The 144,179-nt window shown below is 31.5% G+C and overlaps 8 protein-coding genes across 10 annotated transcripts; 3 read left to right on the top strand and 5 right to left on the bottom strand.

Annotated features, from left to right (window-relative positions):
* Window positions 1-32,785: 32,785 nt before the first annotated feature.
* LOC129874870 (transcription factor bHLH93) lies at window positions 32,786-35,406 on the top strand. Its single transcript, XM_055950248.1, has 4 exons — window positions 32,786-33,432; window positions 33,945-34,118; window positions 34,220-34,387; window positions 35,056-35,406. The coding sequence occupies exons 1-4, from the start codon at window positions 32,881-32,883 to the stop codon at window positions 35,140-35,142; spliced, it is 981 nt and encodes a 326-aa protein (XP_055806223.1). The 5' UTR covers window positions 32,786-32,880; the 3' UTR covers window positions 35,143-35,406.
* A 29,535-nt stretch (window positions 35,407-64,941) lies between these two features.
* Window positions 64,942-66,234, bottom strand: LOC129873469 (uncharacterized protein At5g65660-like). The gene is made up of 2 exons (XM_055948569.1): window positions 65,872-66,234; window positions 64,942-65,367 (listed from the first exon to the last, which is right to left on the bottom strand). Exons 1-2 carry the CDS (start codon window positions 66,103-66,105, stop codon window positions 65,176-65,178), a joined length of 426 nt encoding a protein of 141 aa, XP_055804544.1. The 5' UTR covers window positions 66,106-66,234; the 3' UTR covers window positions 64,942-65,175.
* A 4,948-nt stretch (window positions 66,235-71,182) lies between these two features.
* LOC129873691 (uncharacterized protein At5g65660-like) lies at window positions 71,183-72,979 on the bottom strand. The gene is made up of 2 exons (XM_055948830.1): window positions 72,394-72,979; window positions 71,183-71,453 (listed from the first exon to the last, which is right to left on the bottom strand). The coding sequence occupies exons 1-2, from the start codon at window positions 72,622-72,624 to the stop codon at window positions 71,265-71,267; spliced, it is 420 nt and encodes a 139-aa protein (XP_055804805.1). The 5' UTR covers window positions 72,625-72,979; the 3' UTR covers window positions 71,183-71,264.
* Window positions 72,980-89,624: 16,645 nt separating this feature from the next.
* Window positions 89,625-90,815, top strand: LOC129872546 (cytochrome b561 and DOMON domain-containing protein At5g47530-like). The gene has a single exon (XM_055947505.1). The coding sequence runs from the start codon at window positions 89,625-89,627 to the stop codon at window positions 90,813-90,815; it is 1,191 nt and encodes a 396-aa protein (XP_055803480.1).
* A 1,299-nt stretch (window positions 90,816-92,114) lies between these two features.
* LOC129874415 (uncharacterized protein C594.04c) lies at window positions 92,115-93,965 on the bottom strand. Its single transcript, XM_055949703.1, has 3 exons — window positions 93,555-93,965; window positions 93,070-93,333; window positions 92,115-92,679 (listed from the first exon to the last, which is right to left on the bottom strand). Exons 1-3 carry the CDS (start codon window positions 93,768-93,770, stop codon window positions 92,203-92,205), a joined length of 957 nt encoding a protein of 318 aa, XP_055805678.1. The 5' UTR covers window positions 93,771-93,965; the 3' UTR covers window positions 92,115-92,202.
* A 1,954-nt stretch (window positions 93,966-95,919) lies between these two features.
* On the bottom strand, window positions 95,920-103,838 carry LOC129872999 (serine hydroxymethyltransferase, mitochondrial-like). Its single transcript, XM_055947971.1, has 16 exons — window positions 103,666-103,838; window positions 103,412-103,462; window positions 103,217-103,303; window positions 101,162-101,283; window positions 100,947-101,023; window positions 100,695-100,819; window positions 99,468-99,560; window positions 99,057-99,149; window positions 98,777-98,974; window positions 98,500-98,604; window positions 97,537-97,602; window positions 97,318-97,395; window positions 96,952-97,063; window positions 96,765-96,875; window positions 96,339-96,510; window positions 95,920-96,082 (listed from the first exon to the last, which is right to left on the bottom strand). Exons 1-15 carry the CDS (start codon window positions 103,753-103,755, stop codon window positions 96,362-96,364), a joined length of 1,557 nt encoding a protein of 518 aa, XP_055803946.1. The 5' UTR covers window positions 103,756-103,838; the 3' UTR covers window positions 95,920-96,082; window positions 96,339-96,361.
* A 25,727-nt stretch (window positions 103,839-129,565) lies between these two features.
* LOC129873847 (uncharacterized) lies at window positions 129,566-130,669 on the top strand. Its single transcript, XM_055949039.1, has 2 exons — window positions 129,566-130,032; window positions 130,356-130,669. The coding sequence occupies exons 1-2, from the start codon at window positions 129,722-129,724 to the stop codon at window positions 130,399-130,401; spliced, it is 357 nt and encodes a 118-aa protein (XP_055805014.1). The 5' UTR covers window positions 129,566-129,721; the 3' UTR covers window positions 130,402-130,669.
* Window positions 130,670-133,268: 2,599 nt separating this feature from the next.
* On the bottom strand, window positions 133,269-137,648 carry LOC129873707 (MADS-box transcription factor 23-like). 3 transcript variants are annotated; one of them, XM_055948844.1, is made up of 9 exons: window positions 137,561-137,648; window positions 137,245-137,461; window positions 135,018-135,096; window positions 134,620-134,681; window positions 134,339-134,438; window positions 134,213-134,254; window positions 134,061-134,102; window positions 133,803-133,969; window positions 133,269-133,552 (listed from the first exon to the last, which is right to left on the bottom strand). In XM_055948844.1, the coding sequence occupies exons 2-8, from the start codon at window positions 137,424-137,426 to the stop codon at window positions 133,820-133,822; spliced, it is 657 nt and encodes a 218-aa protein (XP_055804819.1). In that variant the 5' UTR covers window positions 137,427-137,461; window positions 137,561-137,648; the 3' UTR covers window positions 133,269-133,552; window positions 133,803-133,819. The 3 variants fall into 3 exon arrangements, with proteins under 3 accessions (XP_055804819.1, XP_055804821.1, XP_055804820.1); XM_055948846.1 differs by having other exon boundaries at window positions 133,803-133,957; XM_055948845.1 differs by having other exon boundaries at window positions 134,620-134,672.
* Between the last annotated feature and the right edge of the window lie 6,531 nt (window positions 137,649-144,179).

Genomic DNA, 144,179 nt, shown 5'->3' with positions numbered 1-144,179 from the left:
ATCCTCGAATTCCACCTCCTTTTTTGTTTACTAATTTTAACTTTTTTAGAAAAGAAATTTTCTCAATTAATTAGCTTCTCTTTTTAAATTTCCTTTTTAAGAGACGACTTTTGCAATATAATTGTCCTCATAATTATTGTTTTTTTGACATCGTAGAAAGTGCACTGTTATTTAGTAGCTACGGAACTGTTATTAATATTCTATATATGATATGAACTCACGAGGGGCCATTGTCACATATTTAATCATATATCATATGAACTCACGAGTGGCCATTGTCACATATTTAGGACTTATCATATTGCGCTTGTATGTGTGGTTGGATCTCTCTATAAAAGTGTCTTTTATAATAATATTTGATTATAATAGTTAGCTAAGTTTTCTTTGAAAAATCTATTTTCATGTTATGTCATTGTTATATTAAATGGTCTCTGTTGATAACATTTCACTATAACAATTAATAAATATCAGGAAAAGCTAAGATATTATAGGGAAGTTAGAAGGATTTACATTTTAAAAATATATACATTTAACAATGTAACTTCTTAACGATATATTAATACAATTTTGATGGATTTAGAAGGTTGTTCCTCTCAAATTATAAACTCCACTTACTATGTAAATTATATTAATATACTTTTTTGAAATCTTTGGTAAATAAAATAATTATAGTTTTACCATAATAGATAATATCTCTTTGAGATTGGCTATTAATATATATAGTTATATACTACTAGTAATTAGTACTGCAACTTGTATTATATCATGACATGCTCCTCTTTATGAGGTAATTTTTTTCATGAAAAATAAATTTCGAATATGAGAACATAACTTTCACGTAAACTCTTTTTTCCTACCAAATACAACTATTGATCATCAGTACAAATTGCTACAACAATAACACCCCTATAGTGTAATATAGTCTGAACTAAACGAAATTCTTATCAATCTAGTTCAGTTCCTACTACAACTTAGCTTCTAGGAATTTATAATCGTGTAACTTTTTTTATTGATTGGACAAGTGAAGGACAAGGTAATTATTTTTTTTCATTCTTATCAATCATGAAAAAAGTAGTAATATTCTCCTCATCATCAGAGCCAACTACAGCAACGTACTCCTATTTATGGTAAATTCTTCTCCCATAGCACAAGCAAAGATGCAATTCTTGCAAGTACCTACCAGCCACCACACGCAAGTAATCACGCTATAATAAAATAGCTTTTAATGATAATAAATATATACATTAACGTAACAAAGAGTAGTGCTAAATTTTTTATCGATATTAGTTAATTACTGTTAGATTCAATATCGCTATAGACTTTAGCGACATTTACAAAGAGTGCTAAAATATAATTGTCATTAATAATTACCTTTAAAAAATATATTTTACGACAAATAAGCTATTATTATTAATTAATTATTGCTAAAAATTATTTTTTACTTAAAGATATCACTTTTCCTTCATATTAGTGCATGCAGTACTATTAGCACACTTGTGGTGGACAAGGCAATGTAGTAGTTAATTTATGTACGTGCTCTAATTATAATTATGTCATAAAGTTTGATTATAGTATAGTTGGGTAAATGTGAGTGATGAGTAATTATTGCTTTAGGAAAGTAGGTTCAAATCCTCAGTATAGCACTTTAACTTTCTTTTACCTTGTTGAAATTCTTGCTTTCGTCAACGGTGATTAATGGGTGGTTGTCATTCTTTTATAAATGGTTCGGCCTATTAGAATTAATCACATTAGTTAATATTGGATATCAAATTCTTAAAACAAAAAAAGAAAAGAAAAATATAAACATTACTACTTAGATGAGTGGAAGCAAAAACAATGGAAGATTGCATGGCACCAGAAATGATATTTAACGTCAATAGTTTAATTGCCGTTTAAATATTTTTTTAGATGCAATTACAAATGACAATTATATTTAATATTTTATGTAAATGTCTCTAAAATCTATAACAATATTAAATCTCATAATAATTAACTAATATTGATAAAAAATTTAGCATTATTTGTTAATATGCATATTTTTTAAGGCTAATAGTAATAGTACATAAAGGACATGCTGGAACAGTCATTTTTGTAGTGAATTCTTCTCCCATAGCATAAGGAAGCCTTGAAAGTACCAGCCACTACACACAATTCACACATATCCCTTTCCTCCATAGAATTAGTGCGGTATAATAGGGTTAGGGGTCGTTTGGTTTGGATAAAAGTTATGTTGAGATTAATTATACTGAGAATAATTTTTAGAGATAAGTGTCAAAAACACATTTAAATTATCCCTCTTTTTTGAGTTTCATACCAAAACTATTGAGAGTGTGAGTTTTGTACCTAAACTATCACTTCTTAGTTTGAGAAACACACCTCAGTGGTGTGTGTAACACTCTCTCTACTCTTTCTATTTTTTGAATTTTTTTCTATATTGATAAAAATTAAATAAACTATTAATATTAGTTCAAAGTTAAAACTAAAGTATTTCTATCCCCCAAAAAAAGAAATTCTTTTTTAAAAAAAGTTATTTTTCTCACAATGTGTATGTATCTAACACAAAACGAAAAAAAAATTGAAAGCGGAGGATTAAGTGTGGCGGAGTAGATTTTTTTTAACAAAATATATAAAAATAATATCTAAATTATTATTTGAAGGGGGAGGGGGGAAGATGAAGTATGATTTTTTTTAAAAAAACTTTTATAAAAGAAATTTAGAAAATAAAAATAAAATAAAAAAATTGGGGAGGGGGGGGGGAGGGGGGAGTATGGTGAGAAAAAGTAGTGGAGGTAATAAAAATATTTTATATTTTTTTGAGGGTGGAATAGTAATACTTTAATATTTAATTTTAACTAATTCTAAGAATTTATTTAATTTTTATCTAGGTAGAATATTTTGTCTATGTGGAGTGTGATGTGGAAAATTTTTTAAAATGAAAGAGAGAGTGTAGCACACACCATAGTGAGAGTGGAATGAAAGAGAGATGTGTGTCTCTCAAGCTAAGAAGTGATGATTTAGGTATGAAACTCACACTTTCACTAGTTTAGGTATGAAACTCAAAAAAGGGGGATAATTTAAGTGTGTTTTTGACACTTATCTCTAATATTTATTGTTTCTTTGGTTGGTCATATTCAAAATTATATTCATTGAATAATTTCTAAGAATAAATTATTTATTTACAAAAATACCCTTCACCTTATTTATTTATTTATTTTACATTTTCTTTGCAAGCTTTAGTTATTCATTCCAAAAAATAAGATTTTCATCTTATTTAACTTAAATATTTTTATTTATGCATTTTCATAATTGTGCCATGTGTTTTTAAAACTAAGCTTTTATCTTATTTAATTTAAAAATAAAATTTTCATCTTATTTTACTTAAAAATATAAAACTTTCATCTTATTTAGCTTGAAAATAAAATTTCCATCTTATTTAGCTTAAAAATAAAACTTTCATTTTAAGTTTATTTGTAACGACCTATTCCCGTCGTTATAGATAGGCCAGTGGAGAAGGAATTTTGGTCAGAAAACTTCGTGTAGTAACTTCGAAAAATTTGAGTCTAGGCCAGACTTAGATGAAATCTGAGTCAGGTGAAGTCTAGGGTGATCCGATGATAAGTGAGGGGTAGAATTGATAATATGATTGAGTTATCTGATAGCCAAGATGATATAGAGTTGTTACAGCTTCACGGAATATTATTTGGATGAGTAAAACTCTTGAAATTGGATTTAGCGTGAAGGATATGTTTTAAGATGCCATGAGATTGGGGTGTGTTGTGAAGTGGGGATTTGGAGCTCAAGTTTTGAGCTCTCTGTTTCCGTGCAACCCGCTAGAGTGGGGCCACCAGAGCGGGATGGTCTCACTTTGGCGGGACAGTCGCGGATTAATACGAGGTAAAAACCCCAAAAACAGTTTTCTATGTAGAAACTGTTCTTAAAACGTTAGAAGGCAATCAGGGCAATTTTGATCACTTTTCCATGGATTCCCATGCCAAAGGTAAGTAATCTACTCCCTAAACTTATAAATTGGTTCCTAGAACCCATAATCTATGATGGGTGATCTTGAGGGAGGGTTTTAGCTTGAAAACTAATGGTGGAAAGTAGCCCTAGAAAGGGATTAGGATCATAGGTTTGGCCTAGCATGAGAGTTGTGTTATAATTAATGTTAGTTAGGTCATTTTGTTGATCCTTTATATGTATATTTACTATTTTTAGATCAAAAACAAGTGAAATGAACCCAGAAGGAGAAAACTCTTGCACCTTAGGGTTGTTAAAGCTCGAATTCGAGGTAGGTGATGGTTTTGTTTTCCGTATGTGTTTCATGTACTTGCTAAATTACTTCATTTTATGCAAATATGTATATGAATAGGAAAGCATGCTATGAAATATGTGAAATAATCACTACTAGCCTGTTTTGTGATGAACTTGTTCTTTGTGATATAATAATGACTATTGTTGATAATTGGTGATTGCTTTGTACATTTGGATCGGGTTTCACGTTCCGACACAAATTTTTGATCAGGTGTCACTTTCCACATAATTGCGTGTTTTTAGGTTCCATGAGAGAACCCTTATGTGAAGTTTCATGATATTGAGATTGATGAACTGTGATCTAGTGGAGTACTGTTTGAGAGGGAAATGGTTAAGTTATTCTGTATGTATGTGTTTATTATGTTGGGTTTACTTGTCCATGACTCGCTTACTGGCTAGCCGTGTGATCCTACCAGTACATTGCTGATTTTGTGTACTGATACTACACTTGTTCTGTCTTTGTTGAGTATAAGTCATATTCATCCAACTGCGGAAAGACCTCGCTTAAAGGAGTGTTACTCGTTCGAGTTCAAGGGTGAGCTATTTCTTTCAGGCTGCTATGGTCTCTCTTTATCCTATTCCTTCTTCGGGGACTTAGACTTTCAGACACTATTTGTATGTTCTTTTGGGGTTGCGTCCCCTTTCTAGACTTGTTAGTTGTTTAGAGTTTTGGTATGATTGAATTTCAGTTCCTAGGATGAATTTTCTCATGCTTGGGTTGATAACTAGATATTTCTGAGTTCATGGGAACTCAGCCTATGTTTTGTTGATTAAACCTGCGTCCGTATTTTTAAAATTGTCTATATCTTGCGATTATTGTTATTTGGGTTGTAGTAATGGTTCTTCCACCGGAGGATTAGTGTGGGTGCCAGTCACGGCGGGCAGGGTCGTGACATTACTAAAGTAAAAAAAAATTATTATTAAAATTATCTACATTTTAAAGTTATCTACATTTTAATTGATATATAAAATATAATTTTTAAGTTAGTAATAAATATTAATTAAAAATATGTAATTTAGTAGCGGAGTAAAATTTTTAAGAGAAATCAAAATATAAATAAACATAAGAATTAGACAAATAAATTCAACTTATAATATATTAATAAATAGAAATATAATTTTTTAATAGAAAAATATATTATCATAAAAACAACAATTAATTAAAGTTATGCATGTTATTATAAATGTTGTTAAAAATTATGTTAATATACATGAATGTAAAAGTTGTGTATAAAAGAGAGTTTAATGGGGTATTTTTATTATTTTACACCTTTATGCCAAGATAAATTATCTTGAAATTACTATTTCATCCCTAGGAAATGGTAACTTTTAATTCCACGCTCTCTCTCAGTAAATCCTAAAAAACCCAAAACCCTAAAGACCTTGCTGAATAGGCCGTCATCACCGCAGCCACCGTCGGTGGGACTACCCCACCGGAGGAGTTTTCACCCTTATCTCTGAGAAGCAGTCCATATCCACAAAATACTAAACCTAAAGAACCAAATAATGCCTAGTTTGCCACTATTCTTAAACCAAAATTGACCACACCACAGATTAGTTTTCCTTTCAAGCCTGTAATAATGATTCATGGAGAACCGAATATCAGTTGAAAAGCATCGGAGGTCAGATCTCTTAACATTTAGGAAAACCTACAATTCGCCATTATTGGCAAATTGTCGTATGGTAAACCTGACATAATGGAGTTGAGGCGAACAATACTGAGTCAATGTGGAATTAAGAATGAATGCACGATTAACTTCTTGGAGACATGACATTTCTTAATCAGACTCACAAGTTTGGAGGACTATGTGCATCTGCTTTCAACATCAGCCTTCTATGTGAAAGAAAGAAAAAATTATTAGCAGATAAGAACACTAAAATAGGACCCTTGATTTGAACCAGATGTTGAAACAATTATAGGAATAACATCGATATCCTTTCCAGATTTTTCACCTAACTTTTTTGCGAAGGAGGCAATTTTCTTTATAGCTACAACAATAGGTAAGCCACTAATGGTAGACATGGCAACAAGGAATCAGATGAGACCTAGTTGTTCTAAAGTCAAAATAGAGGTAGATCTGACTGCAAAGTTTCCACAAAGGGTTAGAAGAACGAAAGAAGATGATGTGACATGGGTCATAAAGTTTATGTGGGTCAAAGTGCAATATGAATACATGTCTTAATACTGTAAGGAATGTTGCATACAAGGACATGACGAACACAGTTATTAGACAATCCATCCAAAACTATAAAGAGCAGAATCAGGAGGAAAAAAGAACTAAAAAATAAGCAAAGAGCTAAAGGGGAAGAAAGAAGAACGTTGATGAGTGAAAAGGTTGTGGTACTACAACACAACAAACAGGAGTGGATGGTTCGGAGGAGGAACAAATATAAGAGGAATAAATATGGGCATATAGAAGGAAGGAATGACATATAAGATGAAAATTCATTTGCTGCATCGAGGAAAAATAAAGAATAACATGAGAAAACTGATAATACAAATAAGTTTGAAGGAAGCACGAAAGAATGGATGATGAGAAAATTTGGGAGACAAGAAGAGGGGCAAGAGATGATAGTTGTAAAGAAACAAGAGGAAGGAGAATCTGATACAAGGCAAACTGAGACACAACGAGAAAATCAAAATGACAATGAGATAATTGCAAAGGAACAAGAGGAAGGGAAAGCTGACGCAAAATAAAATAAAAAAGAACAAGATGTAAAAGAGGGAGAAAATAATGAAAAAGAGGAAAAGGCTAGAATCATGGTGATTTATGAACCAAGTAATGAGGAAGTAATGCACCTAGCAATCTAGAAGGTTAATCATGAGGGACGTATTGAATCAAAAGGGTTGGGTAATGAAAAAGAAAATATGGCACAAAACATAAAGAAGGTAGCTATATAAGGGGATTTATCCCCTAAACAGATAAGCAGGTTAAAATGATTACATACCAAGCCAAAGAAGCAAGGGGGAGGATAACCCAATGCGGCACATGCTTCTTCAAGGTCTAAGAGAACGATTATCAAAAATATAAAATATCAATGAGAGCTTTAATCTGGAATGTTAGATTAGTAAACACTCAAAAAGCGTTTACTAGGCTTATTAATCTTCATAAAAGAAATCAATTTTATTTTGTAAGTATTTCAAAACCATTTGAGGAGAAGCAATAACTAGAGGTATTTAGAAGGAAGATAGGGATGAAACATGCAGTGGCAAATGTGAATGGCAAAATCTGGGCATTCATTGATGAAACACTGGAATACACTATAGAAAGTGATGAAGAGCAGATGCTAACACTCAAACTTCAGAATCAAGGGTTGGGCACAGAAGTGGTGGTATCAATTGTATATGTTAAATGTACGCAAGGTAAAAGACAAAGGCTGTGGAAATCCATGGAGGAGTTGGCAGATAGTATCAATGCCCCTTAGCTGATAGGGGAGATTTCAATGTAATAAGCAATGAAGAGGAGAAGATAGGGGGTCTACCAGTATTCGAAAGAGAAGTTAGAGATTTTAATCATTATATTAATGTGTGTAATCTGTAGGATAAGGGATTTAAAGGAAGTAAATACATTTGGTGGAATGGTAAAACAGATACAGAGTGCATTTTTAAAAGGCTAGATAGGGTGAAGGGCAGTGACAAATTATAAGATCTCTTCCTAGTACTGGAGGTGGAGCATCTAGTAAGAAGTGGATCAAATCATACCCCTCTTCTAATTACCTTCAAAACCACTGAGGAGATAATAGTGAGATCGTTTAAATTTCTTAATCTCTGGTTAAGAGAAAGTTCTTTTAAAGAGGTGGTAAAGCAACACTGAAAAACAGACTTTGAAGGAAATCCTTTTATCTTATTCTATCATAAGTTAAAAAGAGTAAAGAAAGCTTTGGCCAAATAAAGTAAAGATACTTTTTGGAATATATTTCAGGAGATAACCACTTTGGAGGAAGTCATTAAAGTTCAAAAAACTCAATTTGAGATAGACCCATCAGAAGCAAACAAGAAAAACTTCACAAAACTCAAGCGAAGTTTAAAAATAACTTTCTAGGGAGAAGGAATTCTGGAATAGAAAGCAGGGATGGAATGGTTCAAGGACGGAGAGAGAAATACAAAGTTCTTTCATACAATAGTCAAGGGGAGAAAGAGAAGACTTAGAGTAAACAAAATCCAGAATGATGATGGGGAATGCTTAGAGGATCAATAGGGCATTGCAAAGGCGGCTGAAGAGTTCTACATAAAGCAGTTTACAAAATAAGTAGATAGAGTTGAATTTAAAATGCTGAATGAACTACCAGTCGTGATTAGTTAGGAAGAAAACGAGCAACTTCAGGAAATGCCTTCACAAGATGAAGTCAAAGAGAGAGTTATGGGACTAAATAAGGATAGTGCAGACGGGACAGATGGAATGACATGAGCTTTCTATGAGCAAACATGAGACATCACTAGAGAGGACATTTATGATATGGTCAGGGCTTTCTTTGGAGGGGCAGAACTGCTGAGGTTTATAACCCATAAGAATTTAGTGATCATTCTAAGAAAGTTAATATGAATACTTTCTCAGATATTAGACCTATCTCTTTAAGTAATTTTGTGAATAAAATCTTTTCAAGAATGACTTAAGACAGTGATACTTAAGATTATTTCTCCAGAACAAGCAGAATTTGTGCACGGAAGGAGTATAGCAGAAAATGTGCTATTAGTGCAAAAAATCATTACTAAAATCAAAAAGAGAGGAATGCCACTAAATCTAGTTATAAAAATGGATATGATGAAGCTTATGACAGGGTGGAATGGATATTCATTACTAAGGTATTAAGAAGAATAGGTTTTGGGGAGAGGATTATTAATATGGTGTTCAGACTAATCAGTAATAACTGGTACTCGATTTGACTAAATGGACAATCAAAAGAATTCTTTAACTCATTTAGAGGAATTAAACAGGGTGATCCTCTCTCACCTACCCTATTTATATTGGCAGTTGAAGTTATGTCTAGATCCCTAAATGCTCTAATGGAGAAGAAGGACTTTAAGAGGTCTGGCTTGTTAAGAGGTAGTCTCAAAGTGAATCATTTAGCATTTGCATATGATATGACTATAATATGCAATGTAGACGTGAGAACAACGAAGATAATTATAGATACTTTGAAGAGATATGAAGATAATTCGCTGTAGAAAATAAAAAGGAGAAGAGTACTGTTTATATGCATCATTCTGTAGCAGGAAGAGATGCAGTAATAACTGAGGTAGCAACAGAAATTCTAAGAAAGGAATTCCCTTTCACTTACTTGATGATAACACTAAGGATGGTAATCCGAAATAAACTAAAGTATTAACTAAAACAAGTGCGGAAGAAAAATCAAAAATTAATTAAAGAAACTAAACAAGAATTAAAAAAATATGGGTTTGACACGATCTAAACAACAATAAATTGGTTAATAGTTGAACCAAATGTCTTTACTTGAGAAACTAATCAAGTTTTAGAATTGGATCTTGGCCGCTTCGTAAGTAATGCTAGATAACAATTAGAAAGAGTACCAACCGCCTTCTAAAGAAAACCAAGAAGAAACCAAAGATATCAAACAAGAAGTTATCCTACTACCTTGAACTATGAACTAGTTAGGTTGAAAGATAAATTCCGAAGCAATTTGCCACAAAGATTCAAAAGAACTGTCAATATATTATTTTTCAAAATCTGCCCTTTTAAAGTAACAAAGCTCCCTTTTATATAGTATTAAGAAGGTTGTTCAAGATAAAAAAAAATAATTAAAAAATGACATTTTCTAGAGTCTTAGATTGTTTTCCACAAACATGACACCTCCTAAAGTTTTAGTGAACTGCCCACACATATGACTTATAATGTCAAAATATAAGAAAAAAATGACACTTCCTAAAGTCCAAGAAGGCTTCCCACATACATAGGTACCCTAAGGTTAACATAGAAAAAAAAATGACATTAAATGCTAGTTATAGAAACTAGTTAAAAGACTAAATAAGTGTTAAAATTTTCTCTTCATTTGTGGGCTGATTTGAGCCGTATTTTCTCTCATCTTGAACTTTAATTTGGGCCTAGTTTTCATGAAATTGGGCACTAATATTCCTCTTCATGGACTTGAATTTGGGCCATCAAATAGTTGTAGCATTTGGACAATTCATTTTTCTTGGGCTTTAGCTCTTCTTCCCCCAACAAACCACCTTTTAATTGCTAATTCTAGCCCATCAAGATTGTCTTAAAATTTTCTTATTTGGGATCTTTTCATGAAGCCTTTTGGAAACTCCAAAGCTTCCTTAAATATTGTTGAGCTTTCATCGATGCTATAATTTTCCTCTTCTTCAAGAAAATTCTTCCTCGAATTTAATCCTGCATCAAATAAAGAAAGGTCTGAAATATTAAAGGCAGCACTAACTTGATATTCACCAAGAAGATCAAGTTTGGAAGCATTGTCTCCTATCCTTTCAAGGACTTCAAATGGACCATCTCCTCTTGGATATAATTTGAATTTTCTTTTAGTAGGAAATTTTTCCTTCCTAAAGTGTACCCATACTAGATCTCCAGGCTTAAAATAACAAATTTTTCCCTTTCTTTCTCCTCAAGGCAGTTTGTTCATTCCTCCTTTCAATTGTAAGTATTGTTTGTTCATGTATCTTCTTCATCATTTCAGTCTTCTTCCTACAATCAATATTAATAATATCATTAGTTTGCAAAGGCAACAAATCAAGGGGAGTGAAGGGGTTAAACCCATAAACAACTTCAAAATGAGACTTACCAGTTCTATTATATTCAAACTCTATTATGGACAAATGTGCCTCCCAAGAACTTAATTTACCTTTTAAAATAGACCTCACATATTTTCCAAATTCCTATTCACTACTTCTATTTGCCCATCCATTTGTGGGTGACAAGAGGTAGAAAATAGCAGTTTAGTTCCTAACTTTTCCCAAAGAACTGTCCAAAAGTGACTTACGAACTTCACATCCCTATTACTAATAATAATTTTAGGTATACTATGTAATTTAACCACTTGTTTCACAAATAAATTAGCCACATTTGATGCATCATTAGTCTTTAAACATGAAATGAAATGAACCATTTTTGAAAATTTATCTATCACTACAAATATACTATCCTTACCAAGTTTAGTTCTAGGCAGACCTATCACAAAATCCATAGAAATATCAATCCAAGGAGAAGTAGGAACAGGTAAAGGAGTATAAAGACCATTTGGTAATACTCTTGATTTGTCTTGTTTACATTTAAGACATTAAGAGCACACTTTCTCAACATCCTTTCGCATGCCAGGCCAAAAGAAATGTTCAGCAAGTATATCCAAACTTTTGGGAACTCCAAAGTGTTCCATGAGTCCACCACAGTGTGCTTCCCTAGCAAATAATTCACGCAAAGAGCGAGTAGGGACACACAACTTATTTTCTTTAAAAAGAAATCCATCTTTCAGATTGAACCTATAGCAAGTTCCCATCATACATTTGCAAAACCCTTTTCAAAATCAGGATCATTAACATAAAGGTCTTTGATTTTATCAAAACCAATCAATTTTGAAGCAAGAGTAAATATCAAGAAATACCTTTAAGTGCATCGGTAATAACATTATCTTTTTCTTGCTTATAAGCAATCACATATAGGAAAGTTTTGATAAATTCAACCCATTTTGCATGCCTACGATTAAGCTTATCTTGGCTCTTCAAGTACCTCAAGTATTCATGGTTAGTTTTAACCACAAACTCTCTAGGCCACAAATAATGTTGCCATATAGCTAAAGCTCTTACCAAAGCATATAACTCTTTGTCATAAGTTGAGTAGTTCAATGTAGCTCCACTTAGATTTTCACTAAAGTATGAATTAGGCTTAGAATCTTGCATCAAAATAACACATATTCCTCTACAAGAGGCATCACATTCAACTTCAAAAGACTTAGAAAAATCAGGTAATTACAAAAGAAGAGCAAAACACAATTTGTCTTTCAATAAGCTAAAAATATTATCTTGTTCTTTTCCCTATGAAAAAGCATTATCCTTCTTAATAACTTCAGTCAAAGGAGAAGCAATGGAACTAAAATCCCTCACAAATCTCCTAAAAAAACTAGCAAGCTGTCACGCCCCAAGAGGGTACCCTAGGCATGACCGACACTCAGAAACTATCTCTGGCCTCCGAGAGAACCACTTGGTCTCATCGCTCATTCATTCATCAGCGGAAGACTTAAGTGAAAATAAGAATTCTTATGTGGGCTCACCATCAACATCAAGGAAAGAAATAATCCTTAGAAGAAGTAATTTCAAAGGAGAACTACTCCAATTACATTATCAAACTCTGTCAATGAATCCTCTAATACTATCAGATGGTGCCAATGACATGTCCATAGCTACCTCAAAAGAAACATCACACTCAACAAAAAAAAGGATAAGGAGTTCCTCCGAATACAAGAAGGACTCACCAAATAGCTGAAAATAAATGATCTTCAATGATGCGCCTATTGAGGATCTCTAACACCTATATCTGCATAATAAAATAATGTAGGTCGAATGACGTCAGTACGTGAAATGTACGAGTATGTAAAAAATGGCGGGAAAGTAAGGACAGATATCAAGAAACTCCTCTCAGGAAGACTCGGCTCAGAATTCAACATCATCTCAACATCAATATGTAATGCAAGTTTAAAAATAATAATAATAATAATAAAAATAATAGTAATAAGCAATGCTTACTCAGTTGGGAGTTTCTCTAACCGACAACCATCACTTATGAGCTAGCGATGATACAACGAAGCGATGTCGTTGCTACATCCATCCAATACCTTGCCAGGGTAAAGGACATCACCATCTTGGATCCACTCATCAAAGTCCTCTTTTTGGGACTTAAGAGGCATAGCCTCCATCCTACGCTGGCTACGTAGTTTTGTGGTTTGAGTCAATTAAACTCTTACCCAACTCGATACTCAATACTATTCCCAAAATATGTGCTCATATTAATCTCATCATCTAGTCTCATTGGACTTTAATTTAAATCATCAAACTCATCTCATTACCTCATCATCAATCATTATAATTTAAAAACATTATTTACATCTCATCAAAATATTATTGTCACGCCCCGAGAGGGTACCCTAGGCGTGGCCGGCACTCAGAAACCATTTTTGACTTCTGAGAGAACCACTTGGTCTTATTTCTTATTTATTCATGAGCGGAAGACTTAAGAATACTAATGTGGGCTTGTCATAATCAAAGGAAAAATAGATAATTATTAGAAGAAGTAGTTTCTAAAGAGAACTACTCCGATTACATCATCAGACTCTGTCTATGAAGCCTCTAATACTCTTAGATGGTGCCAATGACATGTCCATGGCTACCTCAAAAGAAACATCACACTCAACAATAATAAAAGGATAAGGAGTTCCTTCGAATACAAGAAGGACTCACCAAATAGCTGAAAAGAAATGATCTTCAACGATGCGCCTGTTGAGGATCTCTAACACCTGTATCTGCATCATAAAACGATGCAGGTCGAATGACGTCAGTACGTGGAATGTACGAGTATGTAAAATGGCAGGAAGGTAAGGATAGATATCAAGATACTCCTCTCAATAAAACTCAGCTCAGAACTCAACATCATCTCAACATGAATATGTAATGCAAGTTTAAACTATAATAATAAAAATAATAGTAATAAGCAATGCTTACTCAGTTGGGAGTTTCTCTAACCGACAACCATCACTTATGAGCTAGCGATGATACAACGAAGCGATGTCGTTGCCACATCCATCCAATACCTTGCCAGGGTAAAGGACATCACCATCTTGGATCCATTCATCAAAGTCCTCTTTTTGGGACTTAAGAGGCATAGCCTCCATCCTACGCTGGCTACGTAGTTCTGGGGTTTGAGTCAATTAAACTCTTACCCAACTCGGTGCTCAATACTACTCCCAAAATATGTGCTCATATTAAACTCATCATCTAGTCTCATTGGACTTTAATTTAAATCATCAAACTCATCTCATTTCATGTTCATCAATCATTATACTTTCAAAAACATCATTTATATCTCATCAAAACATCTTGCTCAAAATATCATTTTCTCAAATTCATTCAAATTCAACTCTTTTACTCTTTCAAAACTCAATAAAATATATATATAATATTAATTCATATAACACTCTTTTTATCAATAAAAATAATAAAAAGCCAACATCTTTACTCAAAACATATGTAAAAATATTCATGAACATCAAATCAATTAGAATTCATGGGAAAGTAGCCATGAACAATAATTCCAATAATATGAGAGATAACAATAATAATAATATTAATGCATAAATATATCAAACTCAATAGAAGAAGAATTAATTCATCTAGAATTCAAGATTTGAATAAAACTCAACTATAACTCAATTATAATAAATTTAAATATTGGGCGCATGGACGAACTCAATCCAATGCTATGAAAGCCTTACATACCTTAAATCCGAAGGTTTACTCCGAATTGGAATACTCTTGGATCCCTAGCCTTTTCTTCTCGCCGGAGCATTTTGTGTACTACCCGGAGTATAAGAATAACCGGAGTAGTATTTTTATACTACTAAAACTAAAACTATATTTGAGAAGAAGTATATAGAGAGAAGAAATGCTTAGGAAAGTTTGATGAATAAAATGAGGAAATAAGGTGGGTATTTATAGGTGGGAAAGAGGGACCTAACAATAAATAAAATAATTATAAAGAAAAATCTGAAAATTTAATGGAATATATTGATGTCATGGATGATGTTAAATGGAGGACAATTTATGTCATGCATGATGTCAAATGCATCTAGATGTTTCCATGGTAGGTAAGATGAGTTCTTTTTAACAGAATACTCATTTTCGAAGCTACGTTTGAATAAGATAAATTCCTTATTAGGATTTGGTTTCTTCATAAAAATTGTAGATATGGAAGTCTAATTTCATATCGTTTAAGAATCAACCACTTTGGAGCAACCTACAGTGAGATATGAATTTTCTTCTATCAACACTCAATTTCGTCACAGCACTATATCTTGCAAAGATTAATTTATTTGACCTACTTATACTCCGAATTTGAAGTTATGTTCTTCCTGAAAGTTGTAGGTAAGGATGTTGTGATTACCCAGAAATTTGAATCACCTAATTTGGACCAACCTATGAAAAGTTATGCCCAAAATACAGAGGCTGTATTATTTTTGTCGAGAATTAAAATACCGACATACAATATTTTAGGGGTTGTTACAATTATTTACTCAAATTCATTTAAACTCAACTCTTTTGCTTTTTCAAAACTCAATAAAATACATATATAGTATTAATTCATATCACTTTTTTATCAATAAAAATATTAAAAAGCCAACATCTTTACTCAAAACATATGTAAAAATATTCATGAACATCAAATCAATTAGAATTCATGGGAAAGTAGCCATGAACAATAATTTTAATAATATGAGAGATAACAATAATAATAATATTAATGCATAAATATATCTAACTCAATAGAAGAATAACTAATTCATTTAGAATTCAAGATTTAGATAAAACTCAACTATAACTCAATTATAATGAATTTAAATATTGGGCGCATGGACGAACTCAATCCGATGCTATGAAAGCCTTACATACTTTAAATTTGAAGTTTTACTCCGAATTGGAACACTCTTGGATTCCTAGGCTTTTTTTCTCATCGAAGCGTTTTGTGTACTACTCGGAGTATAAAAATCACCGGAGTAGTATTTTTATACTACTAAAACTAAAACTATATTTGATAATGAGTAAAGAAGTATATAGAAATAAGAGTTGCTTAAGAAAGTTTGATAAATAAAATGAGGAAATAAGGTGGTTATTATAGGTATGGAGGAGGGACCTAACAATAAATAAACATAATCATAAAGGATGATCTTGAAAATTCAATGGAGAATTTTGATGTCGATGTCAAATGGTTCTAGATCTTTCCATGGTAGGTGAGATGAACTCTCTTTTAACGGAATATCCTTCTTTGGAGCTGCGTTTGAATATGATAAATTCCTAATTAGGATTTGGTGTCTACATAAGAATTGTAGATCTAGAAGTCTAGTTTTATGTGGTTTAAGAATCAATAAATTTGAAGTATCCTACCGTAAGATATGAATTTTCTCCTAAAAATACTCCATTTCGTCACAACATCATATCTTGTAAATATTAATTTATTTGACCAACTTATCCTCCGAATCGTAAGATATGGTCTCATGAAAGTTGTAGATAATGAAGCTAAGGTTACTCAAAAATTTGAATCACCTCATTTGGACTATAATATGAAAAGTTATGCTCAAAATACAGAGAGAGTATCATTTTCGTCGAGAATTAAAATACCACTTAGGAGATATTATAGGAAGGAATACTCTCATTAAAGTCTTACATACCTTAGAGTAAAGCTTAAAGAAAATGATCAAAATACTTTAGGCATGAGAGATCATAATATAATCAAAATTCTTTAGTCATTAGAGAATATAATTATGATCAAAATACTTTAGGCATGAGAGATCATAATATGATCAAAATACTTTAGGCATGAGAGAACATAATATAATCAAAATACTTTAGTCATTAGATAACATAATTATGATCAAAATACTTTAGGCATGAGAGATCATAATATAATCAAAATACTTTAATCATGAAAGAACATAATTATGATCAAAATACTTTAAAACATTTTTATGTCTTCATATAAGGACCTTTCATAAATTAAAAATTTAATGCATTTAAGAGCCAACATAAACTAACATAAGATAGGTGATTAAACTTCAAATATTTAATAATCTATGAAATTGGAATCATGATATGAAAATCCATAAAGTCATGCTTGAATTAAATAGAAAATTTTGATAATTCATTTGGACTTCATGAATGAAAGGAACCATGAATCAATAACATTTTAAGAGGTGTTACACAAGCCCATGAAAACTTCTAATCTCAGTTACACTCTTAGGTTTAGGCCACTCTTTAATTGCCTTGATTTTCTCCTTATCTACTTCAATCCCTTAGAACTGACCACAAACCCTAAGAATATCACACGATCCACATAAAAATGATACTTTTTAGATTAGCAAATAGTTGTTGCTTTCTAAGAACTCCAAAAACTTATTTTAGGTGTTATATGTGCTCTTCCAAATTCTTAAAAAAGATCAAGATATCATCAAAATAAACTATAACAAATTTTTAATGAAAATCATTAAAAATATGATTCATTAATCTCATGAAAGTGTTGGGTGCATTAGTCAACCCAAAAGGCATAACTAACCACTCATAAAGCATATATTTGGTCTTAAATGCAGTTTTTCATTCATCTCCAGGATTTATTCGAATCTGATGGTAACCACTTTTTGGATCAATTTTACAAAATATTTTGGATCCATACAATTAATCTAATATATCATCAAGACGTGGAATAGGATGATGATACAAAGTCAATTTGGTGTTCAAAACCACGCAAAGGTGGTAGACCTTTAGGAATATCCTCAGGAAAGATATCACTAAGATCTTGCAAAAGAGAAGAAACACTACTTGGAAAAGAAGATGTTAATGGCTCAGAATTAATCAAGACTTCTTTGTAAGTTAGTAATATTATAGGTAGTCCCTCTTTTCTTGCACTTAAACATTCTTTGGCTTTTATATATAAACTCTTTTTTTTCTTTTCCCTAGCCTATTTTCTCTCACCGCAACTTTCTCTTCTATCGCTTGAACCCTCTCTTTGTCTCTCTTGGACACCTCTTTTTTTTAATTCTTGGTTAGAACTCTTTTCTTTTCCCTCAAGCTCACTTTTTTCCCTCTCTTTTCTTTTCCCATTGATTCCCTCAATTTATTTTGATCTTCAAACACTTGAGAAGGTGCTAAAGGTGCAAGAGGATACTTCGTTCCATTAAGTTCAAGAGAATATCTATTCTTTCTTCCATAATGAAAAGTATGCCTATCAAATTGCCATGGACGACCAAGTAAGATATGGCAAGCTTGCATAGGAATCATATCACAAAGGGTATCATCCTCATACCTACTAACATTGAATGAAATCATGCATTGTTTGTTGATTTTCAGTTCACCACTATCATTTAACCTTTGAAGTCTATTATGCTTAGGGTGCTTCAGGCACGCAAGCCCTAACATATCTACCAAGTGTGAACTCACCACATTCGCACAACTACCATTGTCAATAATCATAAAACAAGTTCTTCCCTTTATCCCACACCTAGTATGGAATATATTCTCCCTTTGTTCTTTATTATTGGTTCCTAAATTGATATACATAAGCCTCCTAACTACAGCAACCAAACCATCATTAAAAGAAAGTTCTATATTATCTACACTCTCATCTCCCTCTTCTTCCTCTTTTTCACCTTTTTCACTCTCAGATCCTATGTTAAAAACCTTCCTAGCTACCCCATCATTAGATAATTTACATCATCTTCACTCATACCTCTCTCTTCTTTCTCTTCGTCACTTTTTTTTACTCTCATAGTTTCCATCTTCTCTCATGATAATGTTCCTCCTAGTTGGGCATTCATGCATCATATGTCCTCTTCCATTATATTTATGACATTGAATGGAACTAGAAGGCTTATAAGCCTTATGAAAAATGATTTACCTCCCTCTTTTTCATTCACTTTACCTTTTCCCTTAACTTTATGAGGTTTAGAAGTCCCTTCTTCTTTTGATTATGGTTTCTTAGAGATGGTTTTAGGTCTACTCTTCAATGAGCTAGCATGCTGCCTTCTTTTTATTTGTTTTTCTATTTTTATTTCTAAATCTACCAACTCATCTAAAGTTACATATGATTGTATTTCTACTACATCAGTTATTTGTCTATTTAGACAATTAAGAGATCTAGCCATAATAGCTTTTTCTTCTTCCTTGCAATTAGCTTGAATCATAGTCACAAAAAACGAAAAATGTTACACGCTAGTTCCGTTTTGCCAAATAATCAGTACTAAAGTCAATATTTTGTGTGTAACGAGTATGGAGATGGCGGGAGGATGATGTGGGGTTGATTTATTGTTATTGCCTGTTTATGAATTGATTTATTGGATGTTTGGTATGTACGCCATACAATTTTGATAACACATGTTAATCTCCATAAATTAGTGCTTCAATTTAATTGAAATTAGTGTAATTACTATTTTTCATTACCAAATTAAGATAAATTTCCTAATTCACGTTATCACCGTAGCTCTTTTAAAATAAACTTTAACTCACATAGGAGAGGTATCAACATTTTTATTTTTATTTATAAACTTAATTCTGAAAACATAGTTAAAACAATGAAGAACAACATTAATTAGTCTAATTTTACATGTATAGCGGATAGTTGGCTATTATCGCGCTACAAATCACAGTGAGCTGATAGCTTTTTTGGGGTGTCCATAATTGTCCAAAGCTGATTGGTATATTAAGGATTGATTTTTTCATATTTAAATTTGACTTAAGTTATTTACGATCTCTTAAAGTTATCTGCATTATTCACTTGGGTATTCATCAATAGTCATGGCTCCTTGCTCTAATGATTGAAGACGCCGTTGTAGATCTTTTCAAAAATAGGAAGGCACAAATCTCTTATTCATGACTCTCTTCATCTCAGATCAAGTTGCAATGGGTGGTTATCCATCTTGTTGTCTATCCCTTGTAAGCTTTTTCCACCAAATAGAAGCATAGTCAAAAAATTCAACAACAGCAAGTCTAACCTTCTTACCTTTAGAATAATTATGACAATAAAAAATAGCCTCAACTCTTCGCTCCTAATCAAGGTACAAATCTGGATCTCTTGTGCCCTTGAATAATGGTATCTTCATCTTTATGCTATTAATGTTGTCATCTTCTAAGTTACGTCGTTGTCCCCTCCTATCTCTCCCTATCCTACCTAGTTGACATCAAGATCATCAGAAAACTCATTTATATAATTTTTTTGATTTACAACAGCGGCATAGGGTACATTTCTTCTATTATGATTCCTAGAATTATTTTGAGGTGGTACAACATGTTGATTTCCCCTCCTAAGTTCAGCTATTGTCTCATCCTGTTCAACAATTGCATCCTTTATCTTTTGAATCTGTAAGTTTCATCTTTCAAATTATTGGTGAATGACTTTCAAAAGTGAAATTAATCTTGCTCGGATCTCGGCCTCTTGTAAATCCCTCCTTTCATCATTATTTTTTTAAAAATGGTGTATCACTCAAACTTTAACTTTTTCCCTTACTTGTTGTCACCACTCTTGCCTTTTTCTTCTTAAATTATCTTTGCAATTTTTTTTATGAATTTATAGCTAAATTCAACTTGTATCAAGTCTTTAGTAGTAAGATAATGATTTTTTTCTTAGCACAACAAGAAAAAAAATGAAGAATCAACCCTAGAAAGAATAGGACTTAGTTTGGACAAGATTCGAAAAAAAAGAAAAGATTTTTAGAATAAGATAAAGATCTAGGATCCCCTCTTCTTGTGTTCTACCAAAATCCTTTTTGAAAAAATATATTTAGATGAAGAAAATTTATTGAAGAGCAACAATTTTTTTTCTTTTTGTGATACTATTCACTGCTATAATTTTTTTAAAATTTTTTCTTTTTTTGCTCTTTCTTCAAAAAATTCCCATGATTATCAAGAACGGAATCTTGATAAAACCGCTCTGATACTACTTGATAACACTAAGGATGGTAATCTAAAATAAATTAGAGTATTAACTAAAATAAGTGCAGAAGCAAAATCAAAAATTAATTAAAGAAACTAAACAAGAATTAAAAGATATGGGTTTGACACGATCCAAGTAATAATAAATTGGTTAATAGTTGAACCAAATGTCTTTACTTGTAAAACTAATCAAATTGTAGAATCAAATCTTGACCGTTTCGTGAGTAATGCTAGACAACAATTAGTAAGAATATTAACTGGCTTCTAAAGAATACCAAGAAGAAACCGAAGATATCAAACAAGAAGTTATCTTACTACCTTAACTTATGAACTAGTTAGGTTAAAAAATAAATTCAAAAGCAATTTTCCACAAAGATGCAAAAGAACTCTCAATATATTATTCTTCATAATCTGCTCTTTTAAAGTAACAAAGCTCCCCTTTATATAGTAATAAGAAGGGGTTGTTCAAGAAAATAAAAATAAAAAAATGGCATTTTCTAGAGTCCTAGATGGTTGTCCACACACAAGACACATAATGTCAAAATAGAAGAAAAACATGACACCTCCTAAAGTCTTAATGGACTACCCACACATATGACTAATAATGTCAAAATATAAGAAAAAAATGACACCTCCTAAAGTCCAAGAAGGCTGCCCAATACATAGGTACAATAAGGTCAAAATAGAAGAAAAAATGACATTAAATGCTAGTTCTAGAAACTAGTTAAAAGACTAAATAAGTACTGAAATTTTCTCTTCATTTGTGAGCTGATTTGGGCCATATTTTCTCTCATCTTGGACTTTAATTTGGGCCTAGTTTTCATGAAATTGGGCCCTAATATTCCTCTTCTTGGACTTGAATTTAGGCCAATAAATAGTTGTAATATTTGGACAATTCATTTTTCTTGGGCTTTAGCTCTTCTTCCCCAACAAAACACCTTTTAATTGCTAATTCTAGCCCATCAAGATTGTCTTAAAATTTTCTTATTTGGAATCTCGTCATGAGGACTTTTAAAAACTCCAAAGCTTCCTTAAATATTGTCGAGCTGTCATCTATGCTATCACTTGGGATGACCTATATTCTATAAAATGAAGAAAAAAATATATTATCAGCAGATTTTACAAAGGATTGATTCAAAAATTCAGGAATGGAAAGAAAAATTACTATCCTATGGTGAAAGCGCTATTCTAATAAAATATGTGCTCCAAAGCACTCCCATTCATTGCCTGTTGGTTATGAATCCTCCCATGAATCTACTGAATCAATCTCAAAACATGATGTCACAATTTTGTTGAAGCAGTTGTGTTGGGGGGAAGAGGAAGACATTGGACAAAGTGAAGCAATTTATACTTGCTAGAGAAGAAAGGGGGACTAGGTTCATACTAATTAAATATGTATCAATGGACCCATTTTGCAAACTATGGTGAAATTTCCAAACAAAGTCATCACTATGGAGTGAGTATATAAGGAATAAGTACTGTCAAAAAGAGCATGCAAATGAAGTGGTGTGGAGAATAGAAAATGGAGTATCACAGGTGTGGAAGAAAATGCTACAGGATAGAGATCTTATTGAACATCAAATCTTTTGACTATTAAGAAGGGGATCAGCATCAGTGTGACATGATAACTGGACGAGAATGGAGAACCTGTACACCATTACAGGAGAAGACTATGAATGGGAAGACAATTACAAAAGAGTTGATGAATTAGTAAAAAGAGGAGAATGGGACATAGAAGTTTTAAATGATATACTGCCATAGGAGCTAGTAGAGCATATCAGTCATAATATTCAACCTCCTGGACAAATAATTAAGTCAGGTAAGCCAGTATGGATGATGGACAATAAAGAAACTTTTTCTGTGAAATCACCTTAGCAGTATACAAGGTATAAAGAAGGAGAAAACAAAATTTACAAGTGGATCTCGACAAAAGGCATCCCTTTTAAAGTGGCATTCACAATATGGAGATTATGGAAATTCAAATTACCTATAGATGACAGAGTGAGAAGATGGGGACTGAAAGGTCCATCTAGGTGCTGGTATTTTGAAAGACCTACTAAAGAGACACTTTCTCATGTGTTCCTAAGATCTTTTTAGATAACAGAACTTGGTCCTATTTTTATTCTTTTGTAGGTTTAAACATTGAAGGACTGCACTTGAGGAAAGTGATAATGTTATGGTGGGTGATAGATGTTAAAAAATAATGAGACCATACTATAGAGCTATCCCTAACTTTATAATATGGAAACTTTGGAGAAAGAGGAATAGAATAAAGCATGAGAAAAAGAAGACATCAATTCAGAGAGTCATTCAAATTATTACCAAGAACATTTTCATGATGATACAAATGAGGAAGCCTAATATGAAATGCCCTATTAATTGGCCCGATATGATTAAAGAATTGGAAGATTACAGTCTTAAGATGAAGGTAACAAGAGTATTGTGGAATTTTCCACCAATAGGCTGGCTAAAATACAATATGAATGGGGCTTTGAGGGGAAATTCAGGTATAAGCTCCTTTGCCTTTTGTTTGAGGAATGAAATAGGGGATTTACTGTATGCAAAGGGAACTACTATTGAAAACACCACTAATACTGTAACAGAGGCGAAGGCTATTCTAGAAGCATGTAAACATAATAGGCAGGAGCAGCATAATAATATAATCATACAAACAGACTCTATGTTATTGTACGAGATTCTAGAAGGAAAATGGTCATGCCCTTGGATAATCACAGATATGGTGACAAAAATCAAAACATGCTTATAGGACAAATAACATACATTCCAACACATTCTTAGGGAAGGAAATTAACTAGCAGACTACTTGACAACTATTGCAATCGATAAAGGAGGGTGCAACTACACAGATTTCAGCAGTTTGGAAATAGCAGAAAGAAAGATCATTAACAGTGATAAACTAAAATGTTCTGATTTGAGAGTAACTCCAGCAAAAGGATAGAGGGACAAGGAGGCTACAGCATGAAGTTCTTACATATACAATATTTACAAAAGCCTTGGAGGCAACAAAAAATATGAAATGCTACCTAACCTATGATATTACAGCCAGCAAAAAAGAACTTGACAAAATGGGAGGATCTGGGGTCAGATTGAGACTTTTAAACCTGAAGGAAGCGATCAACACTCTTGAAGGGGGAAGGGACGAAGCTATCCATGCACTCCATCCTACTACCACCTACAAGAGAACAATGATCAGGAAAAAAGATAAAGAAAAAAGGAAAAATAAGGGGACTTACCAAGTGAATAAGCTACACTCCACTCGACTAGATCCATGAACAAAATTTCATGATCACAACCCAAGAAATCTGAGAACACAGCTGGAAAAGGAGAAATAGTCAGAAACAAAAAGTAAGGAAGAAAGGCAGAATCGTAAAAGCTTACTCTTTTTTGCTGAATATCTTTCAGTGAAGGCCAGCAAATCCAAGTGATTGATGAACCAAGGCAAGAGAAATCGAAGGTGAAAGTTTTCCCAAAGAGACAACATTTTTCAGAGGAAGAAGGCAGAAAGTGTGGAGAGGAGACAAAGAAGAAAAAAGGATTCCCCTTTTTGAAAATCCTACTTAGACAAATATAGCCCCTCCAGCCGAAATAGACTGGGCTTGGAGGTTCAAAGTGTTAGGTGTTTTAATTTTTTTTTTTTTGTTTATTTCTTTTCTAGTCGATTGGGCCATGTAGAAAATGGGATTTGTCCGAGGTGGTGTAAGGTGGTATTTTATACTCATTAATTCATCAATAAAATACCAAAATTTAACCCCCAAAAAATCACCCCTAGGAATGGATAACTTATTTCAGTATTAATTGTTAATTCTGGGATAATTTATTCCACCCTTTGCAATCAAACAAAGACTTATAGGCCACTAAAAATTATTTCGGTATTAATTCCTCTTATTCATCACACCAAACGACTCCTTGGCACATGTCTTGTCCTCACAACTCAAGAGTTAAATTAAATTTTCTTCACCAAAAAAATATATTGTGCGTGCTCTAATTAATTTCATAAAGTTTGATTACAGTATGGTGGTAAATGTATGAGAGTCGATATATATATATTACAAAAAATAGTTAATCACAAATATTACAGGGAATACTTCAAAGCTTCATGCAACATGGAAATGACTCTTTAATGGTTGGAAAAATCATTGTATTGTTGCTAACGATAGGAATCGTATTAAAATTATGGCCAAGTATTCAACCACAATAAATATATCAAATACTCATTAATAAGCATGAAATAAGTAACCTAGATAATAATATAAATAATTTTTTGAGATATTAGAATCATTTTTCCAATACATAAATCCCCAATGTCACCCCTCTCGATACTTTTGGCTTCGTAGGACAATTGACATTCTTTCGTATTTTAATCAAATTAAGATTTCTAGTTTAAATTTTGAAAATAAAAAATCTTTTGAGAAGGAGTGGTTTACTCTCTTAATTGCCCAACAAAATTAAATTTGCCATGCCAATAATTAAGTAATTTTGAATACCAAATTCCTAAAACAAATATTTAAAGAAATGACAAAAATAAGCATAAATACTAGCAGAGCTTGGCAAAGAAACAAAAACGATGGAAGAGTAGTGCATGGCAACAACCAACATGATTAACGTTTTTAATATATTAGTGGTCCTTTCTGTTATGTTATACTCCCCTAACAAAATAAAAAATAAAAATAAAAATATTAAGTAACAATAATCGAACACAGAATCGAGTAATTTGGACCCTCACGTTTTCACTCGTACAACATGTATCAATTATAAGAAGATGGGTCCATTAGTAAATAAAAAAAGACGCCCATAGAAAGCGGTTTTGCCCCTAAAAATATTGTGTGCTACCGGCTGTCCCACAACCTACGCTTCCTAGGTTTTCTGTGTGGCACCCCAAAACACAGCTCATTACTGGTTATTCATCGTTCGGTGATCGATATTTGTATTGAAATTCAATTAATTCAAATTCGAATTGTATAGAACTTTATTTGAGAGTAAATATTATATTTTTACTTTTATTTGATTTGATGTAGCCATGAACCTGTCATTGACACCATTTAGATAGTTGATAGAGGCTTCATAGACTAGATTGTTGACTTGTTAATTTGAGATTGTCCTTTGGCTAGTTTCATTCATACTATTCTTGTTGATTGGATTAGACAGATTGTTGGCTTGTGGCCTTATTCTATAAGTATTTATTTGATCATCTTGATGAGTTAAGTCTTCCGCTGATAGAGAGGATTGAATGATTGTGTGAATAGACCAAGTGATTCGCTTGGGAACTAGCAATAGTCTCTAACTGTCGTCCATGCCTAGGATACCCTCTCAAAGCAACAACAACAACCCAGTAAAATCCGACAACGTGGGATCTGGGGAGGGTAAAGTGTACGCAGACCTTACTCCTACCAAGGGAGGATGGCTGTTTCTGAGAGACCCTTGGATCAAAAAAAGTATAAAAAGAGGTCAGATAAGGCTAAGAAGTTCAAAGCAATATGGAAAAACAAATAACAAACAACGCAAATAACGAAAGCGACACAGATAAAATAGAGTAATCAAAGTATAGAAAGTAATAGAGAGATTATAACAGAAGTCAGAGCATAAGAAATTATAGTGCGCTAATGCGCCTACTAATACGGGAGAATAACGAGACTATGTACTAGCCTTCTACCCTAATATGGGTCCTTCACACCCTCTATCTAAGGTCATGTCCTCATTAAGTTGTAACTGCGACATGTCCTGTCTAATCACCTCTCTCCAATATTTCTTCGGCCTACCCCTACCTCTTCTTAAACCATCTATGGTCAACCTCTCACACCTCCGCACTGGGCATTTGTGCCTCTCCTCTTCACATGCCCAAACAATCTCAGTCGCATTTCCCACATCTTGTCTTCCACCGAGGCCACTCCTACCTTGTCCCGAATAGCCTCATTTCTAATTTTATCACTCCTGGTATGCCCACACATCCATCTCAACATTTTCTCTCGGCTACTTTTATCTTTTGAACATGAGAGACCTTAACTGGCCAACACTCCGCCCCATATAACATAGTTTATCTAACCACCACTTTATAGAACTTGCCCTTAAATTTTGGTGGAACCTTTTTGTCACATAGTACACTGAAAATGAGCCTCAATTTCATCTACCCTGCCCAAATACGATGTGTGACATCCTCGTCAATCTCCCCACTGCCTTGCATGATAGACCAAAGATACTTAAAACTACTTTTCTTTCAGATGGCCTGGTCACAAAGCCTAACTTCCGCGCCAACCTCCTGAGGTGTCTCACTGAACTTGCACTCTAAGTACTCTGTCTTGGTCCTACTCAGCTTAAATCCTTTAGACTCCAAGGTATGTCTCCAATCCTCCAGCTTAGCGTTAACTCTACTATGAGTCTCATCGATCAGAACTATATCGTCCGCAAAAAGCATACACGCACCTCACCTTGAATTTTTCGCGTCAATCCATCCATCACCAAGGCAAATAAAAATGGACTGAGAGTTGATCCTTGATGCAACCCCATCCCGACTGGGAAGTGCTCTAAGTCCCCTCCTACTGTCCTTACCCTGGTTTTGACACCCTCATACATGTTATTGATCACCCTAATGTACGTCATAGGTACACATTTAGCCTCCAGACATCTCCATATCACTCTTTCTCTCCCTATACTGCTCCACCAGTCTCCTCATGAGATGGATGGCTTCTATAGTTGAGCTTCCCGGCATAAATCTGCACCTCTCCTGACCCTCATCTCCACTACTCTTTCCCACACTTTTATAGTATGGCTTAGAAGCTTGATACCTCTATAGTTGTTGCAGCTCTGGATATCCCCCGTTTTTTTATATAGGGGAATTATTACGCTCGACCTCCATTCTTCGGACATCGTTGCCGTCTTAAAGATGACATTGAATAACCAGTCAGACACTCCAAATCTACCAAGCTTGTACTCTTCCAAAATTCTCCAGGAATCTCATCAGGCTCGGTCGCTCTTCCCTAGCGCAACCTACGAACAACACCCTTAGCCTCCTCGACCGTAATACTCCTGCAACACCCAAAATCGTGATGCCTCCCTGTATGTTCCAAATCTCCCAATACAATCTCTCTATCCTCTTCTTCATTCAATAGTTTATGAAAGTACGACTGTCATCTCTGTTTAATAAGGGTCTCATGTACCAATACTTTTCCATGCTCATCCTTAATACACTTCACTTGATCCACATCGCATGCCCTTCTCTCCCGTGCCCTGGCTAGCTTGAATAATTTCCTATCCCAGTCTTTCTCTTCTAGTTCAGTATAAAGGCGTTCAAAAGCTGTCGTGTTTGCCATCGAGATCGCTGACTTCGCCTCCTTCCTTGCTATTTTATAAAGTTCCCTATTCGTCCACTTCTCCACCTTATCCTTGCTTTCTATCAGCTTCGCATACGCTATCTTTTTTGTTTCCACCTTCCCTTGCACTTCTCCATTCCACCATCAGTCCCCTCGGTGTTGCCACGACTGCCTGTCGAGACTCTAACACTTCCCTTGCTACAACCCTAATATAACTAGCTGTCCTATCCCATATAGTGTTCGTATCCCCACTACTATCCCAAGCCCCTATATCTTTTAATTTTTCTCCTATCTCCAGGGCGCTAGCCATGGTCACACTCCCCTATCTGATACTAGGTCGGTCATCCCCGACCCTCTTCTTCCTCGTCATATTGATCCCTAAATCCATCACCAAGAACTTATGTCGGATCGTAAGTTTATCGATCAAAATGACCTTACAGTCTTTGCACAGATCTTTATCATCCTTCCTAAGGAGTAAAAAATTTATCTGAGTCTTAGCCACCGCATTCCGTAAGGTTACCAAGTGGTCCTCCTTTTTTGGGAAACTCGAATTGGCTATCACCAACCCAAAATCTCTTGCGAAATCCAAAAGTGAAACTCCTCCTCAATTTCTGTCTCCGAAGCCAAACCCTCTATGCATATCATCATACCCTCCTGAAATAGACCCGCTGTGCCCATTGAAATCCCTTCCCATGAAAAGCTTCTCAGTAGGCGATATGTCTCCCACTAACTCGTCCAAATCCTCCCAAAAATGCCTTTTATCCTCCTCGCGTAAGCTCGCTTGTGGCGCATAAACACTAATAATGTTCAACGTGATCCCTTCAACGACCACCTTTAGCGACATCATCCTATCATTGACTCTCCTAACCTCCACTACCTGATCCCTCAAATTACTATCTACTAAAATGCCTACCATATTCCTATACTTTGATCTACTAGAGAACAAAAGCTTATACCCATCTACCTCCTTAGCTTTAGAACCTACCCATTTGGTCTCTTCTACACAAGCTATATTAATCTTTCTCTTCTTTAGAATCTTAATTAGCTCTATGGATTTTTCCGTCAACATCCCAATGTTCCAAGAACCTATTCTCAGTCTAAACGCTCCTTTAACCCACTCACCCCTTCTTACCCTCGTCTTTGTCCCCATCTCCGTCTCTGAGCGAGAACATGACCCTAGTTTACTATCACTATCCAAAGCCATAAAAACGCGTATGAACTAATAAAATATTCAAAGGTTTAAAGTCAGCAAAATGTAACTACAATTGTATGAGCAAAGAATAGATGTGGAAAGATATGGGAACCGGAGGTACCAACTCCAGTTGAAATGAACCTGGTTGCCGCCGAAAAATACTGTTTAATGAAGCAATATTTCATTGAGGAATTTTGTTGAACACCTTCAAGGCACTGAAAGTCGCAGTTGAAAGAAGAAAAATAGAGACGTTGTTTTTGATAATAATACGTACAGAGGCTCTGAGGCAGAGATGCAATAACCCTAGCAATTTTGCAGTTGATCAAGATGAAAAAGAGACAGTGCCAAAAAAAAATCGTGAAGTACACTCTTTGGATATGAACCGGGTAACCCCTCTGCAATATAAAATGCCCTAGAATTCAAATTGCAATTGGGGAGTACACGATGATTTCCTAAAAAGATGATTGGTAGATGATTCTATCATCGGAGGGTTAGTGTGGAGATCATAATGTCACGACAGTATGGATCGTGACATTTCCCCTTTTGTCTTTTGACGGAAAATGAGAAATTCTAAATTAAGAATCTCAGTTTAACGCCTTTCCTTCTAAACCTTTTACTACAAAACCCTAATTTTTTGTTGTCTATTCTTACTTGTAACCTCGTCGTTATTAACATTAGCAATGTTAATAAATTAAATGTCTTGAATTGGGTAGTTGAAAAGCCCCCAATAGTAGAGGTAGGTGTATACATGAATCGGGTTAGTTCAAATTTTTTAATATCAAATCAAATTATTTGTATCGGATTTTTAAATCTATAAATCAAACAAATTAAAATTTTGAGTTTTTCAATCTCGAGTTTTTTTGAGTTTCTCGAGTTTTGAAATATTTTTGGGTTTCTCGTTTTTTTGAGATTTTCTAGTAAAATATTCATAGAAACATATAATTATCTTGTGTTTCCCCCCTTTTTTTATTCCTACAAAATACAATTATCTAAGGTGTTTAAGTTTTAAGAGAATGACACAAAATATGATATGAATGACGATACAAAAATATTCAATAAAAAATAATAATGAAGTCGTATAAAACAAATATTGCAACTAAATAAGTCATAATGAAAATGAATATAATTTAAAGGTGTTAAATTATGCTAAAATAAGTCTAATAAGTATTAATTCCATGACTAAACATCAAAGAAAAACTAAAATTAATTTATGTAATTTAATTATCTAAACCAATGTAAAACTAAAGAACAAATATCCAATATTATTGTCCTTATTAGTGTTTAATTAATTTTTTTGTTAGCATTATAAGTATTGATTTGATTTTGATTTAAGCTTTATTAGAGTTACTAATATTTATGAACTATAATCTTTATTGGACCAATCAAAATTCTAATATGTTAAAAGATAAACAATATGAAAAAAGCGCAAGATATATTTATAAATTATATCAAAGCAAATATTTTATGTAGAAAATAAATCTTAAAAGTTATATATAAAATGTAGATTGATTTGGTCTCTAGTTGACTTTTATAAATTAAAATTAAACCAACCCAAGTATAATCAGATTTTTTTCAATATCGAATCAAGTCAAACCAAATTTTTTTTTCTCCGTTTGACTCAATTGACAATTTAATTGGATTGTGTTCTCTAGTTCGAGCCGCACGCCGATATGATTGAAACTATGGCCACATTGGATGTTATCCAATAGCGTGTGAAATTAATAAGTATCAAAGTATTAATCGATTTGAAATAGGAAGTAAAACCTTATAACTACTATACCTACTTATCTCTGGCTAAAGCTCACATACATACGAGATGAATTATAACACGATCAATTGACTCTATTTGAGTAAAATTTTGTGTACGCCATTAATTAAACTGTTTTGGTATTCACAAAAATACAATTCAGATGTGCATTATATAAGAGAGCTCTCTCTCTCATCCTGTAATTTCGACAAAGGAACATAAATAATATAAAAGTTCAATAAACAATAGATTTTGAACTGATTATTTCAATAAAAATATTTGACTTTGGAGCAAGTGGTTTACAGCAAAATCCCTTTAAACCCTTGCAAGATCATGATTTTGTTCTTTTTACCATGCTAATTAACTGGTCCATATGAAAAGTTGTCCATATGGTTTACCTGTTCATTTACCATATGGTAACTAAAGTCTCTATTTGAAGTATACTTACAATAACATTACTTGGAGGATGGAATAGGCGGTTGGACATAAAAAAAAATGATATATGGAAGGGGAATTATTTTTTTATGTCAAATGAAAGATTAGTCTAATTAAACTAGTCAAAAATAAGCACTTACTAACAGATTACAGAATATGCAAAGAACCTCTCATTGTTGTCGATATTTGTCCATTCAGACATATGGGTCAAACCTCTCAAAATACGAAGATTTGAATACTAATTCTTTCTAATTTAATATTTCCCTGAAAATGACATTAAAATATATGTCATCCATGTTATTTACTCCATTTGTTTTTCTTGATTTGGCATATGAGGATCAAATTATATTCTATGTAAATTTGGACATAAATTTTATCTATTTAAAAATCACATAAAAATTCAATAATTAATAATTTAAAAATTATCAAAAAAAGTACAAATCGTAAATAAGAAAAAGAAATTGAAACGGAGAAGTAATTCATTACAGCAGGGTTTCATTTCACTAGTCAAGTGTCATTACAATATGATCTTTTTAAAATAGAATTTAAATTCGATACTAATAAAATATCCTTACTAATTAGCAGGAATAATAAACTTTAGGTGAAAACTGTTGTGAACAAAAATAATCAGGGGTAGCAAAACAAATCTCGAAAGATCATGAGTAAGAAGACAAATAAAAAATATATTAAAAGAAACACAAATATTTAACGTGGTTCGGTCAACCAATCTACATCCACAAGAGTAGATGAGCAATTCACTATATAAATATGAGAGTACAAAATATCAAGAAAAATAACCTCATTCACTCGAACATTTATATCTCACCGTTTCTCCCCCTACACAAAACTCTCAAAGCCTTCTAGGACTACATTGTGAATACTACTAAATTAGAAGGAATGTGTTTCTATTTATAGAGTCATAAACATTTTCCTAAAAAAAAAAGACTAGTTAAATATAGAGATTTTGTATTTTTTCTTTTAAAAAAAGAAAAATTTAATTATATTTAAAAAGTAAAGGCAAACATTCAATAAAAATAAAATATTGAAAATAAAATAAAATAAAAGGTACATCTACTCTAAAAAGTACCTAGTTGCAGTAAAAAAAGACTAAACTCATTCCGTAATACAAAACAACTCTATTAAATAGTATGTTCCTTCAACATTATATTATTTGTATATAAAGCAGTCCACTTTTTGATATTTGAGTGAGAAAAAAATGGAGCTTAGTGAACACGATATTTTGGAGGAATTATTGGCTCCAAGAAGAGAAAATTGGAGCAATTTGAATGATTTTTTCCAAAATGGAAATGTATGGACTTTTGAATCAGCACTACCTTTTTACCAAAACCCAGAATTTGTGGCCTTAAATTCTTCACTTTTGGGCCTAATCTCACCCCCTGCAACTGCTACACAATCAACTTTTCCTAATTTCACTTTACCAGAATCCTATCAATTTCTTGATTCTTCTTTCACTGGCCCACAACTACTTGATGAGTACAGTGACAGAGCAATTGTGGAAAATCAGCAAGAATATGTTGGGATTATTCCTAGTGATTTTCATGGACTGCAACAAGACTTGAATAGCTTCAGTGATGTTAAAGTTGAAGAAGCAAATTCAAGATTAATGGGTAATGTGGGAGAAAAGAAGAATAAAATTAGGAAGGTTGAAGGGCAACCTTCAAAAAATTTAATGGCAGAGAGGAGGAGAAGAAAGAGACTCAATGATCGACTCTCTATGCTTAGATCCATTGTTCCTAAGATTAGTAAGGTAAATTTCCTCATTTCTTCCGTGAGAATCTTAATAGTTGAGTTGGTTGGCTATTAAACTTTTATTTTATGGATGATTGTTCTATTCCCACCTCGTAATCTCCTCCCCATTTCTCCCCCCAATTTGGGATGAGATGTAGTTTTTGTATTTTACTTAATCTACTACAACAGTTCAACGAAAAGGGTAGAGTCACTTTTGTAACGAGAGACAAAGTTGAGGAATATATAATGCCCTTTTCCCTTGTTTCTTGCTATTTGGTATTTTCCTTTCGATTACACTTCTTTTGAGTCGAAGGTACCTCTTAAGGTCCGCAAACATTCTATTATCCACAGACTTGATCACTTGTGGAATTAAACCAAGTATTTTGTTGGTGTTATTTTAAATATTGTAACCTGTTAATTAAATATAATTAGAATTGACTATCTAATTTTCTCTTTAGCCAAGATTGTGGGCGTTATATACAATGGTTCTGCATTTTATACTTAATCTAGTTCTTTTAATTGATTGAGCAGATGGACAGAACATCTATACTTGGGGACGCAATTGATTACATGAAGGAGCTTTTAGAAAAAATCCATACATTGCGTGAAGATGATAATGTGAAAGACGAAATTAAGGATATTAAATTCGCAGGAAACTTGAAGGAGTTAAAACCAAATGAAGCACTTGTTAAAAAGCCTCCTAAGGTACAATATCTTACATTAATTAACAATAACTGTAACAGACTTAAATATGTCTGTGTGTGTAATTTGTTTGACACTTATATATTGGGTGGAAAATATTTCAGTTTGAGGTTGAAAGGAGAAACGTAGACACCCGAATCGAGATTTGTTGCAGTGCAAAGCCAGGATTGTTGTTGTCAACAGTGAGCACGTTAGAAGCACTTGGGCTTGATGTACAACAATGTGTTATCAGCTGTTTCAGTGACTTCTCACTGCAAGCTTCTTGTTCTGAGGTACTATCCTCGACCTCTGGTTGCTCTATTGTTAAGTAGCAACCAATTTTATTATGCCGTATGTTTCTAAGGACGAGGAAACTTGGTACAACGGTAAAAATTGATGTGCATTCAAACTGTGGAACTAGTCTGTAGTGAAATGAAACATGAGGTTGCGTATAATAGGTCCCCTATGGTTTGATGCCCCTTCCTTAGACCCCAACTTAGTGCATTGTGTTCACGGCGGATGTATCATTTACAATTCGATAGAATCCAATAGTTTTGTCTTAAACCTTGTATTTGTCTCTAAAAAATCATTTAATATGTGCAAATTATAAATTTAAAATCCAGTAATTCTAAAAGGCTAGAATTCATTCAAGTTTTGGATCTCCATCTAAATTTAGGTTGCCGGTTTACTCCCTAGCTATTATAATTGTAAAAAAGGAAAGTTGCGATAAGTTGATGGTCAGTGTAATAAAGCTTAAATTATGATCAATCACATGAATGCTAAGAATTAACCTTGACGAATAAAGCAGAATGGATACAAAAGATTTTCATAACTGGTCTCAATTAATTTGAGATTGAGACATAGTTGATTGATTACAGACTCTAGCAACTGTTTTAAAATGTTCCATGATGTTTGAGCATGTTGAATTAGTGTTTTTCATTTTATTTCTGGATTTTTATAGGCGAGGGAGCATCGAACAATTTTGAACAGTGAAGACGTAAAACAAACCTTGTTCAAAACAGCAGGCTATGGAGGAAGATGTCTTTAGACGATGATATAGAGATGCACAATAAACTCCAACAAAGGTCAAAGACATTCTGTCTGTTGTTTAAAGAATATTGCAACTTTTAATAACATCAGTTTTCTTTCTCCAATGTAGTTTTCTTGATTCATTTATTAGTAGATCTGCTCTGCTATACTACTTTTCAAATGGGGTTGATATAATGTGTCTGTCAATTGTCTCAAAATAATGGGTTGGAGTATTGATATTCGCAGGGTATGAATTACTTACCAGTGTTTTTTTTGGTTTCTCCATCCGTTGTTCGATATTATATTGAAATCCTGACTAATTCGAATTCAGACCATATAAAGTCCATTTAAGGAAGAAGTAGTGTGAAATGTTTATTGTCGATGTCATCAAGTTAAAGATTAATAGTTTTGATACAATAATTTTCCAGCATATCTATACACAAACTTAGATTGTGTTCAAAGGATCAAGGGTTGCTGTCAGGGCAAATCTAGAATGTCATCTGTGAGTTCACATGATTTCAATTCGGATTTTGTTTATGTAATAGAGAAATTCACTGAATATTTACAAGTATTTCAATGCTTGTTTTCTGGCATATATAAAGAATCTATTATTGAATCGGTGTTCTCATAGCCGAGGCAGTGCAAGTAACTACTGAAATATAATTTCAGAGCTGAGTCTGATTTCGATGAGACAGAGTTGTCAACAATTAAGGGCCGCCCTACCTGTCAATTAAGGAAAGAATGCTTATGAAAAAGAACAAAACTGTAACAGGTACTCACTCATTGGAGATTGGGAGATTGGACAATAGAAAGGGACAACTCTCTTACACATTCACAAGGAGGCAACCAAATTCACTTTTGGAAATTTCCCTTATGGGCAAAATTAATTAGTACCTATATAAAATGGTCAATACACCTAAGTTCTAACTTTTGCATACATGGCAAAACTTCTTATTAATTGAACAAGTTCACTCTCTTAAAATGCTATGAACTTCTGTCTTATGGTCAAAAGTTAGAATTTACTAAAGAAGAGGCTATTTTTATAAAAAATTGTTAAGCGGGGCTAAAAGATCTTATTGGCCTTTTTGTTAGTTTTTTCTATGGGGGTATTTTTGAATATATATAATAAAGTAATTAATTTTAAAAAAATATGACCATGTTTTTATTTACATAAAAAAAATAGCCAAAAGTCTAGAAAGTATACACTGATTATACCATATAGCTTGCAAAAAGTTATAAAAATATACATTGACTATACAATATAGCTACACTGAATATATATTATGATACACTCAAAAAGCTAAATATGGCTTATCTATACATAAGTTATACACTGAATATATATTATGATACACTCAAAAAGCTAAATATAACTTAACTATACATGAAATATACACTGTTAATCTGTTATACATGAAGTATATACTGAATATTCAATTTCGACTAACTCAAAGCCACTACTAAACAATCCCAAATTTTAGATATTAAATTCTCGCGATATTTTAAATCTTTTGATATATAATTCACTTAACATAATACACGTTTATGATAAATCGAAATTTTAAAAAGATGAAGAAGGAGAAGGATGAAGACGAAGGTCCAAGAAGAAACTAGACATTTTTTTTTATAATAAAAAATGACCAAATGGTCTTTTGATGTAATTATTCCTTCTTTTTTTGGTGGGTGGGTGTGTTGTAGGGGAGGGGGAGGAGATGGACAAAATATCAAAGACCCACGATGGTAGGGTCATTTCTGAAGTTAAACCGTTGCTTGTCCCTTACTTTATACTTGGGCCCCTATAGCTCATAGATACAAATGCATGTACTGTTCAAACTGGCATGGATCAGCCCATAAGCACTAGATCACTTCACGAAACATCAATATCGACGCAAAAGGTTAGATCCAGACCACTTTAAAACGAGGAATTGACAACTGTTACAAACTATTAGCAATTTATAGCCCAACTTTATTTAGCATTAATAGAGCAAAAAAAAAAATAGCACTAAATAGCCTAAAAGTAATTAACAACATTTTTATAGATTCATTTTATAAAACAACGTGCAACCAATCAACATTAATTAAGGAGATGTGGAATTAGTTTTTCTTCCTTGTTTTTAGCTCCTGTAATTAAGTAAGTTAACTTTTCATTTTCCTTAAAATTCTCAAACTGAATTTTATATCAATGCAGTTCACAACAATATCAAGATATAGATGACATCTTTGATTGTTTTGATTTATTATAGCGGAGAATGTGAGAGTAAAATAATTTTGTCGATTATTCCATGAAAAGGGTGATTATTATAACAGATATTGATTTCAACGGATTCATTTAATTAAATTCAATTGTATAATTGTGGATTGTGTATATCATTTGATTATAATTTTATACATATAATTTATGCTATCAGCTGCGGTATATGCATATTCAAATATTCATTAAAATGTGACTAGATATGGAATTGATTGATTTTTATATGAATGTATAAACAATCTGTATACATTGTCAATTGTGTATACATAATATATTAAGTATTCATTAAATTATTATTTGTATACATTTAAATTTATGGTGTCAACTGCAATATATCTGTATACATGTATGCTTTAAAATATGTATACATATTCATGAATTCAATGTATACATATTAATGTATGCATTTATATATTCATTCACTTAGATTTTGAATACATTGAGTTGATTGATTTTTGCACAAATATATGAATAATCATGTGTATAGTTATCAATTTTGTTTGTACAAACCTTCAATCCCACAAATCAAGGACCCCCAATTTTTTTGACGATGACGATGCGAGATTTTTAGAATGTGGAGTAAATACAGGTTAAATTTCTAATTTAATGGGTACGAGAAGTTGCAAGATTATGTATGAAAGAGAAATTTAAATAGATAACAATGAATATCCAAATTGTTAGATACGCATAAACAGAACAGATTCAGGAATTGAAGAGAAAATAACAATGGATAACCAAATTGTTATATTAAAAATGAACACACAAAGCAAATTTAGAAATAGAAGAGAAAATCTAGGAAAGAAAAAAATTGAACTAGGTATGAAAGATTTAAGAAAGAAAAAGGAGAGAAAAAGGGAAAACCGTTTCTCAAATTTAAAAAGAAAATATCAGAAAATTAGTTCCACTTTTTAAGAATACAAAATGGGCTAATTCATGCCAAAATAAATATTAAAAAACGTTTTAATGCCAAAAAAATAAAAGGGGGCTATTTAATGCCAATTTAGTCTAAAGGTTGTTATGCTATGCCAATTTTTCCTTTAAAACCCACAAAAAATTAGACCTAAACAGATTTGATCCATAATTAGGAAACTATTATACTCCCTCCGTTTCTTTTTAGAAATTTAAAAACTATATGAAAAGTATTATAAATTGCAAAAAAAATTTATATCAATATAATAAAAAAATAACATCTTAAAATATTAATTAAAATTTATATTATTTGACTCTAAAAAAAAACTATCATAACTAAAAAAAAATAGAAGAAGTATATAACTTGTTCAACTCATCTAATTTTGTTTGGCGGAGATTGTACTACTAATAAATATAGTGAGATGATTAAAACGGATTCAACTCACGTTAACCATTCAAAAATGATTAATCTTCCTCTAGGCTCTATTGATTATTTTTTACCGTTCGATATATATATATATGTTTGGTCCAAACGTATATGGACTGAAATGTAAACTTTAGACAAGTTGGTATAAATGTTGTATCACTTGTCAACATGTTTTATCTATTCATAATTAGTGGTAGTTCCTAGCGAAAGGGAATATACAATAATTATGATTTAAGTTACCAATCCGTAGGAATTTTTATAAGACGAGTGAATTTCTTGATTTCCACATCCTAGATATGCAGAGCATATTCTTTTTGCAAACCCTAACCATCATATTGTGGTGGAAAACCATAAGCAATAATGATATATAATTATAGTTTATATTTAGAGTACTTTAAAAGAAAAATAAATAAAGGGAAAATTATGGAATTAAGTAAAATTATCAACTTATTTATATAGAATAACTATAGTTTTAAAATATTATAAAAAAAAGACTATATATTATTTTTATAGCAAAATATTTAATTTTAATTATAATCCACTATTTTTCCTCTCCCTCAACTATATTCTCTCTCCTCAACCCCACTCTCTCTCTCTCTCTCTTGTGGTTCAGCATCAAATTAAATGTATCATTATTCCAAGTTACACTAATATATTTATATTCCAAACTTAACTGCATTTTATAAAGTCATTTTGTATTACAAACCAATTTTCATTCTAATTTTCTTTCTTGTATTACAACCTTATATGTATTCATAACACCTTTTTTTATATTTCAGCGTTACACTTTATATTTCAAAATAACTTGTATAAAAAGTTCATTTGCATTACAAACCAATTTGTATCCTCAACTAACTTGTATTATAAGATTATTTGTATTATAAATACCTTCTTTGTATCTCAGATTTATTTGTATCCCAAATTTATTTATATTCTAAAATTATTTTGTATCCCTGATTTATTTGTACTATAAATACATTTTTTTTAATTCAGTCTCAATTTGTATTCTATTCTTATTTTGTATTACATTCTTAGTTCAATTACATAAGTGTATTCACCACCAAAAGCATCAAAGTTGTAACCAAATTCAAATTTATATAATGTACAATTTTGTATTCGAATCTTTGAACATATATATTAACAAGGAATCCCAATTAAAAAATATTCAATATACAATTCGAATGATATACCAAAATTGTATTCGCAACTTATTCGACATATAAATCTCACAATTTTGTATTCGAAATTATTCCTATTTACACAAATAAATGATGAATAATACAGATTCAACTATGATTCGGAAAACAAATTAGACTATATTTGGAGGGGAAATAGGGAGTGATTTCCTAAACAATTTTGATTTGTATAACAACTGTAATATCTCCAAGTGAACTTCGTTTTGTAATAGTATGGTGGAAGAACGATGATGAACTGCTCCAATTTTTCTTGTCAGATGTATCAACGTTTTTGAATTTATTAGAAAAAAAAATGAAGGGAACTGATGAGTTTTTGAATTTCATGAAAGATGAAAGATAATGAGGAATTCAGAGTCCTGTACATATCAGGAATAATGAGGGAGGAAATTAAGAGAGTTTACCAAATATAATCCGCAATTTATTACAATCGGTTAGGCTGTATTTTTTTTTTGTATAGCTGTGTTTTGCAAATATTGAAAGTATAGCTAATGAATCCTATTTAAGACTTAAAGTTTGCTATTTATAAAAATTCTCCAAAAATAAACTAATAGGCTAACTAGCATCCTTATAAATAGATGGGCAACTTACCCAAATATCATTACTTCAGATACATGTATTCGAGATACACATATCAATTAGTGTGTCTAATTGAGGGATGCAACTGAAAGCCATTAATTAAGGAAAAATCACCCTTGTAACAACTTTAAAATATATGACATATCACAACTCATAAAAAATAATCAAAATCCTTCTCTTTTTTTGGCGATTCAACAAAGTTTAGACTTGTTAACTCAGATTAATAAACTATTACTCAGATACATGCGTATATTTTGTCAGATACATATACACTTAATGTGTCAGATACATCAATAATGTGACAATTTCATCAATATATAATGTGCAAGATACATGCGTAAATCTTCAATACATGTATATATTTATTCAGATACATATAAGCTTAGTCAAATACACTGATAAAAATTAGATAAGTATAATCTTACCTCACATTAATAATGTGTCAGATACATCAATAATATGTGCTATATATATCAATAATTTCAAACCGATTCAAAAAGTACTTTTCTCATCTTTTTCTTCGTTAAGGTTTATCACAACTACTGCATAAAGCCTCCTTTCATTTGTAGCAAATTATATACTATCTTTCTCTTTTGTTTGTCAAAGTTGTTACATTTTTAGATTCTCAAATTTGAACGGCTGAAAACATTGACAATCGCTAGTCATGAAAGAAAATTAAGGAAATTAAATTAAACCCGTCAAATGGATCGGTTGGCCCCCTAAGATCATCCCATTAAGGGCTCGACACGGGGGAGACCGGACCGAGCACCGGCCCAACATAAAAATAATTGGGTCGATCCGATCTATTTTTGGACTCGAACTGATAAGAGCGACCCGATAAGGAAACTGCTACCGGTTCACGGCTCACCGGCCCAAGACCAACCCAGTTTGAATTTATTTTTTTTAATTATTTTCTTGGAAATCAGCGTTTTGGGGCCATTTTCCAAAAGGGCAACGGCCAAATTTGAATATATGCACATATTCTTTTTTAAAAAAAAATTAATTAATTAAATATTTTTCTATAAATACCTACAACATTTAATCATTTTTTTTCACCAACAATCATCTAATTCTCTCAATTTCTCAATTATCTCTTAAAGTAATATCAATCTTTTGTTTTTTTTGCAATTAACAACATCAAGCGAAAGTTTTCAACTTTCAAGTGTTCAACATTTCATCAATTTTACGATTCTTTGTTTGATTCCGGCAATTTGGTATAATCGTTCCTTCTCTTGCTTTTATTTAGTAAATTAATTTTAGTATATTAAATATTTAATTTTTGTGTTTATAATTTTTATTAGTTTAATTTGCATAATGGATAGATTAAAAAATATAGGTAAAAGTGTTAAAAATTTGTGTTCCGACGGAGGTAGTGATAGTAAGAAAAAAAGTGCTTCCGATAGAGATAGTACAAGTACAAATTATTCTCGTATGCCTGAAGCACTACCTAGTGAATTTGGAAAAATAAGTGTAGGTGCACATGATATGAATGAAAATGAATTTCAAAAAACTTATGGTATAGAAAAACCAAATGAATTTGAAGTAGAAATAGAACAAGTTGATAATGATGATGTGGATGTTACACCAACTAGTCCTGATGTAGATTTAGGTAATGCTCAATCTAAAACTGTTAATCTTCCTTCATGACCTGTAAAAGAAAGAAAAAAACTAGTCTAGTATTGACATTATTTTGAACGCATAGCTGAAACAACTAAAGTTCAATGTAAAGAGTGTCAAAAAAAATCGAGCATAAGACCGGGGTAATAGAGATGGAATGGGTCAATTGACTAGACATCTAGACAATGAGCATCTTGGTTGGAAAGAACGAATAGGAGGTGCTACTGGGCCAGTTCAAGATAGAATAAACCTACAGATCGGAAAATTAACGGGGACGTCTAATAAAATGAGGAATCGTGAAGAAATAGCGAAAATGATAGTTGTGGGTTGTCTACCTTTTTCATTTGCTTCTTCTGATGCTTTTATTTATTATATACAATCAATTTATATTCTCATGTTTAACAGTATTCCTAGAAGTACTTGTAGATAAATATTTTTAGACTTCATGGAAATATGCATATTATTTATGTTGGTTATCAACAAATCTTACATGTAGAGTTTCACTTACTTCTGATCTTGGTCGTGCTATAAATAAAAATAATTATTTAACTGTTACTTGTCATTGGATAGATAGTGATTTTATTATACAAAAACGTATTTTAGCATTTCAATATGATGAAGACCGAAGACATAATGCATAGTTTATTTCTGATTCTATATCAATGGTTGCAAAATATTATGGTCTTGAACACAAAGTTTTAAGTATTTCTTTTGATAATGCATCTAACAACACCGCTGCTATTAATACTTTGAAAACTGAGTTTCCCCCCCCCCCTTTAGATGATATTTTTCATATTAGATATGTTTGTCATATATATAATTTAATTGCTAAAGATGTACTTTATTGTTTTGAGCCAACAATTGAAAAAATTAGGCATGCAGTTGATTAGGGGTGTTCATGGTTCAGTTTGAGTCGGTTATTGATTAAAACCATAACCAAACCAATTTAATCGGTTATTAAATGTCTAAAGTCATAACCAAACCAAGTAAAATATAACCACGGATTTGGTTATTGTCGGTTTGGTTCGGTTATTCGGTTTATGACTAATCGAGATAATTCAAATATTCTCTCTCCACATTCTTCAAATTCTTACGAAGCTCTTTTTTCCTCACGGCCCACAGAGGTTCGAAACAGAAAAGGAAACAACTTAAATGTCACGATCCAACCCCGTAGGCCGTGATTGATGCCCGAATTGAGCACCCAAACGTACCCTTATCCCAAATTAGCCTTTTAACCGAATAAACAAAGGTAGTGATTAGAAAATATTGCTAAATATATCATAAAAATAGATATAGGCACGAGGGCTGATAGGCCATCACAAAACACACAAAACTCAAATCATATATACAAAACCCACAACATAATTTGTCTACAGACCTCTACAGATGATAACATAGTCATATGACGGGACAGGGCCCCGTCGTACCCCTGACCAACATATCCAAATATACATAGATAAAGTCAGTACCAAAATATAAGCTCCGAACAAGGGAGCACTGTAAACGATGCAGCAAATATCCTAAACATGTGGATCAACAAATTGAACTTCGGTACCTGTGGGCATGTAACGCAGCCCCCGAAGAAAGGGGGTCAATACGAAAAATATACCGAATATGTAAAGCATGAACTGTAATAAGTAAAACCATAATCTGAATAGTAGGTGCAGAAAACAAAATAAATGTTCAAAATTTCAAAATGCTTATCATAATCACAAATCATATATGCAAAGATATATGCCATATCCGACCCCATGTCATGGGACTCGGTGAACAAAACGTGGTCGTCCTTCCGTCATTGGCGCCACAGCACATCATAACACCAGAGTAGGGAATATCTCCGTAACAGATCATATCATATCAGATGACCATATCAAATCATATCAAATCAAATCATATCATATTATATATGTACATGGCACAGCATAACTCCGTGGCATAACATACACCACAACCCATGTACATGTCATACCTGCCCCCTCACGTCGGGGCATGGCGAAAAAATACAGAGAAGTACGCTTGATAACATATCCTGGCCCAGGCTCAGTGAAAGAATGGTTATAGTATGCACGAGTAGAGTAGTGAGAAACTAAATGCAATTTAAAATATAAAAAAAAATATTTATAGAGACTCAATAGGTTAATCCTGATGACAAGTCATATAAAAGAAACTGAGCTATAATCATAGTGTACTTCTTTCCGATGTCACGATGGTCTATGTCAAAACAATCTTTCAGAAATCATTTTTCATATTTCGAAACATAATATGGGGATCAATTGAATAATTGAAATAACTATCATTTAAAAATCAAGAAAATAGTTATTTCAAGTAACCTTCGATTGTCATTATGAATTATACTAAAGCATGAATTATATCAAAAGATGAATTATACCAAAATAGGATGGCTGGAATCAAACTCATGTATCAAAATATAATGATATAATTTCTAGGAATTTACGAACATTAGTCATCCTAGTGTCTCTAAGAATAGGAGCTTCTTTGGAATTTATACCTTCGTCCGTTTGTTTCATATAAATCATGCCAAAAGAAAGAAAGATTAGCTTTACATACCTTTAGTGTTTATCCACACACAACATGTATATGCTGCCTCATATCTATATTAATACGTTAAGTGTTATGGTTAAGATATGGAAAGGCATAAAACGTTTTTATCGTTAGTAGATTATTTCAAACAAACAAAACAACTGGACAGCACCTCCCCTTAACTTCATCACCCTTTTTCGAGTATATAAAAGTAAAACTGGATTTTAGAGTCTAAATGAAAGTTTTAGCTCTATCAAATAGCTTTCCAAAACATCTTTAATCAATCAAAACGGAGCTTTACACAAGGAGTTATGCTAAATTTACTAACAGCAGTCCCATCCAAAAACGGGTTTGCAAAACACAAAATTCTGGGCAGCAACTCCCTTATATTGCTCACTTTTTCTCCACTTTCAAATCAATCATAAAATCCCCAAGCAACATCAATAATCACACCTTCAAATGCCATATCAAGACAAGCCAAGACGATATTCAAAAATACTCCAAATCTGTCCATTTTAATACCAACACTAATCATGAGATTTTCTTGCTTTCAAATCCATTTAACACAAGTTAATATCTTCATTATAACCTTATTGGTAAGTTAAGTCAGCCCACATTCATAACACTCAACAAAAATTCCAATCCACATACAACTACTACATCTTCCAATTATCTTTAATGATTCATAGTGTTAACGTTTTATTGAAACAATCCTAAAACAACCCAACCAACATATAGTGCAACATATGACCTTCATTACCATTAATCCTCCAATCTCAACAATAACAATAACAACCTATCAAAATAGCCCTTAACTACCAACATAAAGATGCTCAAAAATCTCATGAACACCTACCACAAGCCAAGCAAACCACCTATAATTTTTACACCTTATTTCATACTATTTTTCAACAATTTTCGTGACCTATTGCAGCAGCCACACACAACCACAACATCATTCATTCATATGCAAGAAAGTCATGTTAATATCACCACAAGTTCTACAACAACCCATAACAAATTCAACCTCAACCTTAACCATTTAATTCCTTCATTCTCATCACAAAATTCATAACAATAACAATCAAATACTAAGCAAAATTAATTCATTATTTTCCACACTAAAACAGCTCCAAACGTCTCCTACCATGCCTCAACATCAACACCCATAATTTCATACATTCATCAACTCACGCAAGCTTCAATTACCTTCAAGATGAGGGAAAAACGAAAAAGGAGATGAAATCTTACCTTAGGTTTTTTTTTGACACAATTTGCTTGAAAATTTGAGGGCTTGGTCAAAAACGTTTTTTTTTTGCTTCTCTAATGGATCCATCCTTGCTTCCATAACCTTGAATAATCACCACACTTAATCCCTCAATTTCTTCCTCACTCTCAAGCTTGTCCGCCTCTCTCTCTCGTTACTTCTCTCTATTCTTTCTTTCTCAAAAGCTTAGGAAATTTGGAGAAGATGAGGGCTTCTCTCTCTTTCTTGAACATTCTGGAGTTGGGACACAATTTTGGCTGCTATTTTGGTCAAAATGAAGACCATGTGTGCTGCCCAAGGTGACTAGATGTCCCCTACTAAAGCATGGGCCAATTAGAATTGGCCATGTGGCAGTGGGGATCACTTTTCATCCCACTATTTAATTTAATTCATCTCAATTAATCTCAAATTCCCACTTAATAATTCAACCATGGTTATTTAATCCCTAATCTCGATTAATATTTCTATATCAGTAGAAATTTGAAAACCGGTCGAGCCATTTTTAAAATTCGAAATTAAAATTCGCAGCCAGCACCTTTGTTCAGTAAAACTGTCATATCTCTTGATACCGATATCGAATAAATTACCACAACCTATGGTTGGAAAGATAATCCAATTATCTACAACTTTTATTTTATAAGGTTTCCCAAATTCCTGAGCCATGATGGCGTTATGGTCTCCCCAAGTCAGATTGCCCAAAAACATAACTTAAAAACATCGTTTTGGAGGGCTCACACTTGGATTTGGCTCAAGGGTCCTCCTTGAGTTGTGTTTAACTTCACATACATTATCCATATAAATTATCATATGTCCTTTTTATAAAAATCTATTAAGTGGGCTCCACCTCAGTTTACGGTTAAGTCATCTATAGCCATAGTAAGCCAAAAAAAAATTCTGGGGTGTAACATTAAACATTTGAAACAAAAAAGAAAACAACTTAAAATCAATTTAAAATTTGAAAAACTTCTTGCAAACCTTCTCAAAATTTGACAATCTTGTACTTGGGGTTGAGGAGTTGAGGTTGTTTTTGAACCTTCACTGTTAGTCTATGACTGTGAGTCTGTGACTTTGTGGAAAACCAATGTGAGAGGAATAGAAATATAAAAGGAAAACAGATACTAGGGTTTTAAAGTTTTAACTTTTACCTTATGTTGCTGCCTGCTGTTTAAGTGCTTAGTGCTTATTAGGAATTTAAGATTTAGAATTGAGGATTTAGAATTGGGCTTGAAAGTTGGGCTAATGGGCTTGGATTGTTGGACTTGGACTGCTGTTTTGTGTTTATTAGAATTTATAATTGGGCTTGAGAGTTGGGCTTGGATTGTTGGGCCTTAAAAATAAGTAGATTAATATTAAATTAATAATTAAAAGGTATAAAATATCTTTAATTATTTATGAAAAACTAATATTATACATATAAATAATTATAAATTTTATGTATATAATTATCGGTTTGGTTCGGTTATTTATTCGATTATTTTTTTCTATAACCATAACCAAATCAAATATTATCGGTTATTCAAATTTAAAACCAAACCAAACCAAACCAAATGTCGGTTTTTTTATTCGATTTGGTTAAATTTTTGGTTTGGTTTTGGTTTTAACCAAAACTGTGAACAGCCCTACAATTGATTTATTCATAGAAAAGCTAAACTTAAAGAATTTAAAAGAATATTGCGAGGAAAATAATTTTAGATCTAGATTAATGCCTGAAGAAAATTGAGATTAGGTGGAATTCGACTTATGATTTTTAAAAGACTTGTAGTATTTATAAAACCCTATAACTATAATTTTTAATCAATCTGCATATAAATTTTCCGAAGTCATGTTGGAAGAATCTGATTGAACTAATATTAATGATGTTGTCGTGTTTTTTAAAAAAAATTATTTGGCTACTCTTGAATTTTTCGGTGCTTATTATCCTACTGTTTCTAATATTTTAGCTTATTTAGCCAAAAATTTTGTATTGTTTATGGAATATAAAAAAAAAGTAGATTACAAAGATACTGTTGCTGAAATGATAGAAAAATTTTAAAAATATTTTTTTCTTATTTCTCCTATTTATTTAATTGGTGCTATGTTAAATCCGTATATAAAATTTAATACTATGTCTGAATGTGTTCGCCTTATATATACTTCTATAGAAATTGAAAAAGATGAACATCCTACTATGTTTAAGGCCATGGTGATACAAATGATTATATTCAAACATTATATAATCATTATATCGATTTACTTGATAATGTTACCCCTAGTCATACCGTTCCTCTATCTCATCCTTCTAATAAGTCATCATCTTCTAAAACACAGGCACATGGTATGCCTGCCCATGATTTTTCTAATTTAGCTATTTGGAATAAAATACAGCCTACATCACGATGGAGCATAAATCGAGACGAGCTTAATTATTATTTGAGACAGGCTCCAGAGACCTATTATGAAAATAGTGTCACTACACTGAAATGGTGGAAGAGCAATCAAAAATAATATCCAGTATTATCAACCATCGATAGGGATGTGCTAAATATTTCAATGTCAACTGTTGCCTCAGAGAGCTCATTTAGTCAAAGAAGGCAGTAGATCGGAGATAATCGACACTCTTTGGGGAGCAATGCCATAAATATTTTAATTTGCCTCAGAGATTAGATTAGATTAGAGCGTAGAAACAAAGGAAGAGCAGAAGATACAGAAGAAGACGAAGAACTTGAAGAAATAATATCAATTGGAGATCCTTCGGCACAAACTAGTCCAAATTACGGATTAGTTAATTTTAAAAATTATGACTCAATTTCTGTAAATGTTAATACAGATGAATTGGAAAAAATGATTCGAAATATATAGAAGTTACAATTTATTGTATACAAGTTGTAAGTTTGTAACCATGTTTTGAATTTTATCAGTATATTAATAAAGTCAAAGTCTTTGCATGTCTTAATTTTTTTTCCCTACAAATTTTGTATGATTCAATTAAATAATTATTTTTATTTTACATAATCATCTAAGGAAAATTAAATTTGTAGTCACTACAAGATTTCAATACTTGAAAAAATATTATTATAATAAATAGTATATTATGAGTATATTTATTATACATTGTAAGTATATATAATATAAAATGTAAGTAATAGATAGTATATTGTGAGTATATTAGCTATACATTGTAAATATATATAATATAATGTAAGTATATTATTATAATAGATAGTATATTTGAGTATATTTGGTATACTTTGTAAGTATATATATAATATATAATGTAAGTAATGTATAATATATTGTGAGTATATTACATATACATTGTAAGTATATATATATATATATATATATATATATATAATATATAATGTAAGTAATAGATAGTATATTGTGAGTATATTAGATATACATTGTAAGTATATATAATATAAGTATAATAGATAGTATGATGTTAGTATACTTGATATACATAGTATGTATATATAGTGTAATGTAAGTATATACATACTAATAGATTGTATATTGTGAGTATATAGTGAGTATATTATTATAATAGATAGTATATTGTGAGTATATTAGATATACATTGTAAGTATATTTAATATATAACATAAGTATATTATTATAAAAGATAGTATATTGTGATTATATTAGATATACATTGTAAGTATATATAATGTACATATATTACTATAATAGATAGTATAAAGTTAGTATACTTGATATACATAGTATGTATATATAGTTTAATGTAAGTATATACATACTAATAGATAACATATTGTGAGTATATTACTATAATAGATAGTATATTGTGAGTATATTAGATATACATTGTAAGTATATATAATATATAACATAAGTATATTATTATAATAGATACTATATTGTGATTATATTAGATATACATTGTAAGTATATATAATATACGTATATCACTATAATAGATAGTATAATGTTAGTATACTTGATATACATAGTATGTATATATAGTATAATGTAAGTATATACATACTCATAGATAGTGTATTGTGAGTATATTTGGTATACTTTGTAAGTATATATATAATATATAATTAATTATATCACTATAATATATAGTATAATGTTAGTATATACATACTCATAGATAGTGTATTGTGAGTATATTTGGTATACTTTGTAAGTATATATATAATATATAATTAATTATATCACTATAATATATAGTATAATGTTAGTATATTAGATATAGATTGTAAGTATATATAATAATATATAATTAAGTATATCACTATAATAGATAGTATATTGTGAGTATATAAATTATTATTATTACTTCTAAATTAACTAGATAACGATACACTATATTGATGATTGACTCAAATTTTTGAATACATAAATATCGGGAAAAAAATCAAGCCAAACGGATCTGACCCGACCCAACGAGCCCAACCCAGCCCATTAATCCTGGACCCTATACCCTTAATGGGTCATGGGCCGGTTTTTTATACATTTTTCTCTGTGGAGACTGTACCGTACCGGCCCATTAAGGGTCCGGTACGACCTGGCCCCGCCAGGACCCAAAAAAAGGTGGGCCGGTCTGGTCTGGTCCGTCCCGGCCCACTTAACACCCCTAAATTAAATCAATGGCGTTTTACCTTAACTTATAAAAATTAAAATACAAAACAAATTGAAATCTATCATAGATACATAACTTTGAATAATAGTTAAATAGACACAAGCCTCAAATTGTTGTGTTATTTTATATTTCAATTTTAAGCGTTTAATGGTGGAAATCATGGTAAAGAGAAGGATGGAAGAGAGAAAATGGTTTGATGAGAGATAGAGTTGATTAACATGATAACTTGAATTGGAGATGGTTTAATTGTGCAGATAAGTAATTTAGGCTAATTTATTGGGATATGTATATCTAAATATATCTTTCTCAATATATGATAATATATGTAATTGTTTAAAAATATAAATAAAATTAGTGTATATGATAGTGGTGCATGTCTAATAAGATAATTTAGCCTAAATAGATCAATCCACTAGCATTTTCCAACAATAATTGACTCAAATTTATTTAAATGTATTGATCCATGATAAAAATAACACTTTTACTGGAGAGTAGAGAATCTTGACGTGGAGTCCGTGAACAATATTTTTACATAATTAGATCACTTAAAATATATGATATTTATAAATAAATTTCTTTAAAATATGAAGTTTATAATCTTAAAAATTAGATAAATTATCTGCAATAGGTTGTAAATATATTATATTTATGTTGATGTCCATAACTTCAAGTTGTAACTACACCATTATATGTAGCAACTCTCATACCTCTATTACTTCCCCCTTTATTCTCCTCCATAACTTTCATGATTAATATCATATTTATGACTAAGCTTTTGTATGACTCTATGTAGCCCTATAAATAGAGGCATTAGAGTTTATATTGTATAAGAAAACTCTCTTCTCTTGTCTTTCTTTTCTTGTTTACTTTCTTACTTTATATTGTTACTCTTTAACTAAGTTTTACAACACTATAAATAAATCATGTCACCTAATAATATAAAATTTAATTTGCTTACCATAACTATGTATATTTGTCATATTTTTTTTTCTTTTCGAGTTGTCCTTCTTGTTACTTCAGGTAACCATTAACCAATTTAAAAATATTTAGAATCTCAAGCAATGTAGCAAAGTACGAATTACGGCCATTAATTAGCATACAATATATCGGAGTTTTACAATATATATATATATATATATATATATATATATTAATTAAGGAGTGTGATATATTGGAAATCCTAATCATACTTATTTTATCAGTCCATAAGGTTCCTCAAAAGGAAATAAATTAGAGATAATTTAGATTAATGTGCCTAACACTCCTCTGCCTAATTCCATCATTTGATGTGTCCCCACTAATTGAAATCCTAATCTATTGCGATTAACTCAAAGCAGCTTTAATCAATAGATTCTAAATACTTAATAGCTAGTACATGATGTTTGATGTAAAACACAGGTCATGCATTTATTTGTGTTAATATATATTGCCACGCAGGAAGAGGTTTCTTCGATAAAAGATAAAAACAATGAAACATCTCACGTCGATTTTCTTTATTTCATATTGCTAAAGTTAAATTATAAAAACGACATCTTAATCCTAGACTATGTGTTAAATGCCCTTACCAAACTCTGATGGATCATATAGAATTTAAAAAATACTCTTAATAGTAATTAGCAGTGGCAGATTTAAGATTTTTTTTAAGGAGGTTCGAAAAAAAAAATGTAGTGCTTAAAGTTTGAACTTGAAACCTTAAAATTAGTTTTCAACCCTTCAACCACTAAGCCAATTTCTAATCTTATATTCCAAAGGTTCAAAACTAATATATAGTCATAAAAATTCTTAAAAATACCTTATATATACAATGTAATTTTTTGCCGAAAGAATTCATATGAACCCCTCGATTACCTCTAAGTCCGCCCCTAGTATTTAGTCATTTGGAAAGAATTGTTAAAATTAACTTGATCTAATGAAACGGACAATATCGTATCTATTTATGAATTAGCTTAGCCCAACAAATGTAAACACTGAAGAGTAATTAAATAGATATTTTTTAAATCCCTGGCTTAAGTGATTGGACGAATCTGCAGTGAGTCAGAAGAGCAACTTGGAAAAGTAATGGATAAGAGGGAGTACTAAATTAAGTACACATTGTGAAATGTGAACAAAACTTTTATATACATGGACGGACTTCCACTAAGAATTATTTCCTCAGTTTAGTTTATTTATTTGGTTTTAATTTAATACAAAGTTTAAAAAAAGTATGGCTAGGTACTTCATTATATCATTATCCTTATCACTTGCCTACATACAAAATATACAATCAGCATCAATCTCTTGTGTTCTATATAGTTTTCGAACATACGGCTGAAATAGTGCCACTTTTGGCAAGAAGTTATATATATATACGAGATTGCGTGCAACTTGCAGCATTTTAACTTTCTTTTTCACTTATTGTTTACTCCACCTTGGGCTAAAGTTTGTTCTATTTTATGTAGAATGATCACACAAATCCAAAGTGTTAACTGTTAAGAGCTAATTACATTATATTTCAATTCTTTTTCAAATTACAAAAAAAATTTTAAATTAGATGGAATCCTAATATATTTCAAAACGTCTTGATACATCGTATAAGTGATGTATCCGACTGATATATTGGGTAAATAATGTATCCGACATCCCAATACATTTTACGTGATGTATTCAATTGATACATTGCGTAAACTGACCGATACATCACGTAAAATGATGTATCCAACGTCTCGATACATCACATAAAGTAATGTATTTGATCGATACATCGCGTAAAGTGATGTATCCGAGAATAAGAGAAAGTAGAATTTTTGTAATTTTTTTAAATGATAGAAAATTTTAAAAAATATGATAAAATAAGTTGTGTATTTAAGTAATTTTTCCTTAAATCAAATGAAATTTTTTTTATGCGTCTTTCCATGTTCCATGCCCAAAATCTTAGCTATATATATATATACGATTTTGTATAAAATGGATTAAAGATGACTTTAATATTTTTGATAATAAGACTTTTAATACTAATTACTGTTTGTGAAATAATCTAAATCAACACACTTCAAAAGAAATAATAAAAAGGACGTTATTCAAATTTACTACACTCAAAATTTCTAGCTGATGCATTATCACTCTTCATTAAAAAAAATTCAATTTTTTTAGGCATTCACCCAGGCTTTCACCTCCCATGGTAACAAGGGTTTTCAAATTATTATTTTTCTTAATTTTATTAGAAATAGTTACAGATAGAGAGGAAGATAAAATCAAACCACCGACGAAAACAAAAAACAAGACAATTAACTTATTCCCTTTAAGATACACACAAGGGTTCAACACGAAATAACATTTAAAGAACCAATAAACAAGATATACAAATTAAAGTTCATAGTTTATTTAATTTTCATCTAGAAGATGAGTGCACCTGTACAATTAATTTAAAGATGGGATGTAAAATGTGATTTAGACACTTAATTAACCCTTTGTGATTAATTAGAATGAAACAAAAAGATAGCAAAGGAAACATCCTAATTATTAAGATAAAGATAATCCCTAGTCACCCCACTAGTAGCTGTCCCTTAAAAAGTCCGTCTTCCATGTGATTAATTATTGAGCCAAAAGGGCCCCTAACTGCTTTGCTTATCAGCCGTACTTTTTTCCAAATTCTACCCTCTGTTTAAAAATAATATTTTATGTGACGCGATTTAACTTAATAAAGAAGTTAAATTAATAAAGAAAGAAATTTGTGGCTAGGATAAAGTTTTTACAAATGTAAAATTTTCGTTTTGAAATGAATTTAAAAAGAATGCAACATAAATTAGGACTGAAGAATATAATAAAAGACTTTAATACTAATAGAAAACTAATAGTGATAATTAATTGGGCAGCATATCTTATAATGGGCGTTTAGTGCAGAAAGAGACTGATATGCTTCAGCATTGAAAAGGAATCAAGTTGGGCAGTTGGAATATAATCCCACTACTAATCTTTTCTTCAAGCTTTTAATTAATTTGGATTTGAAACCTTTGCCATTATTAATTCTTTGGTTGAGTGGTTATGAAGCTCTGGCATTACGGAAGCATCAGCATTAGTTATCATACGCACAAAAGTTTCCATTTGCTTCTCCAAAATTATGACGTTTACTTAATAGTATGTTATAAAACCATATAAATCTTCATTTCTTTCTTAGTCAAATTATGTCATATACCAAAGAGGATTTGAGATATAAAGTCTTTCGCTTTTTATTAATGAAAATTATGTTGGGTTTAATTGATAGATTGAATGGGAAATAAAGGAAAAAAAAGTGGGAAAAAATGAATTGTTCTCTCTTGCTTTATGAAATAAGCATTGGTTCCACATAGTTGGTGGAAAGAAAATATCTCTTACTTAAAAGTAGAAGCACTTCTTCATATTGCTAAAGGGTCAAGAAGAGGGTCTTTCCTCGCGTTGCCGTTGTCGTTGCTTGGCTTTGGCTTTGGTCAAATGATTTGATTGATAATCTTTTTGGATCAAATTTTCTTTAATTTTAATTAATTATTATTTAATTAATTTTTTCTTTTCAGGATTAATTTAAAACATTTTCTTTCAAAAGGTTGCAACCTTTTTTGAAAAATTGCAAACCTTTTCCCAACAGGCGAAATTTTCAGAAAGGTTGCAACCTTTTCTGAAAAGCTCCAAACTTTTCTCAAACAGGCTATATATTTCTGTTGATTCTTAGAATTGACTACGAAAAAAAATCTGATAATCATCTTCTTCTTCTTTTCTGCACTTCTTAAAAAAAACCGTGTGATATACTGCCTTCGAGTGGTTCGCAGTCACCTTAATTTGCTATACCGCTATTTTGGTGAGTAAATTGTGAAATCTTGGGAGGAAAGATTTCAAAAACCTCGGGTGTATTGGGGAGATAATTTCCTTAAGGACACACTTTGCATTCAGTGGACTCGATTTTTGTTCTTACATAATTTTTTATATACTGTTCTTATTTTAAGTTTCTGTCTAGTTTTTATATTTTATTTTTAGAAATTATTGTTACTGTTTCAATGTTTTACAATACAGATTAATAACAATCTTAAGGAAATTATTTTAGTTTATTTTTCTTTCATATTAAACTGTATTTTATTTTGGAGACTAAAATCTGTGTGGTTTTCTACTCCGTATGAAATGAATATTCTGACTTGAAGAGTATAAAAATTTTGTTGGAATATTAAAATTCATACTTGTACAATGATTTGAATAATATAAAAACTTCATCGTTGCTATTGTAAAGAGTTCGATATTCTGAAGTATTAAGACAGTTTGTCTATTTTGACAGTGAAAAGAAATGACAGGTGAAACTGCTACTACTTCTGCCACTGTTACGGCAACAAGCCGGACTGTTGTGCCACCAACGAAAAAATCAGGAAAATTTTCTGGAGCCAACTTCAAAGGATGGCAGCAAAGGGTGTTCTTTTGGCTTACCACTCTTGGTATGCGGAAGTTCACCAACGAAGCCCCTCATGTGCTTGCTGCTGATATGCCGGTCAATGAAAAATTTATGATTTCTAAAGCATAGACACATGCTGATTTTCTATGCAAGAGCTACATTCTAAGTGCGTTGAATGCTGATTTGTACAATTTCTACAGTTCTATGAAAACTTCTAAAAAACTGTGGGATGCACTTGAGAAGAAGTATAAGACTAAAGATGCATGCTTGAAAAAATTTGTGTTTGCTAAGTTTTTATACTATAAAATGATAGATAGCAGAACCGTTGGAACCCAAGTTCAAGAACTTCAACTTATTTTTGATGAACTTATTACTGAAGGCATGATAGTTAATGAAGCATTTCAAGTGGCTGCAATGATTGAAAAGTTGTCTCCTTTGTGGAGAGATTTCAAAAATTATCTAAAGCACAAGCACAAGGAAATGAAGTTGGAAGATCTTGTGATTCGTCTCAAAATTGAGGAAGATAACAAAACAACTGAAAAGAAGTCGCGTGGAAATTCAACGATTATGGGAGCGAACATCGTTGAAGATGCTGCTCCAAATAATAAGAAAAGGATGAAACCTTTTGGAAAGAATAAGGAGCAGAACAAGAAAAAATTCAAGGGCAACTACTATAATTGTGGGAAAGCTAGCCACAAAGCCCCAGATTGTCGTCTTCCGAAAAAGGATAAGGAAAAGGGACAAGCCAATATAGTGAAGAATAAAGATGGCATGAATGATCTGTGTGCAATGCTATCGGAATGCAACCTAGTAGTAAATCTCAAAGAATGGTGGCTTGATTCAGGAGCTACATCGCATGTTTGTACCGTCCGAAAGGCCTTTGCTACTTATTTTCCTGCCGCACCTGAAGCGATTATCTATATGAGAAATTCTGCCATGGCTAAGGTTGAAAGATATGGTAGAGTATTCCTGAAAATGACATCAGGCAAGGTGGTGACGCTGAACAAAGTTTGTCATGTTCTGGAAATGAGAAAGAACTTGGTTTCTGCCGGTCTTCTTATCAAAAATGAATTTAAGTGTGTTCTAATTTTAGACAAAGTAGTTGTCAGTAAGAATGAAATGTATTTAAGAAAAGGCTACCTCACTGGGGGTCTTTTCAAACTAAATGTAATGGTTGTTGATGATAATAAAGTTCAAGCTTCTTCTTACTTATTTGAGTCAAATAATTTATGGCATTCACGTTTAGGACATGTCAATCATAAACCTTGCGAAAATTGATTAACTTAAATGTATTGCTTAAATTTGAGTGTAATAAATCAAAATGTCAAGTATGTGTTGAATCTAAATATGCTAAACATCCTTATAAATCTATTGAAAGGAATTCAAGTCCCTTAGAATTGATTCTCATAGACATTTGTGATATGAAGTCAACACCAACTCGTGATAAAAAAAAATATTTTATAACTTTTATTGAAGATTGCACTCGATATTGTTATATGTATTTGCTTAATAGTAAGGATGAAACAATTGATGTATTTAAGCAATATAAGAACGAAGTGAAAAATCAATTGAACAATGAGATAAAAATGATTAGAAGTGATAGGGGTGGAGAATTGAAATCTCCTTTTGTAGAGATATGTTTAGAATATGAGATTATTCATCAAACTACTGCCCCCTACATACCACAATCAAATGAAATTGCCGAAAGGAAAACCGAACATTAAAATAACTAATGAATGCTTTATTAATAAGTTCTGGTTTACCTCAAAACTTGTGGGGAGAAGCTATCCTTACAGCTAATCGAATACTCAACATGGTGCCCCACAACAAAATACAATCTATTCCATAAGAACTATGGAAGAGAAGAAAACACAACTTAAAATATTTTAAAGTGTGGTGGTGTTTAGCAAAGGTCTAAGTTCCTTTGCCTAAAAAGGTAAAAATTGGACCAAAAACCATGGATTGTGTTTTTATTGGCTATGCTACAAACAACAAAGCTTGTCGATTTTTGGTTCACAAATCAGACAATCTTGAAATTCATGTTAATACGGTAATTGAATCAGCTAATGCTGAATTCTTTGAAAATATTTATCCGTAAGTCGTCAAATGAAAGATCTAAACGATCGCGAAAAGAACCAAAGAAAAGTAAACCAACCAAAGAGGATCCAAGGCATAGAAAACGTCGAAGGATATCTACTTTCTTTGGATCAGAGTTTGTGACATTCTTGCTTGAAAATGAGCCTCAAACATTTAAAGCAACAATGTCTTCTTCTGATTCAACATTTTGAAAAGAGGCAGTCTATAGTGAGATTCAATCAATTTTGAATAACCATACATGAGAATTGGTTGATCTTCCTTCTGAAAATAAACCTTTAGAATCAAAATGGATTCTTAAAAGGAAAATGAAAGCTGATGGCACTATTGAAAAATATTAGGCAAGACTTGTGGTCAAAGGATATAGACAGAAAGAAGGCCATGATTACTTTGACACATATTCGCCAGTAACAAGGATCTATTCGGGTGTTAGTGGCACTAGAGGCCGTATATGATTTTGAAATCCATCAAATGGATGTCAAGAAGACTTTCTTAAATGGAGAATTGGGGGAAGAAATTTACATGGAATAATTTGAGGGTTTCGTAGTTCCTGATAATGAAAGGAAAGTGTGCAAACTTGTTAAGTCACTTTATGGACTTAAACGAGCACCTAAATAATGGCATGCGAAATTTGACCAAACAATGTTGATAAATGGATTTAAGATTAGTGAATGTGACAAATGTGTTTACATTAAAAATACTTCAAATCATGAAGTCATTGTATGTTTATATGTTAATGACATGTTGTGATGAGTAAATATATTGCCGATGTGAATGCTACGAAACGTATGCTTGCTAGCAAATTTGACATGAAAGACTTAGGGGTTGCTGATTTGATCTTAGGAATTAAGATTTATAAAACTCCACAAGATCTAGCATTATCACAGTCACATTATATTAAAAAAATACTTGATAAATTTAAGTATTTAAATTTCAATATTGCAAAGACTCCAATTGATGTAAGTTTTGCACTTCAAAAGAATGAAGGTGAAAGTGAATCACAATTGGACTATGCACGAGTTTTAGGAAGTTTGATGTATATTATGAATTGTACACGACGAGATATAACATGTGCTATTAGCAAGTTGAGTCAATTCATGAGTAATCCCAATCAAACTCATTGGATGACAATGAAATGAGTCTTGGGGTATTTGAAACACACCCAAAACTATGCTTTGCATTATAATAAATATCCCGCAGTAATTGAGGGATATAGTGATGCAAGCTGGATCACCGGATCATCTGAAGTTAAATCCACGAGTGAATATGTTTTCACCGTTGGTGGAGGAGCATTGTCTTGAAAATCATCAAAACAGATATGTATTGCCCGCTCTACAGTGGAATCTAAATTTATAGCTTTAGACAAGGCCGGTGAAGAAACTGAATGAATTCGAAATTTCTAGGAAGATATTTCATTTTGGACCAGACCTTTGACACCTATATTATACATTGTGATAGCCAAGCGGCAATATGTAGGGCAGGGAGCGTTATGTATAACGAAAAATCGCGTCACATTCGATGGCGACACAATACTGTTAGATAACTACTCTTTAGTGGTGTTATCATTATTGACTACATAAAGTCAAGATATAACGTATCGAATCCACTAACAAAAGGTCTATCTAGAGAGGTTGTTGAAAGATCATCGAGGGAAATGGGGTTAAGGCCTAGGACAAGTTATTATGTCGGTAACTCTACCTAGTAGACTGGAGATCCAACGAACTAGGTTCAAAGAGATCAAACAAAGTTATGAATGGCGGTTCAACATTGTCAAATAACTCAATCTATTTTCGTGATGATGACAATGTTCAGAAACAAGAATAAAACCTTAAGGCTTTTTAATAAGTTAATAAGCATTAAAGTTTTTTAATGATTATCTAAGTCTAGCAGAAAATGACTAGATAGTGTGTCTATAGGACTACACGTTTAGAAATCACCTATGTGAGTGTGAAGTATAAGCTACTTCAAGGGGAATGACGGTAAAGGTCTATTCTCTATGCATTCACAAAACCAGGCGGTGTTCATGGCTGAAACGAACACAACCGTGAGAACCATAAATAGTTGAGGGTTAATTGTGTGACTTATGTTGTCTAGTTATACAACAAAGTTCGATGGTTCAAAGATATCGCATCTACCGATTGATCGAGTATATCCTATATAAGTTCACTATGAAAAGTTCAAAGAAAAACCTATTTATCCAGATGCAATTAATCTTCGCTTGTATATCACACACTTATCCGTGCATTTCTTTATCTTATAGCCATTCCACATTCATGTGGGAGATTATTGAGTTTAATTAATAGGTTGAATGAAAAATGAAGGGAAAAAGAAGTGGAGGAAAAAATGAGTTGTTCCCTCTTGCTTTATGAAATAAGCATTTGTCCCACATATGTGGTGGAAAGTAAAGGTCTCCTACTTAAAAGTAGAAGCACTCCTTCATGTTGCTAAAGGGTCAAGAAGAGGGTCTCCCCTCGCGTCGTCGTCGTTGTCACTCGGCTCGGCTTCTGCTTCAACTTCGGATTCGAATTCGGATTTGGATTTGGTCAAATGATCTGATTGATTGATAATCTTCTTGAACTAAATTTCCTTTAATTTTAGTTAATTGAAAATCCTAACCCATAACCCGACTTCTTTCTTTCATGGATTAATTTAAAACATTTTCTTTCGAAAGGTTGCAACTTTTTCTGAAAAGTTGCAAATCTTTTTCCAACATGCGAAATTTTACTAAAGGTTGCAACCTTTTCTGAAAAGTTGCAAACCTTTTCCCAAATAAGCTATATATTTTTATTGATCCTCAGAATTGACTACGAAAAAAATTCTGATAATCATCTTCTTCTTCTTTTCTGCACTTCTTAAAAAAATTCGTGTGATATACTGCCTTCAAGTGGTTCGCAGTCACCTTAATTTGCAGTACCGCTATTTTGGTAAGTAAATTGTTATATCCTGGGAGGAAAGATTCCAAAAAACCTCGGGTACATTGAGGGAGATAATTTCCTTAAGGACACACTGAGCATTCAGTGGGCCCGATTTTTGTTCTTACATAATTTTTCAGATACTGTTCTTATTTTAAGTTTTTGTCAAGTTTTTGTCTTTTATTTTCAGAAATTATTGTTATTGTTTCAACGTTTTACAATACAGATTACTAACAAACTATATGTTCAAAATTATTATTATTTATAAAATGTTAATTATGTTGCATATATAGCTACTCCATCTAGAAGATGGTGGGATCACTTGATCACATTGACTATATACTATGTTATTAATTACTTTTGATGACAAGAGAATTCGCAGTCGCTATTCTTTAGATATGCACCACATAAGAAAGATATACTTCACTAGGTAAATTCCGTGCGACGAGCTCGTTGCAGAAGGCCAACACTCTATTATTACGGACAATAAATTTTAAACTTGAGAACTCCATTATAAAAGTCCTAAACCAAATCATTTGAACTACATTATTCACTACTTTTAGAAATATATATTATGGGACAAAAGAAAAATAGGATATTCAATGTGTAAAACTTGAAACTTTTGAAAGAATAAATCAAAAAGATAAATAATTAATTAAAAGCAAGAAGTAATATCAATATCCACATTAGATCAGAGAGGTGCACTCAATAGTGAAAATAAACATAAAAATATAGACGAAAGATTTGTACTAATCTCACTTAATTAGAAAGGTCCACCAAATAACTATCGTTTTATATAATACTTTGAGCTTCAATACACATATTTAATATATAATCTGTGAAAAAAAATATAAATTCACGTGAACACAAGAATCATCTGGAAGTTATGGATTACCATCTTGCGAGGAACAATATGATAATTAATTCGATCTCTACGTAACGTTTAGGTGAAAAGAAAGATAAAAAGACAGTTCACCTAATTGGGGAATCTTTCTCTTTCAGTTTCCCTTACTTTTCTTGATTTGGGGAAAACTAAATGAGAGTAAATAGGAAAATAAATGAAAGATTGACGCGACATTATGTTGTGTTTACGCGAATTGAAGGGTCAATTCGAAAATGAAGTAAACTAAAGAAGGAATGAGGAGTTGATGCCGTTTTAGCGGGGGAATTAAAATTTCTGAAATAGTTCAAAATATAAAAAAATAAATAAATGAATAAGTCAAAAGGAATCCGATATATATATATATATAAATTAAACAGTATAATTTTTTATTGAAAAATATTTTGAATGAACTCCGTTGACCCTATCTAGCTTCCAAAGACAAATTCAGGGGTTGGAAGGATATTCACCTAAACCCCTTCAACAAAAATTACATTGAATATATAAAATAGTACTTTTAAAATTTTTTGTATGTCTATCTAGAGATTTTGAATCTTTTGAACATAAGATAAAAGTTGACTAAGTAATTTATGGGGCTCAAAATATACTTTAAAAAATTAAATTTATGATCCATGAACTGTTTTATTGATATTGAAGTTTGAAGTATAATATTTTTATTTTTTAAATTTATAAGTGAAAATCATAGATCCGTTAATCCCTTGCAGGTGCTAAGCTGATGTTGAAAGGTGAAAAGGGAATTAAAAAGTGAAAGAAAAGAAGAAAAAAGACAAAAACAAAGAAATGATTAGGGAGGGTGGGAGGAGTAGAAAATGGGGTAAGTGGTGGGGAAGTAATGTTGGGTGGAACAGAAGAAAAAAGAATAAATACATCATCTAAAGTAGATTGGTGATGGTGTATTTTCATTCTACAGAGAAATTAGGTCACAGATACAAAGTGGTGAATAAACTCTTCACGTGTCTACTCTTTCTTTTTCTTTATTTGTTTGATTTTAATTTAATATAAAATTTGATTTTAAAAAATTGAACTAATTTTAGATTAAGGGCTCGTATGAAATCATGAGATAAACTTGAAATTATATTTAAATATGCAATTTAGATTTTTTATGATTTATATTTTCTCATAAACATAAAAATTACATAAGTTGTAAAAATATTCAAATTATCCCAATCATTTATATAATCTTATCAAATAAGTAAAAATTTATAAAATTGCATAATATACTATCACAAAGCTATCTAAAAAATTATAGCATGATTAAGCTTTTACTTATTTGATAAAATTATGTATAGAATTGAGACAATTTGAATAGCTTTACAATTTATGAAATTTTATATTTATAAAAAAATATTTAATATAAAAATCTAAATTGCATATTTAAATAAAATTTCAATTTTATTTCATTATTTCGGAACAAAACAGACCCTAAAAATACATAGTAGAAAGTAGAAACACGCCGCTCAGAGTCTCCTACTCGAACAAGCACTTTAACAAAAAAAATAATTCTTACACGCAGCTCAGGTCTCGACTCCCATTCCATATAGGACAATTTTGTCAGTTTTCTATTTTACCTCTTCTTTTATTATTTTCTCTGCTTATCTTTAATTGTCTTATTTAGATCTGACATTTTTTAAGAAAAGAATAATTGATACTTCTTTTCTTTCTTTTTACTTATTAAATTTTAATTTAAAATATTTATTAAAAATTTAATAATTGATATAGTAAATTTATCATTTTATTTATATTAATTGATAGAATTTTAAACATATTTATTCACTATATTTTTCAAACATATGAAATCAATGTTAATAAATTGAGGAAATAATATGAATAAAAAAAATTATCCTATCTTGATTTGTCAAAATTGACAAATAAAAAGAAAAGTCAAATTAAAAAATATTTGACAAGTAAATAAAAACATGAGAGTATGTGTTATAAAATATTATAATTTGAATGTCCATTGCACCAAAAAGTTACTCTCACTAATTATCCTCCATTATTTCATGATTAATGTCATGCTTATGACTAACTTTTTATATATTTCTATGTAACACTATAAATAGAGGCATAAGGGTTCATACCGTATACACTTGAACAATTAGAAGAATAAGAACTCTCTCATTTTTTGTCTACTTTCTTACTTTATATTGTTACTCTTTTTAACTCAATTTTACTAATAATATGATTATTTTATTACATTATCTCTATTAATTTGATGTTTAGTATTAGGTTTTGAAAAATAATTTGGAAATTAAGTAATTAAGGATTAAAATAAAACCTGGAAAAATTGTTTTTTTAAAAAAATTAATTGGTTAGAAGTGATAAGTAAAAAATAAAAAATTATTTTTAAAATTGTGAATAAGTAAAAGTGAACAAAACATATTTTACCTTTTACGGAAAAGAGAGAGTGGAATTAACAGTATTAACATGTAATTAATGCGCTGCGTCATTTTTTTCTTCTTATTTTGTTACAATGCCTTCACAATTTAACTCAAGGCAGTTATAGATTGATTTGCATAACACATCGAAAATCAAATAAACGAAATCTTAAGCTGATTTGCCAACGTTCTTATTAGTAGCATCAAATTCATTCATTTTTGTTCTTATTCTTTATTATAGAGCAAAAAATGCCAAATCAACTGTTTTTTTCCTTTTTCTTTCATTTTTGATAAATTTTAGTTAAAACTTGCATCCCACGAACTTTATTCTGCTGACGTTAAATGCTTTTTTATAACCCTTCTATCTAAATTATATATGACATTTTTCATATTAACATAAGAAAAATTGTAAGTTAATACTTTTGATATAAATTTTAAATCTTTTAAAATTAAAATTTTAAAATATCGAGTTAATTTAATTTAATTTCAAAAATTAGTCAAATTAACTCACGGAGAAACGAAAAGTGCCATATATATTAAAAAGAGAGCAATAATTTTTTTCTCCTTTTTAGTCTATTTAAAGAAAATTTACATCCTCATATAATTGGCATATTTTAACTTTTTATTTCACCCCCTTAAAAAAGTTATTACCCTGATAATAGCAATGCCATAGCATAATGTTTTAAGAATACTTTTGATAGATAGATGAAGTATATACAATCAGGGAACTGAAAAATTTTCATAGGTATTTACAAATGAAAGGATTGGGAACGGTTGAAATAAAATTCAATTTATATACTCAGCTCTATGTATGTGTACATACAGCAACGTGCCCTTTTTACTTTTTTCTTTGTTCCAGCTGTGTTTAATGTCTGCGGAGATCTAATTAAGTGCGCACTGCATTTGAGGATGGTGCTCCGAACAAACTCCATACCCGGGCTCAAACCCGAGACGAAGCAGTCACATCACTGCATTGTTAACCCAGGTTGGTAACGTGCCCTTTTAACTAATACAAAGGTAATCCCACTACCATACGAACTGGCTTGGGAGGCAGCGGCTGCGGTGGCTTCTGCTCTTCTACCACAATCTTTTCCGGTATGGGAGGCTGACACGGACAAGGCATTGCTATGAATTTTGGAACTTGATCACCTGGCATCAACACTGCAGGCATGCTTTGGTATTGGTTCTGCTTCTCACACTGTAAAACAGAGAATAAACAAATACTGTTATAGCCATAAGTTTATAAAGGGGCACAGTCCAATGAACAAAACTCCCGTTATATGTGGGTTCTAATTAAGGAAGACTCGAATAACAAAGATCTATTACAGAACAATTAATTATACATGATTTCTTCATGTGCAGCGCAGTTGAAATTCTATGTTTGATATTTGGTGATTATGAGACAAATTCAAAAAAATTATCTGCCCTTATATTATATTAAAATGTATGACCATCTCATACAAAATCTAAGCTGCTAAAGAAATTATGTTATGTCTCAAAAATGTGTTCTAAAGTTCATAACTAAGAACCACCATTCGAAATTACCTTATAAATCATATTTGTTTTATTTTTAACAAAAAAAAGTCACTTAATTATGCATATATTATTTCAAAGGTCACTCAACCTGCCTAATAGTTGTTATACCCTCCATAGAATAACCAATCCCCCCCCTATTTTCCATCCAAAATGCAGGAGATCTTACCATGTGTGTGCGTTTGGGTTTCAAGGATGAAGGATCGTCGTCTCCGGCTTCGACATCGGCTAGAGATCGACGTCGGAGAGAACGGATTTTGTCCCAGTGATAGCAGCAAGAAAATACACCACTCAAGCTGAAAATGACAAGAAGGAGAAGGGCAGTCCCTAGAGGAAATCCTAGAGACGGCCGAGACGAGGAGTCCATAATTTGGGGCGGTGCATAATATTGAGGACTCTCCATCACTTCTTTTGCACCAACAACAAAAGCTTGATGAAGTATTGATCACTCCTCCCCACATCCAATGTTGCAGAAAGAAGAAAATAGATGGTATTGGTTGAATTGTGAATTGTAAGAAAGAATAGATGAGAAGGGATTGGGAGGGGTAAGAACTTATTTATAGAATTAAAATTAAGTGGGTACGTGTATAGGTACGCTTGGTGTCCGGGCCGAGGTACGGAAAGAAAAAGTTGATGAGGGCCCTATTTGCTTAGGTGCCGAGCATGACCTACTTCTTTTTTTAGTGGAATACTAACCATTCTAACATATACATTATAATAATATGCAAACTTTGATTGTTTGGTTGGGGGAATAAATTACATATACATTTTAATAATATGGATTGTTTGGTTGTGGAATAAATTACATAATTTTGAAGAAACAAACTCTGCTTTCAACTATATATCCTCCGCGTTTAAACTATTTGACAGCCGGTTAGAAAGTATATATCTTCTTCGTCTCAATTTATGTGTTATTTTTAGTATTTTAAAATAAATTTTTTATATATATATTTTAAATATCTTGAATGGTGGACTATTGAGATTTATATAGTACTTTTTATATAATTTTATGATTGAACTCACGATTAAAATTAAATTATTTGACTCTAGAAATTCACGCATAAATTAAGGCCGAGGAAGCATATATAAATATATATGGATGAATTATGAGTTTGCAACTCAGATCAATACATGTTACATGAAGAATTATAATACAACACCGTCTCCTTCAATTTATATTCTGAAATCTTCTCCACTTACTCCACCAAACTCCCCTTATCCTCTCCCTTAATAAACTTCTTCTCTCTGATACTTCTTTTCCTTTATATTTACAAGTTTAATCAAATTGATCTATACTCTTGATTCTTGACTTATGGATATATTTAATTTCTTGCATAATCCATCGAGATCATTAGAATGACAACACTTATGTGAGTCAAGTTTAACACCTCTAATAATGGAAAAGTGTAAGTTGTAATGGCAACGACAACAAAATAATACAATACTTAAAATAACAAATAATGATAATAATGATGATACTATGATATCATAGCACACACACAAGAAAATATCCGGGCAATAAAAATAATACACCTTCTGTCTCATTTTATATTACAATCATTCCGTTTTAATCCGTCCCAAAGAAAATATTACTTTACTATAATAAAAAATAATTTCACTTTAAAATTTCTCTTTTACCCTTAATGAAATGATTAACAACCACATAAATATGTAAGAATTGTTTTGGACCATAAATTTCAAAAATCTTTTTTTTAAAAAAAAATTATGCCAAGTCAAGTCAAATGATGCAATATAAAATGAGATAAAGGAAATAGTAATAATTAGAACACTACTACTAAAGTAATATTAATGAGATTGGGAGAAGAATTTTCCTATGTAGAACTGACTTTAATATTTGCTGGTGTTTGGAAAGCTAAAAATGGGAAAATGCCATTCAGCTGGCGAAAACTGGAAAGCAATCTCCGTCCTTCAACTTGTGTTGTGCACTCTCTTACACTCTTTAAGAAATTTAACTTCTCACTATTTTATAACTAGTATATTTATTCCTTCATAATTTTTAAAGTCAAACAAAATTCAAGTTCAACAAAAATTAAATTTACTCAAGAATACGTTTGTAATATTTAAGAAATTATGAAGTAGACATTAAAAGGAGTGGACTGATGTGATCATTTTTTCGAATAGAACAATCTAAAGGGATTGTGCAGCCGCATGGTCATATCTATTTTATGAATGACGTGGTTTGAGGTTTGGTTTATTTGAAGAAAAAAAAATGAAAAATCAAAAAATCGTTTAATTTTTAAATATCACTTGTGACATTCCTTCTCTCACACATCACACTTCAAAATGCACCCTTATAAAGAAAAACCTGCTTTCGCATCTTAAATCTAATTTTGTGTACATTTTGGAGTCGAAAAGCAAGTGTTTAGACTTATAACTACCTTCATACCATACTTTGTTTTTTCTCTAAACAACACTTAGTTACCTTTAAAATTAAAAAATTTAAATGTTTAAATCAATAAATAATTAGAAACAGATAAAAACTACATTAATCAATTTCGAGCTGTCTTTTAGGTTACTCAACATGAAATTTAAAAGTCCTAACATTTCCATCAATATACTTATATATTATTTTACATAAGCGACAACTTGCTGCCTTTCTTTTTCCTCTTCTCAATCGCTATAACAATAATTCAATAAAATTTCTTTGTCAGCCAAAAATAAATTAAAGTAAAATGATATGTTCTGCTTTGATTCGTTTTCTGATTTGGTTTTATTATATAATTTTTTTGAGTACCATGATTCGATTATTTGAGAATCGTTCTGTTGTGAGAGAATTGCCAAGTGTCTGTTTTGTTTTTATTTTATTTCAGTTATTGTACAAAACTTTGAGATATGTACGGACAATATATTAAAACAAAAATGATTGTAGTCCATTATGCTAAGATAATTTGTTTTCTGTTTCGATTTTTATATAGTTGTACAAACGGCAGTACGTTGAAGAAGTACCTCAGTATATTTTTTTTGTGATGTCTCACTGACAAAGGGTACTGTCCTTTATTCTTTTTAAATAGGTACAAATAGTATCAGTAGAATTATAGCAAATGGAATAAGACGTTAGTTGTATAATGAGTGTACCATTAAATGAATTGGAGTTTGGAATAAAAATCATGCAAATTAAAAAAATAAAAAATAAATATATGATGACCAAAGTAATATTAAAAAAGAAGAAGACATGCGTTATATAAGTCTGGCTTAACGTCTGATTTTTATGTGCGTTCCACTAAATTTAGAAGAAAAAATGTTGAGTAACTCAAAAAAGTGAAGTAGCACAAACATATATTGCATGTGCTTTTGACTAAATTGAAGTGATCGTTTGGTGTGACTATTTACATGATATGGTGTAAGATCGTGCAACGTAAGATAGGATAACACTAGTTAGATGTAGGGCATGTAAAATTTGATGTAATATAATTTGATTTAGCGTGTAATTTAAGTAAAATAATGTAGATTATCTGGGGACTCGTGCCTAGAGATATAAAATTAGAGACCTAATTATCTGATTCAGTTGAAAAAAATTAATAATAACTTATTTTACAAAATATAGAATTTGGTAAAAATATACAATTGCTTGTAAAAAAAAACATACAATTATGTTGCTGTATATATTTTGTTTGTTTGTATGTCATGTATATTGGACATACAAATAATATACAGTTATACACCAATCATACAAAATACATATAATTTATTGTTCATCTTACTCTGGAGTTTCAATCTGAAATTTCAATGGATCAAATCAACTCTAACCTTTATCAGACTATCTCAAAATTGAAAGATTTCATTCATTTGCAACAACATCCGATTCATATAAATAACAATTTTGCATGACCTAATTTTCGAATTCAAAGCTTTCAAATAGGTGTCAATAGAGTTTTTAATGGAGTTTACAACTTTTGGTGTGTTTGGTGTGTGAGAGAGAGAAGGAAATAGTGGAACCTACTCTCTTACTTTTCCTATTATTTGGCTATAATTGGTAAAGTATTGTTATATTTTGCAATTAAGTATAAGTACCTTAAATAATTATAATTAAGCCTTAAAATTAGCTTTGCGTAAAATTTTCCTTTTTAAACTTGTAGTCATAATTTTCGTACGATTGTAAAATTAATTAAACTTGTGATTTTAGCATGTCATAATATTTATGTGACTACAACAAAATTTCATTAAGGTAAAACTAATATAGAACGTGTCATCTTTGTAAAGCAAATAAAAAGATAGTGCCAAATAAACTAAAAGAGAGTTAAAAACTAAGAGAAATATGTCTAGAGAGTTGAATGAAAAGGCCACATATTTTGAATAAATAGAAAAAATAAAAAGATTAAGAGAAGACGTATTTTATTTATCAACATGGGTTGGGCGTGAGTGGTGCGACTGTTTTACCTTTAATTAGAGGTTTCGAATTCGAGCTTTGAGAATGAATTTTTTTTTATTGGGAGTGCCACTTCCAAATGAACACTGTAGTGCGTGATTCGAATTTAATTAGAACTCTACGAACTTCGAACACCGTATAAAAAATTAAAAAAAAAAGAGATATTTTATTTTATTGAAGAATTGTGACCCTTTGGGTTCGTAAAGGACGTAACAAAAATTGATGACATTTAATTTTCTGTTCCCCTCTCTCTACATGTGAAAATATTAAATAAGTGGGACATGGAACACGTCTTTTCGCATATCATATTATGTTCAACCACAAAATTCTACCTAAGTAGGGACACTAATTAGAAAGAAAAAAAGATTGTTTGGGTTGCTTTTACAGTAATATACTACTAATACTTCTTCTATTTTTAGGACCCGTTTGGCATAGATCTTAAAAGCATTTTTGAATTTTCAAATGTGTATTATCTAGTTCATTATTACAATGATAGTTTTGTGCTTAATTTATGAGCGTTTTGATAAATTCAAAACTTATGATTGATACCTATGTTTCATGTGTTTAAAAATAAAAAAGTGAAATAAAATTTATGACTAAACACATTTTGAAACTTTCATCAGAATCTAATTTTCTAAAAATATTCAAAAATCTAGAACCAAACACTGCCTTAATTCATGTGATATATTTTTTCCCCTTTTTTATCGGTTTTAAAAAGTTGATACTTCACTATAATATATGACTTGCTTTAAATTTCAAAAAATAAATTAATTAAATTTAGTGTCCACGGATAAAATAATTTTTTTCTCAAGTATTCCAAACTTACAATTTTGGTATTTTTTTTTATTAAAATGATCCTTAAAGTATGATAGTTGGACTATTTTAATCCTTGATGTATACTCCTTCGCAAATATAGTCTTTAATGTTACAAAAAATGGACACTTTTGGTCTTGAACCTTGAAACTAACCGTACAAGTCAAATACGCTAAACGTACCAACCTCACTCATGTGCAAAAGTTTTAGCTAAGATTTTGTGAAGTTTTAGTTGAGACCTACACCGAACTAATCAATTTACCAGGAATTAGACCAATGGTAAATCAAAAGATTGGTAATTTGGTTGAACCACAATTCAATCTATACACACCAATGTTCTAAAATCACTACTACTAATATTACTACAAAAGTAATCCTACTACCATACGAATTGGCTTAGGAGGCGGAGGCAGAGGCGAAGGCTGCACCTCTTCAACCACCTTTTCCGGTCGAGGCGGCTGACATGGACACGGCAATGCTATGAATTTTGGAACTTGATCACCTGGCATTAACACTGCAGGCAAGCTTTGCCTTTGGTTCTGTTTCTCACTCTGCAAAACAGAGAAAGAGCAAAGTTATTTTTAGACAACAATTATGTAGACGTTAGTGTAGTTTGATGAATATGTCACATTACATGTGTAAATAAATTGTTTTAGCCGAAAAATTGTAGATAATAATAGAAGATGGGTATAATTGGGGAGACTTTTTAATAGACCAAAATTGTTAACTAAGATCGAAAGATTGTAAAAGAAAATTGCTAAATAAGTATTTATACAAATGTACAAAACCATTCCTATTTATACTTATTTATAAATGGTTCTAAATAGTCCAAGATTTAGACTATTCTATGATTTAGAGTTTGTTTGTCTTAACTTATTTAAAAAAGCTTATAAGCTGAAAGTTTTTTTGGCTTATAAACTGATTTAGATAAGTTAAGTCAAACAGACCTAATTATTATTTTGGGTTTATTTTAAGCATAAAATAATTTTAAGTTGGCCAACCAAACGCTAAAAAAAGAAGAAGTTTATAAGTTGTTTTAGCAACTTATAAGCCAATTCAAATGGGCTCAAAATATAAATATGTAATTCTTTAGAGCGTCTACACATTTCTTAAATACAATAAATACTAAAAATATTATTTTATAAAATTCTAGTAAGTTCCACTAAATATCCTTAGAACTTTTTGTACTTCCAAAAAATAAACTTTATTTTTGCACAAAACTTGGGTATAGTACACAATCGAAATGGTATATATAGAGTAGGGTAAAAGTTCAATCATCACCATCAAACATGAACAAACAGCACTTTCACGTCATTAGATTAAGGGAAAAAAAGATTACGCAACGACTTAAGTAATAGGTCTTAAATTAGAGTTTAACTGACATACACCAATATGTACAGGAAATTTGTAATGTTGCTTGTTATAACAAGTAAACATGACCCACCAATATATGAATATAGTAGTTATGAAATGTTAGACACAAGTTCTCACCATATTATAATTGATTATAGATTTGAAGGAAGCAGGATCATCGCCTGCTTCAAGGTCTGCGCGTTGTCGACGGAATGAGCGGATTCTATTCCAGTGATAACAGCAAGAAAATATGCCACTGAGGCTGAAAACAGCAACCAAAAGAACGGCAGTGCCGAGGGGAAATCCTAGAGAAGGCCGAGATGATGAGTCTGCAATACGGTGTGGTGCATAATACTGAGGATGCTCCATCTCATGTATTTAATTATATATGGACACAAATTCACCTTAAAATTACTATCTATTGGAAAGGCTGGCTGTTTTAGGAGCAAATTAAAATGGGGAAGGAGGTTGGATATTTGTTGATTAGTACTGAGAAAGAAAAGGGGGATATATAGGTGGGTAAGAATTTATAAACTTGAAATTGTGTGTAGGAGTAAAAGTACGGGTGCAGTTCATGCTAAGGTACGGAAGAAATAAAAGATGGAGGACCGACTTGCTTAATTTGTTATTTTTTGTCCAACTATGGTTCTAAACATGCTTTGTGATTCTTTTATCAAACTATGTGTCTAACCATGCTTTGCGATATTCTTTTATTCAACTAAGGTTCTAAATATGGTTTGTGATTATATTTACTCACACTCTGTACATATTTACGTAACATTTACTTGTGTAGACATAACTTCTAACACGTTCAACTAAACAAAATATCATTACTAAAAAAAACTAGAGTATTTATGTTTAGTCAATTTGAAAAATAAAGTTACTTTTTCAAAAATATTTGAGAACTTTTAAATAAACCTCAAAATTGTTTTGAAGTTAATCTTAATTTTTTTAGTTTTACTTTTATTTCAAAGAAAAAATCACAATATTACCATATTATTTTTTACTTTTACTAAAGGAGACTATAAATATCTCTTTATCATTTCTTTTTCGGAGAAGAACTATGGACCTCTATAAATTAAAGAATTTTTCTTTTATATCACTAATACAATAACATTCACAATCAAAGATCTTTTTTCTTATACCATAACATAATAATATCCGCAATGCAGTCATTAAAATAAATTATTTAGGGGAAAATTATTCTCTCAATAGTTTTTATGTTTTTATATTAGTTTTTCCAATATTCCACTTGACCAATCATGTATTGTCTTTCCTTTATTATAATTTCTTTATTATCTGATTTATCACCGTCAACAAACTAACAACAACAACATACTCAGTAAATTTTACAAGTGAAGAGGGTAGAATGTATGCAAACCTTACCACTACTTTATGAAAATAGAGAGGTTGTTTTCGAAAGACCATCAACTCAATTTATCATCGTCAACAGTTGCAATTATTATCTTTCGTATGCAGTCTTGTTATTTCGATCACAAGATGAAATGTTGAAGTTAACAATTGCAAACCCTGACATCGATAAATCAATTGCTTAGAGTTATCAGGTAGAAAGGACATTGCCAATCAGCTGATGAAAAAAATGAAAAGCAGATCCGTCCTTTATGCTATTGCTTTTCCTTTATGCGGTCTGCTGAGCAGTACTTAGCCACCATTGTGTATAGACATCAACTTGCGCACTGTACTGTTCTATTATATATGTAGCAATGCAGTAGAATTTAGGTTACCTTACTTTCTTGTCGACCACTTTGTTCTAAAAAACTTTTTACACCACGGTGGGATGTTCATGGCCTACTCGAAACTTCATTGTCCTGTTTTGCTTTTTGAAACTTCACTTGTGCTTGTCCTGTTTTACTTCTAGAAATTGTTTTGTTTCATTTTATTGTGACTACTAATCAAAATGTTAAATTCATCTCCAGTCAAATAATTCCATATAAAATAAAGAGCTAGGGATGATATATATAAGTTGAGATTAGGTGAAGAGAAATTTCCAATTGCATTGAGTTGTCACTTATCAGAGTAGAGTGCAAAATGACATTAGCGTGGTGGCGGCTGACGAGTACGGAGTACTCCCTCTATATTTCAATTTACGTGTAACTATTCGAATTTCGAGATTTAAAATTTTGAATTTTTACCATAAATTCATATATTAAATTTTCGAAATTCAAAATTAAGACAAAAAATAATACATATGTCAAATTTAGTTAGTACAGTAAAATCTCACTAAATTAATATATGTGAGATCATGAAATATTGTTATTTTGGAGAGATATTATTTAGTTGATAAATTAATATTTATTAATTTAAAGAGTGTTTTGAAGTTCACCAAAGGTTAATTTTGATATACAAGACATGGAGACGAAATTGAAATTCATAAGAAAAAATGTCATTTTTTTTAATGAATCCACTTGTGAAAACGTCATTCATAAACGTGAAGTCATGATTAATGATCTCAATTATTGTAATAAAATGGACGTCAATAACTTCTTAGATTAAACGAGTGAAAATGATACATGTTCAAACTTTAAGGGCTTAGAAGAAATTGTGGATACCATCGAAAAAAACAATGGTGATGGTGAACTTGAAGATGGTACAATGTCTTTGGAACCAGTTATGGATAAGAAAACACTTATCACATCTATAACTCTTTACAATTTTATGGTGCAGTTCGAAAAGATAACGCCGAAACTTTTGGATGCAATAAGAAAAGTTAAAAATGAGCTTCAACTAGATTTAAATTTTAACAAAAAACAAAACACAATAGAATCATATTTAACCAAATTATTTTATATATATATATATATATACTTTTAAATAAGTATTAATTTATAATAGTAATGAGACCATATATTTATATAGGGGTCTTTTGAAAATATATTATCTTATTGAAATGATTAATTTTTTTCATTGTCCCAAATCGAAATCGGAGAAATATATTATCTTAAAAAAATTATTAATTAACGAGAATTACTTTAGTGAAGTTTTACTGTACGTCACTTCTTCTTGTCCTTCTTTGAAAGAAAGGACCTCTGAATTAATCTCGTCCCACCGACAAAGAATACACACAGTGTTATACATAGCAAAGCTGCATATACAATCTAGATGTAAGAAACATCATCTTAATTAACGTTACATTCATGTACTTTAATTACTTATTCTTCATGGTCCGCAGAAAACAAAGCACGACATATGCTAAGAAGACCCTTACCAAAATTAAGGGCCTGATGTAATGACCAATTAATAAGGAAGGTTATGTTAAAGTTGTAAGTATGCATTTATTTTTAATTGGATATTTTGGATTTAAATTCTTGGTATGAAATTGTTTTTATTAGGGAGTATTTCTTCTTTAATGTGAGACTTTCTTGGTGCGAATATTAGAATTTAGTTAGACTGCCATGTAAATTTTGACCATCAAATGAGAAATAAAAAAAATTGATGTAATGAATTTAGCATTGCAAATTGGTTTTAATTGCTGATGGCTTCTTGTTAAGTCATAGAAGGAAAGTAAATTGAGAGGAGAGTTGTGACCCTTTGGGTTCTTAAAGGCCACAACAAAATTTGCTTACGTGCATTTAATATGATCGTCTTGACTACAATGAAAATATTAAAGAACTGGGGCATGGAACACGTCTTTTCTTTGACGACTTTGCTGTTTTTTTTGTCAATTGAATTTAGGACTCTATGACATTACGTTCAACGACAAAAAAAAATAATTAAAAAATATCATTTATATAGCTATAAAAATATCTTGATGAAATATATATCATTATTTTTTAAATAAATTAATAAAAAGATAATGTCAGAAAGTGAAACAAAGAGAATAGATCAAACAAACACTTTCTTTTTTAAAAAAATAATTATAAATAGAGTTTGCACTCTCTAAAACAGACGTCAACAATGAGTGGACCATATCCAGCTTTCAGTACAAAAACTTGGAAGTTTCGTGAACATATATATTATAACAAGCTCGGTGTAAAAACTTTTCATAAAATATTCAAAATCTGAAAAAGTAGATCAATGAGTGGCTCTACGTGCCTGCAAGCAATTAATTACTACATGATTTGTTAACCTAGTTTGGCCAATATAACATAGATAGATCATGCCTGGAACAAATATTATTCAACAAAATCTACCTATAACAATTAGGGACAATGCAAAGGATAATGACAATTAATGTGAAATTTAGACCATCCAGCTCGTAATACAAACATTTGAAGTTTCGGGAACATATACTATATTTTAACAAGTTCATTGCCCTATCCATAAATCCCATTGAAGGAGACTGTTTGTATCCATGTGTACTTGCTCATATTTGACTTTATGCTCCAATTAAAAAATACTTTCCCCATTTCATATTAATTAAATTTGTGAAGTAATGCACACATATTAAAAAAAAATTAATGATAGAATTTGAACCATACTTTCCACTATTGCCTTTTGTAAAATCATAAATATAACTTTGCAAGTAGTGTGATTTATCTCCTAGAAAATATAAAATTTCAATAAATGAAAGGGCAAATACGGAAAAAGTTCAAATATCTATCTTGAACTTTGAACAATGAAAAATCTCTTAAAAATTCACTTAATATGGAATGGAGGGAGTAATAAAAATAAAATGATATTTTTATTATATTATTTCTAATTATTATATCTTATAAGTCATCTAAATGTCTCAAAATGATTAATACTAAATAAAAAAGTAAAATAGAGATAAAATGACAATTACCTTTTGATTTATCAAACTAGGTAAATAAAAATGGATAACTATCTATATATATAATAAAGGAGAATAGTTTGCAATGTGGTTAAGCCAAGTGTCAATCTATTGAAAAGCCACTTGGCAATTTTAAGACAAAGTTAATAAATATTGTAATAAAAATTTTAAATTGAAATATTCAAAGTATTGAAATTTGAAAATACATTAATTTTTAAATTTTTTTTATCAAATTAAAAATAGAAATCCGTAGGCAAAAGAATTCATAATTCTTATTGTTTCATAAACTTATCATTTTTAGATATTTTAAAATAAATTTAAATACATTTAATTTATATATTATTAATAATGATGATGATGATGATGATGATAATAATAATAATAATAATAATAATAGCAATAACAATAATAATTAGTAATAGTAATTGTAATAGTAGCAAAAGTAATATTAATAATAATAGTAGCAAAAAATAATAATTAAAAAAATAGAAAAATAACAAACAAAAAAATGAAAAGAAGATAAATGAGGAAAAGATAAAACGTGGAGGGGGAGGAGGGGGGTGGGGGTGAAGGAAATATTTTATTGAATTTGTAATATTTCTCTCAATTTAAATATATAACTTATAAGATGTATTTAAAAAAATCAAGGATAAGGAAGAATAACAGAAAGATCTTCATTCAAAAAAATTGATATGATATCTAAATTCAAATTTAAATGAAAGATTTTTTTTAATTAGTTTAAAAATAGAAAGCTATAGGCAGAAGAATTCTAAATGACTTCATACTATTTTATGAACTTATCATTTTCAAATATTGTAAAATAAAGTTAAATATATTTGATTAAATATTAAATTAAAAATAAAATATAGAAATACTAATAATGACGATAATAATAATAACAACAATAACAACGATCCAGTGAAATCCCACAACGTGGGGTCTGGGAAGGATAAAGTGTACGCAGACCTGACTCCTACCAAGGTAGGACGGCTGTTTCCGAAAGACCCTCGGCTCAGTAAAATCAGATAAGAAAGAAGTCAGATAAGAATAAGGAGTTCAAAGCGATATGAAAAAGCAAGATAGAGCTATCAAAGTACAGAAAGTAATAAATGATAATAGATATCAGACTACGGGGAATTATAGTGCGCTAATACGCCCACTAATAAGAAAGAATAACGAGACTATGAACTAGCCTTCTACCCTAATGTGAGTCCTCTACACCCTCCTATCTAAGGTCATGTCCTCGGTAAGTTGTAACTGCGCCATGTCCTGTCTAATCACCTCTCCCCAATATTTCTTCGGCCTACCCTTACCTCTTCTGAAACCATCCATGGCTAACCATCTCAGTCGCATTTCCCGCATCTTGTCTTCCACCGAGGTCACTCCTACCTTGTCCCGAATAGCCTCATTTCTAATTCTGTCACTCCAAGTATGCCCACACAATAATTAGTAAGCAGCAGCAGCAACACCAACAACAACAGCAAAAACACCAACAACAGCAGCAACAATACCACCACCACCACCAACAACACCAACAACACCAACAATACCAACAACAACAACAACAACAACAACAATACCAACAACAGCAGCAACAATAACAACAATAGTTGTAAAAATAATAATTTAAAAAACAAAAAAAAACTAACAAACAAAAGAAAGAAAAGAAGAAAATTGAGGGAAAAAAAGAAAACGTGGGAAAAGGAGAAAATGTTTGGGGAGGAGAATATTTGATTTCAAATATTTCTCTCAATTTATATATATAGCCTATGAGAAAAATATTATTGTATTTAAAAAATAAAGGATAAGGAAGAATAACAAAAATATCTTCATTTAAAAAAATAGATGTGATATTTGAATTCAAATTTAAATAAATTTAAATTGTAATGGAGTTCTAATTTCTTGATCTCTCTTATATATAATCCTAAAGTGATTTATAATGTTGACCTTACTTCTCTTTTTTGTGTTATTGATCATTAGCTTTATTGATCTATTTATTTACTGCATTCTTCATATTCTTCGTTTTTATAAATCTTTTCTGATTCAATTTTTTCATTTTTTTTATATGCAGGTGAGTAATGATCGCATTACATGGTAACTTTTTTCTACTATATATAGGCTTCAATTAGAGTAAGTAATATTTTTTATATAAAAATAAATACATCCGAGAGTAGATATGTGAATATGTATATAGACAAATATTATTATATCATATTTTTAGTGATAAATATTTATCTTAAGTAGAAAAGCAACTTTCAGGAGCAGTACTACATCACATTCATATGAACATTTAGATATTTTTTTTTAATTTTTTTTACTTGAAATCTACGTTTATGTATAAAAATTATTATTTTTAACTGATTATGCGCATTCTTTATCTTATACCAACAAGTGTATTTTTGCATTCCTTCTTGAGTAGTTCTTTATAGGTTACACGCATCAATTTTTTCTGAATAATTGTCAAGGTATGTTGTTCATGGTTAATTATTTATTTATTTATTTATTATTATCTACAATTAACATTATATTTATCTTTTGTCACAGATATAACAAAGAAATCTAAAGTTTTTTCAGATCTGATTTGTATAAATACCTCAAAAAATTAAAATCAATATTTAAAAAATAAACAAAGTATAATGAAGAATTGAAATATATAAAGGAGATTTATCAAATTATTTGTACAATGATTTTATTTATTTATTTATCATATTTATCTTAATATATTTTTATAAGCAGAAAGATGACTTTCTCGAGAAAAACTACTGTTGACACCCAATTTTGACCATCCACAACGCAAATTAGCTATCGAGTTTCTTTGAATTCGAACATTTTGAAATAATTAGCTTTTATAAATAAAAAAAATATTTTCATAATATTCTTAACTATTTTTACCTTTTTATAAATTTTAGTATAATACACATATTTCTATATAACTATATATTTGATTAATATTTATGTGGTTATTCGAAAATTATCTCAAAAGATTTTATGTTTTTTACTAAATACAATGTTAGTTAGGTTAGTTTAATTATAGTTTTTATTTTTGAAAATTTTAGTTTTTTCTAAAAAATAAATAAATAAAAAATCTCAAACTCCCACATCGAAAATTGTATGAAAATTTAAAGTTTTTGGAGCCTATATAAAGGCTCATATTCTTATTAAGAAGAAGGAAGAAGTGGGAGGTTTTTTAACCACCCCAAAGTTAGAAATTTTCTTAACTTGGCTAGGATTTTTGGACTCTTGTCCCCAGCCTAAAAGTTGTGAAAATTTCTAGCTTTCAATCTATATTTTTCTTCAAGGAAAATAGGAGATTGAAGTCAAAATTTAGGCTAAGAACAGTGTTCTTATAACGTCGAACCCACGAAGGTTCGAGTCTAAATTTTTAATCTTTTATTTTATCTTTTTTGTAGATTGGAGTTTCATCAAGCTCTTGGATGGTGGTGAATGTCTTCCGCTCATCGTCTTCCATCTCGTGGCCCGGAAAAAGGTAAAATATTTTCTTAGCTTTATTTTATTTAATTATTTCATATTATTTCATGTTTTATAGTTAGTTGATTTGTAGTCTTGTTTTTCTTAGTTAACATGTATTAAGAATAGCTAGATTAATGATAGAAATTCCTTATAGTTAGCATGTGTTAGAATTAATTAGCTAGCATGTGTTAGGATTATCTAATGAAAATATTTAGTTTTGTTCATTATTTTTTCAAGTAGTTTTCTTTGACAATATAGGTTTTCATGTTTTTAAAATCTTCTTTTAACATAATGTAGATAATAAAATATGCTTAAGTTATATTTAGTTAGAACCTTCATGGCATAATTGATTTGATTCTTTCTTTAAAATTGAGCTAGTTAGCATGTTGTTAGTCATTTCTACGGTGCCCATCAATTTAATAACTCAAAATACCATGATATATTCCTTGATTTAGTTTAAAATGAATAAATGTTTCTGTAATTTTATTTTGGTGCATGTGATATCAATTCGAGTCAATCTTTGGACTTCATCCTTGCATATCGTTGAATTTGGAGTCTCCTATCATCTTGATCAAATGACTGAAAATTGATACATGGAAAAAAAGGTAATATCTATGATTTGAATATTGATATTGAGTTGTATACACGGAATACAAGCGGAAAACAGTGTCGTATACACTGATATACAGTGTATATACAATTTGAGGTAAAGAAATAATGTTATATACACTGTATACAGTGTATACGCAATGATATATAGTATGTGCAGGGGAAGAAACATTATATACAGTGTTATATACACTTTATATACACTGTATATAGTACATATGCAGTGATATACAGTAGATACGTGGGGTAAAACACTGTATACATTATTATATATGCTGTATATACACTATGTACAGTATATATGCAGTGATATACAGTAGATACAGGGAAAAAACACTATATATAGTGTATATACAGTAATATGCAGCAGCTACAAGAATTAAGAACTGTATACAATGTATATATAGTCTGATACACAGCGATATAAAATGATATACAGTGATATACAGCATCTACAGGAAACAAACACGTGGTATATAGTGTATATACGATTCAATACAGTGTATATACAGCTGCGATATATAATGGAATTGGGCTTAAGGCCCAAAATGCAGATGGCCCAATAACTTAGTCCAGACGTACAGAAACTAAGTATTGAACCAAATTTTCATACTTTATTCATTTATATTTAATTCGGGTTGTAATAATTTATTTATTTATTTACGTTTGTTTATACTAACGTAGAAGTTGATTAGTTTGATTTAACTTAATTGAATTCCCATAAGGATAAACCAATTCATGTTAATTTATTCTTAAAATAATTTTCTACATTTACTTAGTCATTGATAAACTTTTTTTTTTTATATATATATATACATGTATATTATAATCAAATGTTTAAGTTTTATCAATTTTTTTCTAAAAATAATTTCAAAGTTTTCGTTTCTTTTTAAATTAATATTTTCCAAAGTTAGTCAAATAATTTTCAAATCGTTGGATAACCGCATGTTAGCGGCTATTTTAAGTGCTAAAACCTTCTTAAAATAGTAATATGAACCTCGTACCCTTTTTCTCTAAATTTTTAAGACTTAAATCTGTTAGAGTCTTTTAAATTAAGTTTTCTTAATTTCTTAAAAAAATTAAGTGGCGACTCCTCTTTTACTAAAATTGATTTTTTCTTATAAAGATGAGATTAATTTTACACTTTGTCCATTTTTCGACATAACAACTACATCACAATTCCATAACTACTCTCTTAGAAGGATTATAAAATAGATTTGCAGACATTTAGATTTTAATTAATTTTTTCCCTTGATTTTGCTTGGAATATTTTTTTTTTATTGATTTGCATGACATTTATCTTATACCACTAAATGATATTTTATATTACTTCTTGAGTAGTTTCTTAGTATAAAACAAATAATCAATAGACTAAGCAAAATATTTTTTTGGATGCATACGAATAAGATATAATGATGAACGTTAAAATATCGAGTTATTTTTTAAAAAAATATTATAACTTAGAGTATAATTAACATGATGTACATAAGTTACATAATATTTTTTTTCATAAAATAAATTTATGATTTTCATTTTTTTCCTTTAAATTCATATTAAGAAATTTTCGTGTATTATGAAATTCTTTTTAATTTCTATGACAGAGTTAATATAGTTTTGAATTTGAATAAAAAATAAATTTTGAATTAAATATGAGATAAAAATTTATTCGATAAAGGTGAAAGTGTTTAACTTGAATTTTAAATCATAACCACTTCTAACAGATTAGTTTATGTTGGAGTCTTCTTCTATCTTAATTTCTTTTTATCATTTTTATTATGCATAACAAGACTTATCAATTCTGATTTTAAGTTATACAAAATTTACCCATTATAAAAATATGTGTAGACAAATCGTCAATGAATATATTAATTTATATTTTGTGGTAATATGAAATTATAATTTATATAAATAGTCAACCAATCAATAACTCTATTTATATTTTGTAATAATACTAAGTTAAAATTTAAAATAAAATATAATAGATAAATCTAAAATGAAAAAAAATTATCAACAAAGAAATAAAAGGCTAGAAATAAACTAATTTTCATAAATAAGAAAAATACATATTAATATTATGTTAAAAAAATAATAAGTAACGATATTGGGTAAATTAAGAAGTTATTAAAAAGTCACACGGTAATTTAAGGATATTAATCAAAGAATAATGCAATAGCTATGACAAAACTAGGAAACAAGTTACAAATTATAGTGTAAGGAAATTGAAGGGCAAGACTTTCTTTTAGACGAGAGAAACTTTTTTTATCATAATGAACAGAATCTCAAATTGTGTATACCATATAATTAAAATCTCAATAAATAATGAATTCAATAAACATTTAAATATAAAAAACTGAGTAACTAAATCTAAACTTAGAAAATAAAAGAGAAGAAACCTGAAATGCTTATGATATGTAACACAATTTTTTCAGTCATAGTCAAACTAGCGAAAAGTAATTAAAATACAGTAAAAAAATAGACAAAGACGTAGATGTGAGGGGGTAAAGAGTAAAAAGATGCGTCTGATTTCTATGAATTGTTACGACCCAAATCCGGGTGTGATGGTACTCATCTCAACCCACCGAGATAAGTCAGCCTAATAGCCACGAAAAGTAAATGCGAAAGTAATTGAGATAAAGCAAGGTTTAACTTAGTCAAAAACAAATAAATAATCTCAAAATCTCCAAGACTGGTTGTCACGTATACAAGCTACTAATACATTATCGAAGTACGAAAGAAAATATAGTCACAATGTCTTTGTCACTAGAATAAGACAAAAATATATTAAAAGAGTAAGAGGTGTCCGCTAGATGGATGTAACAACCACCTCAACACTCGAAATGATAGTCTCGGATGTGGTGGAAACACTAGGAGATCAAGCAAGTCCGGGCTCACAACCTACATAAGTGTAGAAGCAAGGGGTGAGTACCAAACAACACGGTACTCAGCAAGTGGACAACTAAAATTAAGCAAAGCTCAATAGATACAAGTACTCCTGTCCTCCCAACTGACCCTCCTTAACTACAACCTGCATAAAACCAGCTCAACCCTACACTCGTACAATAATAACAGTAATACAATCCACGAATACTCATCAATAGTCTCATCAATGAATCATATCAAGTCAAGTTCAGCATATACAGAGCAATAAAGAGGTAAACACGAATTCACAAATATCAACAAAATGCGATGCAATGTTACGTTTCTGCTAGGCCAATAGAAGATCGACACCATTAAAACTTGTTACTGTTGATCGGCTTTGTAAACATAACTGCTAGGTTGTCATTAGTGTAAATTTTCTGGATATCCACACTGCCTTTTTCCATTTTTTCACGGATAAAGTGATAATGAACTCGTATGTGCTTTGTCCTTGAATGAAATGCCAGATTCTTTGCAAGATGCAAAGCGCTCTGACTGTCACAAAATAGAGCAACCTTCTCTTGTTTGTGCCCGAGCTCCTTCAGTAACATCTGCATCCATATTGCCTCTTTGCTAGTTTGTGTAGCTGCTACATATTCTGCTTCCGTCGTAGATGTAGCCACGATAGATTGCAGTTTTGAAACCCAGAATACAACTCTTCCAACAAGAGTAAACACATAACCTATGGTGGACTTACTTTTATCAAGATCAACTGCATAATCTGAATCAACATAACCTTTAACAGTAAAGTCTGATCCTCCATAACACATTGCAACATCTGAGGTACCCTTGATATATCTTAGAATCCTCTTAACAGTATTCCAATGCTCTCTACCAGGATTAGCCATGTATCGACTAACCACTCCCACTGCTTGTGCAATGTCAGGTCTTGTACATACCATGACGAACATTAAACTTTCCACTGCTGATGCATACGGTACTCGAGACATCTACATCCTCTCTGCTTCATTTGTAGGACTCATATTTGAGGATAACTTGAAATTAATAGGAAGTGGGGTAGAAATTGACTTACAGTCTTGCATCTTGAAGCGTCTCAAGATTTTTCTTGGGTGTTGTACATAACATAAGCAGGACTTCTGAATATATGTAAGCGAGAATAATCAGCTGATTTTCCTGTCCACATCTCCATTGGCATTTTCAGATCAATTGCGGTTGATAGTGACCGATTGATCACATAACAGGAGAATTTGACTGCTTCTGCCCAAAATTATTTTTCCAACCCTGCAGTTGCCAACATAGCTCTTGTTCGTTCCAACAAGGTTTTGTTCATCTGCTCTCTCTCCTACACAAAATTCTCAAAGCATTGTGAATGCTACCATGTTAGAATGAATGAACTTATATTTATAAAGTCATAAACCTTTTCCTATAAGAAAAGGACTAGCCAAATATATGAAAACTTTGTGTTTTCCTTTTAGGTAAAGGAAAATCCAATTATACTAGGAAATTCTTTTCCTTTCCTTTTCTTTTTTCTGCCTACTTTTTCTGTCTATTTTTTTCTTCTTTGAATTTGACTTTACTTAGCAGCCTTTGTTGATTTTTCTTTCAGTCTTGGTGCCAGAGTTGCCTAATAAGACAACAAATTTTGTAGAGGTGCGCATACACTGTCTGTCGTAAACAACACCATGATTAAAAGAAGGAAAAGAGATATACTTTATAGGGATTGCTTTCACGTTTTAACTACATGATTATATTTGACTATATTTTCTCAAAAAATCATATTTGACTATATATAATGAGCAAATCCTTTGATGAGCTTAATCTTTCAAGTCATATCTTTGATAGGTAACTTTTTAATATCTTCAACTTATAAACAACTACTTTCTAGTACTTTGTATAGATATCAACCTGAGGGAGTTTCCTCTCGCTTGAGACAGACTCGATGACATCTGCATTAGGAGTGTGGAGCTCTTAAATTTGGCTGATCGTTTTTCAGCATCTTCTTGATAAAATATGTTCCACATATTTCATTGTCTTGTGTATTCTCTTTCTCATATTTTGCTGAATGGTTCTCTTGGACTATGTCGTTCTTTATAAGGAGTTCTCTCCTGGTGACCCTTTTTGTTTCTTTACCATTTGAGCCGAGAGTCTTTCGAAAACAGTCTCTCTAGTGGTAAGGTCTGTGTATACTCTGCCCTCTCCAGACCCCACTTTGTGGGATTTCACTGGGTATGTTGTTGTTGTTGTATTCTCATATGAATATTCCCAGGCAAATATTCATACCTATATAAATTTTTACAAACAAATCCTTATTTATATGCAATTTTTTTTTAATGTATCCTTCATATTAATTGTTTACTACAATTGATGTATGCATGAAGTCTTTTTTATGAGTTAGTACGTACGTACGTACTTTTTCACTCTATTGGATGAACATATTTGATCAAATGATTCAACCATCTAAAACTATTTATATTTGCTTAATTTTTCATAAATTGAGACATCTTATAGTAGAGACTACTGGTAGAGAATGATTGTAGGAGTAGTGTTTAATTTTTGTTCCCATTTTAAAAGTTCTGAGAAAATAGATCCAGTAGGCACACCTAAAGTCCAAGGTCGGGTTATTCCAAAATCTAACACTTTATTTGAATAGTTTTTATGTATTGTTTCATAATGTATCATATTGAATTGTATTGTGCTGTATTGTATCCTATTATATTAATTTAATGAATATAATATTTGAATATATTATATCGTTCTCTGCCTTTACATAATGTCACACATCAACAATTTGAATGATAACCTACCAGAAAAGTAGAGTACGAGATAGAGCTATTATGAAAAGGTAGGGTGAAGAATGAAATAGGATTATTAAATAATTAGTAAAGAAAATTGAGAAGAAAATATATTAAGGTAAACGCGCGACCACACCAAATCGCTTATTACAACAAGTGAGACTTTTATGAAAAGGTTGGGTGAAGGATAAAATAGGACTATTAAATAATTAGTAAGGAAAAAATGAGAAGAAAACATTAAGGTAAACGACGCGATTACACCAACTTGCTCATTACATAAAGTGAGATTTTTCGTTGTTATCTAATGATGAATTTAAAGAATATGATATAATAAAATTTAAGTAACAATCAAAACAAACGTTGTGTTTAAACTAATAATACAATATAATACACCGGGTAACAACTATCCAAACAGGGTGTAAAACTCTTTATATAGGCTCATTGTTCAGTTAAGGGGTCGTTTGGTGATTATAATTTTTGGATTAATTTATCTTACTTATACTACTAAAAAGAGTTCAAAAAAGAACAAAAAGCGATGGACAGCTTCGCAAATAAAATATGACTGATAAAACGACGTTGTCCGTCATTTTTATTTATTATTTTTTTCACTAGGAGCGACGGACAGTAACGCCTAGTCCGTCGCTTATTTTGGCGATTTTTTCCGCTAAAAATAAATATTATTTTTATATAAATATTTAATATATTTTATTTAAAAAAAATTATTTATAAATTAAATATTACGACTCCGTCCATCGCAAGTATTCAATTTTTATTTATTAATATATTTTTTTACATAGAGACGGATAGGGTCGCTAATAAGTCCGTCGCTATTGGTCAAAAGATTTGGTCAAAAAATTTAAAATAGTGACGGACTGGGTCGCTTTATCCGTCTCTTTTGGGTCAAAAGAGCGGTCAAATATTTTTTTAAAAGCGACGGACTTAGAGACGTTGTCCGTCGCTTTTATTAAAATATATCTGAAATAGAACGTTGTTTTATTGTTTCCCCTCTCTCTAAATTCTCTCTTCTCTCTCACTTCTCTCAACAAATCCACCACTTTCCGTCGCCGCCCCGCCTCCCACCGCCATCCCCCATCCCCGTCGTTGTCCTCCGCCTCCGCCGTTGTGCCGCCTCCGCTTCCGCCGCTGCTGCTTTAGGAGTATTATTCATCTTAGAGGTTAGGGCTTAAACCTTATAAAATAATTTAATTTTTTTTATTTGTCATTTGTTAGTTAGTTAATTAGTTGATTACATTTAGTTTGTTGTAGTTCATTTGTATATTGGATTGTGAAATTATTGAATGTAGTTATAGTTTTGATTTTAGGGCTTATATTAAATTATTACTTTTTAATATAATATAATTTTATTTCAAATTTAATCCTAAAATACCCCCACTTTATACCGTGTACCAAACAATCCCTTAGTATGTTAAGAAACTATCATACAAGAGGCAAGTGGCTAGGGCTTTGCACGGATGTCGGCCTGCACCTTCGCCAACACTGCTAAGGTAGCGTCGAACGATCACATATTCATGTCCATATACTTTAAAATTAAGGAATCCTAAAATATATGATATGAGGAAACAATATGGTAAGAGATACTAGGAGAATTAATAATTAATGAATCCTAACATATATGACATGAGAAAAATATATTTTAAAATTTAAAGAGTTTTAAAATATATGCTGAGAGAAAAATATATATATATATATATATAAACTTGATGATATGAGTTAGTAATATTTACGTAATTTTGAGTAAGTTGTGTATTCAATTATATGGGCTATATACATAAATATATATATATATATATATATATATATATATATATATATATATATATATACCACTGAATGTCAATATTGATTAATCAATAATTATTTTATCAACTACTAATGATAATAATTGTTTGACCATATATTCATCTCCTTCCACTTTTCTTAATACTCCCTCCATCTCATATTAGTTGTCACTAATACTAAAAATACTTAAAGTAGTTGTTAATTTAAAAAAAATCAAAAGAAAATTAATTATCTTTTTTTCAACTTTGCCCTTATTATTAATTATTCTAAAATTAAGAGACACATAAATAGATAAATATTAAAAAATTATTAAGGGTATATTAGTCAAATAATATTCCTAATTAATGTTTTCTTAAAAATTGTGCAAATTCTTATCATGACAACTAAAAAGGGACAGAGAGAGTATATTAAAGAGAGGAGAATGGAAAGAGAAATTAATTAAGAGGGAGAGGAAAAATAAAAGGGTAAGGAAAAAAATAACGGACCAAATTTTATTTATTTTTTGTTTCCCACACGATTTTTGGAACACACATTAGAGGTCCGATTAGATTCGAATTGCTTACTAAAGGGGTCATTTGGGAATGACGCTCCATGTCCAGGACTTAAATCCGAAATTTATAATTAATGATGAAGCAGTTCCACCATTGCACCACACAACCCACCCACGTGTAACAGACCAAATTTTATCTTGCTGCTTAGGGAAAAACATTTCCGAAAAATATTTGAAAATATCAAACTTAGTATGCCTGCATATGTTAATTAAATATTAGACAAAACATTTATTATTTCTGAACATAATAAACCAAATAAATTTGAAACTTCTTTTGCATTTTTAAGAAACCAAAAATCTAATAGCATAAATATATATATCAACTATTTATATACGGATTAGTGTATTTATAGAAGTTGGATCGTTTGCAATTTTCCTATTCCCACTCATAGTGGGATTATATATAAAAAATAAATCCTAATCCCTACCAAATTGAGTAACTTCCAAATTTTAGTACCCTAATCCCTCTTTAAATGGGATTAGTTCACCCTATTATAAATACAGTCTCCCTCCGTCATAAGAAATTCACAGATACTTCATGGCATGCTCTAAGAACACGTTAGCATTTTGCTTCTTTTTCTCCCTGTTGTTCCTTTCATCGTCTGCTCAAACCAATTGCTCGGATTTCCAGTTCGATGGGAAATCCTACTATTCGTGCAGCGATCTTCATAATTTGAATTCATTTATTCACTGGAACTACGACGTGGCTTCTAGTACTGTCGATATCGCATTTAGGAAGTCTCTAAACGATGAGAACGGAAGATGGGTTGCTTGGGCTATAAACCCAACATCTACAGGGATGATCGGCTCCCAAGCTTTTGTTGCATTACAGCATTTTGATGGTACTCTCGAAGCATACACGTCGCCTATTGATACTTATGGAACCACGCTTGTAAAAGGGGACTTGAGCTTTAGGGTTCACAACGTATCAGCACAAAATATCAAGGGACAAGTCATCATCTTTGCGAAGTTTGAGCTACCTATGAATGGAAGCAATATTGTGAATCATGTTTGGCAAGAAGGACCACTACAAGACGATGCTACACCAGAAAGTCATGACATGTCAGGAGATAACTTGAGATCTTTTGGGACTTTAGATTTCCATTCTGGGAAAACTGTGGCTATAACTACTCATGATAATGTAAAACAAAATTCAAGGTATAAGATAAAGATTGCACATGGGATTATCAATGGGGTTAGTTGGGGAATGATGATGCCACTTGGTGTTATTCTTGCAAGACTGAGATATTTACCATTACAAGAGTACCCAGCTTTGTGGTTCAATCTACATATTTATTGTCAAAGTATAGCTTATTTTCTTGGTGTTGCTGGTGGAGGTTTGGGATTTTATCTAGGGAGACAATCTTCTTCTGTTAAACAACACATTTCTCATAGATATATTGGCGGTGCACTTTTAGGGCTTGCAACATTACAAGTGTTAGCTCATCGTCTACGGCCATCAAAGGAACACAAATATAGGGTGTATTGGAATATCTACCACTGGTGCACTGGTTATGGTACTATTATAATGGGAATTCTCAATTGTTTCAAGGGTTTCCAGATGATGGACGTCGGGATTTGGAAGAATGCTTACATTGCTTTTCTTGCTTCCTTGGCCTTTGTTGCTGCTGCTCTTGAAGTTTTGAGATGCTACCTCAACGCTAACAAAGGAATAACAACTACACCAGCAGGAGTTTCTACAAATGTTGGTATAGAAGACAAGGCGTAGAATCGTTGTAACTAGTTACTATTTTTAATTTTGTAGGCATATATTATCATTCGTAGCCCAAATTTTCATATACGTTCCACATTCTAGAGATTAGACTAGATGTACTAGTTATGGATTGATGAATGCTATTGAAAACACAGCTATACAAACAGAATTCTTTTTCTATATAAAAAACTGTACAAACTCCACATACTGGTTCTTCACATGTGCATTGTGCCTTTTCTTTTCTTTTGACAAAAAATCCATAAAAAGTTGATAAAATGGGCTCTTCTATTGCAAACTAAATTCTGATCATCTCTAAGAATAAACCTGTTCAGCACGAAAAATGGTTGACAGAGTATCAAAATTACATTCTCAAGATCTCATGCTTCCCAACAACTGAATAAGATTTTTTTTTAAAAGTTGCAACCAAACTAGAATAAGATTTTCTTAAAAAAAAATTGTAAGCAAACTAAAATAAGATTTTCTTAAAAAAAAAAAGTTGAAGCAAACTGAAATAAGATTAAAAAAAAGTTGTAAGCATACTGACATAAGATTTTTTCTTTTAGTTGCAAGTAAATAGAAACAAGACTCCTGAATATTTTGAATGAATATATTCAATACACAAGACACAACTTAAAGTACCAACTCTCCAGGCTAAGACAATCTTCAATGCTTCTACTCAATCAAGCTTTATATAAAGGGTAGCAATGGAAAATTCAACAAATTTCTTTGTATATTGTTTACTTTTCTTTCCATTGATAACTCTTCCGGAGCTCAAATCTTAAAGTTCTTGAGCTCTCTCCTATAAGAATGATCTCAAGAAATTCAAATTTTCATTCCTCAAAACTCTTTCAAGTTCCAGGACTTCAATTGTGGAGCTTGGCACATTATTCTCTTGTCGCTATTCTAACCAGAGAAATACAAAAATATTTATCATTTGTATGTCAGGCTTACTAACATTTGCAGATTTAATGCAAATCAAATTGGAAGGAAGAAATACGTCTTGAATTGAGAATTCTATGCTGGACGAAACTACAAGTGAATCGAGATGATAGTTTAAACATATATTCAAGTAATTAGGTTGTTGTTTTTGTTTATTCTGCGAATTCCATTCAACATATAATACATGCTGAGATATCTGGATTTAGTAGTTTTGATTTCTTCCTATCTTCTTACATGTATTATGCATGTTTCTGGTGAACAATCCTCATATTTTTGTTTCTTCTTAGCAAACTTTCAGGCTATTGGATGAATGACAAGAAGGTGGCAGATTTGCAAGGGACAAATGCAAGCAATTGAACTATACAAGACACATAATTAAAAAGCACATTATTAGACTACTTATTCAATAGTTTTTGTCGTGGACATTTAATAAAGGAAGATACCAAATAGATTGAAAATAGACTCAAGTTTCCTTATCTTTTCCTTTTGCGGAAGACTTGAACCATGGTATCCACACAGATGTTGTCCTCTGGTAGAGCTTGTATGCTTCAGCTCTGTAGGCTTGCTTAAGCATCCTCTTCTCAACAAGCACAGTGACATGTGCAAGACACATGCTATTAACGAGTGCACCGACAAAAGTCCAAGCCTGACCCAAGTTCCAGGCAAATAGGACGAGTCCCCACCACCATAACTGCTCCCCAAAATAGTTTGGATGTCGTGAATACCTCCAGAGGCCTTCATCAAGATTGGGAACCATTGGCTCACCAAGCTCTTTTAGTTTCTGATTTCTGCTCACAAAATTATGGAGCTGTGTATCTGCATAATAAGCAATAATAATGGCAGACAAGCAGATGAATACGGCAGTGAAATCCCAGATATTCCATGGCTTGTCTTCAGAGTGGACAACATACATAGGTAGGCATATACCCATCAGAAAAACCTGCAAAATCATGTCAAAGAACAAAAATAAATAACACCATAAAGGATGATATAGGAGTCATGAGTGTTTCTGTGTTCCCCCAGCTGACCAACTGCAAATTCAATTTGTCACATTTCGAGATATTACAGCAACCACACTTGATTCACACAATTAATTCAAGGAAAATGATCAGATATACCCTGAACTATTCAAAATGGGTCAGTTTTAACCCCGTTATGCTTTTGGCTCAAAAATACCCTCAAACTAAGCAAATCAGACGATAAATCCTTTCTCTAGTTAGTAATGCGGATTCTGTTCCCTATAATTTTTATGAATGGGACTCATAAGCTACAGAAAAGAAACAGAGTACTGAATTCATTGGGGCATTTAATCAAGCAGATTTAGAATCACCTGCTGAGAGACATAAACAACAAAGAAAGAGATCCACCACCAGTTGTTGCCGTATTGGTGGCTCATATCTGTAAATCTCCAATCTTGCCTGTGTCCCCATTGCCAGTTCTCACGACGGAAGTAGTTATGAGTAAGTCTTATACTCCAAATCCAAGTTAAAAGTATAACCACCTTGGACCTCCACGCATTATACTGTGCCAAAGGATGATTTGCATAGAAATGCACTAACATTACTGGAATCACAGTCCAGTACAAATCTATCATCTGAAAATCAAATCCCAACAATAAATTAAATCAATCAAAAATCACAAATTTTCGCAAGAAAATTTGTTTGCTCAAAATGATACAATATAACTGCAAAAATCAACCTAGTCTAATCTATCATCTAATTACCACATTTAAACAAAAACCCAAATCAAATCTAACTAGAAATTCATCACTGAAATTGGTAATTGTCAAAAAAATAAAATGAAGTACAAAATTACCCAGTGACTAGATTGGAGAAAACCAATGATGTAAAAGAGGAGATTGACATTGAGGAAAAACAAGACATTAGCAAATAGAAGAGGGTGTTGGTAGCACCAATTGTAGAGTGGATGATCTTCATGGTAATGGTGAAGGAAAGATAGGTAGAAAAGTAAAGAGGGAAGTGGAGCAAGAAATGCAATGAAGGCATTCTTGAAATTGCTATGAGTAGCCATGGTCAGTAGTAGATAGTACAGTTGACTGACTTTTTATAGGAAGAAGATGGCGGCGCGTGTGTTGGTTCTGTAGAATGGTGAAACTGTTCAGAAAGTCGAAGCTGTTAGGACTTTCAGCGGAGAAGGACAAGCATTGTCTTGAAAATTTGGGAAGTGATAATCCCCCAAAAATTTGCGGACTGGTGATTAGGGGTGTTCATGGTTCGGTTTGGGTCGGTTATTGATTAAAACCATAACCATACCAACTTAGTCGGTTTTTAAATATCTAAAACCATAACCAAACCAAGTAAAATAATAACCACGGTTTGGTTATTGTCGGTTTGGTTCGGTTTGGTTCGGTTTTTCGGTTTATTGTCGGAAAGACATGTTGATGGCAAATTAGGTCCACCAAACTTGCAACGTAGTTTATATTTACAAGAGCAAGTCAAATAGGGGTTCCAAAATACAAACAACTTTGTCCATAAATAAAAAAATTACATATTTAAACTAAACTAACTAGATATTAGAGAATCCATAGACCATAATATAATCAAAAGTACATCTTCCTTAGCTTAAGCTCCAAACTAATCAATGCTCAAAACAGTAGGGTTTTTACTTTCTAGGGCTATTCACATAGTTGGAAGTGAAAATGTAAAAGGAAAAGAAAGAGTAGGGTTTTTACTTTCTAGGGCTATTCACATAGTTGGGCTTCGAGTTGAGAGAGTTGGGCTTGGATTGTTGGACATAATAAGTATATTAAAATTAAATTAATAATTAAAAGGTATAAAATATTTTTAATTATTTATGAAAAGCTAATATTATACATATAAATAATTATAATTTTTATGTATATAATTATCGGTTTGGTTCGGTTATTTATTCGGTTATTTTTTACTATAACCATAACCAAACCAAATATTATCGGTTATTCAAATTTAAAACCAAACCAAACCAAACCAATTTGAATGTCGATTTTTTTATTCGATTTGGTTAAATTTTCGGTTTGGTTTTGGTTTTAACCAAAATCGTGAACAGCCCTACTGGTGATAGCTTGTTTGGGCCAAAAAAAAACGTGTTCATTTTAGAAAGTTAAAGTGGGTGGCTAAGTTTTTAGAAAAAAAATTAGTTTGAGTGATATTTGACAAAAGTATTTTTTAAATTAATTATCAAACACAAATTGTTACTCTTTAAAAGTATTTTTTTCAAAAACACTTCTGATAAAAGGACTTTTAAATAAACAGAATCTGAAAGTTTGGCAAAATAAATTATGATTTTACTGTGGCATTAATACACTGAGTTGATTTTTAGGATTCGTTTGACCATAAAAATTACTCATTTATTATTTTTGAAATAATTTTTCAATTATCTGAAGATCAGTATTTGGTATTGAAAATCCAAATCCAATTTGAAGTTGTATTTTAAATTTGGAAAACAATTTATAACATGTTTTTTCAACTCACTTTCGAAGTTGTATTTAAGTAAATCAAACATGAACTTTATTCCAAATGTTTTTTTTAAAAAATATAATCAAATACAATTTCATCGTCATTTCCAATTTAATAAATTTCAAAAAAAGGAAAAAAAAAACTTGGAATCTATACCAAACACCTATTTAAGCAAAATTCTCTGCTCTTTTAACTTGTAATTTGTATCATATTAGGATAAACGTATTGATGCATAAATATTCTAATAGTGAATGGAGTATAACGTAAACCTATAATAATTTAATAGGAAATAGCTAAAACTATCTTGATGTATTAAATTTGGTACAAAAGAGTTCTTCACCTATTGAGTCAAAAATGCAAAAGTTGCAATATATGGCACTTATTTTTTTAGATTTCATTTGAGTTGAACAACTTTGGAAAGGGCATAAGGAGGAGGAGGGACGGTCAAAATATATTTACCTACCTACTCTGTGATATTAATAAAAAATGATAGTTACGTGATCATCTGTAAAATTTACATTAGAATGATTTACGCCTATTCAAATATATAAAATAAAATTTTAGAGATCTTTTATTTTTTAAACTTTGTGCACAATCAAACGTTGATGAAACAGATGAAGTGTTACATTTCTGTATGGAAGTGTAATCCACAAGGTTTCTTAGGTTGCCATTTATTTATGACTATATAACTTCATCTCAATAGAGTGAAAAGAAAAAAAACAATCTTGAGATAACGAGAGTTTATTGCTATCAAGGAGCTCAGTTGGTTTACAATCCTTCCTTCATATACAAAGTGGCAAAGTTGGTAACCAACACAGCTGGATTTTACATACAATTATAAGATGAAATTCCAATGACATTCACCTTGAGGAAGTTGTGTATTCGACCCTGTTCAAATGATCATCCAAAAACATATCAGATAAGAGCACAGAGACGCAACGAATATGAAAATAACCAAAATTGGTTGGTAACTTGGTATAAGAAACAGATGACTTCGATATGTGTTTAACAGTCCGTGATGAGAAAGTGAATATTATCAGATAAGTGTTTCCAGTAGAAACAATTCAGATTGCACTTCTATTCATCACTCTTCAAGATGCAGTTATGACTTACAAAATACAACTATTCAACAAAATTAAAGTACCTTGTGCATATATACGCAGTCTCTTAGTTTTTGTACTTCATGGTTTCCTTCTCAAACCCAATTGTAGGGAACTGCTTTGCGTACTCCTCCACATTATGGCGGAGTTTTGCAATTTCAGACTGGATGGAAGCACTAGACTGTAGTGTTGTCACAAAGTCTTTCAACTTTGTTCCTGGAACATAAATGTGGGAAAATATGGTAAATGGAGGATTTTGTTGGTTAAGAAACAACCCAAGGAAAATGATGTTAGCAGCTGAGGTAACAACATCCTGTCAAGAACTACAAAAATGTAGTGTGCATTACTCAATAGATTAGAAGAAATGGCTGGCACTTTGAGATTCATGAATGCATAAAGAGTTGAAAGGAAGTCTATGGACTAAGATTGTGTCATTACAGATATTCAGTAATATTTGGAAGCTTACTGACCTGAAGTTTCAGCCTTAATTTTCACTGCTATCTTCACAGCAGCATCAAAGAACTCAGCAACTTTCACAAAATCTTCCTCAATAAATCCCCTGGAAGTGAGTGCAGGAGTTCCTACAGACAAATTTCCATCAAGTTTGTAGAGGAATAACTAAATAGTAAAGAAAATCTCACAGAGAAAAGTATGTACCCATTCTGATGCCACCGGGAACCATTGCAGATACATCTCCTGGAACGGTGTTCTTATTGGCTGCAATATGTACCGCTTCCAAAACCTTTTCAACCTTAGAACCATCAATACCCTGTAGAGCCATGGGTCAAAATTGTGCCATCTTCTATCTTTGACGATAAAGCATATCAAGCATCAATATATTATATGCAGCAAGCTCATTCACTATTACCTCATCTAGCTACAGGGAGGTTGGTGTAACAAGTGCTCTTGGGTAATTTGTTAGGCTTACCACAAAGCATCAATTAAATTTAAAGTTTTCCTCAACAAACTCATGGATGAAAATTGTCTCTCTAGTCCTCAGAGGTTGGATGCTTTTACATTTACCTTGTTTTTCAGGTTCACCAAAACCAAGTGGTTATCTGTTCCACCAGAAACAAGTTCATAACTGCTCTCTGCTAAAGCCTGCAGGATAGGGAATTTGCAGCAGTAATGAAGGAAACCAATATTGCAGAGATTACGATTGAACTATCAATTAGTTGGCAGAAATTAAACTACTGGATTCATGAAATAGTGCTTCAAATGGAAATTACATACGCATCTTACCTGTGCAAATTTTGAGCTGTTGCTGAGGACTTGCTCTTGGTAAGCTTTGTATTCTGGAGTCATTGCCTGCATTTCCGTTCCTCGTGAGCACTTATTACTCAAGAAAAGATTTTAGTAGTATTTGCATATTGCGAATGAAAGTAATCAAAAACATTTGTCATATTTAACTGACGAAATAATCAAAGAGGGTGGAAAGCTTCAGGAGGTAATAACGTGATTCCAAAAAGTATTGAAGTCGGACAAGGAAAAAAGAACGAACCATTTCCATGCCTATGGAGGTCATTCTTCAAGAAAGTTTCTTTTAAATTCTTTTTTTTTTTGGGTAACTAATGTGAATATTACCATAACCAACAAGCAGAAACAACAAGTACATCTAAAAGGAGCACCTGATCACACAATCACCTTCTAGGAAGGTTGCTATGAGAAAAAATAGGCCTCCAAAATAAAGCTAGTTACAAATAAGCCTGTTAATCAAACTTCTACAACTACGAGCTTTCCTCCCAATCTTTAGAAGATCCAGTCTTTCCACAATGTCCTTCTTAATCTGTAACACAGCTGTTTCTTTTGAATTCATTACAGCATAAATCACACCCTTCCGTATTTTTAAACCTTAAGTTTCAGTTTGCATGAGTCTTCAAGACCAAATAGCTGCTTCATGAGTTCTCAAATTTCCAAGAATATATTAAGATTTTCCAGATATGATAGTGCTAACAGCAGCTGATTGTAAAACAATTATGCGAATTTGAGTAATTGAATTTTACATATTTCTCAAGACCATTTGCTTAAAAGTACGCCAGATGCGAAACCATTTAGCTCTTAATTCCTAAAAGGATTATTTTATCAATCATCAGCCAGGAGACATGATCTAGTATTTGCACGAAATGAGTTAAACCATAACATATTAAGCCTGTTGCACCGCGATTGTAAATAACATCAATGAATGTTGTTTAAAAGATACAAAACCTGTTTCAAAGCGACTGCCAAGCCAGTAATTGTATGATTGTGAGGGCCACCTTGAAGTCCAGGAAAGACTGCTTGGTTAATTTTGTCTTCATAGTCGTACAACACCTTCACAAAGAACCCAAAAAAAAAATCATTCAATTGAATCAGATACTGGGTGATATGTTTTATTAGCTAGCAAAGAAATACTGGATAATGTATCTCTTGAAATCAGATTTTATGATTTGATGAATGGATGTAATATTGATGTGATCGTTAAGTGCAATGTTCAAATACTAACCTCCTTGCCTTGCTTGTTAACCTCCTTCACACCTTTCCTGAAGAAAATCATGGCACCACGAGGTCCACGAAGAGACTTGTGGGTTGTGGTTGTCACAACATCTGCATAATCAAATGGTGATGGGATGACTCCAGCTGCAACTAACCCACTAATGTGTGCCATATCTGCCAACAAAATAGCTTTCTGCTTGTCACAAACCTGTAAAAATACAGAGACAGGAGTTCAATTTTGTTCCATCGAAAATGACTTAAATTGACCTAGCTAGTCTGAAGAAGTTTACCTTTCGGATTCGTGCATAGTCATAAAGACGTGCATAAGCACTAGCACCAGCGACAATCAACTTTGGCCTAAAGAGTGTGGCACTTTTCTCAAGCTGCAAAGAAAAATCACAAGTAAAGGAGAAGGCTCAGAAGGAGAGGCATCAGTTATTGCAAATCCAGTGTCACAGATTATTAAGAGAAGTAGATGGCTTGTAGATCGTGAATAATACTTCTTATTACAGACTAAGCATTCCCATCTCTCCAGCATATGTCCTAATATATCTGGACGAAAAATCACTTGTAATAAAAAGGAGGGCCAGAAGAATCTGAAAATTGAAATATATAAAATCATGCAGGACATTAAATTTTAATGGACTCTGAAAGCAGGTCAATTCAAGAATAAAGGCTAGAAATAAGAAGAAAAAAACTACCTGGTCATAGTCAATATAGCCAGTGCTCTCATTCAGTCTGTATGGCATAGTCTCAAAAAATATAGAGACGGCAGATATCTTCTTTGTATCAGTCTGCATTACTTAAACACAACATTAGACAAACCATACATACCATAATCAAATTGATTCTATTGAATAATTACACGGTGAAGTAGAGATTGTTAATTTTTTGTTGAACACATATGCTGACTCCAACTCCAGGGACATACTACATATAATTGGTATATGGACACCAAGACAAGTTCTCAGATTCCACAAGTTGAAGTTGTAAACTTCAGAACAAATGTGCACCAAAAGTAAATTAACTTTTCACAGGAGCTAGATCAACTAATGAATACCACAAATTCTGGAAATGCAATACATTTTCAGAATTTCATATACATTTGCATGGTGTGGAAACAGAATTTTATGTCTTTTAAGTGATACAGTGTCAATGAAAGTCTGTATCAAAGAAGACAGCAGAATACAGACCAACCTGATAGAAAATGAATGCAGAAATACATAGCGTTTTCAAACTAGCAAACTCTTAGTACAAATTTGTATATCAGATAAAGCTTATGGTGCATGGCCTAGAATCTAGAGAAGTTCTGAATCCACAAGAAAGCAAAAGCAGATGAAGAGGAAATAAAGAAGTAATGAAATCAAATGTAAGGAAATCTCAGAAAACCATTAATCATTAAGGAATGACTAAGAGCCCGTTTGGATGGGCTTTAAGTTGGTCAAAATCAACTTAAAGCCTCTTTTTAGCTTTTGGACGTGTTTGCCTAATGCTAACTTTAAGCCATAAAGTTCTTAAAGTCAGTCAAAAATGAAAAGTTAGAATTTCTAACTTTTTTTTTTCAAGTGCTTAAAGTCATTTTGTTTGATCATGGAAATTACTTTTATATCCCTTATATTTTAACTAAATTTCCAAACTACCCTTTTTATTCTTTTAACCCTAAAGTTCAAACACTTATTTTCAACATAAGCACTTTTATCCAAACACTCAACTGCTTATTTAAAAAAATAACTTTCAGCACTTCAAAGTTCTAAAAGCACTTCATACATAAAAGTTACTTTTTTTAAGCGCATCCAAACGGGCTCTAAGTATTCACACCACAACACTGTGCAAGTTTCCTACGTGATTGGACTTTTTACGCTGTTATAATTTTCCATGAAAGCCAGATAAGAACACATAGAAGGGAAAACAATATAACAGAGAAGCACCTGATATCCATGAGAAAGATGTCCACCGTGAGGAAGATCAAGGGCCATGATTCTTTCATGAGGTTTTAATAATGCAGTGTAAACATGAAAATTAGCAGGTGATCCTGACAGAGGCTGCACATTCACTGCATAAGAAAGGTTAATTGGAGGTGGATTATACAGTTTTTTTAGCAATAGCGTAAGTGTTGTGGCCTGCAAAATTCTGAAATGTAAGTTATTTCAAGACTACGCATAAGTTGATTAGTCAATTACCTCCCCATTTTGCAGGATCCAACCGGAATGCTTCTAAAGCACGTTTCTGGCATAAGGTTTCTGCCATGTCAATATACCTAGACAACCACTCATTCTTTCAGAATAAAAGTACAAAATCCGGCCACTGATATATAATAGCTGGTAAAAATATACTATAGCATCAGAATACTAAGGATTTAGGAAAAACAAAGAAAATTTAGAGCTTTTCTGCATACTCATTTCCTCCATAGTATCTAGCCCCAGGATATCCTTCACTGTACTTGTTTGTCATAACAGATCCAACAGCTTGCATTACAGACACAGAAGTGAAATTTTCTGAAGGAATGAGTTCAAGTCCCTACAAATAAAAAAAGTTCTCAACTCTCATAAGCTACTGCTGTTATCAGCTTCCCCAACTAAACTGCAACAAGGCATTTTACACGAAAGAAAAGAATTACCAATGTAAATAGATAATTTCACCAGATAAGATGATTAAAGGTACAAACCTTTTTTGTCTTAGCAACTCCAAAGGCATCATATATCTTTAAGGTAAGGATCATACGAAAACTTAAGCTTTCCAACCTTCTACGCTAAAAGAAATTTCTAATGACTAGTTCATTACCTAATCTCTAGTTAGAAACCAAAACAACATACAAACTAGGGGTAGCAAATGGTTCGATTGGATCGGATTTGAATGGATTGAATATGAATTGAGCTAAAATAGATTGGATTATAATTCACTCATATAAAATATGAGTAAATATGAATTTGGTCAAATATGGTTTGAGTAAAATGGTTATAACACACTTTAATCTACTAAAGCCAAAAAACATTAAATCAAAACAAAATTGCTAATGTTCTAACCCCTATAACCCCCAATCCATCCCTAAATTATTATTTTTTAAACAATTAATTTTTCATATAAAAACAAAATTTATTTTTTCTTCTACCCGTCACCCCCACCCCCACCCCGCACCCACCCACCCTAACCAAAATTTTTGCCCACCTCCTATCTCCATCACCTCTATTTTTTTAAAAAAAAAAAATATACCCAGTGAAATTCCACAAGTGGGGTCTCGGCTCAAAAGTCACATTTTCATGTAACAGAAAAAAAACAATATATATAGCATAAAATCACCTCTATTTTTAAAAAAAAATAAAATTTTGTCCACTCCAACTCCTCTCCCGCCCACCCACACACGGACCACCTACCCCCACCCCCTCCACAATTTTTTTTTTAAAAAATTAAAATAATTTATTAAAAAAAATACAATTTTCACCCTCCCTCTACCTTACCTATTGGACCCCTACCCCCACCCCACCCCAAATTTAAAAAAAAAATTAAAACAACATTTTAAAAATTAAATTTTTTGCCCCACCCCCATCATCCTACCCCAAAACCCCCCACTCTGACCTCCAACCTCCCCCCCCCCCACACACAAACTTTTTTAAAAAAAATATCAAAAAAAATTAAAATTTTGGCCCCCTCCCACCCACCCCCACCTAGACCCCGTACCCACACCCCCACCCACCACCTTCCCCCTCCCAAATTTAAAAAAAAAAAAAAAATTGTCTGCGCCCCACCCTCCACCTTACCCGGCACCCACCCCAACTTTTTGAAAAAAAATAAAAAATATATTTTTAAGTGCAATTAGAAATTTTGGGTGATCTAAGGGTCTATACGGATATCCATATTTTACCCAACATATTTATATGAGCTTTTGAAATAGGTCAATCCGTATTTACAAATAGGTCAATCCGTATTTACCTATTTAAAAAATATGAGTGATCCATTTAAATAAATATGGGCTAAATGGATTCATTTTATTTAAACGGACTGAAATTGTCACCCTTAATACAAACTGGTTTGTTACTATTCCCTCGATCCTAATTTAAGTATCTTACTTTTCTTTTTAATTTGTCCTAAAAGGAGTGTCTCTTTTTATATTTAGTAAATTTTTCAATTCCAACATCCTACCTGACAAGTTTAAAACCATAGAATTTAAAGCACTATACGCATATTTAATTTGAGAGTACAAGATTTAAAACTCTTTCTTTATTTCTTAAATTTTATGCCCAGTACATTAAAATTGGGACTGAGGGAGTAGTATTCAGTTAGAAACCAAGATAACATATATATGGACTCAAATATTACTTCAAATTGGATAATAACCCGATCTACATAACCCTTCTTTCTTTCTGTAGATTGGATTATAAGCATATACATGGACTCAAACTAATGAATAATTAAGTATAAATGGAAGAAGAAAAAAGAAAATATAGCTAGAAACCTTCCATTGGCGTGCTTTTTCATGTTCAATAATGTCAGCAATTTCTGGATCAACCTCCTCTAGAGGGGCATTCAGTTGCTTTGGCCACTGGAATTCCAGAGGTGTCCAAGTTAGATAACATACAAAACATGAACAGAAATCAAATAGTAGCAATACAACTAGCTCCATATTCATAAAAAAAATTCAAAAGCTTACCGTGACACCATTTTTTTCCTTCTCATAAGCAGCTTCATTAGGCAAGGACGACTGCAACATGAAGTGAAATAAATTAACACCACTACGAGTTCAAGTATTTTCGACTCAGAATATAGACGTGAATAAAATACTAAATTTTTTTAAAGTATAATAAAGTTCAACCTTAAAAATTGAACCAATCCTGATCAGCCTTAACTACAACTACAAAATTAAGAAATAAAAATTTGAATTAAAAAGAAAAAAAAAAGACGAACCATGTAATAGATAGAGCCTCCATTATAGAAACGCTTACTGGGTTTGTCGACAGAAGAGGAAAGTCTCCTAAGAGCAGTTGCCATGGCCATTGTCAGCCTCCTCCTTCTTCTGCCTCCGTTTTAGACACACAATGAATGACTGGCTTTGAGTTTTGTAAAGCGGGGTATTAATTTGGATGGTGAAGAAAAAATATGGTAAAAATTTTATGGTGGCCAGATACTTATCCACTATATATCCGACAAGAAATTTCACCAATTACCATAGGCTATAATTTCATCATATCAAGCACGGGCCCTCAAATGGAAAGCGAGGGAGACTAACCGCTTCAACAGACTCTGGAGAATGGGGACACACTTAAAAGGGCCGTTTTAGATATGCGAGAAGAAATCATCCAAATCATATGAGATAAAAGTTGGAATTTTGTTTGTACATGTAATTTGGATTTTTTAAGTATAAGTTGTGAAAATTATTAAAATTGTCTCAATTCATTATACAACTTATCAAATAAACAAAATTTCGTAACGAAAGTATAATACACTATCACAAAATTATTTAAAAGAAAATACGATATTTATAAATCGATCTTTAGTTTAATAAAAAAATTTGAATATAAATTATAGTGTACTACTCTTTACTTTGAGCCGTTTGGCGACAGGAGTGATTGTGATGGTAAAGTTGGTTGGTGATTGACGAGATAATGATGATAGTGGTTATGATGACAGGGGTGGTTAGTGATAGTGACTGATAATCATGAATAAAGTGTGATGATTAAAATTATTCACCAAAATACATTTTAATGATATTAAAACTTTGTTAAACTTAAACCGGTGAGTGTTAGGTTTTATTACATTCAATTCTAAAATAAACTAATGGCTTTGAAAATTTTGATTATTATTGCAGTTTCTTACCTTTGAAAATTACATAACTTTTTAGAACATTTCTAGTCACTAGCTAGAGGGCCCCTTTGAAAGACCAACCATAAATGGTCTATCCAACTTCCATGAGTTTTAGCTGACTAGTATATATTATATACTAGATAATAGAAGGCCGTCTAGGGGCCCAATATTACAATCTTAAGTATATTTATAGAAATTTGATTATTTTCAGGAAAAAATAATTATTTTTATTTTAAACTCAGCATGATAGGAATTTTTATAAAATTGAGTAATACTTATAACTTATTTAACATCATTTCAAACACATTCATTCGAATCAAACAATTAATTTTAATATTTTTTTATACTTTATTAAAAAAATTATAAGAGAGAATAGATTAAATTATAAGTGTCAACATATTAATAATTTTTATAGAATCATAAAAAAAAAGTGATATTAATCCTTTTGAACACATTTCACTTTATTTATAGGTGTTTTCCAAATAAAAATAACGACCTACTTGTTAAGGTCCGAATAAATCATATAATTTTTTACAAAGTGATAAAAGATGAAAAGGAAATTATGGCTTTACGCTTTGTCTAATATATATCAAAATCAAGAGTTCAACTTAGTATAATAAACCAAAAAAAAAAGTGATTTGTATACCTAATGAGAAATTGTACTACCTCAATAAAGAACCAAAAGATAGCAACAAAAAATGAACATTATATATATTACAGTAATTTAATACATACATTATTAAATTGACCTACAAAGCTAATCCACAACCTTGTAACAAATTAGAGAATCACTTTGTTTTTAAGGAAAAATGCAAATTACACATATTTCAATTCAAAATTATAGTACTAAAATATTGAGAAAAAGATCAAAATAAAGAGCTAATTTCGTAAGAAAGAAGCGACATTAAGGTAACTTTCAAGTAACAGAAGGTTAATACAAACGATTCAAAATTTTAAATTGATGGTCAAAGATTTAGAATACTTTTACTTGAAACCCAAATAGTAAACTCTTTTAACCACTATAATATAAATAATAACACAACAATATGCAAACGATTTTATCCATTTGCATTGTAGAAAAAAAAAGACATAATAACATAATGAGAGCATAATTAAAAGCAAAAGGAGCTAGATGCATGAATAACAACAAGAAGAATTGCTACAAATACATATAAGAGAACGAAAAAAAAAGAAGAGGAGAAAAGGGAAAGGGAGTGGAACTTGTGAGAGGGGAGAAAATTAAGGAGAGAGTAAAATTAGGAATGGGTTAGTGCCTATTTATTTGTGTCAAAGACTTTTAGTAATTCTAGAAAAATCTTGTAATTTATTATTCTTGAAGAATTGTCAAAGACTTAGTAGTTAGTTCTAGAAAATTTTGTAATTTGTTGTTTTTAAAAAAATCATGTAACTTGTGAAGGAAATATAGCTATATGGATATATTGTCAAATTTAACAAATTTATAGAATTTTAAAATGAAATAGATATAAAATGATAAATTTATCCTTGATCGTTCCAAACTTGGCTCTTCTATATAATATAAAATAAAATAATATATAAAAACTAGTATACATTGAAAGTATTAGAGATTTTGACACCATCGCCATAATTTTATTTGATTAAGTCATTAAGAGGTTGCATAATTACTATGTTTGAAGGTTTCCAGTCTACATTTGTGTTGTAAGAAAGTTAAACTTGTAAGCCTAATAATACAAATTTACATGTCAATATAACAAAATTGAATTCATTTGAATACCCTTATATGGAAAAAAAGGTTTGAGCATTAGCTTTCGGGTTCATGGATACTACAGTAGGGTCGCTATTTCTATGAACCGGTAAGGACCCGTTACCCGTGGGTCTTGGGGAAACAAATCGTAAGCCTTAAATGGGCCTGAAGGCCCAATTGAGTGGATCTAAACTTTGATGGGCTGAGCAAACAAGCTTAAAGGGGCCATCTGCACCATTCATTTGGACCAGGATCGGACTTCTATACCTTAGTAATCAAGCACGAGTAGGGCATTCCACAAAGCCTTTTCTTTTGGGAAAATTACACGAGATGACAAATATTACTAATTTATTATTTCATATGGGTATAGTTTCATTTTATAATCATTCGTGGGTATATTTTGCTGACATTTGCTATAATTCGTTTGTATATTTCTCTATACAATTCGTATACAGTGTTTGTATAATTCGTTATATATTGCCCTATGTTTGTATATTTTGATATACAAATAATTCGTGGCTATATCATTGTATAATTTGCTACATCATTTGTATAATGACAAACATAAATTTGTCATTATAAGTAATTAAGGAAACTATACCCATATGGAATTATGATGCTTAAAAGATCTGGCAAATATGAAATTTCCCCTTTTCTTTTTGAGGAACTTTCAAAAATAGAAAAGACTTACAACATAATTAAGTTCTTTAGCTACAGTTTGCCGAATTGTGTTCCATAAATATAGTTTTAGTTGTTATGTCAATTTTCATTTGTATATCTTGCTGCACTATACAAAATGAGATTTCTTGTTTGTATATTTCGCTGCATTATACAAATTGGGCTTTCAAAAAAATTGTATATACAAATATAAATTTGCTTTAGAGATTTGTATGTGGGTACCTAAATTCGCTTTGTATATAAATACAAGCTTTTAGAGATTTTTGTATATGAGCCCCACAAATTTGTTAATAAGCACCTAAATATACAAATATAAAAGAAAATATAAATTTACTCTAAGAATTTATATATGAACCCCTAAATTCGCTTTCAGATTTGTATATGAGCTCAGTTTTATATAATAGCAAGTTTTAATTAAACTCTTGTCGCGATTCTTAATTATATGAAGCTATAGCTTTATTAAATAATATATATATATTCCTTCTTGTAACATCCCGTAAAAACGTTGTATACGATGTTTCAATTTTCGCCTAAACATGATACAGCCTCTGTATTTTGGGCATAACTTTTCATAGGAATATCCAAATTGAGTGATTCAAATTTCTGAGTAACCACAAGATCATTACCTACAACTTTTATGAAGACCATATTTTAAGATTCGGAGGTTAAGTAGGTCAAATAAATTAATTTTTGTAAGGTAGGATGCTGTGACGGAAATGAGTGTTTATAGAAGAAAAATCATATCTCACTGTAGGTTTATCCAAATGGGTTGATTCTTGAACGATATGAAACTACACTTCCATATCTACAATTCTTATGAAGACACCAAATCCTAATAAAGAATTTATCTTATTCAAACGCAGCTCCCAAAAAGAGTATTCTGTCAAAAATAACTCATTTCACCTACCATAGAAAGATCTAGATACATTTGACATCACTCATGACATAAATTGTCCTCCATTTAACATCATCCATGACATCAATATATTCCACTAAATTTTCAGATTTTTTTTTATAATTATTTTATTTATTGTTAGGTCCCTCTTTCCCACCTATAAATACCCACCTTATTTTCTCATTTTATTCATCAAGCTTTCTCAAGCAAATCTTCTCTCTATACACTTCTTTACACATTCTCAAATATAGTTTTAGTTCTTAGTAGTGAAGAAATACTATTCCGGTGATTCATATACTCCAGATAGTACACAAAACGTTCCGGCAAGGAGAGAAGCTAGGACTCAAGAGTGTTCATTAAGTCTTTCGATACCAACTAAAGCTTTGGTTTCCAGGTATGTAAGACTTCAATGAGAGTATTCCTTCCACTCTCATGTCTAAATTATTTTGATTATATGATAAATTATAATTATTTTCTTTAAGCTCTACTCTAAGTTATGTGTGTATTTATCCATGGGTTCTTCCACCCATGTAGTCTAAAAACTCTTTCAATTAAGTCTCTTGATTTCAAGTAATATTTTCTTATGCTAATTCTTAATTTTACTTAATAGTATGAATCATGGTTAAAATAATGATTATTGTTCTATTTTGATGTAACATAATTTCATATGTATGAATTGATGGTTTACAAGTAATTCCTCTATTTATCTATTTAAAGATTCTTGAAACTCATGGTGGGTTGTTTAAAGCATGATTTTTAATTAATGGATTTAAAAGTATTTATGTATATTTATTTACATACATATTTGCAAGTTGAAGCGATTTGAACCCACCTAGTTTTACTATATTTTTAATAAAGTTTGACTTGAAAGCTTTGACTCCAAATAAATGTTTATGAAAGTAATATCTATGATCAAAAGGGGAGTCTTATGAAATGAAAGAATGATGAAATGATATGAATGATGGATTTTTTATGCAATAAGGACAATTCTTGCATATTTGAATTATCAAATATTTTAATGAGCTATTCTACCGAATATAATGTTTGAATTCTCAAGTTATATGCTATGAATATTTTGAAGTATTAAACTATTCCGTGGGATTGACTTAGCACCGAATGAGGCATTGAGGTGGGATTCGATAAGGGAATCCTAGTAGCAACCCCTTGTCTCATTAACTATGTGCCAACATAGGAGCCCTTGTAGGCTTAGGCTAATGGATCCATGAAAGCCCTTAAAGTTAAAGTTAAAGAAATGAATGAAGTTGACGGAGTTCTACCCGGCAAGTAGTCTCCCCGGCCAACGTAGGGGGTTATGTTGGATTCCATGTAATAGCTCGCATGGTCTTAAATATCGGTTATGGTTAATTTCCCACAAAATGAATGTTTTAAAGGTTATCCATATGATTTATTATGCATGTATTACATTATGTTCCATATTACATAAATGTTATAATATTTCCTCAATGTTCATGCATCCTTACATACTTAGTACATTCAAAGTACTAACGCATACTATTTTGCCTACATGATATCACCATGTAGGGATCGGTGCTCCTCCTCGTTCTCCTCCACGTGGCTAGTTGATATTCCATTGAAGACTACTTTTGGTGAGTTCCTATGTTCCGGGAACAATACTTCTTTATTTTTCTAGCTTATGATATGTTAAAATATTTTATTATGGCATTTCTTCTATTATGATTGAGGGTGAGCTAGGAACTTGTCTTAGCCCTATTAAATCTAATAGTTAGAGGTATTGTTGGACATATGTAAGTTGAAGATTTATTATTATGATTTCCGTTTGTCTATTTATCATCATTACCTATGAAAGGCTAAAAGAATGCTAAGAGACTTGTTTGAGGTACTTTCGGGTTCCTCATTCGCCATGTCACGTCTAGGCCCTAGGCTTGGGTCGTGACACTTCTGTATTAAGGTTAGTAAACCAGAAATTATAAAGATGAAAATAATAAATAAATAAAAAGTATCCGAGTCCACCGAATTCACTATGTATCCTTAAAAAATTTAATTCCCTCACTGTAGCCGAGGTTATGGATTATTTTCTCCCAAGATAAAAAGGATAAACTATTAAAGAAGTAGCGGTACCTCAAACTTCAATAATTTCAGCGAACTCAAAAGCCAACAACAAAATCACACAAAGATTCAACTTTGTTTGTAATAAAATATATACAGAAGAGGGAGAAATTCAATGTTTAAAAATGAGAGGAAAATCCTCTATTTATAGACAACAAAGAGTAGTGTGAACAGTGCTTATTGTGGCTTATCAGTAAAGTCACAATCCTTCACAAAAATCACAACCTTTCAGAAAAGTCGCAACTCTTCAGAAAAGTCGCAACTCTTCAAAAAAGTCACAACCTTTGGAATGGTCACAACCCTTTGAAAAAGTCAGAACCTTTCAAAAAGGTCACAACCTTTTATTTCTCATTCCACTTTTAAAATCCAACAATCTCCACATGAATGGGGAAATGGCTATTGTTAAAATATATGCATGAAAAATTGTGTGATTTATAAGTAAGAATTAATTGCATCTGGATAAGTAGGTTTCCCTTTAAACTTTCTATAGTGAACATATATCGGATATACTCGGTCAATTGATAGATTTGATATCTCTGAACCATCGAGCTTTGGTGTATACCTAGACAACATAAGTCACATAATCAACCCTTTAATTATTTTTTGTTCTCATTGTTTTGTTCGTTTCAGCCATGAACACTTCTTGGTTCATAAGTGCGTAGAGAACTGGTCTTACCGGATTCTCCTTGAAGCGGCTTACACTTCACACTTACATAAGTGATATCTAAATGTGTTATCCCATAGAAAAACTATTTGATATTCCCTGTATCAAACTTAGATATTATTAAAAGGTCTTAATGCCTTATCCTTGTTACTTAATATTATTGCATCATGAGAATGGATTATAAAAATTATTTTGACAATGTTGAACAGTCATCAATGACTTTGTTTGATATCCTTGAACCTATATCTTGGGATCTCCAATCTTCTAGGTAGAGTTACCGCCACGATGATTTATCCTCAGCCATAGTCCCATTCCCTTTGATGATCGCTCAACTTCTTCTCTAGTTAGGCCTTCTGTTACTGGATCTAACACATTATCCTTTGACTTTACATAGTCAATTGTGATAATTCCACTAGAAAGTAGTTGCCTAATGGTATTATGTATTCGTCGTATGTGACGAGACTTACCGTTATACATAACGCTCCTAACTCTTTCTATTGCAGCTTGACTATCACAATGTATGCATATATGAGCCATTGGTTTAGGCCAAAATGGAATATCTTCTAAGAAATTTTGGAGCCATTTTACTTTTTCACCGGCTTGTCTAAGGCTATAAACTCAGACTCCATTATAGAGCGAGCTATACATGTTTTTTTGGAAAATTTCCAAGATATCACTCCTCCACCAATGGTGAAAACGTATCCATTTGTGGACTTAGTTTCAGTTGACCCAGTAATCCAATTTGCATCACTATATCCTTCAACAACTGTTGGATACTTATTGTAATGCAAAGCAAAGTTTTGAGTGTGTTCTAAATACCCCAAAACTCATTTCATTGCCATCCAATTATTTTGGTTGGGATTACTTGTGTATCGACTCAATTTACTTATAGCACAAGTTTTGTCTGGTCGTGTACAGTTCATGATGTACATCAAACTTCCCAACACTCTTGCATAATCCAATTGAGCTTGAATTTCACATTTATTCTTAGCAAGATCAAGGTTCACATTAATTGGTGTTTTTGCACTTTTGACGTTTAAGTACTTGTATTTTTCAAGTACCTTTTGGATATAATGAGTTTGAGACAATGCTAGACCTTGAGGAGTTTTGTGAATTTTAATTCCCAATATCAAATCGGCAACTCCTAGATCTTTCATATCAAATTTACTAGAAAGCATACGCTTAGTAGCATTTATGTTTGCAATGTCGTTACTCATTATTAGCATATCATCCACATATAAAAAAAATAATGACAACTTTGTTTGGAGTGTCTTTAATGTAAACACATTTATCACACTCATTAATCTTAAATCCATTTGTCAACATGGTTTGGTCAAACTTCGTGTGCCATTGTTTGAGTGCTTGTTTTAGTCCATAAAGTGACTTGAGAAGTTTGCAAATGTAACGACCCATTAGGTCGTTTTGAGTATTAGGAATTTTTAGTTCATAAAAGACTCATCCCGTAAATTTTTAATTGAGTATTTTAGATTTTTCGATAATTACGATTATTTAGTTAAGGGGAAAAGTTCGATAATTTATTTAATTAGAGGGTTAAAGTGTTAATTTAATTAATACTCTATATCAATTATTAAAGGAAAAGGATAGGGTTTATAAATTTTTATACATAATTAGTTGGAGCAAAAAGAAAGAAAAAAAAATAAAAAATGAAGAGAACAGCGACAAGAACAGAACGCAGAAACTGGGGGGGGGGGAATACGGAGGAAGAAAGAAAAGAAAAGGGAAAAGAAAAATAAAGGAGAAGAGAAAAATAAGGATTTTCATTTCAAAGCATCAAGGTAATTATTCTCATCCTTTTCATTAAATTTTTATGCAATTATGAACATATTTTTAGGGTATATTGGTGGAGAAATAATGCTAAAATAAGGAAATATAACCCTAGGGTTCTTCACATAAAATCTTGATTTGGGAGTCGAATAACGATCCGTTTTAGCTGAAATTTGACATGTGAATTTATTTTATCATGAGTGAACATAATCGGAAAGAAAATTTCAGATTTGACTTCAATGACTCGGAATGACTTTTTGACCCAATTTTTTAATTCGAAAATAAATATAGCTATATGAGTGTCATTGGATTCGTATTCTTATGAAGATTATGTATTTGAACATATTTTGATCATTCAAAAGCGTTACGAGAGGCTCAAGTTTTAAAGTGATTAGATAATTTAATTGAGGTTTAACCCTAGTTTTGAAATTCATAAAATATGAGAGTTGACATGTTAAGTGGCATCAAGATTAGGAACGTGTTTATAGAATTGGGTGAGTTATTGGGGCTAGGTTAAACATATATATAATATTGGTGTTTGCGGATTAGTTTACTTATAAATATCATATATTTGATAGATTGAGATTGTTCTGAGGCATTGAAGAAGGGGAAAGACATTGGTGGATTAGCTTGCTTTACTTTGGTTCTTCGGTTGAGATAGGTTATGGTTTTTTATTTTATATCGTAGATAGAATCTTAATAGTGATTGATATTCATTGAGTAATGTGTGAAGTTTACTACACATTTAATTGTTGTGATTTGGATGATTGATATGTTGTTGTGATTGGTCTGAAATTCCGAGGCTATGAAATCCATAATCTTGAACTTGCCCTATCAAAAATGATGCCTTGAATAAAGAAGGCTTGATAAAATATTGTTAATGAAGTGGAATGTAATCATGAAGAATGATAAATTAATTATATTTGGATCGGGTGTCACGTTCCGACACAGTATATTTAGATCGGGTGTCACATTCCGATATGGTATATTTGAATCGGGTGTCATATTTTGGCACAGTAATATAAAAGAAGAACAACTTAAAATGATTTAATACTACCCAATCTCCAATAACTCATTTTCCAAAAGAGTGTGATGTGGAGGCATAAGTCCTCCTGTGTGATCTTGATATTATTGATTGGTTATGAAATTGTTCATTGTGTTGTCACTTGATCTTGATCTTGTTGGTTGCCACATATTAAGTGCTACGGTTGATTTCCCGCTATTACTTATTGCATATTGATTCCTATTTTGAGTCGGTCGATGATACCTACTCAGTACATGTTGTCCTGTACTAACCCCTACTTGTATCTTTTCTTATTTTATTTTATGGGGTGCAACGAGTGTTCCATCGACTTCGACTCGACCTCAGCTCTAGTCAGTCTCTAGTTCATAAGATTTCAGGGTGTGCTATCCTTCTAGTTAACGATGGATTCTCTTATTCATGACATGATGTCCTTAGTGTTCGGATACGAACTATGTCACTTATTTTATTTTAGTGTTTGACATTCTAGACTTAGTATTTTAGAATTATATATCCTTGATGTGATGACTTTCAGATTTTGGGGAACGTTATGTAGTAAACTCTTGTGGATTGTTAATTCTTACTTTATAAGTTTGAGCTTCCACGTTGTTGTTATACTTTATAAGTTGGGGTTCACATCGTTGGTTCTCCCACCTAGGAGGTTAAGGGTGGGTGCCACTCATGGCCCATTTTGGGTCATGACAGCAAACTTTATTTTCTTTATCAGGAACCACAAAGCCCTCGAGTTGTTCCATGTAAAGTTCTTCCTCCAATTCTCCATTTAAGAAAGCTGTTTTTACATCAATTTGATGAATTTCAAGGCCATATACTGCAGCTAGTGCAAGTAATATCCAAATGGATGTAATCCTAGTTACAGGTGAGTATGTATCAAAATAATCAAGGCCTTCTTTCTGTCTAAATCCTTTGATGACAAGTCTTGCCTTATATTTGTTAATAGTTCCATCAGCTTTCAGTTTTCTTTTGAAAATTCATTTTGAACCCAAAGATTTGTTTCCTGGAGAAAGATCAACCAATTCCCAAGTATGGTTGTTCAAGATTGAATCAATCTCACTATTGACAACCTCTTTTCAAAAAGATGAGTCCGCAGCGAAAATAACTTCTTTGATTGTTTGAGGCTCATTTTCAAGAAGAAATATTACAAAATCAGATCCAAATGAAGTAGATGTCCTTTGACGTTTACTTCGCCTTGGATTCTCTTTATTAGTTACATTCTCCTTTGATTCTTCTCGAGGTCGTTTAGACCGCTCACTAGATACTTCAAATCTAGTTTTATACGGATAGATATGTTCAAAAAATTCAACATTATCTGATTCTATTACCGTATTCTCATGAATATTCTGATGTTCGGACTTGTGAACGCTTTACTATTTATAGCATATCCAATGAAAACACAGTCCAATGTCCTAGGTCCTATTGTGACTCTCTTAGGTTTAGGAACTTGGACTTTAGCTAGACACCCCCATACTTTGAAATATTTCAAATTTGGTTTTCTTCCTTTCCATTTCTCATATGGAATAGACTGTGTTTTGTTGTGGGGAACTCTATTGAGTATTCGATTTACTGTAAGGATGACTTCCCCCACAATCTTTATGGTAAACCTGAACTTATAAGTAAGGCATTCATCATTTCCTTTAAAGTTCGATTTTTCCTTTCTGCAATTTCATTTAATTGAGGTGAGTAAGGGGCAGAAGTTTCATGGATGATCCCATTTTCCAAACATATTTTTGCAAAAGGAGATTCATACTCTCCACCTTTATCACTTCTTATCATTTTTATCTTTTTATTCAACTGATTTTCAACTTCAATTTTGTATTTTCTAAATGCTTCATCCTTACTATTCAACAAATAGACATAATAAAATTTAGTGCAATCTTCAATAAAAGTTATAAAATACTTTTCCCACCACGAGTTGGCATTCACTTCATATCACAAATGTCTGTGTGAATCAATTCTAAGGGACTGAAATTCCTTTCAACAGATTTATAAGGATAATTAGCATATTTAGATTCAACACAGACTTCATACACAAATTTTGATTTATTGCACTCAAAGTTAGGCAATACATTTAAGTTGATCAGTTTTCGCAAGGTTTTATAATTGGCATGTCCTAAACGTAAATGTCATAAATTATTTGACACAAGTAAGTAAAAAAAAGCTTGAACTTTATTATTATCAACAATCATTATATTTAGTTTGAAAAGATCCTCAGTGAGGTAGCCTTTTCCTAAATACATTTCATTCTTACTGACAACTACTTTGTCTAAAAGTAGAACACACTTGAATCCATTTTTTATAAGAAGAACGGTAGAAACTAAATTATTTCTCATTTCTGGAACATGACAAACTTTGTTCAGCATCACCACCTTGCCGGATGTCATTTTTAAAAATGCTCTACCATATTCTTCAACCTTAGCCGTTGCAGAATTTCTCATATAAATAGTCTCATCAGGTGCGGCAGGGGAATAAGTAGTGAAGACTTCTCGGACCGCACAAACATGTGACGTGGCTCCTGAATCAAGCCACCATTCTTTGAGATTTCCTACCAGATTGCATTAGGTCAGCATTGCACATAAATTTTCAACGTTCCCATTTATATCAACCATGTTGGCTTGACCTTTCTTCTATTCCTTCTTGGGAGCATGACATTCCACAACCTTATGTCAAGTTTTTCCATAGTTGTGGTAGTCTTCTTTGAACTTCCTTTTACTATGATAGTTTTTCAGTCCAGAAGGTTTCTTCCTCTCTTTTGATTTATTTGGACCATCCTCAACAATATTTTCTCCCATAATTATTGAGTTTCATCTAGCCGTCTTTTCGACAGCCTTGTTGTCTTCCTCGATCCTAAAACAAACAATCAAGTCTTCAAGAGTCATCTCCTTTCGCTTGTGCTTCAAATAATTTTTGAAGTCTTTTCATGAAGGAGATAATTTCTCGATTAATGTCGTTACTTGAAATATTCTATTAATGATCATAACTTCAACGGATAATTTAAAATTAATAACACATTCAATAATTTTAACAATAAAACTTTTGAATTTGATCATACTTTTTGCCAGGAGATCATGAATAATGACTTGTAGTTCTTGGACTTGAGACATCATAGTCTTGCTATCAACCATCTTATAGTCCAAAAATTTTGCAGCCACAAACTTCTTTAAGCCTGCATCTTCAATTTTGTATTTTTTCTCAAGAGCATACCAGAGTTCTTTAGAGATTTTACAAACACTAAAGACGTTATACAAGTCATCTTCCAATCTATTGAGTATGTAATTCTTGCAAAGAAAATCAGAATGTGTCCATGCCTCAGTTATAATAAACTTTTCATTGTCAGGAGTTTCTTTCTCTACCACATGAACATCTTCATTTATAAACCGTTGTAGACTGAGTATAGTCAGATAGAAGAACATCTTCTGCTGCCAACATTTGAAGTCTATACTAGTAAACTTTCCAGGCTTTTCTGCAGTAGCCATTACTGTAGAAACTGTGTTCTACTGGTTGAATGCATTGTGCTTGCTTCAAAACTTGATACATTTGTATCTCCTATTCTATTTGACAAAACAAAAGTAGTGTTAAACAACAGAATAACCAAATAGGGATTTTTGTTTAACTCGATGAAGGTTTTACATTCTTCAAATCGAGAAAAAAAAGTCAATTATCTTGATGAAGATTTTATTTCTTCGAACCAAGTTAATCACTAGAGTAAAAAGTCTTTCAATTTTACTCTCCAACCCTCCAAACAGAATATAAGATGAAGCAGAAATATACAACTTGTTTCTAGTTTAACGATGAAGTTTTTATGTTCTTCCAATCGTTAACTAAATGAATCTTGAATACAGATAAAGTTTTTATACTCTTCAAATCAGTATTAAATTCAAACAGAGTAGAAAACCATAAAGGTTTTAATCTCCAGAACCGTAAGATACATGAGAAAATAAAGTAAATTCCTTAAGTTTGTTATTCCTTTTGTATTAAGGTTAGTCAACCAGAAACAATAAAAATAAAAATAATAATAAAAAAGTATCCGAGTCCACAGAATTCACTGTGTGTTTTTAAGGAATTTAATCCACTCATTGTACCCGAGGTTATGGATTATTTCCTCCAAAGATAAAATGGATAAACTATTAAAGTAGTAGCGGTACTATAAACTTCAATAATTTCAGCGAACTCAAAAGCCAACAACAAAATCATACAAAGACTCAATTTTGTTTGTAAGAAAATATATGCAGAAGAGGGAGAAATTCAATATTTAAAAATGAGAGAAATTTTTTTATTTATAGACAACAAAGAATAGTGTGAACAGATACTTATTGTGGCTTATCGAAAAAGTCACAATCCTTCACAAAAGTCACAACCTTTTAGAAAAGTCTCAACTCTTCAAAAAAGTCACAATTTTTTTTATTTTTGTAAAGTCACAACCTTTCGGAACGGTTACTACCCTTTGGAAAAGTCACTAACCTTTCGAAAAGGTCACAACTTTTTATTTCCTATTCACAACTTTAAAACTCAACAATACATTAGTAATGTTTATCAATTTGCGTAATTTTTCCTTTTTTCTCTTCGCCCACTTTGTTCCATTTTTCTTTCATTCTCATGACCAGAGTAACAAAGTGAAAAATATCATTTTGCTACTTTATTCCATTTTTCTTTCTCATATCAGAGTAACAAACTTTGTTCCATTTGTCTTTCTTTCTCCTAATTTTCAAACGGAAAATTAGACAAAATTATAAATATTATCATCAAAATGCAATACAGTATAGAAAACTAACAGAGAAGTAGAAAAACAACATGGAAGAAAAAGAAAGAACACGAGAAATTAAGAAAAATGGAACAATTCTCCATAGAAGAGTTTCGAAGTTCAAAGTTTAAAATTTGACCTGCAACAAATGTATCGTTTCGAGTAAATAATATAAAGAAAGACTTGAAATAGAGAGACTAACTTATATTTAAAATTTGGTGCTGTTTAGATGATGTTTGAATAGGCCGAGATCGGGAAAAAAAATATCAGCTCGTTAAGGAGCATAAATATTGTATAAACGTGTATATTCATATTTATGCAATATCAATACATTACATATACATACAATGATTTTTGTTGAATTTTTTATTAAATCACCTTTACAGTTATGCAAGAAGCCTATAAGATAATTTAGAATAAAAAAACAAGGAAACTTAAAGTATAAAAATTTGACATTGCAATCATCTCAATTCTCAATAGTCAATAATACAAATTACAACATTTTCAAGGAATGAAATATTTACAACTGACTATATAACAAACCAATTCATAATCTGACATCTGTCCAGTTCTAGAACTTCACTTGTGCACAAATGTACTTATTGCAAAAATAAAAATTGTTGGGATAAAATAGTCAACGAGTGTAGTGGCTTCTCTCCATTTCCAACTCCCCTTTATTTACCTGTCTTTAAAAGATAGAGGCCTAAGATGAGGCACTTTACGTAGATTTAGGTGAAGGCGTAAGCCTTGAGGCATATGGCTTATGCCATGGATACTAATGTGCATCGGTCGATTTAATTCAATTTTATGTATTATTAATTTAATTTATTGGTTTTTGATTTTAAAATATGCTAAATCAATAAAAAAATTAATAAGATATATTTTGATCGATTTTTAGTTTATTGGTTTTAGTCCTTAATGATTCGATTTTTGATTTAATCAATAAGCAAATATTAATAAAATAATTATATAACTTCTTCAACAATTTGGAGCAACAAAAAAATAATATAACTTTATGGAATGCTCATAAAATAGAAACAATAGTGATTAACATGAAAAGAACTCTACAAGTGCAACATAAATAAAAGAACTAGCACAATAATGTAAATTGAGGGCTAAAGGACAAATGTAGTAACCAATAAGGTATTGATATTAATATTTAGTATTTATTTAGAGATAAAGTAGTAAATTACTATTGTCTTAATAGGTTATCGGTTTACCCAATAATCTAATATTAAAAATCAATATCGAACCAATACCCCGATATTTATTTTTAGGAAAAACTACACAAAATGGACTCTTTAAACAAATTATTTACCACCACGTACCCCACCTCAAAATAATTTCTTTCAGTACCCATTCGGCCCAAACTAATTACCCTTGTACCCCCTTTAATTATTTTTAAATTCGCGCACTAACGTTAGCACATGATATCGATAGGTATCAATATACCGATGGAGTATCATAGAGGATTAAGCTTAATCCTATATGATACCGATATGGTATCAACATATCAATGGAGTATCAGAAATAATATATTTACTAATTAGTTTAACAAATAAAATTGTGATTTTAATAATTTTCTCTTAATTGTTTTATTTTATTTCTTAAAAAAAGTGTTCAATTCTATATGATACCGATAAAATATCAATATATTGTTATGGTATCATTGAGGATTTTAAAAGTGTTTCATTGAAGATTTTCAATATCATGATAATATACAAATATACTGTGGTAGTATCATTCATGTAGTACAAAATGACTTAAGAAAACCTTTATGATACAATCACAATATATATATACTATAATGGTATCATTCAACATTTGTATGAAACGATCCTTAATGATTATATGAAACGATCATTAATGATACCATGCAGTATATGATGGTTTTATGAAGATGTAGCTTAAGGATTGAAGTAGACATCAGTGATACCATGACAGTATATAAATATACTGTGGTAGTATTATTAAGGACTGAAGCAGCCTCAATGATACCATGTCTGTTTATTGATAATGAAACAGTATCTTAGTCACGAATCTCATGCTTTGGGGGTATAAATTGTAAAGGGGTATTTGTCTCTAATTATTTTTGCTTTATGGGGTATGGACTTAGTTTTCCTTTTTTATAAAACTATAAAAAATCCAATAACCCAATAATATTTTTTTCTATTCGATTTATTCGAGTAGATTATACAACTTAGAATTGTGTGCTTTGAATAAGTGACTAGCTAGCACTTATTAACAAAAGTAGAACAATATTTGAAGAAGTTAATTACTAATGCAGAACTAACAAAGTTAAATTCATGAAGAATTTCGTAAGACTGATGATTGCATCAAATTCACTTTCAGGATATGATATTGAGTCTCTTATTTCTATTCATAGTCTTTTTAACCATCAAAATGTGATAGATGAAGATAGATTTGGAAGAGTCAAAGGTCGTTTTAATATTTGAGGATTTACAAAGCTAATTACACATAATTACATAAGAATTGTAGGGCGAATCATATGTGTAGGGCGTAGTGTGCATCCTTGGGCATATATGAGTGCCTCGCCCGGGGTTAGTCCCGAGTGAAAGAAAAGAAGTCAAAGAAAGTTGCTATGAAAAGCAAAAAAGGGAAGAAACATTACACGTTAGGCAGCAATTGTCTTTTCTTTTGACTAATTGTTGCCAGCCCTTTTTGACTAATTATTGCCAACTTCTCCTTACGCGTTTTTAGTAATGAAAACGCGTATACTCCTTCAGCTTACGCGGTTTCTTCTTATTATAAATAGAGGGCATTCTGCCCTCATTTAAATCATCCAAAAATCCAAGAAAGAGAGAGTAAAAATACAAAGAGAGTTATACACCAAGATAAATATTGTAGTCTTGAGTGTCCTCTTTAGTAGTTGTTTCTTTTACAAGAGAGAAGTGTTAATTGTTGTTTTCTCCTTGTATTTGAGAGCTGTAAATTCCATAATAAAATAGTGAGATTCTTCTACCCCGTGGTTTTTCCTCTTTATCTTTTAGAGGGGTTTCCACGTAAAATTCTCGTGTCTAATTTATTTTCATCATTTTCATCATATCAAACTTTAGTTGTGGTGCTTCCTCCCCCCAACAGTGGTATCAGAGCCCTCGGTTATTCTGTCTATTTTATGCGAAGGTACTATCTGTGAATAGTAACTTTTCATGAATAGTAAAATTTGGTGAATAGTACTATTCACGTGAATAGTAAATTTCGATTACGGTACAGTTTGTCACGATTTTCGCAAAAATATTCAGAAATGATCTAGAAGGGTATGAAGCAAATAACAATATCGAGTACAACAAAGTTTGATATTGAAAAAATTCAATGAGACTAATTTCTCATTGTGGAAAATGAAAATAAAAGCAATACTGAGAAAAGACAATTGCTTAGCTGAAATTGAAGGCAGGCCCACAGACTTTGTTGATGACAGCAAGTGGAACGACATAGACAGCAACGCAGTTGCTGATCTACACTTGGCACTAGCTGATCAAGTGTTGTCTAGTGTAGCGGAAAAGCGGACGGCGAAGGAAATATGGGATACTCTTACAGAATTGTATGAGGCCAAGTCTTTGCATAATAAAATCTTCTTAAAAAGAAGATTGTATACTCTTCGAATGGCAGAGTCCATGTCAGTTACTGAACATATCAATACTTTGAATACTCTGTTTTCGCAACTTACAACAATGAATTGCAAAATAGAGGAGACTGAACGTGCGGAGCTTCTACTTCAAAGTCTACCTGACTCATATGATCAACTCATCATCAACCTGACTGACAGTCTAGTTTTCGATAAAATTGCATCCGCTGTCTTGGAAGAAGAAAATCGGCATAAAAATAAGGAAGACAGACAAGCAAGTTCGCAACAAGATGAAGCTTTGATGATGGTGAGAGGAAGACCAACGGAACGTGGCCCCAGTGGGAGTCACAATCATGGCAGATCTCAATCAAGAAGTAAGAAGAATATCAAGTGCTACAACTGTGGCAATAAAAGGCACTTCAAGAAAGATTGTCGGTTCAAGAAGAAGAGTAAACACCCTGAGCCATCAAATGCTCAAGGGAATGTTGCATGTACCTCGGATGATGGCGATATTTTATGTAGTGAGGCAATATCAAATAATGAAGGCAGAAAACATTTCGCTGATGTCTAGATCATGGACACAGAAGCAACATGGCACATGACTTCCAGGAGAGAATGGTTCCATCAATATAATCCTATATCAGGAGGGTCTGTGTTCATGGGAAACGATCATGCTTTGGATATTATTGGTATTGGGTCCATCAAAATAAAGATGTATGATGGCACGGTTCACACCATCCAGGAGGTACGACATGTAAAAGACTTGAAGAAGAATCTATTATCTTTAGGACAACTAGATGATAATGGATGTTCGTATAAGCCTCATGGTGGAGTCATGAGAATATCCAAAGAAGAGCTTGTAGTGATGAAAGCAGAAAAACTTGCTGTAAATCTATATGTGCTTAAAGGTGAAACACACCAAGAAGGAGAAGCATCAACTGCGTCAGCAAGTTCATTCGAAGAATCAACGATGATGTGGCATCGTAAACTTGGCCATATGTCGGAACGAGGTTTGAAGATTCTTGCTGAGCAAAAACTTCTTCCAGGGCTCAAAAAGGTTTCACTACCCTTTTGTGAGCATTGTGTTACCAGTAAGCAAAATAGACTGAAGTTTAGCAGTTCCTCTGCTAAAAGCAAGGAAATACTAGATCTGGTTCACTCTGATATCTGGCAAGCACCGGTGGAGTCTCTAGGAGGAGCGAAATATTTCGTGTCATTTATCGACAATTACTCTAGGAGAAGTTGGGTGTATCCAATTAAGAGGAAGGCAGATGTTTTTTTTGTTTTCAAAGAATTCAAAGCGCGGGTGGAACTTGAATCTGAGAAAAAGATCAAGTGTTTGAGGACAGATAATGGACGAGAATACACTGGTGATAAATTTAATAACTTCTGTAAACAAGAAGGTATTAAACGGCAGTTCACGGTGGCATATACTCCACAACAAAATGGAGTAGCAGAACGGATGAACAGAACCTTATTGGAACGGACAAGAGCTATGTTGGCAACTGCAGGATTGGAAAAACCATTCTGGGCAGAAGCAGTCAAAACCGCCTGTTATGTGATCAATCGGTCACCATCAACCGCAATTGATCTGAAAACGCCAATAGAGATGTGGACAGGAAAACCAGCTGATTATTCTCGCTTACATATATTCAGAAGTCCTGCTTATGTTATGTACAACACCCAAGAAAAATCAAAGTTGGATCCAAAATCTAGGGAATGCATTTTCCTAGGGTATGCTAATGGAGTCAAGGGCTATCACTTGTAGGATCCCACAACCCGCAAGGTGGTAATCAGCAGGGATGTTGTATTTGTTAAAAACAAGATACAAGCAAAAGAAGGTAGCACTTCAAAAGAAAAATCAGAGACTACTATAGTTGAAGTTGAAGAAATAGAAGAAGTTCCAATTTCTTCTGAAGCAGCACCAGAGCACGAAGAACAAGAGCAAGCTGAGATCGAAACTCCAGAAGTTCGACGGTCAACTAGGGAGAGAAGAGAACCAGCTTGGCACTCAGATTATTCTATGGAGAGTAATATTGCATACTGTCTACTAACAGAAGATAGAGAGCCTTCAACTTTTCACGAGGCTATGAAAGGCCAAGAATCATCTCTGTGGGTGACAGCAATGCAAGAAGAAATTGAAGCTCTTCATAAAAATAAAACATGGGATCTTGTTCAATTACCACAAGGAAGGAAGGCCATTGAAAACAAATGGGTCTACAAGATCAAACGCAATGGTAATGATCAAGTGGAGAAGTATCGTGCAAGATTGGTGGTGAAAGAATTCGCTCAGAAAGAAGGCATAGACTTCAATGAGATATTTTCTCTGGTGGTTCGACTCACAACAATTCGAGTGGTGCTGGCGATGTGTGCTACATTTGACTTGTACTTGGAGCAGTTAGATGTCAAAACTGCATTTCTTCATGGAGAACTTGAAGAAGAAATTTATATGCTCCAACCAGAAGGTTTTGAAGAACGGGAAAAAGAGAACTTGGTTTGCAGGTTGAACAAATCTCTATATGGTCTCAAACAGGCGCCGAGATGTTGGTATAAGAGATTTGATTCCTTCATTATAAGCCTTGGATACAATAAACATAGTTCAGATCCTTGTGTTTATTACAAGAGATTTGGTGATAACGATTTTGTTATTTTGCTGTTGTATGTTGACGACATATTGGTAGCAGGCCCCAACAAAGATCGTCTTACAAAATTAAAGGCACAGTTGGCTAGGGAGTTTGAAATGAAGGACTTGGGACCAGCAAACAAGATTCTAGGGATGCAAATTCATCGAGACAGAAATAATAGGAAGATTTGGCTTTCTCAAAAGAACTACTTGAAGAAAATCTTGAGACGCTTCAAGATGCAAGACTCTAAGTCAATTTCTACCCCACTCCCTATTAATTTTAAGTTATCCTCAAGTATGAGTCCTAGCAATGAAGTAGAGAGGATGGAGATGTCTCGAGTACCGTATGCATCAGCAGTGGGAAGTTTAATGTTCGCCATGGTTTGTACAAGACCTGACATTGCACAAGCAGTGAGAGTGATTAGTCGATACATGGCTAATCCTGGTAGAGAGCATTGGAATACTGTTAAGAGGATCCTGAGATACATCAAGGGTACCTCAGATGTTGCAATGTGTTATGGAGGATCAGACTTTAATATTAAAGGTTATGTTGATTCAGATTATGCAGGTGATCTTGATAAGAGCAAGTCCACCACAGGTTATGTGTTTACTCTTGCTGGAGGAGCTATAAGCTGAGTTTCAAAACTGCAATCTATCGTGGCTACATCTACGATGGAAGCAGAATATGTAGCAGCTACACAAGCTAGCAAAGAAGCAATATGGATGCAGATGTTACTGGAGGAACTCGGGCACAAACAAGAGAAGGTTGCTCTATTTTGTGACAGTCAGAGCGCTTTGCATCTCGCAAAGAATTAGGCATTTCATTCAAGGACAAAGCACATACGAGTTCAGTATCACTTTGTTCGTGAGAAGGTGGAAGAAGGCAGTGTGGATATTCAAAAAATTCACACTAATGACAACCTAGCAGATATGTTTACAAAGCCAATCAACAGTAACAAGTTTATATGGTGTCGATCTTCTATTGGCGTAGCAGAAACGTAACATTGCAGTAATTGGGTAGAAAGGATGGTGTGAAGACTTAATTGATTTTCAATTAAATCTTCAAGTGGGAGATTGAAAGAAAAGAAGTCAAAGAAAGTTGCTATGAAAAGCAAAAAAGGGAAGAAACAGTACACGTTAGGCAGCAATTGTCTTTTCTTTTGACTAATTGTTGCCAGCCTTTTTTGACTAATTATTGCCAACTTCTCCTTACGCGTTTTCAGTAATGAAAACGCGTATACTCCTTCAGCTTACGCGGTTTCTTCTTATTATAAATAGAGGGCATTCTGCCCTCATTTAAATCATTCAAAAATCCCAGAAAGAGCGAGTAAAAATACAAAGAGAGTTATACACCAAGATAAATATTGTAGTCTTGAGTGTCCTCTTTAGTAGTTGTTTCTTTTACAAGAGAGAAGTGTTAATTGTTGTTTTCTCCTTGTATTTGAGAGCTGTATACTCCATAATAAAATAGTGAGATCCTTCTACCCCGTGGTTTTTTCCCTCTATCTTTTAGAGGGGTTTCCACGTAAAATTCTCGTGTCTAATTTATTTTCATCATTTTCATCATATCAAACTTTAGTTGTGGTGCTTCCTCCCCCCAACACCGAGCAAGATCCAATTTTGTCTTTTAAAATATTGGTATTTATCCGACTTCATTGAAGCAATTAGTTAGATTGCAACTGCACGACACATTATATATTCTATTTAGATGCATTTCATTTTCATATGAAATAACTATTTTTTTTGTTCCAATTTATGTATATATATTTATTTTCTTTTTAGTTTGTAAAAAAATTAAATATGGAAACAATTAATTTTGTAACATATATAAACTAAATCTTAAATGTACTCTGCTTATGAAAAAGCGAAAAGACGGATAAAGGAAATACAAGCCTGTCCTCGCCCTAATTTTAAAGAGTGTGATCTTGTTAAAAGTCTTGGATTTAAACTTGGGAATGGAGTATATGAAACATTTTTCCTTTTATTGAGTGATATCCTTTGCAAATCTAAACTTTTCAGGTTATTAGATATAAAATAACACATGATTTGAAGAAAAAAAAAAGGTTCCAAATACGTGAAACTTCTTTTTATTTCACAAATTAGTAAATTCACAATTTGTGAACCCAAAAATACAAAATTTGGATTCACTCATTTATGAAATAAAACAAAAACCTCATACAACTCGGTCAAACTTCTCTTTTACCCTCACAATATTGTCAAAGTGAAGTGTGGATGTTTTTTATAGGATAAGATTGGGTGAATAAGGGTCCAAGGACATTTCCCTCGAATTAAGGTTCACTTTGTCTGGCTGGGAGTTTTGGATTTCCTCACAGTACAGAGGCACGTTGATGAGGGTCCCCTTTAATTTGGAGTCACTTGTGTGACAACAAACTGTCGAAGCAGTGCCAGTCATGGTACCCAATTTTGCAAATCAAAAAGAATCCTATGGCCATTGTCAGATCACATTAAGCACAAAAAGAAAGAAAAATAAATAAATTTATATGTTATATATCGACCATCAAAATCACTGCTTATAAAACATGAAATTGGCGTTTATCAATAATTCCCTTTTGATTTCATATAATTTGAAGCTAAATAAAATTAGCATGAGATTTTTGTTATTTAATTGTAAAATTTTGTCCATAGTTAATTTCCTTCTTCTTCTTTTCTTCCAGTTAATAATAGTTTGCAAATATATCTTTTTGGAAGAGTGGCAGGCAACGACAAGAATCTCAAAGTCCCTGCCAAAGTTTTCTGTGGGTATGGGCTGGCAAAATGCCTTTGGTTTTGTTCTACCAAATTAAAGTTCACATGACTTAATTACTACTTTAGAAGATCAATTAAAAGGAAGAAATTTAAACACCAACAGCCAATAAGCTTTTCCTTTATATATAGAGAGATCATAGTTGTAATTTGTCAATTATATATCACATAGTGCAAGTTTAAGTTGTTGTAACACGATAAAGTAATTAATTATTTAAACTTTATCCTCGATAAAAAAAAATTATCATGTGATTAGAATATAATATATTTAAACTATGAAAATAGTTTTTTCTCAAAAATACAAAATAAAATTTCGTGTGATAGACCTACTGTAGTTCGAATGTATATGTGAGAACTTAATTAATAAAGATGTTATTTCTAAAATGAAGTTATGCCACCTAATAATCTGACGACCAATTAGAAAGTGCACCTAATTAGGCATTAACAATTTAACTTTAAATCATAGTACATACTACTAGTGTTTTTTGCTTGCCTTTTTACTTAATACTCCACCACATAAGATTACTATGGCCAGCTCGTCCATTAAATTTTGTGCACTTTTCAGCCAAGAGATTTAGGACAATGGAAAAACCTTGTCCATCAAAAGTTCAAACAGTACGTAGAAGTAGGTCAGCTGAAGTTCAATTTTATTTTTAAGCCACCATAATGGTCTGGCATGCTGTCATTATTATTCATCTTACTTATTCAATATTCAGTACGATAAGAGATGATGATCTGAGATTTAAAAAAAAGAAAAAGAGATAATGATCAGATATACATTTGATTTTTTTTTATTTTTTTTGAGTTTCACATCCTAAAATATCAATTGTTCTATTTCCTTATTTCAACTATATAAGATCATGACAATCTATATATGTTAAAACACATTCTAACTATTGATTGTTTCTTTTTTCTACCTAAATTATCACCATCGTATAGTTAAAAAAATGAAACAACTAATAGTTAATGTATATTTAATACATAAATGATAATATAATTCAAGTAGGAAAAGAAAATAGCTAACCATTAGGAGGTGAAACTCTCGAACAAACAATAATTCAAATATATATTTGACCATTAACTTGTACGATAAAATAAGAAGATAGAAATATCATGGTATAGTCTGCACTACAAAATAATAAAAATACCATAAAATTCTCGCTTAAAATTGTCTGATAAAACTAAGGAATATATATCAACTAGAATGACTTTTCTCTTGAACATAATTAACATAAACTAGAACAGACCCAACTAATAGCAAGCCAATTTTTTTTAATCATTAGACTTTCCCCTTGAAAACTCCTGTATATTGATCAATTTGTAAAGTAATAGTATTTATTTTAAAAGTAAAAAAAATGATATTTGAAAACTGAAGTTGTGTTTGATCATGAATACAAATTGAAGTTGTTTTTGATCTGTTGTGAGTAAATTGGATTGAAAAAAGTAAAAACAGATTTTTAATGTTTTAAATTTTTCAAAGTTCCTCTAGAAAAAAGTAAAAAGAATTAAATAGACTTAATTTTCCTAGACAATAATGTAAGTTGTAACTTCCGTTTAGAAAATCAAGAAACATTAATTAATTTTGATGAATTATTAGTTTCTCTATTAAAAGAAAAACGAAAACAACTCGAGGTTGGTTTATAAATTATTAGCGTTCAGGACCACTACTGAGTATCTGTAATTGGTTTATTTATTTATATTAGTAATAAAAAAATAATCAATCCAACACCTAATTTGCCACATACTATGTTAGTTGGTCCATACAGCATATGATGCTTTAGTTGGTGAAATCACACACATAAAAATGTGATACTCGTAAATCTCACTAATCAACCCTTCAATATAAATAAATCAACTAAATCTCTATTTTAAACAATACTTAATTAGTGTCAATTATTTACATGTGCTAGATCTATTAGGAGTATAACATACCAAAAAGCCAGCATAATTATGCAGTTAGTTACGAATCCATTTAAATATATACTATAAGTTCTGAGTTGAGAGAATTCTAAAATATAATCCAACTTTATTTTTACTTATCGGTATAAAATTATCTTTTTCCTTTTTCCTTTTTAGGGCAAGGAAACTACAAACGTATAATATTTTAATTAGGTCTGAATTGACATTTATGTTTTTCAATTTTGGATGTACAAAAATAAACACTTAAATTAAACCGATATAAAGTTCAACAAGTAAACACATGAGTCCTATGCGGCACAATATAAATAGGATGACACAAATTGGATGTCAGATAGAACGTGTATGTCTACTTACTTAAATATATACAAATAAAACATGTATATCTACTTATTTAAATATCTATTTATACACCTAAAATTAAATGAAACGTGTTTACTATGCCAAACTACGAAAAAGGGAAATTCGTTAGGCCCACAGAAAAGTGGTGTGGATAAATTTGCTACTAGTTGCTAACAATGAGTCCTACATATTCTATCCCACTACCCACACTCCACAAACACATTATTATTATTGTTATAGTGAGAGAGAGGAACTCCAAAAGAAAGCCAACAAACTTTCATCGAACTCGAATACACTCTCTTTAATTTGTTAGCATCCATGGGAACGACCGATTCAATTTACCGACGTCCGGCGTCCCAATTTTACAGCTGTATGTCGCCGTCGTGTATTCCGGTACACGACGAATACTCGCGCATAAATGACTGTCGCCGGCGAGGTAGCGGCAGCTGCCGGAGAACGTGGAGAAAGCTACTGAAGAAATTGGTGAATGAAGGGAAGAATGTGTACGGAAAGAAGACATTGACGTTTCATTATGATGCAGTTAGTTACTCGCAGAATTTCGATGAAGGATGTAACACTGATGATTATCCTCCACGTCATCACCAAGTTTTCAGAATTAATGTACACAAGTAAATAAATCTTTCTTTTATTTTTTATTTTTTAACTCAAGTGAGCATAAAATTAGTGTATGTATAGTATCTTTCAAGAATATAATTAATGCGAACTTTCCTTCACAATAGTCCTGATTAGGCCGTTTTTACTTCTTTCCCTTTTGGGGTTTCAAATTGGAGGCATTAATGGTCAATTCTAGATCTTGAGCATCACTCTACTTTCTTATTAACTTTGAATATTATCTGTTTTTTTTGAGAACCATCCATAGCAAATGAGAGCCAAAACAACGAAAAATGTATTTTAATAACGTAGAAATAATACAATTTTCTCTAATCACAAGGTGGCTCCGCTCCGCCACTGTTAATGGACGGCACACAACACTCTGATGAAGTGGGAGACCGAGCAAATCTCTAAAAATAAACAGGACCCGTCGATTGAAGAAACGAAGTTCAATGCCAGAAACCTCAACCTGACTTAACATAAATACTCGAAGAAGGAAAGATCGGCATTTACAGAGGAAGCAGAGTCAGCAAGAGAAAGAATGTTATTTTCACTTAGACAATTTTAAATATTCAAGAGTTGCACATTCGATTCTAGATTAAGCAGGTCTAATTTAGGAAATTATCAATAAAATAAAATGCAGATAAAGAATATTTATGGGAGTTCAGATATTCCTTATCAATGTTAGTGTGAGTATTTTCTTAAAATATATCATTAGTTTCTATTAAGATATTTATTAAGTTAATTTAATTTAAGTCTTTAACATTTCAAATAAGATGAATGTCAATCAACTAATATAATTGTGCACTTGAGCAAATGAAAACAAAGAGTATGTATATTTTAGATTGAGAAATTTATGTTTGTGCCTGGGGACATATTCAAATGTCAACAACTTCGTCAAATTACCAGTGGTTCTGCTGCCATCGTCATTTTATAGGGTTGGAAAACTATTACTTTTTCCATCCCAATTTATATAATTTACTTTTTTAATTAGTAAAATAGTATAATATATTTTTATATTTAATAATATTTTAATTTTATAATACTCATTTTATTATTAATAAATAATTTAACTTATGTTAAACCACGATTTTTTTTAAAAAAAATTATTTTTATACTTCATATCAAGTTAAATTATTTTACATAAATCAAAATAAAAAAATATTTTTATTTTTGTTTTTATTTATGTGATATTTTCTATTTTTCGAGATTCAAAAATTAGTCAAATTAATCTTAAAAATTGAAAATATTATATAGCTTCAGACATGGACGGATCTAAGAGGATAGCAAGGGTCCACCCGAACCCTCCGAAAAGAATTACTGGGATACATCGTAGTGAAACCAGAGAGCTGTTCAACCTGAAAAGTCTGTGTGGATTGTTTTAATTTAGATAAAAGGGAAAAGTATGTGTGGATTGTTTTATCCCTTAACTTTGACATTTAAAATTGAAAAATTCTTGTTATAAAAGTGGTTTATATATATTCTTATTTTTACATAAGTGATTCACATAATATTTTATTTCTCTAATGGAAGTGAAAAAAATTAATTTTAAAAATTTTATCAAAAAAAATAATTCAAGTAGGATATATTTGATCCTTCTCACGTTTTTTTTTTGCTTCTTTGTAGCAATGACTAATTTAAATTTATTGTTTTAATTATCAATTTTTTTACTAACTTTCTAGTAAAATTTATTATATATGCCTCAAAATTTTTTATAGATACAAAAAAAGTACAATATAGCCAAAAAAAATAAGTTTATATTTTTTTCTTACGTTTTCTCTCTCTTTCCATTCACATTTCTTTTATTTTATTTCTCATATTTTTATACTAAAGAATGAAAAAAAAAATAAGAAACTCAAATAATGATAATCAAAGATCATGTGTGAAAAGGACCATATATGCCCCTACATGAAATTTTTAAAAATTAAAAATCAAAAAAATAAATTTAAATTTTTTTTCCCACTTCTGCTAGATAAAAATGTATATTTGAGTCATTTTTATATCGATAGGGGTTATATGAATATATGTAAGTCATTTTTATAATGAGTGATTCAGATACACAGTTAAAAGAATATATCAGCCCTTTCCCCTAGATATAATAATAGCTCATTATATACCAAAATGTCAAAGAATAGTTTTACCCATATCTTTAAATTTAGAGGTCAAATAATTTTCATTCTTCACGAGATGATTCCCCTGTGCCATGACCTCTTTCAAGGTCAAATCATATAAATTTGTTGGAGTAATTATAAGTTTATAACCAACAAAATCAGATCAAAACAATGGTTGTTTTGGCCACAATATTTAGTAATCACTTTTACTCCAAGTTTTTCCTAATTGATTTTTAAGTCACATCTGACAAAAGTAAAGAGAAGAGTATGATAATTAAAAATAGAGATAAAAGTGTCAAAACACATTTAAACTATTTCATTTTTTTTAGCTTCATATCTGAGTGTAAGTTTCATACCTAAACTATCACTTATTAGTTTGAAAAACACACTTCAGTGGTGTACTCTCCCCATTTTTTGAAAAAATCTTACCACATTGCATTCCACATGGATAAAATATTTTACCCTGATAAAAATTAAATAAACTATTAATATTAATTAAAAGTTAAAAACTAAAGGAAAGGGAAAAAGAAAGAGAGAGGGAGGAAGAAAAATGTTTTTATTCTAATAATTTATTTAATTTTTGTCAATGTGAAATATTTTATCCATGTGGAGTATGATGTAACAATTTTTTTTAAATAAAAGAGAGAGTGTAGTACACACCATAATGAATGATGAGAGTAGAATAAAAGAGATAAATGTGTTTCTCAAACTAATAAATAATAGTTTAGGTGTGTTTTTGACACATGTGTCTCAAAAATATCTACTTTTCATTCCAAGTACGTCTCTTGATATAATGATTTTCCTGTCTTTCAAAAAATAGATTCATAGTTAATGACATTTAGCGTTGTTAAATTCTTCTTCTTTTCTTTTTAGACAAGTCAGGTATTGAGTATTCAAATTTACCATCACTACGATTTGTCAATTTCCAAGGTCAGGAGCATAATAGTTTGGACACTTTTGGATCAAACTATTAATGAATAACAAATTAATTTGATTAATTCTGCATATTTTAAGGACATTTTTGATATTTTTTCATAATATATATGAAACTTAAGTTTGTGAACCGGCAAGATGAACAACAGAGGCAGATTTAGAATACATGCCAAAACTTGTTAAATGTACAAATCTACTAAGATCCATCTTATTCATTTCAAGTTTGTGTATTTGATTAACTTTCTGTCACATATATAATCCTTCTCTAACTCCTGTCACAAATTCATAACTAATAGATAATGTATGATCCCATTATGCGTAAGATATACAGTAGTACACATCATAATATGAGCTCACTTTGTTACTACATGAGTCATGAGAACAATCATATAGCCTTTAATTTAATTTGTTGGCCTTTTCTTTTATATTGCTGAATACGTTCTTCAAACTTACCAGTCATTTACCTTCCTTTATTTTCGGCACTGGCTTTTACCTAGTAAAAGGTCAAAAACCAGTTTATGTGTCAGATAAGCCAATAATGAAATTCTTTTGGCATATTAATTGATTGGAAAAAAGATTTCACCGGATATTATTTTGTTGTTATCAAAACACCGGAAATTAGACTTTCTCATGGATAACATCAATTTTATAACAATTGACTTTGATCATACGTACGAAAGACATTCTGAAGTATTTTTAAAGAAACAAATATTGTGTTGTAGATTGAAAGGAGATAGACTTACCTAGAGTTAGATACTGTTTAAGGAGTCTCGAAATTGTATAGCTCAGGCTGGCTTAACTGGAGATGGATGGGAGCGTTCACTTCCCTACTAATTGTGAAGTAATACGGAGTACTGACGTTTCCATTCAATGCATTTGCATCCCTTGTACCATAAGCCTGAGAAATTCTCTTTGATAGTGGCAGAAGGAATATATATAAAAAAAGAATTTACTCAAACTTTTTTACATGAATCATCATTTTGTGGTTGAATGATGCTTACCTTTTGGAAGAGTTCCAAATTTTCTTGATGCATTAGACTCCCCTGTTTGAGTTAAACATTAGTCAAGACTTATTCTTAATTAGCAATAAATTATTATCATTTTTCCAAACTCTCTTTTATGTTTGAAAGTTGGTGCTATATATTTTGCATACCTTCCAAGATAGCTCTTGAATCTCGTTAAGTAATACTTGCTCCTGCACCAGTATGTCAATGGGTATAATTAGCTGTTACAATGATACAAGATACATATTATCGTATCGTACGCGTTGATTACCGACCTTTTTCACACGGATGCCCCTTAAGCTTGTTTCTAGTCGACTTTCCAGATTTTGCAGGTCCTTAATAGTTAAACCAGAGAGCTGTTCTCCCATGAATTGTCTGCAGGTTTATCAGTTGTAATTAATAAGTTCATAGTTGATTAGATATAAGATTTCACTATTTTCTATATTGAAGTTTTTTCTGCTAGTCCGTATATCAAATGTATCTTTCGTTCATATTAATACTGTGTAATGCTTGAATAAGATTACTCTGTTGAAGTATCAAGAGTAACACACAGTACCTATGAGTTTGTTGCACTTCATGTAATTGTTGCCGCAAAATTGCTGTCTCTTCCTGCCATAGCTAGCAATTAAGTTAACTGTGAATACTCAGGGGTAGTGAATGTAAGTATCTGTTTCATAAGCTGTTTAAGTTTCATGGACTTACTTAGGTGTAAAAATCTGGTTACTTAAAAGGCAATTGCAGGTAACTCTACCATAGAAAGATAAAAGTACATTCTTATATTGGTAGTGTCTATAACGTAGATCCTAACTAGACATAATGTGAGGTTTTTATATAATTCACCGGCATAGCATTATGTCTATACTTAACGAATTTTACCATAATTATTTGTGCCTAATTTGCAACCATGAAACAAATATTACTGTGGCTGTGATTGAAAATTGAAATGTTACCTACCTTCAGTTCTGTTATTGGGTTGTGCAATTGTTGATATCCTTCTTTAGTTTTATTGTATCGTTCAACAATGGATTCCATACTGGCATTTAAAACAAACAAAAAAAAGATGTGATCAACTTAATTAATTGATTGCAGGATTCATGAAAGGATCGGACCACAAGGGTTTATTATATGCAGTTTTGCCCTGCATTTCCACAAGAGATTATTTTCACAACTCGAGCATGTGACCTCTTGATCATATGACAACAACTTTACCAGTCACCAATTTATTTTGTTCAACCAAGTACTTTACCAACACAATATATACATTATTAGAGAGTATAGATATGTATATTATATATGTGTATAGTACATATATTTAGTATAAAGAGTACATTATCTATACACTTTGTATTTTGTGAGCTAGATGATCGAATTATTTTATTTTATTTTTTTGAAAATTTGGGGTAGGGTAAAGGGAAATGGAGAAGAAATTACAAGATGGGAATCGAACTTTCACCAATAAAGTGAAAATTCAGATAGTCAACCAACAGAATGGTTGTAATTATTTAGAAAATATATATTCTTCCCACTATTACACAGCTAGATGCCTAGATGATGGTGAAGCTAAGGCGGGCTAATGTTGGTAAAATTACAAGATGGGAATCAAACTCTCACCCCTAAAATGAAAATTCAGGTAGTCAACCAACTGAATAGTTCAGACCTGTAATTATTCCGAAAATATATTATTCCTTCTATTTCACAGCTAGATGCCTAGATGATGGTGAAGTTAAGGCAGGCTCATGTTGGTAAATTTTCCTAAATTTTGGCTAACTTATTTTGCAACGCCGTCCTGTCTTCCGTTTCCTTTTGAAGTGAGGTATATACTTCACCTATTATATGAGAATTTTAGTAACTTTATACACAATATACATGTAACATTTTTATATATTGCCATTGCACTATAAATTGTGCACTAATACATAGTGCCTAGTGCACGGGAATTTAACTTGTTATGATAGGTGAGTTACCATTTTTAATTGCTTACCGACTAATGCTCATCTTCCATGAGATTTACTTCTACTTAACTAAAAAATTACCTGAATGTGAAAGTACTTTTAAAATGTCACTACATAGAACTTAAACTCTAATATGGAAAAATAAGGGTGAAGTAATTTTTTTTTAATAACATATCAAGACATCTAGGTAATATCTTTCCATATGTTCATGCCAACCCTTGGTAGATATAACTATTCTTACTCGTGCTTGTGAAAGGTAGGAAATACCCATGAAATTAGTGAAGTGCTCACTAGCTAGCCAAACACCACGAATTATTAAAAAAAATATATCAAGACATCTTAAGGGGGAACTATTTGATTTGATTTTAGGCCATGTTTGCATTACAATGCAACCGCTAAACGATGAATAATGAATTGTGTATACTATATATAGTATTATTTCTTAATTAGGTTTAATTATATGGTCTCATGTAGAACTTTAGGTTTTTGAGGATGGAACTATCGACCTTCATTCTGATCAAACTTTTACTAAAGGGAATATCAAATTAAATCTCAGCGCTTCGTGCTAATAACTAGTAAATCTGAACGAACTTTTCCTTATTTTCCCTTGTTCCAGAATTATGAATCATTATTGTTTCTATTACATAAATATAAACTTATTTATAATCGATCTTGTCCTAAAAAAAGTCAACTTTATATTACAGTTGTAGCTGAAAGCATGTATTAAATATATTTTCTAGGATGCAAAGAGGTAGGGTTAATGTCCCCTTCAACTTATGCACTATCTGGTTTAAAGTGAAATGGACATGGTAGGGGTCTTGCCAAATCCCACATCACATCGGGATGTATGAGAATGGATTTTGGTTTTTTTAAAAGAAGAATTAGAAAGAAAAAAAAACTTGCGACGATTATATATGGTCATATAATTATTGAATATTAGCTATATTCAACAAAACAAGCCAATAAAGAAAGATCCTCGAGCTAAAAGTAGTATATAAGAACACTAGATGTATTTTTTTTAGGTTTTTTTCTTTGTTCTTATATATGATTAAAAAAAAAGAAGTTTAGATCTACTAGCTAATTAAGAATACTGCATCTGGTTAGGATCAAGATTCAATTGCAAGTACTTGATTTGATGGTATTGGACAAGATGGCAAAAAGCCATTTAAAACATTCCAGTGCTTGCCAACATCTTCATCATATACTAATTAAGAAATAAAATTACTTACCTAGTGTTAGAAAATTCATAGAGTTTTTCAGTGCTGGAGAAAATAATCAATCCAACTTGTGCATCACATAAGATGGCTAACTCCTTAGCTTTCTTCAACAATCCATTCCTTCTCTTAGAGAAAGTGACTTGCCTGCTCGATGACTTATCGATCCTTTGGATTATAATCTTTCCCCTTCCCATCTACCTTAATTAGCTTTGCTTGCTAGGGTTTCACTCTACAAAAAAAGAAATTAAATAGAATTAATCAAGATAATATATATTTATCAGGTTAAAAGTGAATATGGAGGATATATAAAGAAAGTAAGCATATATACTTGGTTTGAGTGAGCTAGATTTTTGGAAATTAAACAAAATTTCTTCGGTGTAGGGATTTGCCCTCTTCTCACATCACAGGAAGGAGATGTTTTTATAAGCCAATGAGAACCCCTTTCGGTATAAAGTCTTGAATTAGATAACTTTCTGATTTAATTTATATGACGTAGTTTGATTTAACACATTATTTAAGAAAGAAATTTTTTTAAAAATTTTATAGTGTAAAATAAGTTATAAATATTTGTGTGACGATAAATTATTTTATTAAGAATAAAATAAATATTTTAAAGTTAAATTTTTATTAAATAAAAAATTATATCTTTTTTTAAAACTAACTAAAAAAATCAAAAAAAAAGTGTGTCGGATAAATTAAAAAAAGAGATAGGAAGTAAATATTAAGGTTCAAACATTTTACTCTTAATAAAACTATTTAAATGGGTCCTAAACTTTCTTTAAAAGATAGTTCATCATTAATTTAAAATCAAATTCTTTTTATTTAGTTTAAATTTTACGTACTAAAAAAACGATTTTCACCTATTTTCTACCAAAAAAAATAACAATATATATGATATAAGTATTAGTAAATTGATAAAATATACCCTCTCCATTTTAACTATCGTTTTAGCTTATTTTACGTTCTTTAAAAAATAATAAATACAAAATATAATTTACTAAATAAGTTATCATTTATTTAATAAAAGTAGATTGATTGTTTTCTCTTAAACACCAAGCATTCTTTTTTATTACTAAGAATATAATAGAAAACAATAGTTACCTTTAATTTTGAATTTTTAAAGTAATAATTATTTTAAAATAATTTTTAGAGCTAAAACCATAATTAAAATGAGGCAGAAGTAAAATAGCTAATCTACTGACATTGATTAAAGTGACTCATGATATAAAATATGCTCTTCTATTTCAGTTTGATTGTCTTATTTTCTTCTTTAGTTAGTTTTAAAAAAATATATACTTTTTGAAATTTATTAATGTTAACTTTTCACAATAATATGTGCAATACTATAAAATTAAATAACATTTAAGTATATTATATATATCTTTAATTTAATACCATAAAATTCAAAAAAAATCTTAAATCTCTTAAATTTTATGTCAATTTAAAATTAAACAAATAAATTAAAGGAAATATTTTAAATTGCATTCTAATATTCATGTCTTAATTTTTTTGTGGGGGGGGGGGGGGGTAAGTTTGGATTCGTAGGCACGGTGTTTAATGAAGCCGTCGCCATATAAATCACTGACGCGTAGGAAATCCAAGACTTTCTTAACTATTCCTAGAAGTGGCAAAATTATTTTCCCACTTTGAGTAACTTAATTCAACTTTAAACTATCTGTATTTGTTAATAACATTTTGAAAACAAACAATTTCCCCATTTCTGCTACTTTTAAGAAACTTCACGTGACCTTGTTCGTTATGTTATTTTTTTTTCTCATCTTTAAATTTGGATCGCACACTACAAAGTATATTTTCGAATGATGCTCTCAATAATTTTTTTAATATTTAGATTTGAACTCAAAATCTCTTATTAAGAATAGAACAATTTCATCACTGATATAAGTTGATATAAGTTGAAGATTCAACCTAGTGATTAAGGTGTTGCAAACTTTTTTTTAAAATTTATTAGGTAGAATTACAATTCTATTGCTATGTATGGAAAGATAGAAACTCCTACTAATAATATCTACCTAATATTTAATATATCATTTAGTTAATTTAATCATAAAAATTACTAGTCATATCCTGTTACAAGAAAATCGCTCTCTTTTATCAAACCTACCAAGTACAATCGTAGAAGTACTTGTTGGCTGAGGACATACTAAGATAGATGCACTAGTTAGTATATCCTTTTAAATTTTTAATTTGTTTGTTTGATTTTTTTTTAGATGTCTAAACTTTTTAATTTGTTTGTTTGATTATTTTTTTTATTCAATGTCTAAACGTACACTGCTTTTCTCGAAGAAGTCGATATTTCTCTACAATATGTGTAAATTTGCGGGGTGAGAACTCCAATCCAGATGGAGTGAGGCTACCTTTTTTGACTTTATGTATTATGAGTTGCCAGTTTTGTTGGAAATGATGCGTGCCAGCTACAATTCTGAACCCTATCCTTTCATCCTCTAAAATGCGATTCTAGCCCGTTTATATATCTTATTATAAATATTCCAAAGATGGTAGGATGTTTAAAAATAGTATTAAATATGGGGTGTTTAAAAATAATATTGAATATGATATATTTAAGAATATTGATATTAATAATGAGGACATTAGTTATGTTTAGATTATTTATTATGCATTATTTGTAATGATTAGTTTGGTCATTTTGGAAAATGAGTCATCTCTCTTTTGTAAAATACTCTCTCAGTAAGTTTAAATTAGAAATTTGGACTTTTCGATAACTATAATTAAGTAATTGACAAATAATTTTAAATAATTAATTTAATTAATGGACTAAATTGTTAATTTATTTAAATACCATTATGACTTAGCCTATATATTAAAAAAGATTAGTGAAAGTTTGTCATTTTTAATACTTAATTAAGTAAAAAAGAAAAGAAAGAAGGAAAGAAAACCTACCAGCAGCGACGACCAACCTGCATCAAGTAAGAATTATCACTCTTTACTCCATGCAATTGTATATATGCATAGAGGTCTTATGATTATTATTATTAAAATAATGGGTGGTGTATGATAAATGAGAGAAATCGAATTCAAACTTCAATATGCTACTTCGTATATGGTTAGTGTGTTTGGACTTTGAAATAGGACTGTGGGGTCAATTATTATGTAACGATGGCGAAATGGTTGTTAAGTAAATAATGATAATGAATTAAGGCTTTGTTCTAGATTATTATACAGTGGTTCGTAGTTAATTTGGGTGGTTATGGCCACCCTGATTTTAGTTTTCACAATTTTTATCAAATTATAATTTAAGTTTTAATATATTGAGATAAGTAATTCAATAATAGGTGAATTATATTATATGAATATAATTAGATTTACATTTTTGGAAGAAATTGAGGCTTAACCCTAGACTTGAGATGTAGGAAATTGACTATAGAATTTGGATGAGTTTTTGGGTCTAAGCTAGACATATAATAATATGTGTGTTGTTAGTTTCGAAATCTTATTGTGGTTATTTATTTGATTAGATTATACTTATTTGGAGGCCCAGCGAAAAGGGAAGGCTTAAGTCCTGGAGTAATTGCTTGATTATTTGAGGCAAGTGAATTTCTAAACCTCAGTTTAAGCTTGTAGATGTTTGTATTTCCGTGTTATGTGCACTGGGGAGTAATGGAAATTGGACTGGGTTACTGACTGTTTGATTGACCTTAAAAATGAAGATGAGGGGTATTAAATGGCGATCTAATGACATGTATTGATGAAATTGATGTGATGAGATTATGAATTTATTTTGGACATGTGAAATAACTATGTTGATATGAGATAGGAAAAAACATTATTGTTGTCATGTTATTATCGTGAATCATATGAACATGAATTTATTGCATTGGTTCTGACATACTGTACTAAGACTGAAAATGATATGAAATAAAGGGGTCGTGCCACACGCTCCATGGCAAAATATGTATATTGAGGGGATGCGCCATATGCTCCGTGGCAGGTAACATGGATGGAAATTTTCCCCATGGATTCCGGACTGTAATTCAGTGGATGTGTACCGATAGGACAGACATGCATCATCTTATTGCATTGCATCGCATTTTGTTGATATTTGTGAATTCGTGTTTACCACTTATTGCTCTATATATGTTGAACTTAACTTGATATAATTCACTTGATGAGACTACTAATGCGTATTCGTGGACTGTATTATTATTATTGTGTAGAGTGTAGAGTTGAGATGGTTTTATGCAGGTTGTAGTTAAGGAAGTTCGGTTGGAATAACAACAATACTTGTATCTATTGAGCTTTGCTTAGTTTTAGTTATCCACTTGCTGAGTACCGTGTTGTTTGGTACTCACCCCTTGCTTCTACACTTGTGTAGGTGTGAGCCCGGACCTGCTTGATCTCCTAGTATTTTCTAACACATCCGAGGTTATCATCTCGAGTGTTGAGGTAGCTGTTATATCCATCTAACGGACACCTCTTACTCTTTTATTATTCTTTAGTCCTATTCTAGAGACAAAGACATTATGACTGTATTTTCTTTCGTACTTTGATAATGTATTAGTGGCTTGTACATGTGACAACCAGTCTTGGGGGATTTTGAGATTTTTTTATTTATTTTTGACTAAGTTAAACCTTGTTTTATCTCAATTACTTTCACATTTACTTTTCGTTGAGTTTTAGGCTGACTTGTCTTGGTGGGTTGAGATGAGTGTCACACACCCGGATTTGGATCGTGACATTATTTGATTTGATTTAAAATAAATTATTGATTTATGAAAATATCCTTCACAAATACATTGTAAAGAATATAAAAAAAATTGAGGTACAATTGTATTTTAACCACGCTAATTACATGCATTAAAAACTCTGGAATTGCTAATATCATAATTGTTCATGTATTAATGTATAATTAATGTAGAATTTTCAACAAAAGAATGAGAGAAATCAAGATTGTATTGATGATTAAAACTTTAGAGTACATGCTCCTTATATAAGAGTGATTTTAGAGTCCTAAGCTATCTATAATTAGAGTTCTACTACAATAACTATTACTATTATGATAATACTGCAATTTATAAATAATCTAATCCTAGACGACTTCAGTTAGTACAAATAGTAGTAGCTTAGTTGATATAGGAGTCTAATCCTAGTGTGACTCGAACTCCAACTGTACATATATTGGATCAGGTTGTTCAACTTGTTCCATATAGATCTCCAGCTTACTGTTCCATATATATTTTCAACTTTCCTAATCTTCAAACTTTCCCTCAAGCTAGACAGTGGAGGAACGATTACTCCTAGCTTGCTTCGAAACCTAACAAATATTTGTTTTGCCAATGCTTCGGTATGAATAGATGCCTAGTTGATCCTTGGACCTTACAAAAAATAATCCAACAAAGACTTGTTTTGTCAATGCTTCGGTATGAATAACAGCCTAGTTGTTATTGATCTTGTGCAAGCACATGCCAACCCAATTCAGTGTTCACTCTAGAAGTTGTATACAAACTATTATTGCCTTCATCCATGTAATATGTTTGTGGCAATTGTTCCTGTTGAGGAAGATAATCTCCAAAGACATTCAATAATGCCATTGAATTTGCTTCTCTCCAGTTTTCTAGTAGTTTCTTCTTTGTATTGTTGTCTCTTAATCCGGAGTTGAAGTTGTTGTTTCTTTTTCCCCTGCCTCTTTGGGCAGAGAATGCCATGTTAGAATTCTGTTGTGACACCTGTTCTTCATCTTTCCTTATATCAAAACCCGTGAGAGTATTAACAAATTGATTAAGAGTGGGATGTGGTGTCTTACCTAGCATGACAATCATTAAGATCTTGTATTTGAGACCTAAACCTCTAGAAAAATTGATTACTTTGCTATCTTTATCCAATGATTTGTGTGTGGCTGCAAGGACATCATATATGCCTTTGAATTTCTTAATATATTCATCAATCATTTTGGTTCCTAGCCTAACACTTTGATGGTGGTGTTTGAAGTGAAACTCTTTATCTTTTGTTATTTGAAGATAAATTTCTTCCAAGCATTTTCACATCTCCTTGGCAGTTGAACAACCCACAATCAGGTACATACTTTCTTATGTCAATGAGCCTGAGACACTACCTCTGAACAAACACATTTTTCTTCTTCCAAGCCACAACTTTCTCAGCAGTTTTTTCAGTGAAATAGCTACTTTTAGTTGGTTCATTCTCTGTAACGAGACATATTAGTCTCATCACCTGAATCAAATGCATCATCCATATGAGATAGTTCGTTGATTTAAGTTTAATAGAGCAATAGGCAATGAGGTGGTGAAGTGAGGAAATGGCAAAGTATTGGTGGAAGTGGTCATTGCAGTTTGAACGTGTGGTTCCTTTTTTTGAATTAATATTCAGAGATAGCGAAAGAGTTTTAATGCTCTGATACCATGTAGAATTCTCAGCAAAAGAATGAGAGAAATCAAGGACTGTATTGATGATTAAAATATAGAGTACATGCTCCTTATATAGGAGTGATTTGTAGATTCCTAAGCTAGCTATAATTAGAGTCCTACTACAATTACTATTACTACTATGATAATACTGCAATTTATAAATAATCTAATCCTAGTCGATTTCAGTTAGTACAAGAAATAGTAGCCTAGTCGATATAGGAGTCTAGTATTAGTGTCATTTTAGAACCGAAAAAATTAGGTGTTATGCGAAAGCTAGCAAAGCAAATCTAGAAAGACCATGAGTAAGAAGAAAAACGAGAAATATACCAAAAAGGATAAATATTTAACGTGGTTCAGTCAACCAACCTACATCCACAAGAAAAGATGAGCAATTCACTATATTAATATGAGAGTACAAAATATCGAGAGAAATAACTCCACTCAATTTACTCAGAATACAAAGAGGCTCACACAAGTATTAATGTAACACTTGTGTCTCACAAATTCTCTCCCTACACAAAACTCTCAAAGCCTCTAGGACTACATTGT

This window comes from Solanum dulcamara, chromosome 11 (genome assembly GCF_947179165.1).
Source record: "Solanum dulcamara chromosome 11, daSolDulc1.2, whole genome shotgun sequence".
NCBI lineage: Eukaryota > Viridiplantae > Streptophyta > Magnoliopsida > Solanales > Solanaceae > Solanum > Solanum dulcamara.
This window is presented reverse-complemented; position numbering and strand designations above follow the sequence as displayed.

Excerpts from the sequence above, each read along its gene's own strand:
- LOC129874870 (XM_055950248.1), top strand. The coding sequence starts at position 32,881 with ATGGAGCTTAGTGAACACGATATTTTGGAGGAATTATTGGCTCCAAGA. Across the intron at positions 34,119-34,219 it reads TTGTTAAAAAGCCTCCTAAG|TTTGAGGTTGAAAGGAGAAA; the intron begins GTACAATATCTT and ends AAAATATTTCAG. Across the intron at positions 34,388-35,055 it reads TGCAAGCTTCTTGTTCTGAG|GCGAGGGAGCATCGAACAAT; the intron begins GTACTATCCTCG and ends GGATTTTTATAG.
- LOC129873469 (XM_055948569.1), bottom strand. The coding sequence starts at position 66,105 with ATGGAGAGTCCTCAATATTATGCACCGCCCCAAATTATGGACTCCTCG. Across the intron at positions 65,368-65,871 it reads AACCCAAACGCACACACATG|TGTGAGAAGCAGAACCAATA; the intron begins GTAAGATCTCCT and ends TCTGTTTTACAG.
- LOC129873691 (XM_055948830.1), bottom strand. The coding sequence starts at position 72,624 with ATGGAGCATCCTCAGTATTATGCACCACACCGTATTGCAGACTCATCA. Across the intron at positions 71,454-72,393 it reads CTATAATCAATTATAATATG|AGTGAGAAACAGAACCAAAG; the intron begins GTGAGAACTTGT and ends TCTGTTTTGCAG.
- LOC129872546 (XM_055947505.1), top strand. The coding sequence starts at position 89,625 with ATGGCATGCTCTAAGAACACGTTAGCATTTTGCTTCTTTTTCTCCCTG.
- LOC129874415 (XM_055949703.1), bottom strand. The coding sequence starts at position 93,770 with ATGGCTACTCATAGCAATTTCAAGAATGCCTTCATTGCATTTCTTGCT. Across the intron at positions 93,334-93,554 it reads TTCTCCAATCTAGTCACTGG|ATGATAGATTTGTACTGGAC; the intron begins GTAATTTTGTAC and ends TTTGATTTTCAG. Across the intron at positions 92,680-93,069 it reads TTGTTTATGTCTCTCAGCAG|GTTTTTCTGATGGGTATATG; the intron begins GTGATTCTAAAT and ends ATGATTTTGCAG.
- LOC129872999 (XM_055947971.1), bottom strand. The coding sequence starts at position 103,755 with ATGGCCATGGCAACTGCTCTTAGGAGACTTTCCTCTTCTGTCGACAAA. Across the intron at positions 103,463-103,665 it reads GAGGCTCTATCTATTACATG|TCGTCCTTGCCTAATGAAGC; the intron begins GTTCGTCTTTTT and ends TTCATGTTGCAG. Across the intron at positions 97,064-97,317 it reads TGGTGAACCTGAAAAACAAG|GGTATTGATGGTTCTAAGGT; the intron begins GTAAATGTAAAA and ends ATGGCTCTACAG.
- LOC129873847 (XM_055949039.1), top strand. The coding sequence starts at position 129,722 with ATGGGAACGACCGATTCAATTTACCGACGTCCGGCGTCCCAATTTTAC. Across the intron at positions 130,033-130,355 it reads TTCAGAATTAATGTACACAA|GTGGCTCCGCTCCGCCACTG; the intron begins GTAAATAAATCT and ends TCTAATCACAAG.
- LOC129873707 (XM_055948844.1), bottom strand. The coding sequence starts at position 137,426 with ATGGGAAGGGGAAAGATTATAATCCAAAGGATCGATAAGTCATCGAGC. Across the intron at positions 134,255-134,338 it reads GGGGCATCCGTGTGAAAAAG|GAGCAAGTATTACTTAACGA; the intron begins GTCGGTAATCAA and ends ATACTGGTGCAG. Across the intron at positions 133,970-134,060 it reads ATTTGGAACTCTTCCAAAAG|AGAATTTCTCAGGCTTATGG; the intron begins GTAAGCATCATT and ends CCACTATCAAAG.